The sequence below is a fragment of the Schistocerca gregaria genome, chromosome 8 (assembly GCF_023897955.1).
Source record: "Schistocerca gregaria isolate iqSchGreg1 chromosome 8, iqSchGreg1.2, whole genome shotgun sequence".
Taxonomy (NCBI): Eukaryota; Metazoa; Arthropoda; class Insecta; order Orthoptera; family Acrididae; genus Schistocerca; species Schistocerca gregaria.
The window spans coordinates 325,803,622-325,909,202 of record NC_064927.1 but is presented as its reverse complement, the minus strand read 5'-3'; the positions used below and the strand labels follow the sequence as shown (position 1 = coordinate 325,909,202).

At 41.7% G+C, this 105,581-nt stretch overlaps 1 protein-coding gene across 1 annotated transcript; it reads right to left on the bottom strand.

Annotated features, from left to right (window-relative positions):
• Positions 1 to 15,081: 15,081 nt before the first annotated feature.
• LOC126285170 (odorant receptor 43a-like) lies at positions 15,082 to 77,427 on the bottom strand. Its single transcript, XM_049984480.1, has 5 exons — positions 76,616 to 77,427; positions 62,372 to 62,471; positions 41,296 to 41,397; positions 33,235 to 33,390; positions 15,082 to 15,150 (listed from the first exon to the last, which is right to left on the bottom strand). Exons 1-5 carry the CDS (start codon positions 77,425 to 77,427, stop codon positions 15,082 to 15,084), a joined length of 1,239 nt encoding a protein of 412 aa, XP_049840437.1.
• Between the last annotated feature and the right edge of the window lie 28,154 nt (positions 77,428 to 105,581).

The following is a 105,581-nucleotide window of genomic DNA, read 5'->3' as shown; positions in this document are numbered from 1 at the left end:
GAACTAATTGTACCAGCAGGTAATAAGCACGTAAACTCCAGAAAATACAGTCTTGGCCTTCAGAGAGAGAAATTGCACCATAGGTAAGTTTTTACTTACATGATTAGGGCAGGGTCTAAGTGATATTCCTCTGCCTAACGTTTCAACTTAGAACTGTGCAGACGTCATCGGTTGCTAACAATTCAGAAAGCAGCTATAATCTCAAGCACGCTCAGCAAGCCGAACTGTTTGTGGCTACATATCCATAGACCGAGCATTTCCTAGATGTAAATAGTGTGGTTTGCAGAGCTTTGTCGATACAGTAAATGCCTTCTGCGACGTTATAGCCTGTGATGATGTCTGCACCAGTGGAAGACGGAACTTTAGCCCGAGAAATATGCCTTGCACGACGCCCTAATACCCATAAAACAAAAATCACCAAGAGCACTCAAGAGCATGTTCGAAATCGATGATGCAATGTACAAGTCGTTTTATTTATCTGTTTTCTCCAAAAGTTTGAACATTTTACGAAAATTTTTTATTGAATGAATGTAAAATAGTCCACTTAGATTAACAAATAATGTATTCGTTACATTGGTTTCAAAATGAATGTGGTAAAATTGGATATTGCACAGGAAATTCACCTTACGTTTTGTGGTTCAAACAGTCTTGAATAAATTACACTGTTTTTCATTTACACACGCACCTGGAGAGCCCATCCTATCCTTTTTCCTATGAAAAGATGTAGAATGAATGTTTTAGATCCGTGTAATAATACTTAGTCCATTGTCTCTCCCATGTATAACTTAGATATGTACAAGTTATCCGTTACAGATTGATCCTGTGAACTGAAAATATCTTTATTAGCCACTAGCTGAGAAACCTGGCATTCCTTGATTATTTATATGTAGCTGTGGCTGAGACGTCGTAAGCGTGGAATTTGTATTTTACGTAAAAAGGTTCTTTCTGTATAACGTTTGAAGCAATAAGACAGGGAACATGAATGAATAACTTGTTTGTTAAACTAACACGTGAGAAACCCACGTAGAGCTGATCATGAGAAAACGAGCTGAAACTAATGTCCACGCTCTCGACATACAGTGTCTGGCCCTGTGCTTTCTTTATGGTCACGGCATTAGCATATCTTGAATGGTATTTTTTATTAATAAATGGGATTTGGAGTACTCAAATTTTCATCTTCTGTGAGAAGTAACTTCAAACCTCTGTCATTGTAGTATTCTGAGGAGCGAGAGAAGAAATGATGCTCTCCATAAAAGTTACGGAGTGCCTCACTTCTGGAACTAGTTTCCAAAGAGTAAGTTAAAGTCCTATGTTCTTGAACTGCAGCAGGTGTCACCTCAGGATGCTCATTGCATTCTTGATACCTGATGGCCCTCGGTCTTTAAGTAATTCTGGTGCCTTTGGAGAGGCAAGACAGCTTTCTAGGTATTTTTATTGCTAAGTTAAAGGAAATCAAATTGTAGTGACTAGAGACCCAAACCACAAAGCGAACTTAACACATTAGTTTTTCCTGGCATAGAATAAAATAAAACCTATCGAAAGTAGCAAAGTGACGTCATTTTTTCTTATAAACTGAATATGATCAGTAAATCTGTACACCCTAACCAAGCAAATTCAATGTTTGCAAATATTCGTAAAGATAAGATTGTCTCCCTTAACTCTGTCACTGACATGAGGTTCCAATAATATTTCTATCACTGTGGGAAAAATAACTTCCCTAGTAAAGAACTCAAATATAAATAGAACTTACCAAAAGAGCAAAGCAATATCGTTAAGGTAATATATTAATACACTAAGAGAAATCTTGCTAAAGATATTTGCTGTCAGCTTGTATTCCTAAAGATATGATTCCCGTTCTTAATTCTGTGACTGACATATCGCTAAGTTATAGACTAAACAATAACAGCACCATGTGTTGAGTCTTGCTACGAAATTTTGGTGACTACGCATTGATGAATGAACATCCGAACTATTAAGCCGAGCATACGAGTCAAGATTAAATTTAAATTTTGATGCTTTTTTTCGTATTACGGTTTTAATGACTTAATGCCTATACTTTGCCACAATTTATGCTCAAGTTACCTGTGAAAATCCCATGAAAATTTGTCTACATTATATGTGTGTGTGTTTAAATTCTTTGAAAAGAATGGAAAATAAATATCGAAATATCCCTCATAGAGATAGATGCGGTTTACTAAACATAAACCTTATATAATATATATTGCGTAAGAGACCGTTACGTAGATATAAAACTATCCAATATTCTAAGGCAGATTTCTTACAACACGCACCCAGTGACATCTCTGCACTTATATGACATATTTCCCCATAAGAATAAATTGAGTGCTGCAGTCTAGGACAGTGTTTTTGTAAAATCATATTTTCTGTTTAAAAACACGTTGCGGACCAATGTTATGACGGGTGAGTAATGGAACAATCTAGCTTCCCTCGTCGTGATTTAATAGAAGCCAATGCAGGTTTCCAGACAACTTGAAATCCCGCATCGTTGTTGATGAGGTTATCAACTGTATTTTTCCTTCATGATGCAATCCCAGAAAGATGGTGCCGGGGATAAAACTTACGTCTTTTCATAAATCATGCGATGTCCTGTATTCAGACAGTGTTCTGCAATTGTCCACTTTTGTGGTTGTCGTACGCTTGTACGACGCTGATGTTCATCGCAGCCAATGTATCTTCATTCTGCTCCATGGATTGAACTCGTTTGAGCCTGAATACATTACGAATCTGTCTCTCAGAAGTACCGTTTTGTTGGAACACTGTCTTCATATGTTGTATCTCTTCTGACAGGTGTTCAGGATCAGATACCACAAGCGCTCTACGAACTAAAGTACGTAATGAGCGCACCGTGCAGGTCGATGACAGCTTGTAGCCTGCAAATATAGATCTGTATGTGTTGCTTTGCGGTAGATACTGTGTCCTAAGGTTCCATCTACTTTCCTTCGTACCAAAACATCAAGAAAATGTAAAGTACCATATTTTAGCAGTTCCATTATGAAGTCCATATTCCGATGGCGGGAATTTAAATGCTGAAGAAACGTAGGTAGAGTATCAAGTCCATGTGGCCCCACCATAAATGTGTCATTCACATGCCACAAAAAACGTGAGGATTTGAAAGTGGCTTACTGCAGCGCTTATTCTTTAACGTCCCCCATAAAATAATTGGTCACCACAGGAGACACAAAGCTTCCCATGGCGACACCCATCAATTGTTCAAACTATAGCTCATGAATTAAGAAGTATGTTGAAGTAAGCGCGTGTTCAAATAATGCCACTATACCCTACACAAACTTTTTTCTAATGAGCTCTAAAGAGTCCTGCAAGGGCACCTTTGTAAATGAAGACACAACATCAAAACTTACTAAGAGATCCGACGAAGGTAACCCATGAAATCCGCAGAGTTTCGAATATGACGGTCGTGATTACTTACGAGGGAACTCAATAATGATGACAGATATTTAACAACAAAGTAAGTATGTTACTTACAATGGGACGGAGACGCACCCTATTCTTATGTATCTTCGGTAGGCCATAGAACCTGGGGGGGGAGGGGGCGGGAGGGTGGGGGGGGGGGGGGGGGGGGAACAGCACCCTGTTGACGCAAACCCTTGGCGACTTGCGCTGGAATCGAGCCCTTTCTTATGAGTTCCAATGTCTTTCTTTCGATCCTACCCGTCGGATCACTTTTTAATTTACTGCCTGCAGGATCGTCGAGCAATATGTCTTGCTATTATATTCTGTGCTTGAGAGCAGCACAATAGCACTGCCTTTGTCAGTAGGTAAGATGACGATGTCCTAGAATCCTCTCAATTCTCATAGAGGCTTTCTTTCAGCTCACATGATGTTAACGTTGGACCTCCTAGCTGGAGCTCGAGTCAAAAATGCGTCGTGTGTCCCATCTAATCTCTACAGCACCGTCATTATGAAGTTCACCTCGGATTTGCAGCTCATGAGGCACACTGTTGAAAGTTTTGCTTAACCTATGCAGATGCAAACAGTTTCTGCGGCCTCTGGATTTAAACAACGAAGACAAACACGTCTCCAGTGTGTGAGCGAAGTTACGGCACATCTGATCACGTGCGTGAGGCGAGATAGACAAACAGCCCACTGTCTTGAAGGGGTGCGGTAGTAGAAGATAATGGCAAGAAAATTACCAGCTAGTCGACAAGAGTGTCCATATGATAGTTTATAAAGAGGGAGAGAAGAGAAGGCAATGACGTGGGATACGCAGAATTTTAATAATTTCGAAAATCAATTGCGACTTTAAGTATCTATAAAAGAATTATAGTTCTGACGCAAAAACCTTCGTAATAACGAGTTTTAAATCATTTTTTGAAAGAGAAACACGAGATTACACTATAATTTTTCCTTTTCCTGAGAGCTATGAAGGACCACTGATCCTCCCTTGCCCCAAGTATGGGCGCCCTTGGTAGTTGAGAGATTTTCCAATTTTAAAAGCAGTAGAAGGCGCCATAACTTGGTAAACAAACTAGTCATTCGCTGTTGGTTCACTCACAAAGCTCTACAATAGTTGTTTAGTAATTTCGTGCAAACTTTTCCGTGCGTCTTTCCTGAGTATATTCATAAAAAGTCTGGCATTAGGAAAAGAAATTGGAACGTCCCCTTAGAAAAATTAGAGAATTACTGTGGTGATAAACCACTACGTTAGTTAATTTTCAGACAGCTCAGCAAAACTGAACGTACGCACACATTACTCTCTTTACTTATTCTGATCAACACTTAACTGACACACAATATTTTTAGCGCAACACAATCTGACTTTCAAAAATACCTACCAAATAATGGCCCTGACTAGCAATAACCTATACCTTTCATGAATCACTTACCTCACAAAAATCTTCGTTACTCGAACTACTGCAATACAGCGAACGCCACTATTGCCAGCCAAATAAAAGATTCTAACTACTGAAGGCACTAATTACTGATAGGCATAGTTAGCAAATGAAAGATTTTGATAGAGAACAAACAATGTATTTACCTTAATAGTGTTCAAAAGTCATCATATATATATATATATATATATATATATATATATATATATATATATATATATATATATATATTAACCCAGTACGACAATTCAGTTAAAACCAAATCTTTAGTGAGTGGAAAAATTGCCATACTGTTGAAATCTTTTTGTGATGAAGAATCCATAAAGGCGTGCCTCTTGTATACTGCCGATGTAGTATGTCCCATACAAAAAGGAGTTCGAACAAATACGTTCGTAAGGCGGACAGAATTTTGACGAATTGGTAAGATGCCTTATGGCATTATAAACAGTTTGTGTGATCGTGCTGTCACTTTAGAAACATTAATTTCTTACGATAGGTTTTGACGAAGGCATTGCTTATTCACAGCTACAGTTAAAATATGTCATCTCAAGTATTCAGACACCTGACTGAAAATTATTTACAAGTTCGTGGCACCCTCCACCTGTAATTCTGGAATCAAATATGGTGTTGGTACACTCTTAGCTTTGATGACAGTTTCCACTCTCGTGGGCATACGTTCAATCAGGTGCTAGAAGGTTCCTTGGAGAATAGCAACCCCTCCTTCACGGAGTGCTGCACTGAGCAGAGGTATCGATGTCGGTCGGTAAGGCGTGGCACGAAGTCGGCGTTGCAAAACATCCCGAAGGTCTTCTACAGGATCCAGGTCACGACTCTGTGTTACAGGGATGTCATTGTCGTGGAACCACTCCGCCACAGGCTGTGCATTATGAACAGATGCTCGATCGTGTTGAGAGATGCAATTCCATCCCCGAATCGCTCTTCAACAGTGGGAAGCAAGAAGGTGCTTAAAACATCAATGTTGGCCTGCGCTGTGATAGTACCACCCAAAAAAACAAGGGGTGTAAGCCCCTAACACAAAAACACGACCACACCATAACACCACCGCCTTCGAATATTGCTGTTGGCACTACGCACGTCGACAGGTGACGCTCTCCAGGCATTTGCCATACTCACACCCTGCCATCGGTTCGCTACATTGTGTACCGTGATTCCGTGATTCGTCACTACACACAACGTTTTACCACTGTTTACACATCCAATGCTTACGCTCCTTACACCAAGCGAGGCGTCGTTTTGCATTTACCGGCGAGATGTGTGGCTTACGAGGAGCTGCTTGACCATGAAATCAATCTTTCTCACTTTTCACCTAACTGTCATAGCACTTGCAGTGGATCCTGATGCAGTTTGGAATTCCGGTGCGATAATCTGGATAGATGTTTGCCTATTACACATTACGACCCTCTTCAACCGTCGGCGGTCTCTATTAGTCAACAGACGAGGTCGGTCTATACGCTTTTGTGAGCTTTTGTTCCGCGGAGCGCAGCATTCTGCTCTCTCACGATGTGTAATGGCTACTGAGGTTGTTGATATGGACTACCTGGCAGTAAGTGGCAACACAATGCACCTAACATCAATGGCGTATCATTTTGGGGGTGTCCGGATACGTTGGATCACATAGTGTGTCTAAAGGATTGACTCCTTACTAATTACGTCGCAGTACTTTGGATTAGTGGTGTTTAATGTACACATTGTGAAACGTATCAAGTAAAGTAATAATGCTTTCGACGCATAAACAAATGTAAACATTTCTATACAAGGTAAAAATACAATGAAGGTATTCTGAAAAAAACGCTTGTTTTGATGCATCATTTATTGGTATAGAATGTCGGAAAGGGAGTGCCGTTCGTATGGGCGTGTTACAGTGTACACGTTAACGTAACGGGCGTAATGGTTTTGACTTTATGCGTTAAGTGCGTAGCTGTCACCTAACGTGGTTCGCGTGCTTCTGTAAGTATGTTGATCACTACCTCGGGTCGGCAAATGTTGGCCATGCCGGATCCATGTTTTACATTCCAGCTTTCATCTTAGTGTTGTGACAGCCACAGCAACCTGCTCTCTGACATCACTGTTTAGACAGCGGAAAACCAGCAACGTCAACAGCTTCATTGTCAAACCCGAACTCCTTTGGTGTGCGAGTAGTGCTGCGATATGTATGACATTACTGCTCTTCTACTCGGTATAAGGCTACCGGTGACATAAATAACACTTGGCATAAATGTACAGCTACTCATTGTAACTACGTCGCACATAAAGTCAGGAATGTAATGTATCGTCATTTCCCGTAAACGTTGGGATATATCGATGCACACAATTGTATAAAATAAATGTTTGTAATATAAAGATACCTTAATGTTGTAATCCTAAAGATTATATTTCGGTTTAGAAGCAGTGCAGCCATTCTCACTACTTGCCGTAGATTCAGACTAGAAATAGTAGGTAAGCTTAGGATCTGTGTAGCTCAATTGAAAGGTCACCCTTCTGATGATACTTCAGTTCTTGTATTAACTTCTTTATGAAACTCATGTCATGTCGCAAAGCAATTACTTCAAATCAAGCGGCTCTAAGCACTATGGGACTTAACATCTCGGGTCATCAGTCCCCTAGCGTTAGAAGTACTTAAACCTAACTAACCTAAGGATAGCATACAAAGGATTCCAACCTGCTACCGTAGCAACAGCAGGGTTCTGAACTGAAGCGCCTAGAACCGCTCGGCCACAACGGCCGACGTGAATACTTCCTTTCTTAGTAATCTGAACAATATTTACAACTGAATATCGTAACTATCTTGTCTCGATCCAATCATTCGGATTCTAGACGGCAGAAATCGGGCCATTCGAGATCTATTATGTGAAGGCCCTGATCCTTGAAAAATCTCCTTCGCGCAGATGTTTTTCCTCGAGTTCCTGTACACTGCCGCCTATGGTCGATATTTATGGCCTTCTCCACCCAGCACCATCCACGTCTGTAGATCCTTCGTCAAATTGTTGTCTCCATTTCACTCAGGCTGCGCGCGACATGGCATGTGGTCCACATACAACCAGAAAATCACGGTGAATCCGTTTGCAGTATTGACGTTTTGTGCAGAAGAGTCGTATCTCCCTTGTGCTCCAACTTGAGAGTACGGTACTTTTTCAGTTGCTGTGCGCTTTGACTCGCATACGGTGATGCACCTGTTATATGCAACGCAACGCAGTGTATGTCTGCAGGAAGGGAGAACAAGAACGCTCTACTGAAAGACCCCCTTTCTTATAGCGCAAGTTTCTTACTTTCTGAAGCGCTACGAACTGGACTAACAAGTGTAGCTTACGAGATAAACAACGTTCTAAAGAGAGAACGGATACCTCATGGAAGGTTTTAAAAAGATCTGCTCTGTTTCTGATTAAGGTTATTACTTTTTCTGAAATGTCCGCACGCTTCTCAAGTTATCTCGTCCTTGTTTGGAGCGTTGATAGACAGTGCAAAGCGTACTTCTGACTTCATAAGCAATGCATGTTTAGAGAGAAACTGTTTTTAGTGTAAATACCTTTGCAGAAAGTTCAACACTGGTTACAAAAATTTTCTTTCCAGTCAGTTACGCGTCAACCTAGAAAACAGTTCAGTCAGTAATAATGGAAAAATAGAAGCGAAGACAACTTAGTTCTAACCATTAACTTCAATAGCTCAGCAATGAAGATGGCGCACGGTACCTGCCATGTCAGATTGGCTTGAAAAGCCAGAACATTGATAGTTTTCTTGGGAGTTCACAAGTAAATTGTCAGCCTCTTTTAAATCACGGATCGACTGGCATTGCTGTGATTTGTAAAGGTAGTACTGCAATCACATCTCCATCATCTGAATGGCTAGAATTGATAGAGTTCGCGCATACGTCCGCAGCTTTCCTCTGGGAAATGATTTGGAAAAGCCAGAGCCCTTTGGGAATACTCATGTCATCTCAGTTCTAGAGAATTACTAAACAAGTCATTTTTTGTACATAAGGACAAGGAATTTCATGCTCTTCAAACGTTTAAACACAACAAAATATTGGGAGGCCATTACCGCAAGAAGAAATCAACTGTGGACTGCGTCTCTTTATGCTTTACAAATTAAACATCTCGCGTTAATACCAACGTCTTTTTGCCTAAAACTTCTTAGGTGAAACATTGGTATGATGAATATGGTATTCTTTTTGAACTGTTAACTATTTTAAACGGTAAACAGACGCAATTACGAGTGATGTAAAGCTGACTGCATAACGTCATTCTGCTCTTAACCTGCTAATTGCGTAACACCTTCAGCCTGAAAAATTAGAAAATACTTATTATTTCAGAATATAATGATACAGAAAATACAAGGGTTTATAATCCATACGAGAAATATAGCTACAAACAGCATCTACAACTTTTGTCTTCCCAGTGAAGTCGGGGAAGTATATTAGCAGAGACTAGTCTACCTTTAAATTTATACCCACATTTGGAATAGCTCCTTCAAGTTAAAATGGAAAAAATAGTTTATTTAGAAACAAGGATGTGACATGGATCTAAATCTATTTTGTACAGTGTTCAGAAACAATCGCAATTTATTAATTTCAATTTACTACAGTTGCATTTGAACCTCTATTTAATTATCTACGTTTCAAATCTGCACTCACATTCCAAAATGATTAATTCAAAAAAAGTATTACAATGAACAGAAGAGGTTTTTCTGTATGGTCCTTCGCCAAATAATCACAAAAAGTAGTTTAGTCAGGTCTTACAGGAAATACTGTAAATTTTTTTATCAAAGACATTACGTAGTTTATTGATTTCTCTTATAGTCTTAAACCTAATCTTAATACATTCAGAGCTCATCCTAAACAAGCAAAGTAAATCCAGCCATATAGTAAAGGAGTGCGTCAGCGTTTGTTTTATGGTGTATAACAACTAGTGTTGGAATCAGAAACGTGCCATTCATTTAAGGGATGATGGATAACATGGTTCTTCACCAGCTTAAGTATAAAATGCGAAAATGTGAGAAAACGAGATTTGGATTGTAAAAATAACGTGTGAAGTATCCTCCGTTTCGTAAGTAAGCTCTGTTAACATACGAAACATAATCCAGAAATAACAAACCAGACCAAATAGTCCTCTGTACCAAAGTCTCATATAATTTATATCAATAGCTGCAAACGATTCTAAATAGACAAATAACAACAAAAGCACGCGTGTAGATGACTGTGCATACACAAACTATTACAGATACATGTATAGTAGAGAAATAAAAACCACCTACATCTCAAGACGAGGCGAATACAGGAATGGTAAGCCTAAAAATGGGAATATGCCACCTCTTTGCGAATATATAATTCTACAGATTGTATTAGAAACAAATATCAGTGCATATGATACCCTTACATTCCTATGTTTACAGACGACATGGCGTAGTCACGTAGACATATGACTGATTTCGGTTGCAGCCCCAGGACACACACAATATAATGTAACGGTAAAGAATAAAATGCGATGTAACATATTCCTTAATCTAAATCAAATGTGCCTGTATGTATTTCAGGAGAAATAAAAGAACACAACCCTTTGAGGATGCCACAACTGTAGTGCAACTTGGTTTCATATTGAACTAAAATAATAACCATGTACCGGACCCTCTTTAACTCATTACACTCCTGAGGATACCACAGCTTTAGTGAAACTTGGTTTCGTATTAAACCAAAACCATAACTATGTACCGGACCCTCTTTAATTCATTGCCATTTTTATGCAGCCAAGAGAACAGAGCTTGTAATTCCTATTTAACACATCTGCTAAATTAAGAAAACAGCGAACTCTGTACCATGGGACGTATGCTAGGAAATAGATGTTAATCAGTCTACCTGCCTCAAGTAGAAGATATTGTCAGTAAGATATCTGTTTACAAAGTATTAGTCACCTGCTTAAACCAGCGCAGTGGTCGCTAAGGACCAGTGTAGATGATGTAGAACTAGACCATGCGGAGATGTGACGGTGGGGCTGAAGTGAAGTGGTATATGTCAGGCACTTGTGTGGATCATCGCAGTAACACTGGTCGATGTGGAGACGGGAACGACGGGAGACAGGAGCTGAGACAGTGAGATTTCTCCACCTCCATCCGTCACCTCATCCACCCAAAATCTCCATGTGCAGTTTAACTTGTTATTTAGGAAGCATCTGGGTCTCTTTCCCGCCGAAAATTCTAATGTTGATGAAACCATTTGTTGTGACTAACCTGACGACCTACTAGTCGAAGTACGATTTTTATTTATATATATTTTTTAAATTTCTTAATTTATATTTTTCTTCTCCAGAATGATCGTTCGCAGAAATTTATCTCTGGTGGAGGGGCCAAGTTTCTGCAATTGTAATATTTCTATAAATGAGCTGATTTGCTTCGAGATGTGTCGCGCCACAAGAACTAAATTTTGTATGTGTCACAGAGAATTGATTACTTCCCTGAAAATTGATGGTCATCCACAGTGTCCGAGAATTATGCAATGAAGAAGATCTCGGTACTTCAGATCCGGGGTAAGGAGAGGGTTGAGCCCTTCCACCCACCCCCTCCCGTCCCTCCCCACCTATTCGAGAAGTGTTTATTCAGTTGTACTGAAACTGGGCTTTATTGGAGAAAATCAGTAAAAGAGCCTCTGTTATTTCACAGGTGTGACTGAAAGAAATAATGTTTAAGACAACTAATTTTGAAATGTCCTGATAGATTAAAACTCTGTGCCCCCCCGTATAAAGGTTGCCTCATCTGTGAATTGGATGGATGGCACAGTTCACGGAGTACTGGTTGCCTGGTGAAGAAACCAGAGACAAAACTGCTCCTGATGTGGAAGGTCTGTCGCTAGTAAGCCCTGCAGACGCTGTAAGTGATAAGAGAAGTGACAACTGTCATGGAGAATGTTCCACATGTTCATATGGCTAACCCTGTACTGGCGAGCCATCTGCCTGGAGTCAGTGTGTTCAAGTCAATGTGTTCAACGTTGTATCACATTTTCCTCCAATTCTGGTGTCCAAACCTTTCAGACACGTCGTTTAGGATTTCCTGCTTCCTGAAATGAGTATCTCAGATGAGAGAAGCACTGTTGCAAACACTGAGTCCTGTGTTTGTTTTCGGCTAGGATAGGTCTTCTGATACAACCTTTGCTGCCCACCGCCCGTTGTCGTTTGCCTTTCCGTGTGTAAACATCATGTCGGCAAGCTCTAGATTCGAATACGGAACCATTGTGTACAACGCTGTGTAACATCCACTACAAGGTGAGTCGGCAAGAGAAGTGAATCGGAAACAGCACTACCAACTGTGGCAGGAGAGAGCACAGGGGCATGACGTATGAGGAATAGGACCACCCTCTGGGAGGAAATCATGCATACAGTAACTGCATGCTACAGAACGTGCTAGACCACACTCTCTACAACATAGCAAATCTAACATGGAAACCATACATTTTATGGACAAAATTATTAGACCTGTTTTGTACCGTATCCTCTCATCGATCAATCCCTAGAATTTGTACACGGTGGAAAAAAAGAGCCAATGTAGCTCCGCAAGTTGTTCAGTCTGTTGAACACTCAATGCCAACGTATTTAGTTCACCATGAACAGTGCAATCAAATCTGTCAATTTTTACAGCCCAAATAAATTTCGGCTTAGAAGCAACTTGTTTAAAACCTAATAACAGAGGCAGTTGTGTCTCGTTGTTCTAGTACCTCATCTCACTTGTATTACACTGTCCAAAGACTATTGTCAAACATCGCTAGATAACATTACTTTTATTGCCTCCTGCCAGGCGTCCAGCTCTGTTCTGGTTAATTACACCTGCTGTAAAGAATAACACTCTTCTAATGCTTCTTCTGCAGTCTTCTAATATCCCATACTTGGAAGTAATATCTCAGTAGGTGGCGAAAACGATGTAATCCTTCATTACTGTAAATGCTACAGTCCAGCACATTTCGATAACAAAAAAAAAAAATATATATGTTAAAGTGGAGTACTTCAATGTAGACTTCGGTATTAGTCACTCATGAGTCTCATAGAAACGAAGCTAACTTAACATGAGCATGGATGTGTGATGACCAGTACATTCGGTTACGCCAAAGAAAGTCATGTTTTATGCAAACAGTGTATTCAGAACGAAATGAATCATTACATAAGAACTCTACTGCTTCCCTGATAGATTCAGAACAGTTAAAGACATCACTAACATCCTTCAGTAGTACTGCAATGTTCTCTACCCCATAGAATGTCCCTCTGTTAAGATGAAATATAGTTCTCAACCATTACCTTAATGAAAATTTTCAGTAGTGTTATAGCATTAATTTAAATAATGCATCCTCGGCACAAGTCATGTATTACCCATCGGTAAAGGCCTGTTATATTCACAGTGCTAGGAAATGAAGCAAAAGCACATGTATCATGAATTGGCGACCAGTCTTCTTTGTAATATACTAAACATATGAGATCTGAATAATTAAAACATAGGCAGTTTCATTATATGATCTGGATCATCTTCCGCTGGTTGTAAATGTATTTGAATGAATAACTGGTACCAAAATATAGCACCATATTTTTTAATTCATCAACGTTTCATCATGTTTGATTCCATTCGACCTATAATCCCGTGTCGTATCTCCATTTCTCTTGAGCTCATAACAATTTTATTTTTCATACATATTGCTCTGTTTACTTTATTCTCCTTAATTATTAATGGATATTGTAATAGACTTACTTTCTTCTTCATATCAGTTCAAGAGAATATGATATTTTTCTATTTGACGACTATTTGTGGCCAGACAATTTGTCAAATACCTTCTACAACAAGCAAATCATATAGATGTTCTGTCCTTTATCTAATACTGGTTCTCAGAATACTGTAAGAATGCATGTCGGTGCTCCTAGTCCTCAGACAATAGCACAAACTTTCACCATAGCTTATAGACACAATCAGAACTAACTTCTCATATCATAGTATGCAGTCCATTGCTGTGCACAATGATCACAATCAATACTGAGTGTTCCATTGCTCAACCAAAATATTATTAACGCACATTAAAATATGTTCTAAGACTAAGCAAATATTATGTACATGTACTTGTTACCATTTTTTTCTTACCTCTTTATGTTAAACATGTCTACATTTCATATTCTGTATTGAATTAATTGTGTAAAAAATTATAAAGCTGTTATTTTAAGGATAACTTTTACTCCCAAAATAATAATTATAGTATAGACCAAATGAAATATTACTAAATATTTATTGACCCATTGCATTGTTTCCAGTTTTGAATGCTTCTCAGTCTACATGTTTAAATACATTTAGATGTTTGTTTTTAATAGGAATGTTAGAAAGTGTTCTAAGGGAATAACTCAGCTAGTTAAGAAATATAATTTCCTGCAGTATTATTACATTTAATAGAAACACATTTTTTTGTAAATATTATGCAGTTCATATGACTAATAAAATTGAGTTCATTAACATTTACTTTCTTTATGTTATTTAGAATATCTGATAAGAAACACTCATAGCACAATTTGTGAAACAAGATAAACAAGAACAAATCGGAAATTAACAAATGCAGAGAATAAAGTAGATAGAGTAGGCCATTTTTGTTCAAAAAGACTTACTTCACTTCACTGACAAAAAATGTCAACATGTATAAAATTCTCTTTGTTTTCGAGACAAATTATGATTCACAAAATTTTCTTAATTTTGAAGACAAGCACAATGACATGATAGAAGTCAACCTATTCTGTTCTGGTAATTAGTTTTCTAATGATGATGAAGATGATGTTAATATCTGAGCTACAGTGTTGTTGTTTAAATGTTATATGTCATATAGAGATATTCGTATGAGAATTCTGAAGTTATTCCTTCTTTCCATAACATACTTACAAGTAATTATTTTTTAAATATTTGAATTCGAACAGCAATGGTTATTGAAAATATACAGAATATGTGACATCATGTTATTAGCCCTTATGCATCATAGTTATATAGAATTGTCGTGGATAAGTCACGGGCTTAGGCTGAAATCCCATGGTATACACTTTATCAGCCAGAGTAATGTAACTGTGTACAGTAAAATTTCCATCACATATTCAAATTAATCTTGTTAAACCATCCACTTAAGCTGCCTGGTGTGCCGTTCAAATAAAATACTGCATAATTGTCCAAATTGGCATCAATGGTTGTACCAGTTTCACAGTTATGCTTGCGCAGAACGCCTGTTCATGTGCCCCAACAATGTGTAGTACGAATAAGATGCATTCACCAACTGTAATGAAAATAACAAAATAAGAAAAATTACATAGACAAAATTTATATATTTTTCTTACTAAATAGATATTTTTGTCATTCAAAGTAACTAGTCAGTCTTATGATATCTACAAAACCCTATATGTATTCCACTACTCACATAATATCATGTAGCACCATGAAAATCTCATGTGGAGCATATACACTCCTGGAAATTGAAATAAGAACACCGTGAATTCATTGTCCCAAGAAGGGGAAACTTTATTGACACATTCCTGGCGTCAGATACATCACATGATCCCACTGACAGAACCACAGGCACATAGACACAGGCAACAGAGCATGCACAATGTCGGCACTAGTACAGTGTGTATCCACCTTTCGCAGCAATGCAGGCTGCTATTCTCCCATGGAGACGATCGTAGAGATGCTGGATGTAGTCCTGTGGAACGGCTTGCCATGCCATTTCCACCTGGCGCCTCAGTTGGACCAGCGTTCGTGCTGGACGTGCAGACCGCGTGAGACGACGCACCATACAGTCCCAAACATGCTCAATGGGGGACACATTCGGAGATCTTGCTGGCCAGGGTAGTTGACTTACACCTTCTAGAGCACGTTGGGTGGCACGGGATACATGCGGACGTGCATTGTCCTGTTGGAACAGCAAGTTCCCTTGCCGGTCTAGGAATGGTAGAACGATGGGTTCGATGACGGTTGGGATGTACACGGCCAGTGTAGGAGATCGCTCCCCACACCATGATGCCGGGTATTGGCCCTGTGTGCCTCGGTCGTATGCTGTCCTGATTGTGGCGCTCACCTGCACGGCGCCAAACACGCATACGACCATCATTGGCACCAAGGCACAAGCGACTCTCATCGCTGAAGACGACACGTCTCCATTCGTCCCTTCATTCACGCCTGTCGCGACACCACTGGAGGCGGGCTGCACGATGTTGGGGCGTGAGCCGAAGACGGCCTAACGGTGTGCAGGACCGTAGCCCAGCTTCATGGAGACGGTTGCGAATGGTCCTCGCCGATACCCCAGGAGCAACAGTGTCCCTAATTTGCTGGGAAGTGGCGGTGCGGTCCCCTACGGCACTGCATAGGATCCTACGGTCTTGGCGTGCATCCGTGCGTCGCTGCGGTCCGGTCCCAGGTCGACGGGCACGTGCACCTTCCGCCGACCACTGGCGACAACATCGATGTACTGTGGAGACATCACGCCCCACGTGTTGAGCAATTCGGCGGTACGTCCACCCGGCCTCCCGCATGCCCACTATACGCCCTCGCTCGAAGTCCGTCAACTGCACAAACGGTTCACGTCCACGCTGTCGCGGCATGCTACCAGTGTTAAAGACTGCGATGGAGCTCCGTATGCCACGGCAAACTAGCTGACACTGACGGCGGCGGTGCACAAATGCTTCGCAGCTAGCGCCATTCGACGGCCAACACCGCGGTTCCTGGTGTGTCTGCTGTGCCGTGTGTGTGATCATTGCTTGTACAGCCCTCTCGCAGTGTCCGGAGCATGTATGGTGGGTCTGACACACCGGTGTCAATGTGTTCTTTTCTCCATTTCCAAGAGTGTAGTTTCGATATTTAACGAAACAAAAATATTTTGAGTTATCAGTTTGAATAAAATCGTTAGTAATGAGCACCTTAAACAGGTGACATGCCTGAATTTTACAGTACCTAAAGAATCACACGGAAAAAATAACTGCTCTCATGCACAGTGTGATTCACAAAACTATAGCTGTTTAGAAGAACTCCGGAAGTATGATAGTAGCTGAAAACTTTGTGGGACAAATGTTGCAGGGGACAACAGGGCCATAATATGACTTTCGTTTTTTGTTGCAAGGTGGGGTCACGTCAGAGATATGAAGGTAAATTTTTTTTTGAAAAAATGGGATGCTATGGTATGTTACTTACTTCCTGATAGCAGCTATCTAGACGAATCCAGTGATGTTTAACAGTAAGGCATTTGAAGGTCAACGAAGGTAAAAAAAATGTGGCATTAACGTCCATTTATAGAAGGTATTAGAAGTGATGACCATTGGTATCGGTGCAGTGCTGCACTCGTCTCATCATGGGATTGAGTGGTATTTCTTAACTCTTTGGCACTTATCGAAGCACATCCTCTGGCTTTTCTCTCTCGTATATCATGCATATAGTAAATACTCGTATTCAACGAATACGGAGTATCCATGTAACGTGTCATTGACATGTAAACACTGTTCTATGGTTTCTCAATACAACACAAATACGAACGCTAAGACTAGTATCGTCGAATCAAGCGAATGTGAATCATGTGTTCCTTTGAAGAACAAGTGGATATGCTTCTCATTTTCGGAGAACGCCAACGAAATTCAGTGAGAGCTAGAGACACACGCAGAAAGATATCCTCAACGTACACACCCTACACGTCATACATTTAAATGTGTGCGATAAATTGAGAACAACTAGATCTTTGACGCATCGGAAACATGTCGGACAAAAGGAAATTATTAAGGTGGAACTGCAAATTGGTGCTATTGCCACTCTGATTCGAGATCCTTGTTTCGCTTCAAATCGCAAGGGATTCAGAGCTGTGATGTTCGTGTTCTGCATCGCCATAAATATCATCCTTACCATTTAAGTCTCCACCAAGAATTAACTGGTACGGACTGTGTGTGTCGCATTGAATTCTGTCGATAGGCTCAACTTCAGATTCAGAGGGATGACACATTTATTAATTTGATTTTATTTACTGACGAGGCTACATTCACGAAGCATAGAAACGTTAATTTACCTAACATGCATTCTTGGGCGACTGAAAATCGAAGCTGGCTGCGGTAAGTTGCACACCAAAGACAATGGTCGATGAATGTATGGTTTGGGATTCTGGAGGACAGTATTATAGGCTCCTGTTTCATCGAAGGAAATCTTAATGGTGGAAAGTGCATCACATTCCTGCAAGAAACATTAGTCTGTTATTGGAAGAAATATCTTTAGGAACAATGAACAGCATGTGGTATCAAAACGATGGGTGTCTGGTACTTTTTTCGCTGATGGCTAGAAATGTGTAGCTGAGACAATTCCCAAATCGTTGGATTGGACGCAGAGGAGATGTGTCGTGGCCGGCTTGTTCATCAGACTTGACGACTCTGGATTTTTTCTTATGGGGACTCGTAAAAGACATTGTTTGTAAAAATGTTCCACCTACACCTGAAGATATGCGAGAGAGAATTGTCAGAGCATCTGCTTCGATAAATGCCGATGTGATAAGGAATACCAATCAATCCATGATAAAGAGATAGCAGCAGTGCATTGATATCAATGCTCATCATTTCGAAAACCTTCTGTTAATGGACGTTCATGCCACCTTTTTGACCTTTGTCGACCACCAACGACCTTGCTGTTACACATCATTGGATTCATCTCGACTGCCGCTACCAGAAAGTAAGGACCAAACTATAGCATGCCATTAAAAATAATAATAAGAAATGTTGACCTTCATCTCTCTGAAGCGACCCCACTTATCAACAAAAAAACCAACGTCATATTATGGACCCCGTTGTCCCACGCAACTTTTGTCCCACAAACGTTTTAACTCCTATCATACTTTTGGAGTTATTCTTGGTGGCAGTAGTTAGTGACTCGCCCTGTATAAAAAAGGTATAGATATTTGGAGGGGAGAGCTGTGTTGTTATATTCTTTTCATCATTAAACAATAAATAGGTTAGCACTATGCCATATCATTGTATGAAGATTGGTATGAAACTCTAAACAGTGATCATAAAATAAGCAACCAGTAACTTTAAATGGTTTCTCGAGCTACTTCTCAATCGTGAAAAGAGATGGCAGTGAACCAGGAAAGGTTACCTGTATGTATTTCAGTTACATGCCATAATAATTTACATCCGTTCTCAATGATGGTTATATTGAATTCAGAACTTAGTACAACTCTTTTTAGATTCACCAGAATAAAGTAAGAGTATAAGAAATTGGTAATTATCGTACTCTCATATTTACCTCATTATAGGGAGAACAGTATTCCTGAGCTACAAACTGCAAGATAATTTCGGAAAAGAGATAAATGTCGAAAACATAAATAATAAAACGCTCAAACAAAAACAATAAAACACTCAAAGAAATCTGCAAAACACAGAAGTAGAATCATGGAGAAATATTCAGAGGCAACCCAAATAATGGAGCTTAGTTGCGAAACTGGGGGAGTATACTAATAAAAAAATAGAAGACAGGCAGAAACGATTTAAGAAAACAGCATTCTCTCGCTCACGTTATTGTTTCAATTTCGAGATTATTTCGTCACTAGAGAATTCCTACTTCCTTACACGGTCAGAAGATAACCAAATTTATAAATCTCATCAGTCCGAAACAATCAAGCTCCTTAATCAAACGAAACTGATTACAACATCCTTCTGTACATTTGAACAATACCCAGGCAATAAACCCGACACGACGCTGAAAGGTATGACTTTAAGAACGGCACAACAGAATACCATTGAGTTGTAGTCAAACAAAGTAGGATTTCGCGTACACTCTGATGTGTCTAATGTGAATCCGCCGTTGTTAGAGCTGCGAAGCCAAAGCCTGCTAGTGGCTAATGACGGAACTCTGACGACCAATCAGGTGCAAGACGAGTAAAATTTGAGTTCGTTTGGCCTATGCCCTAGGGGAAGCATAGGTTTCTTAGCTTCACGTCGTAGCTCGAGCTGACGCTGTACTCTGCTTCTTCGTATGGCCAGTGAATATGGTAACTAACTTGCTCTAGGCGTTTCAGTCAAGAGTTTTGTGTACTACTGAGATATTGCTTGCACGATTTATAGGGGAGCAATTCTTTATCACCTATTTTGGTTTTTCATTAGGCCATCCATGGATGTGGGTCGTGTCTCAAGTAAATTTTCTAGCTTTTTAATTAGAGCATACAGGATTCCTTTTTCATATTTCTGAGAATATGTGGAGGTGTGCTTCTACGTAGTCTCACGAATGATATATGCATCTTTTATTGTGAACTACCATGCTTATTTCTTGAATTATAATGTGCACTAGTATCAAGTCTACATTTCATTACTTCTATTTTCGCAAACATTCCGGAAACTTAGGACATTCATACTCAACTCATATGTGCTTATTCTGCTTTCCGCAGAAATAATGCTCACATCAAAAAAAGTTTTGTATCAACTCGGTTCCGAGTGTTCCGGAACCTGTACAGAAAATTAGAACAGAGATCAACACAAACATCATTTCCGTTCATGAAAACACACATTGCATGTCACGAGACCTTAAGAGGTGCTGGTCCAGACTTAAGATTTTTTTTGGTCATCAGTCTACTGACTGGTTTGATACGGCCCGCCACGAATTCCTTTCCTGTGCCAACCTCTTCATCTCAGAGTAGCACTTGCAACCTACGTCCTCAATTATTTGCTTGACGTATTCCAATCTCTGTCTTCCTCTACAGTTTTTGGCCTCTACAGTTCCCTCTAGTACCATGGAAGTCATTCCCTCATGTCTTAGCAGATGTCCTATCATCCTGTCCCTTCTCCTTATCAGTGTTTTCCACATATTCCTTTCCTCTCCGATTCTGCGTAGAACCTCCTCATTCCTTATCAGTCCACCTAATTTTCAACATACATCTATAGCACCACCTCTCAAATGCTTCGATTCTCTTCTGTTCCTGTTTTCCCACAGTCCATGTTTCACTACCATATAATTCTGTACTCCAGAAGTACATCCTCAGAAATTCCTTCCTCAGATTAAGGCTGGTATTTGATATTAGTAGACTTCTCTTGGCCAGAAATGCCTTTTTTGCCATAGCGAGTCTGCTTTTGATGTCCTCCTTGCTCCGTCCGTCACTGGTTATTTTACTGCCTAGGTAGCAGAATTCCTTAACTTCACTGACTTCGTGACCATCAGTCCTGATGTTAAGTTTCTCGCTGTTGTCATTTCTACTACTACTCATTACCTTCGTCTTTCTCCGATTTACTCTCAAACCATACTGTGTACTCATTAGACTGTTCATTCCGTTCAGCAGATCATTTAATTCTTCTTCACTTTCACTCAGGATAGCAATGTCATCAGCGAATCGTATCATTGATATCTTTTCACCTTGTATTTTAATTCCACTCCTGAACCTTACTTTTATTTCCATCATTGCTTCCTCGATGTACAGATTGAAGAGTAGGGGCGAAAGGCTACAGCCTCGTTTTACTCCCTTCTCAATACGAGCACTTCGTTCTGGATCGTCCATTCTTATTATTCCCTCTTGGTTGTTGTGCATATTGTATATGACTTTTTTCAGAATCTTGAACAGCTTGCACCATTTTATATTGTCGAACTCTTTTTTCAGGTCGACAAATCCTATGAACGTGTCTTGATTTTTCTTTAGCCTTGCTTCCATTATTAGCCGTAACGTCAGAGTTGCCTCTCTCGTGCCTTTACTTTTCCTAAAGCCAAACTGATCGTCACCTAGCGCATTCTCAGTTTTCTTTTCCATTCATCTGTATATTATTCTTGTAAGCAGCTTAGATGCATGAGCTGTTAAGCTGATTGTGCGATAATTCTCGCACTTGTCAGCTCTTGCCGTCTTCGGAATTGTGTGGATGATGCTTTTACGAAAGTCAGATGGTATGTCGCCAGACTCACATATTCTACACACCAACGTGAATAGTCGTTTTGTTGCCACTTCCCCTAATGATTTTAGAAATTCTGATGGAATGTTATTTATCCCTTCTGCCTTATTTGACCGTAAGTCCTCCAAAGCTCATTTAAATTCCGATTCTAATACGGGATCCCCTATCTCTTTTAAATCGAGTCCTGTTTCTTCTTCTATCACATCAGACAAATCTTCACTCTCATAGAGGCTTTCAATGTATTCTTTCCACCTATGTGCACTCTCCTCTGCATTTAACAGTGGAATTCCCGTTGCACACTTAATGTTACCACCGTTGCTTTTAATGTCACCAAAGGTTGTTTTGACCTTCCTGTATGCTGAGTCTGTCCTTCCGACAATCATACCTTTTTCGATGTCTTCACATTTTTTCCTGCAGCCATTTCGTCTTAGCTTCCCTGCCCTTCCTATTTATTTCATTCCCCAGCGACTTGTATTTCTGTATTCCTGATTTTCCCGGAACATGTTTGTACTTCCTCCTTTCATCAATCAACTGAAGTATTTCTTCTGTTACCCATGGTTTCTTCGCAGCTACCTTCTTTGTACCTATGTTTTCCTTCCCAACTTCTGTGCTGGCCCTTTTTAGAGACGTCCATTCCTCTTCAACTGTGTTGCCTAATGCGCTATTCCTTATTGTTGTATCTATAGCGTTAGAGAACTTCAAACGTATCTCGTCATTCCTTAGAACATCCGTATCCCACTTCTTAGCATATTGATTCTTCCTGACTAATGTCTTGAACTTCAGCCTACTCTTCATCACTACTACACTCCTGGAAATTGCAATAAGAACACCGTGAATTCATTGTCCCAGGAAGGGGAAACTTTATTGACACATTCCTGGGGTCAGATACATCACATGCTCACACTGACAGAACCACAGGCACATAGACACAGGCAACAGAGCATGCACAATGTCGGCACTAGTACAGTGTATATCCACCTTTCGCAGCAATGCAGGCTGCTATTCTCCCATGGAGACGGTCGTAGAGATGCTGGATGTAGTCCTGTGGAACGGCTTGCCATGCCATTTCCACCTGGCGCCTCAGTTGGACCAGAGTTTGTGCTGGACGTGCAGACCGCGTGAGACGACGCTTCATCCAGTCCCAAACATGCTCAATGGGGGACAGATCCGGAGATCTTGCTGGCCAGGGTAGTTGCCTTACACCTTCTAGAGCACGTTGGGAGGCACGGGATACATGCGGACGTGCATTGTCCTGTTGGAACAGCAAGTTCCCTTGCCGGTCTAGGAATGGTAGCACGATGGGTTCGCTGACGGTTTGGATGTACCGTGCACTATTCAGTGTCCCCTCGACGATCACCAGAGGTGTACGGCCAGTGTAGGAGATCGCTCCCCACACCATGATGCCAGGTGTTGGCCCTGTGTGCCTCGGTCGTATGCAGTCCTGATTGTGGCGCTCACCTGCACGGCGCCAAACACGCATACGACCATCATTGACACCAAGGCACAAGCGACTCTCATCGCCTAAGACGACACGTCTCCATTCGACCCTCCATTCACGCCTGTCGCGACACCACTGGAGGCGGGCTGCACGATGTTGGGGCGTGAGCGGAAGACGGCCTAACGGTGTGCGGGACCGTAGCCCAGCTTCATGGAGACGGTTGCGGATGGTCCTCGCCGATACCCCAGGAGCTACAGTGTCCCTAATTTGCTGGGAAGTGGCGGTGCGGCACTGTGTAGGATCCTACAGTCTTGGCGTGCATCCGTGCGTCGCTGCGGTCCGGTCCCAGGTCGACGGGCACATGCACCTTCCGCCGACCACTGGTGACGACATCGATGTACTGTGGAGACTTCACGCCCCACGTGTTGAGCAATTCGGCAGTACGTCCACCCGGCCTCCCGCATGCCCACTATACGCCCTCGCTCAAAGTCCGTCAACTGCGCATACCGTTCACGTCCACGCTGTCGCGGCATACTACCAGTGTTAAAGACTGCGATGGAGCTCCGTATGCCACGGCAAACTGTCTGACACTGACGGCGGCGGTGCACAAATGCTGCGCAGCTAGCGCCATTCGACGGCCAACACCGCAGTTCCTGGTGTGTCCGCTGTGCCGTGCGTGTGATCATTGCTTGTACAGCCCTCTCGCAGTGTCCGGAGCAAGTATGGTGGGTCTGACACACCGGTGTCAATGTGTTCTTTTTTCCATTTCCAGGAGTGTATATTGTGATCTGAGTCTATGTCTGCTTCTGGGTACGCCTTTCAATCCAGTATCTGATTTCGGAATCTTTGTCTGACCATGATGTAATCTAATTGAAATCTTCCCGTATCTTCCGGCCTTTTCCAAGTATACCTCCTCCTCTTGTGATTCTTGAACAGGGTATTCGCTATTACTAGCTGAAACTTGTTACAGAACTCAATTAGACTATCTCCTCTTTCATTCCTTGTCTCAAGCCCATAGTCTCCTGTATTTGTTTCTGCTACTCCTTCCCCTACAACTGCATTCCAGTCGCCCGTGACTATTAGATTTTCGTCCCCCTTTACATACTGCATTACCCTTTCAATATCCTCATACACTTTCTCTATCTGTTCACCTTCAGCTTGCGACGCCGGCATGTATACCTGAACTATCGTCGTCGGTGTTGGTCTGCTGTCGATTCTGATTAGAACAACCCGGTCACTTAACTCTTCACAGTAACAGACCCTCTGCCCTACCTTACTATTCATAACGAATCCTACACCTGTTATACCACTTTCTGCTGCTGTTGATATTACCTGATACTCATCTGACCAGAAATCCTTGTCTTCCTTCCACTTCACTTCACTGACCCCTACTATATCTAGATTGAGCCCTTACATTTCCCTTCTCAGATTTTCTAGTTTGCCTATCACGTTCAAGCTTCTGACATTCCACGCCCCGACTAGTAGAGCATTATCCTTTCGTTCATTATTCAATCTTTTTCTCGTGGTAACCTCCCCTTTTGCCAATGGAGAGATCATCATGACACTTCTTCAACTACAGGCCACATGTCCTGTCGATACACGGTTTACGTGTCTTTAATGCAGTGGTTTCCATTGCCTTCTGCATGCTCATGTCGTTGATCATTGCTGATTCTTCCGCCTTTAGGGGCAATTTCCCACCCCTAGGACAAGAGAATGCCCTGAACCTCTATCCGCTCCTCCGCCCTCTTTGACAAGGCCTTTGGCAGAATCAGGCTGACTTCTTATGCCGGAAATCTTCGGCCGCCAATGCTGATTATTTATCAAAATTTGGGCAGTGGCGGGGATTGAACCCAGGACCGAAAACGTTTTGATTATGAATCAAAGACGCTACCGCTAGACCACGGATACTTAATCCAGGCTCAAGTACACACCGCTATCTCTAATACTCTATAGCGCTTCCTCTTGCATTAATGAATGCTTATATTCGTGGTGGCATACTATCCACAAGACCGTCAACACACTGTTGGTCCAGATTGTCCCACTCCTCAACGCGATTCGGCGTAGATCCCTCAGAGTGGATGGTGGGTCACATCGTCCAAAAACAGTCCTTTTCAATCTATCCCAGGCATGTTAGATAGAGTTTATATCTGGAGAACATACCGGCCACTCTAATCGAGCGATGTTATCCTGAAGGAAGTCATTCACAAGATGTGCACGACGGTGGCACGAATTGTCGTCCATAAAGACGAATGCCTCGCCAATATGCCGCCGATATTATTAACCATCGGTCGGAAGAGGGCTTTTACTTATCGTACAGCCGTTACGGCACTTTCCATGACCACCAACGGCATAAGCCGGCCCCACGTAATGGCACCGCAAAAGAGCAGGGAACCTCCACCTTGATGAACTGTCTGGACTGCGTGTCTAAGGCGTTCAGCCTGACCGGGTTGCCTCCAAACATGTCTCTGAAGATGGTCTGGTAGGAGGCATACGCGACACTCATCGTTGAAGAGAACATCGTGCCAATCCTGAGCGGTCAATTCGGCGTGTTGTTGAGCCCGTCTGTAGCGTGCTGCATGGTGTCGTGGTTGCAATGATGGGCCTCACTAGGGAATTCGGGAGTGAAGCTACGCATCATGCAGCCTATTTCCACAGTTTGAGTAGAAACACGACGTCCTTTGGTTGCACGAAAAGCCTTATTCAACATGGTGGCGTTGCTGTCAGTGTTCCTCCGAGCCATAATCCGTAGGTAGTGGTCATCCACTGCAATAGTAGCACTTGGGTGGCCTGAGCGAGGCACGTCATCGACAGTTCCTGTCTCACTGTATCTCCTCCGTGTCCGAACAAAATCGGTTTTGGTTCACTCCGAAATGCCTAGACACTTCCTTTGCTGAGAGCCCTTCCTGGCAGAAATAACAATGCGGACGCGATAAAACCGTGGTATTGGCCGTCTAGGTATGGATGAACTACAGACAACACGAGCCGTGTACCTCCTTCCTGGTGGAATGACTGGAACTTATAAGATGTCCGACCCCCTCCATCTAAAAGACGGTGCTCATGCATGGTTCTTTACATCTTTGGGCGGGTTTAGTGGCATCTCTGAACAGTCAAAGGGACTGTGTCTGTGTTACAATATCCACAGTCAACGTCTATCTTCTGGAGTGTTTTCTGTTTAAGAGACGACGCGCCTGCTGTACACGTGGAAGCTGTACTAGAGTACTTGAAAATGTAAGAATACTTAAAGGCATGTTATAATCCCCTTCATACAAATTATCGCGCTGTGAAAGTCTCCTAGCTACCTAGTATTTCCCCAATAAAAGTAAGATCACGTTGCCATTTATTCTGGGCCAAAATTTTGTGAAGAAGTGTCAATCAATAGTTGACAGTGAAAGCCTACGGTGATGTCTCTGTTCGAGTACCATACTTACAGAGTCAAATAACGACATTGTAGGTACTTACTTTTGGAAAAAATAAATTTAGCCACGTAAACTAAGTGGATGTTAACATAGAATACCAACTTATATGATGTTTCTCCTATCCAATTACTATCCTTTGGCTAGACTGAAGTACTAGGAGACACAAGATGTGCAAGGCCGTTCTAAGTTTTCTACTTCATATTGCTGCTGAAAGGCCGTGCTTTTGGTAAGGAATGTCAAATATGAGATACATTGCGACTAAATCTTCGTTACTGCCTGGGAAATGTCTTTGTAGCACTATATTTCTCTATTAGGCTCACTCGGTTTACTGATGCAGTCAGTCCAGGGAAACATGTCACCCATAGACGGCAATTATTTTCTCTGAGAGTGAGTATTTAATCAGTGAAATGCACCTTGCAACATAGTCGTAAGTGTCCTGTAAAAACTGGGTGAGCACGATCTATACGTGAATGCGCTTACTCACACGTAAACGCATAAGATTTTGAATGAGGTTTGCACTCTGCAGCGGAGTGTGCACTGATAAATTTCCTGGCTTATTAAAACTATGTGCCGGAAGGAGACTAAAACTCGCGACCTTTGCATTTCGCGGGCAAGTGCTCTACCACCTGAGCTACCCAAGCACGACTCATATGCAGTACTCACAGCTTCAATTCTGCCTATATTTCGTCTCCTACCTTCCAGCTTCATAGAAGTTCTTCTGCCAAACTTGCAGAACTAGTAATCCCGGAAGAAAGGATATTGCAGAAAGATGGCTTAGTCACAGCCTAGGGAACGTTTCCAGAATGAGATTCTCGCTCTGCAGCGGAGTGAGCGCTGATATGAAATTTCCGGTCAGATTAAAACTGTGTGCCGGACCGAAACTCGAACTCGGGACCTTTGCTCTTCACTGCAGAGTGAAAATCTCAATCTGGAAACATCCCCTAGGCTATGGCTAAGCCATGTCGCCGCAACGTCCTTTCATCCAGGAGTACTAGTTCTGCGAGGTTCACAGAAGAGCTTCTGAGAAGTTTGGAAGGTAGCAGAAATGAACTGTGAAGACGGGTCATGAGTCGTGATTGGGTAGCTCAGTTAGTATGCCAGCATGTAGCTCAGCGAGTTCGGTCAGAGGGTTAGTTGCCCTTTGTAATACAAAAAAATGAGTTATTCGTTGGACCATGAACTTGAACAAGTATCATGGGACGTCCGCCCCGAGGAAACAGAACGAACGGAAACGAACAAAATGAGATCACAAAAAAGACAAAAAAAAGTTGGTAGAGCACTTGCCCACGAAAGTCAAAGGTCGAGAGTTTGAGTCTTCGACCGGTACACTGTTTTAATCTGACAAGAAGTTTCGTAAAATCCTCATTCATTTGAACATCACCTTGTCAGGGCAATCGAATGTGTATGTAGACTTATATACTGATTAGTGTCATGGCTTGTTCAATTTTTCCAGTTCTCTAACCAGATTCCCTAGACATGACGTTCATTGCGCATTATTTTGTGTAGTGGAGCGTAATGACAGAGATCCACAACGTTACCTGTTGTTGCAGTAGTATTCTCGTTCTTGATACGAGGAAGATAGTCCCTTACAATATGGCATGGACATACGTGAAATTTTGTTCCGAAACAAAAATCTCTGAAGTTCGCGCCTATTATTCGAGGAAACTACGTGCTAACTAAATCGCTATGTAGCTACGCCACGGGATTCCTTGTCCACGCCACGGGATTCTTTGACCACCGGAAACCCCCGATTATGAGTCACGGTGCATGACCGATAAATACCCAGCGTTAGTACGAATCTAACTTCGTAATATTCACTTATACATCTACGTCTACATCTAACAATACGGCAGTCAGCTTACCGTGTAGAGTGGAGGGTACTTTTGGTACTTTCTCCTTTCCTGTTAAAATCGCAAATGTCGCATGAAAGGAATGATAGTGTGTAAAGACCCGTAATGACATCTAATGTCAACGATTTTCTCGTCGTAATCGTATCGCGAGGTGTATGGGGGAGGTAGTAATATGTCGCCTGATACTTTTTGGAACGTATGTGTGGGAAATATCAGTATCAATCCTCTCTTGACTCATTGAGGGCTTCTGAAACTGGCGTTTGTCGATCACCTCCGTAACTCTCTCTCTCTCCGAGTAAATGATCCCGGTCAGGCCGCTTTATCCTACACATTTGTCTATAGTCACAGTTCTCAGTTGTGCCTTGTGTCCTTATATTTCACTGGTACTAGTCTTTTAACGTTTAAAATCTGCTTTTCCTCCTTTTACGATGTATAGTATGCGCTAACATGAAAAGTAATTATATGCATTCTCTTAAAATGTCATTTCTTATTACCTCATTTATCTTATGACGCATATTGTTTTGGTTTAACGTATATAATGTACAATATTGTAACGCACACAGTTCTTCCGTTACTGGCAATGATATACGGAATTACAACTAAAAGAATAAATATTTCATGTTTGAACTGAGCACGTAGTGCTAGGAGTGGAAGGAGAGTATATACAACAATTGTACATTCATACTTCAGGCAGTTGGTAGGACAGATCATTTTAGGTATACTTTTAGTATGACAGCTCATTTTATGTACATTACATATGACATATACTGATTCATGGGTGTGCAAAAAATATCATTTTTATGTGTATTTTAATGTTTCTTTGTCAAGCACAAGATATGTAATTTTTAAATTTAATGTCAGAAGTAAATATTTTCTGTTTGCGTCAGAGAGTCACCCGCTAGGATAGCGATGAGTTTAAGGCGCCGCTTCCTGGGCGGGGAGGAGTAACGGCTCGGATCGAAACCAGTCGGCGGTTCTACGACGTGAGCCGATGTGCCTACCAGCATGGATGTGGTTTTTAGGTGACTTTTCGCTCCCCATTAGGTACACACCAGGCTGGGTTTCAAGACCCATCTACGTCCATATCTACAAGGATACCCTGGAAGAGGGTTCACCTAAGCACATTCACAGTAATTCTATATTATTCCACACTCGAACTGTGCACCGAAAAAGAAAGACCAATATCTTTCCGTACGAACTATCATTTCGATTATTTTATCAGCAATATCGTTTCCCTCTATGTACATCGGCGACAACAAAATAGATTCGTATTCGAAGGAGAGAGTTCATGATTGAGATTTCGTGAGAACATCCCGCCGCAAAGAGAAAGGCCTTTGTTTTATTTATGTCCGTCCTAAATCCTGTATCATCTTCTTAACTCTCTCTCCCCTATTTCTCGATAATATATAATGTCATGCCATTCTTTAAACTTAGTCTATATCCTCCGGTACTCCTATCTGGTAAGGATCCCACACCATGCAGCAGTACTTCAAGAAAGGAGGGACAAACGTAGTTCAGACAGTGTCTTTAGTAGATCTTTCCTATCTTCTATGCGTTCAGCCAATAAAACGGAGCATTTAACTAGCCTTCTCCACAACACTTTCTATGTGCTCCTTCCAATACAGGTTGATCGTAATTGTAATTCCTAGGTATATAGTTGAACTTACAGCTTTTAAATTTGATTGATCTGTCGTGTAACCGAAGTTTAATGGATTCCTTTTTGCACTCATGCGTATGACCTCAGGCTTTTTATAATTTTGGGTGAATCACCGATCTTCGCACCATACACATAGATTACCTAAACCTTTTTGAAATTGGTTTTGATGTTCTGATAACTTTACTAAACGATAAACAACATACTCATCTGCAAAGAACCTAAGATGGTTGCCTAGATTGTCTCCTAAACCGTTTATATAGATAATGAACAACAGAGACCTTGTAACACAACCTTGAGGAAGGCAAGTGATCACTTATAATTTGATGATGACTTCCCGTAAGTAACTGCGAACTATGACCTCTCTGACAAGAGATCAGGAACCCAGTCGCATAAATGAGACGATATTCCATAATTACGCAATTTGCTAACAAGCCGAGTGTAAGATACAGTGCCAAAAGCCTTTTTGGAAATCCGGAAATAAGAAATCAGTTTTAATCTCTTGTCGATAGCACCCAAAACTTCGTGTGATTAAAGAGCGAGTTGTGTCTCACAGTCATGTTGACTATGAGTCAATAGAAAATTCTCTTCGAAGTAAATCAGAATGTTCGAACACAATATATGTTTCAATATCTTGTTGCATATCCATTTTAATGATATGGGTCTTCAATATAATGGATTACTCATACTGTCTCTGACCTGTGCAACTCTGTAGTCTTTTGGTGAGGAACTTTCACCGAGCGAGCGCTTAAATTTGATTGCTGAGTGTGGGGCTATTACATGTGCACGCTCTGAAAGGAAGCTAATTGTGCATACAGTCTGGACCGGAAGACTCACTTTTATTAAGAGATTTAAGCTACTTCACTACTGCGAGGATATCTACTCCTAAGTTACTCGTGTTAGCAGCTGTTTATTATTCTAGTTCTGGAATACTTATTTATTTCGTCTTCTTTGGTGAAGAAATTTAAGAAGGCTGTGTTTACTAATTCTGCTTCAGCAGAACCGTCATCGATAGTATTTCTATTGGTAAGCGCAAAGAAGACAGATTGTGTCTTGCAGATGGTACACTTTCCAAACGATCAGAATCTCTTTGGATTTCCTACCTGTTTCCGAGACAAACCTTGACTGTGGAAACTATTACAAGCATCTCGCATTGATGTCCCCGCTAAATGTCGAGCTTCTGTAAGAGATTGCCAGTACTGGGGACTTTGCGCTCGTTTTAATTTGACATGCTTCTTTCATTGTTTCTGCAACAGTGTTGAACCTGTTTTATTTACCAAGGACGATCAGCTCTGTTTCGTTAGTTTATTTGGAACAAACACCTCAATTCTCTCGATATAACTTTCTTGAATAGAAGCCATATCTGGTCTACACTTGCACTGTTATTCTGGAGGGAGTGGACGTTGTCTCTCAGGAAGGTGTCAAGCGAATTTTTATCTGCTTTTTTGTAAAGATACGTTTATCGTTTAGTTTTGAAGGATTTGTAACATACGGTATCCAGTCTTGCTACGACAACCCTGTGTTCACTAATATCTGTTTCCGTTTTAATGCTTGTTACCAGTCAGGAGGTCTGGTATTTTCCCGACACAAGTATGACAGCGCCCTTTGAGACTGAACATCTTTTTTTTTTTTTTTTTGCTTCATCGAGACATCCTAACCCAGAAAGCCGCCCAGTCCACGCCACACATCTCCTTCTAGCAGTGTAGTCCGTTCCTGCTTGTAATTGACTCCTGACCTATTTAGCTGAACCCAAAACACCACCACTCTATGGCGAAAGTCGAGGAATCTGCTGCCTACACGATCTTCTGATTCGGACCATCCACTAACCTCTGTGCCAGAGGTCCGAAATCGGTCCTGTGACCTATGCTGTAAATGCTGAGCTCTGCTTTCATCTCCCAAAAAAGATTGGCAGCCTTTACCTCTTCTCATAGCCGCTTGAGACCAAAGAGTATCTCTTCCGATACATTGCTACCGATGTGATTCACCGCAGCTGGGTGCACCCTATACTGTTCATGGCATCCGGAAGGATCCGTTCCAAGTCCGGAATGACTCGACCCGGTATGCACACGGAGTGGACATTGCCTTTGTTTCCTCCTTGGCTGCCAATTCCCTAAGGGCCGCATAGCACGCCTAACATCGGAGCCTCTAATTACAGGTATTCGCATCCTCTGTGATTGCCCCGAGCTTGCAGGCTGAGAGGTTTCCTCTGGAAGAGGACAAGTGACTGTACCTGGCTGACGGACTGTGTTAGCCAGAAACAGCAACTGGAACCCGTTTGTAGACTAACAGAAGAGGCTCAGTCCACCCCTTCAGGAAGTCATTCGCAACCTGCCAAGTCTTGAGGCGACCTCCCACTGGACCACGGTTGAGGGGCCAATAATTTGGCTGGCCACCAGTGCGGACAGATCGGCAGACTCGTGGATCATGCTGGACGTTCGTTGGATGCCCCCAACAGTGGAGCTCATCCACTGAAACCTCAAGCTGTGTAACCGAAGACAACACGGCCTGCAATTCGGAGCAAAGTGTCACCTCCACGGCTCACATTCGCACACAGTCCGGAGCCATGCTGAAGACCGTGGAAAACTACACTACACAGATAAATAAAGGACTATCGACACGCCCTGAAGAACTCTGCTGTAGACACTGACAAAAACGCAAGGAGTGTGTATGATAAATTAGATTAAGATACAGAGATTCAAAAACTCCACACAGGTGAGATTAAATAATTCGCTCCTGCTTATGAACTTTTAATATGTCACAAAATCCGTTTACTTTCCGACACAAAAGAAAATGTGAAAACTGTGCTACTATATATCAAATTAACATACAGAAATTCGAAAACTAAACAATCAAAGCTTACAGATGGAACTATGTATTCCACTCTTGGTTAGGAACTTGTAAAAGGTCACAGGAACGTCTAATTCCATGTCTTGGCCGGTGGCTGTGTCTTGGCCGGTGGCTGCTTGTTGTCTGACTGACAGATGCCAACGAGCGATCACTAGCTTTCTAAACTAACGAACAAACGACTACTGACCCGCGCTTCGATGTTCTACTGTAGACACTAACAATAACGACGCTCTTGGGGCCACAGACTCATTGCTCCGACGGACACTTACCGTGAGAAAGGCGGCCCGATTTATGGCGTACAGGGGTCCAGCAGTGAGAACCAGCGGCTTCTGGGCTCGACACATGACGATCCTCAGGACACGTTTGAATCGCGGACTTGCCTGCACCCAAGAGCAGCTGTACGCCGCCGACGATACCGCCTCCGCCTGTGCACAGGTAAACACAGGGCCTGGTAGACACCTCCCTAGTGACAGCTTACCACAACACGAACACAGCGTTGAGAATGTCCATCTCAGCTCCTTTGCTGTTAATAAAATATTGATGTGGTTTTTAACCATTTTCCATTCTCGAAACCAATACGCAGCTGAAAATCTTACATGAGAAACAATGTTCCAGTCATGTTTCTCCAATAACTCTCTGTTTTTGGAGTTGACTATCTGATCAATGGCAAAATACTTCATATGCAATATATATCTGTGCAATTTCTTACACATTTTAGGTGACATCATGAACTGCAGTATAATTTGATATGTTAGTACTAGAGTAGTGTCTACTAGTTTACAATTATTTTAATTCAACATCATCTGGTTTCAAGCAGTATCAAGGAGTTAACTTCCCACAAGTTTTCGGCAGAGATCTGCTCTACCGTTGTCAAGTGGTTGACTGTCGTGTGAGTGCAGCTTCTTATATAGCTATGCCGCCGCCAGTGACGACACTGGTATATAGTCCCGCACTACGTACGGCAATATTTTCGAGGCAAGACTACCGCACCCGCTTCAGCTCCCTAATCATTGGATAAAAGTGTGTACCCAGTTGCAATCCACCGTCTTCAATGACGATGTTTCCCGATATTTTGATCTATATTGCTTCATTTATTATGCTGTTCCTGAAGCTGTTGGTCCGTTTAATAATAGACGTATCGTGAAAGCAATTCGGAGTGCGTTTTCCAATGAGAGCTCTGCTGCAGGTGATTTTTCCGGGCGGAAACACCTTTCATGTTTCATGCGGCACTGCTCAATTGTCCGTACAGTCTGACCGACACACAACCGCCCACACCTACACGGTTTTTTTTATATTAGAAGTGCTCTCAGGCCTATTTTGTATTTCACAGGCTTCATTATCTGCCGCATCTTCGCTGGGGTCCTGAAGACTGTCAGTTTTATCTTTCTTCATGAGCCGGCTAATCTTCCCTGTTATTGAACAACAAAATGGGAAAAACACAACCTTTTTCGTGTCTTCTTCGAATGTCTTCTGTTTTCGCGGCTTAGACGAAACTCTCTCTCTCTGTCTCTCTTTCCAAGCATGAATAGCGACTGGAGAGTTCTACTGTTATGGTGAAACGTACATGGCACGTTAATTTAAAAGGGTGGCCAGATACCCTTCCCATCGCCACCCTGTGCCCCCAGGGATGGAATCAAGTCTGTCTGTGTCGTGTAAGCCGTGGAATAATGTAAACGTGTTTTAAATGTCTGGGAGTCGTGTAACTGAGGCGGAACGTGGAGACCAGTGCAGTATTCACCTAGCGGGATGTGGAAAACCGCCTGAAAATCACATCCAGGCTGGCCAGCACACTGGCCCTCGTCGTTAGTCCGCCAGACGGATTCAATTCGGGGCCGTCGCGCCCGCCAGAGTCCAGGAAGCCGAGCGTTAGCACTCTCGGCTACCCTGGCGTCTGAGACGGTTTTAGCTCGATGTACCTACGTCCTCAGAACAGATCGTTTCTGTGGTGGGTGGTGGTTGCTGGTGGCTTTCAGATACTGATCCGTGTGGGTGCGTTGTGGTAAACGCCGTAAATGAGACACCTGTTGGGATTACGGCTGACGAAGACGCCTAGGAACGGTGAGGAAGAGTCCTCCAGCGTCAATTCCATCTTGAACTTAATGTGGTCGTGCATGTTGTTGACGTGTTTCAAGAACTCTTCCAGCATTTCATGTCCGTGAGACTAAGTAGATATCGTAGACATAGCGATAAACACAACTAAGGTATAGCAGAGGTAGCGATAAGAACAACTAGACTTTACAAGAGCTGTGCCCAAGGGTATGTAATCGAAATGCTTTACAAAGAGGTTGGCTACAAATAAAACTACTTGACTCCCCAACGCAATGCCATCCACCTGGTTTCAATATTCCCCAGCATGTGAAAAAGCACAATGGCTTCAGAGTATGTTTAAGTAAGTCCACGGTGGTGTCGTCAAAGAACCAGCGCAGAGAGTCTGTAGTGTCTGTGACGTACACACAGGTGAGGAGGGAACCCCCATCAAAACTGATCATTATATCCCCTTCATCAACGAGTAGACATCTAATACGATCAATGAAGTCCACCGTATTTCTTATAAGTTACGCGCAATATCCAGTGTGAGACGAGAGAGACCGGCCAAGTGTTTGCAAGTTCATAGGTCGGCAATATGATGGTGCTCATCGTAGGCCTTAAAGGTATATCCTCCTTGTGTGCCTTTGGCAGACCATAGAGCGTGGGTGGTCTGGATGCCATAGGGAGAAGGTTTTTAATAACACTCGCTTCAACGATAACGTTTGAGAAGCTCTGAGGTGTTTCTCACTATTCCGGTTGTTGGGTCCCGAGTTTTCGAAACGTGTTTTGTTGCAGCATCCGTAGCATTTACGAGTCATAGTCGGCCGGTTCCATTAGGACTGCGGCATTGCCCTTGTCAGCTGGCAGGGCGCCAGTGTGAGGGTCGTTCTGGAGAGCACGGAGAGCATCTCAGTCTAGTCACGTTTGGTGCTGTCGACTCGGATTTTAACAGAATGCTGCTTGTTTCTCTACAAATTTCTTCTGCCATTTCACTGGGAAACGTAACGAACTGCTTTCTCAACATAACTTAATATGTCAGCGAAAGGTATCTTCGTGGTGAAGAAGCGAAGTTTAGTCCTTTCTTAAGTACTGAGAGGGCACCCGCGTCGACGTTTATCGCTGTCATGTTAATCACAGTACGTGAGGCAGTTTTTCGTTCTGCTCTATGTTGTAGTAGTGAATACCAATGAATTTCGTTTTCTGACTCTTCGTGGCTCTCTTCGTTGATGATGTTAGCTGTGTCACCGTTGCTGTGTCGAGAATATTGGTGGATATCGTCACGACAGCATTCATATTACAAAATTGAGTTCTTTCATTTCGGCGTGCCAGGTATGTTAGGCCACTTATGGACACATTGTACGGTATAAGAGAAATCATATTTACGCCAGTGATTCTAACACTTTCTTTATTTCACGTCTGCGATTTCGGTCTTAGGCCACTATCAAGTGAAGATGCTATATCTCTTAGGCCATATCAACCTAAAATGAGCTGACACATTTATATGTCGTTATTATTACTATTAAATGCAATGGTGACGCTGTTACATAGTGCGAGCACACATATCCATATGTCATAAAACAACATTGTCTGTAATCACTCATGTTAGTTAGCCCATCACTAGTCACATATGCATTAGTGACTGGCGACTACTGATGGGCTAACGAACATTAGTATCTACAGATTATGATATTTTATGACATATGGATATGTGTGCTCGCATTATCTAACAGCATCACCAATGTATTTAATAGTAGTGATAACGAAATACAAATGCGTCAGCTCATTTTAGGTTGACATGGCCTAATAGCCATAACATCTTCACTTGTTAATGGCCTAAGGCCAAAATCTCAATCGTGAAATAAGGAGAGTGTTACAGTCACTGGCTTAAATATGATGTCTTTTATAAAGTTCTACATGGCTGAGAATCCCAGGTATAAAACGTCAATTACATGCTAATGTATCATGTATGGGACCAGCAAATCTGCTGGGGACTGACTGCTGAGAGTACCGTGTTCAGAGTTTGCAGGTCAGTACACATGGGCAAAATTATGCCTTCCCACACCACAACACCTTCACCACCTAAACGATCACGTTAAATAATGTTCCTGGGTGAACTGCACGTTCTCACCTCTTACCATTTGAGACTACATCCAGCATGGTAAATCACTCTAGTGGTCCATGTTTTATGGTGGGGTGTGGCGTAATGTTGCGTGGATGTGCCAAGCTCCAAACCGTTGAACACGGTACAGTGCCGGTCAACGTTATTGTCACGCTGTACTCCTTCCCCCATGCGCATCTTTACTGGGGTGCATTCGGCTCTTTCTTCATATTCATAGAGGATGGTGCGCGATACCATCGAACCGCACAGGTGGACGAGGATAGATTATTCGGTGAATGGTGTAGCCTTTCTGTTCCTACGGCTTAAATCCCAGCGAGAACTCTTAGTATGCTTTCAGGTGGCATGTTACAGAAAGTCCACAGGCACCAGCCGTCACCCAAAAGCCGACCGAGCGGTTCTAGGCGTTACAGTCTGGAACCGCGCGACCGCTACGGTCGCAGGTTCGAATCCTGCCTCGGGCATGGATGTGTGTGACGTCCTTAGGTTATTCAGGTATAAGTAGTTCTAAGTTCTAGGGGACTGATGACCTAAGGAGTTAAGTTCCATAGTCCTCAGAGATATTTGAGCCATTTCACCCAGCAGTTGTCAAACGAGCTGATGGGGCAATGGAAGGCCTTGCCACCAAATCTCCTTGGCAACGCATTGGCCAGCTTTGTTACCTGGCAGTGACGTATTACACGAAAGTTGATTTCGTCCTTAAGTCTGGCACACCAGTGACAAGTCTCTAGTACAGTGTTCGAGGATTGCTATTTAAAGTTCAGCTATGGCATCAAAGGCAACTTCCATCCTAAAAGTCTGCATCTGTATCGAACTCAGTCAGAAATCCCGGTTTCCTTTTTAGACAACCTTCATTCGATGTTCAGTTTGTTGCTATGGTCTCCTAAAAAAGCGTCTCCTGCGTAATATGGCACAGGGAGTTTCTTGTTGTAAGACATTAGCAGAACAATCTTTAAAATAGTATAACATAAACATGTTCACATTTGACTGTCGACAATCATTTTGTTTCCATCAAAACGCGTTTTAACAACGCTGCAACGGAATGATAAGAGTCACTGGGCACAAAACCTTCCACACTGGTGATTCAGCTAAGGATTATCAACATTCCGACCCTATGCCCACATTCCGTCATATGTTCCCTGTGCAACTAAAAATTTACCACCACAGACAATTCTCAACAATTTCTAAACGTCTTTTATTGTACAAATACTTGGGCTGTGACCAGTATTGCCACAGACAAATCACGGTAATGGTTATACAGCAGCAAAAAACCAGATTTGTGGGTTTTAATTATGAAGTTCCTGATGTCCTCGTTATCTTCGCTTTATACGAGTAGTTGTGGAGAGCAGCTGATGCATGGTATGGTGCACCTCATTTTGACTTTAGCAAGGTCTCGGGAAGGGGGAGGTATCAGTGGAATGTTGACCCTGCTGAAAGAAGTAGAGCTTTTAGTTTCCTCTCATAGGACCGGAACTACAATGCATAAGCTTCCTATGCCCAAAGCGAAACAAAATTCCATGGGTGATATGATTGTCACCACCTGCGTAGCGATTCTGAATACCTTCTAACCCTCCTATGTTTCAAGATCCGCTTCCACGAACCAATGGTCAACATGACAGTCCCTCTCATGTGAGGGACAAGGAATCTATTTCCAGTACTGATAGGGATTTTTGTTTGGTGGGAGAATGGAACGGTGCACTTAGCCTCGAGATGCCAGCTACCTGAGTGAGATGTAGGGGCTCTTAGGTCGGAACGCCGACAACGGCAAGAGTACGGTGTGCTGACAGCATATAACTCAGCGGTCAGTCTACTATCACGTAGTACTCAGGGCCAGACTGCAGGCCTTCTCTTTGCACTTTTGTTATGCATAATTAGCTCCAAGGAAGCTACAGAGATCATTTATTAAAATTTGTGCCAAATGGCATTCTTATGCCGGAGCCAAGGTTGCCCCTGTGGGCCGGCAACCCCTAATACACCGCAGAGGACTGAGTTGTCTATATCCAAGGCATAACAAGGCACCATTGTAAACACCAGCTATTTACATACAAGAGAACATACTAGATAACAGAACGCAGCATGTCATTCTCAATTGAGAGAAGTCTTCCGAAGTAAGAGTGATTTCATGTGTGCCGCAGGGGAGTGTCATAGGACCGTTGCTATTCAGAATATACCTAAATGAACTGGTGGATGACATCGGAAGTTCACTGAGGCTTTTTTGCAGATGATGCTGTGCTGTAACAATGGAAAATTGTACTGAAATGCAGGAGGATCTGCAGCGAATTGACGCATGGTGCAGGGAATGGCAATTGAATCTCAATGTAGACAAGTGTAATGTGCTGCGAATACATAGAAAGATAGATCCCTTATCATTTAGCTACAAAATAGCAGGTCAGCAACTGGAAGCAGTTAATTCCATAAATTATCTGGGAGTACGCATTAGGAGTGATTTAAAATGGAATGGTACAAATGGCTCTGAGTACTGTGGGACTTAACATCTTAGGTCATCAGTCCCCTAGAACTTAGAACTACTTAAACCTAACTAACCTATCCATGCCATAGGCAGAATGCGAACCTGTGACCGTAGCAGTCCCGCGGTTTCGGACTGCAGCGCCTAGAACCGCACAACCACCGCGGCCGGCTAAAATGGAATGATCATATAAAGTTGATCGTCGGTAAAGCAGATGCCAGACTGAGATTCATTGGAAGAGTCCTAAGGAAATGCAATCCGAAAACAAAGGAAGTAGGTTACAGTACGCTTGTTCGCCCAGTGCTTCAATACTGCTCAGCAGTGTGGGATCCGTAACAGATAGGGTTGACAGAAGAGACAGAGAATATCTAACGGAGAGCAGCGCGCTTCGTCACAGGATCATTTAGTAATCGCGAAACCGTTACGGAGATGTTCGATAAACTGCAGTGGAAGACTCTGCAGGAGAGATGCTCAGTAGCTCGGTACGGGCTTTTGTTTAAGTTTCGAGAACATACCTTCACCGAAGAGTCAAGCAGTATATTGCTCCCTCCTGCGTATTTCTCGCGAAGAGACCATGACGATAAAATCAGACACATCAGAGCCCACACAGAAGCGTACTGAAAATCCTTCTTTCCACGAACAATACGAGACTGGAATAGAAGGGAGAACCGATAGAGGTACTCAGGGTACCCTCCGCCACACACCGTCAGGTGGCTTTCGGAGTATGGATGTAGATGTAGAATGGAAACAGACATTCGGAACACTACGTCCTGCACGGCGGGAGGGGAAGGGGGGGGGGGTGGAGCCAGGGCCTGCAGGAAGTATCACTACGCCAAAACCTGATTGGCTGGAGACAGTTATTTAGGGGCTAGAACGAGCCCCGAAGCTGAGTTCACTCTGGATGCCGACCTCGTGGACTTCGACCACTGAAGATTACGTCTTCGTCCCTGAATTGATCTTGTACTAGTGTGTGAGTGTTACCACAAATCTTTTTATGCTGCCATCTTTATTGTTACTTTTCGTTTGTTGTTCAGTCATCAACCTTGTAAACTTACATAAATAAAAGTTGTGTTTGTGAAAAATTGCGAGTTTTCAGTCACAACAGGCATCGCCCAATTGAAAAAATTTCTACGTATTTCTTAACAATTTATTCTTAGATTAGATGGGTGCAACTGCTTGAGTAAGAACAGCAATCTCCTATTCCTACAGTAGTTAGCCACTCAGCATGTGGTTTTCCTTGCAAACGTCCACCAGTAATGACGTGTACAGCCCATGACATCAGAAAAAACGATGACGACTTGGCTACGTCATCGCTACGTAAAAGCTGTCAGTTGTGGAAATGGAATGGTTAACAGAAACACCTGATCCGTGAAAGTACAGGGGGTGGATCTCTGGCCACACATTGTGAAATACCTGTTGTCACGGTTAGGAGAAGTAGGTATTTTTAGGATGAATCCAGACTACAGGTTCCCGATGCCAAAAGAGTGTCTCTAGCAGTTTAAAAAATTCCGATGCCACCACTGAAAAGGTAGATTCCAACACACCAATAGACACGTAATGCATTTCAAACAATACGTCACCAAGACATGCAATCAGTAAAAAATTATATTGAAGCTGAGCTCCAATCTTGAACTGGACGGCAATCTGTGTCACTGAGAACTAGTGTACAGACACACAAATCAAGTTCATAGGATTAACTTAGTACCGTACTGTGCTCACCTGTTCTGTTACGTTGTGAGCCGCCCAGCAGTAGAGTAAAACCTGGCCGCAAGGAATGGGCATGAAAGCGACACATCTGAATACGGCAGTGAAGTCCTTGCTCTGAAAACAATGACAACAAACTGTTTAATTTAAATCTCCTATTACTCATACAACTGCGTGGAAACAACCGACTGGTACAGTACTGGATCCAATAACACGCGAAGTGACATATAGGGGTTTGTTACCAACACAAAACGTAATTATTTAAGAAGAAGTAGTATTAAATTCAAATACATTTTGTTTTTTTATGTTAGACAATTGAATTTTTTGCGTTCCTATTGTGTTTTATCTGAGAAACACTCGTATTGTCTTAAACCCCGACACTCATGAAGAAGGCCGAAATACTGTGGGACATAGAAAATTCTGTTCAAGTTTTCTTGTATGAAGCTCGTTAAAACAAGGCCGCTATAAGTTTCAGTAGTGTACATTCTCACTATAAAAAGGTAATTTAACGTTACTAAGCCGTGTTTCTCAACACATTTCGTATTGTCTGCAACTTAAATACATACGATCTACGTCTAAACTCTCCGTGTTATATTTATTTTCTACGTAAAAAAGACCTTCTCTCGCAGCACTGTATTTTATTTTCCCAGATGACACTCGCTTTTATTCTCTTTAAAGCATCATTAGTGGGATCTAGGACGATACAGCTTTGTTTCGATATGCGTTATTTGCAGATTATAAAACAGTTCATGTCTCGTTTTTTATGCAAGTAAGTGAATACTTACAGTTCTCCGCGTTTTTAGCTGGCATCTGCGTTTCCTCTCATCTTGTCACATGCTGAAAGTCGCACTACAGCTCTATTTACGAAACATAAAGATGTTTTATGTTCAGAAACTTTTCTTCCCACATTTCATCTTGTTTGCCCTTCTTGTTATGTTGCATTATGTCACTAAGTATAGATATTTGAACGAACAAAAACTGTGATTTCAAGGCGTAACTACTTTCAGTTCTCATCCTCATACTGTTTGGTTCGTTTACATGCTTAACGAAGTATATGCTGAAAACTATTTTCTGCTCATTTCTCTGTCCAGCTGAATTAAGGTTTGGTTTAAATGTTTTTTGGAGAGGTTCATAGACAAGTAAGTGGATAGCGATTGGGAGGTATTAATACTATTATGATAAGGTGAATGTCGTCTGGGAGAAATAAAATACAGTGTAGCAAGGGAAGATATTTTTTACTTACCACACAAATATTTCTCTGCTTACTGCAGAGAAGGGTCACCCAAACAAACTCGTTTCAGGGTTATAAATCTTTAAAAACTTAACCAAACTATCTCGGTAACATGAAATCTCTCAAACAGAAGTAACTTCTATTCTTCAGTCATATCTCTAAATCAGTACCAAAGTCATCGGCAACAGCGCAAAACACATAGTGTCGTGTTTGTTTACCTACAGCCAACCTCGAACCTCGACAAACTTGAGATACTCTTTACAGTTCAATTTAACTATTTATTCGAAACTGACCGTGAATGGCAAAGAGGGAGCTGATATAGGTTAGTAAGAAGGGCGGTTTGTTGCCAATATTGTAGGAAATACTTTCACGAGGGGGGGGGAGGGGCGATGGGGGGGGGGGGGGGAGAAATACAGATCAACACAAAAAGTACGTGTCTCTCACTGCCAGAGTTAAGTGCAGAAGCGCCTCTGGTACGACTAGAAGCAGGGAATGTTTAGCACAGTTCAACCAAGTTCACGTTGCCTAGGAATGAGCAGTGTTACACAGCAGCCGTGGGCGAGGTGTAGGCCATCAGCTACAGGAATTCTTAGGGTCAGCCAGGCCACTAGCATTTCCATTCCAAATGAAGGGCTAAGGAAAATGATAGAGAACTTAGGGCTTTTGCGTCAGGATTTTTCGAAGAGGGAGCAGGTAGTGATAGTGGATTGGGCAGTAAACAGTTATTACAGGCATGGGGCATCAGGAACAACTGCCAACATTAGTTACTTAGAAGTGGTTGCGTGATTTAATACAGGCAAGGCCTCCAGTACAGACCGTATAACAAGACACGTTCCTTTCAGAGTATGCTGATACACTACGTCCATCCTTAGTAATCTTATACAACCACCCGCTCGTCGACATATACGTACCCAAGGACTGAGAAGTGGCACAAATCAAACCAATACGCAAGAAATGAAACAGGATAATCTGGAGGACGGTTTTCAGACATATACTGTGATCTAACATTATGAGCTACCTCAAAGAAAGCAACTTATTGACAAACAACCAACATAGATTCAGGAAACATCTGTCTTCCGAAACACAGCTAACTACATATTTACTTTGACGAAGAAATGAGTGCTGTCTACAAGGGACGTCAAAATTATTCCAAAATTCTAGATTTCCAGAAGCATTTTAAGGAGTTCCTTATGAGGGACTTCTAATTAAACGGTGTGCCTAAACATTATTGTGCCAGTTGTATAATTTGATTCGTGATTTTCACTCAAAATGAATAATAAACGAAAGGATAACTTCCTACGAGTCGGGGTGTGGAATGTCAGAAGCTTGAACATGGCTGGGAAACTAGAAAATCTGAAAAGGTAAAGTCAAAGGCTCAGTCTAGATATAGTAGGGGTCACTGAAGTGAAATGGAAAGAAGGAAAGGATTGCTGGTCTGATGGGTATAGGGTAATATCAACAGCAGCAGCAAATGGCATAACGGGAGTAGGAATCGTTATGAATTGGAAGGTAGGGCAGAGAGAGTGTTTCTGTGAACAGTTCAGTGATAGGGTCGTTCTTGTCGGAATCGACAGCCAACCAACACCGACAACGATAGTTCAGGTATACAAGCCGATGTTGAAAGCTAAGTACATAAAGTATATAAGAATATTGAAAGGGTAATACAGTACGTAAAGGGCGATGAAAATCTAATAGTCATAGGGGACTGCAATCTAATAGTAGGGGAAGAAATACAAGAAAATGTTAGAGGAGAGTAAGGGCTTGGGAAAAGGACTGAGAGAGGAGAAAGGCTAATTAAGTTCTGTAACAAATTTCAGCTAGTAATAGCCTATATTCTGTTCAAGAATTGCAAGAGGAGGACCTATACTCCGAAAAGGCAGCGTGGTACGAGAAGATTTCAGTTGTATTAAATCATGGTCAGACAGAGACTCCGAAAACAGATACTGGATTGTAAGGCGTACCCAGGAACAGATATAGCCTCAGATCACAATATAGTAGTATTAAGAGTAGGCTGAAGTTTAAACTATTAGTCAGGATGAATCTAACCGTAAAGAAGTGCGACACGGCAGTAACAAGAAATGACGAGATACGCTTGAAGATATGTTAGGCTGTAGATACAGCAATAAGAAATAGTAGGCAGTATAGTTGAAGAGGAATGGACATCTCTAAAAAGGGTCATCGCAGACGTTCCAAAGAAAAACGAAGGTACAAAGAAGGTAACTGCGAAGAAACCATGGGTAACAGAAGAAATACTTCAATTGATCGATGAAAGGAGGATGTACAAAAATGTTCAGGGAAAGTAAGGAATACAGAAATACAAGTCGCTGAGGAATGAAATAAACACGAAGTGCCGGGATGCTAACACGAAATTGCTGCATGAAAAATTTGAAAAAATCAAAAAAGAATTGATTGTCAGAAGGACAAGCTCAGTATACTGGAAAGACAAAACAACAATCGGTGACATTAAAAGTAAGGGTGGTAACATTAAGAGTGCAATGAGAATTCCGCTGCTAAATGTAGAGGAGAGAGTGGACAGGTGGAAATAATACATTGAAAGCCACTATGAAGGGGAAGATTTGTCTGATGTGACAGAAGAGGAAACAGGAGTCGATTTAGAACACGTGGTGATCCAGTATTAGTATCAAAATTTAAAAGAGCTTAGGAGGACTTAGATAAGGCAGAAGGGCAAGCTAACTTTCCATCAGAATTTCTCAAATCATTGGTGGAAGTGTAAACAATACGGATATTCACGTTGGTGTGTAGAATGTATGAGTCTGGCGACATTCCATCGGACTTTCGGAAAAAATATTAACCACACAATTCCGAAAACTGCAAGAGCTGACAAGGACGAGAATTATCGCACAATCAGCTTACCAGTTCACTCATCCAAGTTCCTAACAAGAATAATATACAAAAGTATGGTAAAAAAATTGAGGATGTGCTAGATGACTATCAGTTTGGTTTTAGGAAAGTAAATGCACAAGAAAGGCAATTCTCATGTTGCAGTTGATAAGGGAACCAAGAAAGGAAAATCAAGACACGTTTATAGGATTTGTCTACCTGGAAGAACGTTCGACAACGTAAAATGGTACAAGATGTTCGAAATTATGAGATAAATATGGGTAAGCTATAGGGAGAGACAGGTATTATACAATATGTACAAGAGCCAAGATGTAATAATAAGAGTGGAAGACTAAGAATTAAGTGCACGGGTTAAGAAGTGGCAAGACAGAGATGCAGTCTTTAGCCATTAACGTTGAACCTGTACATCGAAGAAGGAATAAGGGAAATGAAAGATGATTGAAAAGTGGGATTAAAATTAAGGATGAAAGAATTTCAATGAAAAGATTCACTGATGACATTGCTGCCCTCAGTGAAAGTGGGAAAGAATTACAGGATCTTCTGAATCAAATTAAAAGTCTAATGAATATAGAATATGGACTGAGAGTAAGTCGAAGAAAGACGAAAGTGATGAGAAATAGGAGATATGAGAACAGCGAGAAGCTAAATATCAGAATAGGTGATCATGAAGTACACGAAGTTAACGAATTCTGCTATCGGGGCAGCTAAGTAACCCAAGATGGACTACGCAAAGAGGACGTCAAAAGCAGACTGGCACTGGCAAAAAGGGCATTCCTGGTCAAGAGAAGTCTTCTAATATCAAATGTGGACCTTAACTTGAGGAATAAATTTCTGAGAATGTGAGTCTGGAGCACAGCATTGTGTGGTAGTGAAACATGGACTGCATTTGAGATGTGGTAAAAAGTGAAATTATCGTGTGGCATTGTTTGCCTGGAGGCCACGTTCGGGGAAATTCGGTCGCCGGGTGCAAGTCTTATTTCGGGTGACGCCACATTGGGCGACTTGTACGTCGGTGATGATGGTAACACAACTCCCAGTCCACAGGCGTAGAAAATCTCTACACCGGCCAGGAATCGAACCCGGATCCACTGCGTGGTAGGCATGCACATTACCACTCAGCTAACAAGCGGACTGAGATATGATGTTACAGACGAATGTTGAATACTGGGTGCAATGGTACGGTAATAAATTAGGAGGTTCTGCGCAGAATCAGAGAGTAAAGTAATGTATGGATAACTCTGACAAGGAGAAGAGACAGGATGATGGGACGTCTGTTACGACACCAGGTAGTGACTTCCTTGGTACTAGACGGAGCTGTAGAGGGCAAAAACTGTAGAGGAACGAAGAGATTGGAAAACTTCCAGTAAATGATTGAGGTCGTAGTTTGCAACTGCTACTCTGAGATGAAGAGGTTGGCACAGGAGAGGAATTCGTAACGGACCACATCAGAAAAGTCAGAAGAATGATGGGTAAAAAAAAAGGATATCATAAGATGATCAAAACCAATTTCAGATTGCTGTGGGCAGCATGTGAGCATGATGATAAGTGCGGCAATTGAGGGTAACTAATGAATAGTGTGAAATCATCCACATGAATACAAATAGGAATACGCTAAATTACGGGTACACGAAAAATTCAAAAGAGTCTAAGGGTTTTTAATTCAACTGAATGAATAGGGATTACAACTACGAATAACCTAAATTAATGCTGTGGGGAAAGCAAACAAAAGACTGCGATTTATTGGCAGAAAATTTTGAAAATGCAGTAGTTCTACCTAAGAGGCTGCTTACATAACGCTTTTCCATCATGTTCTGGACTATTTCTGTTCATTTGTACGGTGTAGGTTCCACATCAGAATTGGCGAAGGACGTCTAAAGAGTTCAAACAAGGGCTGCTCGTTTTGTATTAACACCAAACACAGGAGAGAATATCACGGATATTAAACACGAATTCGGGTGGCAGTCGTTAAAAAAAAAGCTTTTTCCGCTGTAGCATAATCATCTCACGAAATTTCAGTCACCATGTTCGTCCTTATAATGTGAAAGTTGGTCCACATCTACAGAGGGAGACATGATCATCATAGTAATGTAAGAGAAATCAGAGCTTGGACGGAAAAATTTAACTGTTTGACTGCCCTGCCGGCTGTTCGAGAGCGGAACAGTAGAGAAGTAGACTGAAAGTGCTTCGAAGAAGCTTCTGCACGGTAGTTAACAGTGAACTGCATGGCAGTCATGTGGATGTAGGTATGTGGTAGATGGTAACCTGGACAACATAGCTTTCCTGTCTCTTGGAACCAACGTAAGGGTCATGATCGGCCACACCTTAATAGCGCTGTGAGTTTTATTAGGGACGTCAGTAACGGCGGCCGACTTTGCGCATGCTGCTCTGACGCCCGTCTGAACTGTCAATAGATGTGGTTTCACAAGGCTTTGCTTACAACTAACCAGAACTCGGAAGGGAAGATTGGTACATATGAATCATGAAAATATCGGCGGTGGATCTCGGGCCACACATGATCAAATACCTCTTCTCACAGTAGGATAAATCCAGACCTAACATTTCCTCTGCATAATGAGTACTTCTAGCTGTTCAAAAACTTCTGAAACAGTCATTCACAAGACGGAATCTAACACAACAAATGACAAACACAATATATCATAGCAAATAGGATCCATTAAAGTAAGTAGCATGGACATCTCATATACTTAACAACACTTCACCAACACTTGCCATCAACAAAAACTTCAACAGCTTGAAACCGAGCTCCAAACTTTGAACTGTTTGTGTCACTAAGCATTTATGTAGAGACAGAGAAATCAATTAAGGAATAGCCTCATATTGTACGACTAACTCAAAGACCAGAGGGTGAGGTGTTTATTGAAGGAACAGAAAACAGATCAAATCAAGAGACGATATTAGTGTATTAACTGAATACAAACACTTTGAAGTATCACCTGTTGAACTAACAGGGCTTGACAACACTAGGAAATCAATCATTTTTTGTGTGTATCGATCCTCCAGTGATTGTTTGGACACTTGTTTCAATAATTAACAGAATTTCTATGCGAATTTTGAAGTAAGAAAGTCAACATAATTTTGTGAGGCAACATAAACATAAAAACAATTATCATAAATAAAACTAGTAGAACCATCCTAAATATTCTTCAAAGATTTGGCATGTCCCTGGTGGTCAGCAGTGCAATAAGGTTTACTACAGTAACTGTATTACTAAATATCAACATAACCACAAACACGGACAGGGGTAAGTGTGATGTAGCTGTAGAAACTCTTGTACTGTCAAAATAGTTTGAATAATAACACTAAAATCTGGCAAGGACAACTTTCCTAAACTGCAAGCTTAAAAAATACATTTATCAGAAATAAAAATACGAGATTTTTCCAAAGAACTACCAAAATGAAAGTGGGATGAGGTTACAGAGAATCCAATGTAAATGTGAAACTGTCTACATTTGCAGCTTTATTTAAACTGAACTTCGAAATATAAATATCAATGTCTTACAAAACAAGTAGATAACAACAGGTTTTAATAAGTCCACCCTAATCTTTAGGTGGCTCAGTTTCATGCAAATGTCATAATGAGCAGGAATTTATAATATTCTGTCATAGGGACAAAACTTTTTGTAGGAAGGGTGCTGATTGCTACAATAGAATAATTTAATTATAAAATAATTTGCAAAGAAGAAAATAGAAGCCCAGAAGTCCAGGATATCATAAAAAAGAAAACTGGGAGACACAAACAAAGACATAATAATTTACTTATGAGGGAAGGGGAAGAAGTAATAAACGTCCCACACCATCTAGCATAATATGTGAATGAGCATTTTTCAATTACTGTAGAGATGTTAAAGCAAAAATTCCCAAAAGTCAAACATAACACCCCCACATAATTATGCACTAAATTTAATGATGTTATTACCTACCTAAGAGTAGGAAGTCAGTGAAACTATACAAAAACTAAAAAATAGAACTTCTGTAGCAAAAAATGAAGTATACATGTGTGTACAGTAAGAATGCATAGAGAGTATATAAGCTCCCTTAACAATCATAACGAATGAATCCTTCACACCAGGGAAATTTCCAGAGCATTTTAAATGGGCAAGAGTTGCATCTCTGCTAAAGAGAGGTAATTTAGAAAATAGTTTCAAGGGTGTAAGTGACACTGTTAAATTAGATGTGTATAGGGCCTATAAAGAGTCTGTAGCAAATGCAAAATTTCTGTGAATGAGTATTGATTCTTACTTGGTATGAGCACACAAAAATTCTTGTCAACAGAATGTCATCAGAATGTTATGTCCTGTTCCGTTAACCTTTTTCATTGTTAAGGGAGTATTGTACACTAGGTACAAGCAAATCAGGTAGCCCTGTTTGAAACAGGATGGTTTTGCTTTCAGGACAGTGGAGGCTCCAATATTCAGCCAGCCACACTGATCTAGGTCTTCTGTGGTTTCCCTAAATTGCTTCAGGCAACTAATGGGGTGGTTCCTAATATAAGGCCATAGCCGACTGTCTGTCACACACTTATCCACTAAGCCTTTAAGTCTCGAGATATCTGTATGTGTGAATTACTTTAGTTTCTGTTACCTAACATTTTTGTTGTTCTTAAATTTTCATACCAAGAAAGTACCATTGCAAAAGAGATGTGAAGACGAATAAAACTAATACAACTACCACTATTACTACTACTATTAAAAGAGAAACTCCATGATGACGACATGTAACATATCTCAAACTGTGTAAGATATAGCACATGCGAAAATGATTAGCATTCAGTGCAGTCGCACAAAGCCGGTATGAGTAAAGTCATCTGCATTCTGTATACCAAGAAAGGAGATGCAGAGGATTTCTCAATCAGAAACCATTAGTCAGTATTGACTGGTGTAAGAAGGAAAGCGTCTCCCAGGCTAATGATGGCAGGATCGTGACCTATCGGGACTATGGATCATCGTACCACGATACTGTTACTGGCATTGGTCAGGATAGCACGAATGATACGCGAATCTAGAATCGATGGGTTCAGTAGGGCCATACCTAATGTCATGAAGGACTTCAACGGCTCCATGCGACTAGCACTCCATAGGATAAGTGCTGTTCGCTCGCCTGTGTGGAATCGCACAGCCACATTACTTATCTTGAGTTAGCGAATGTGATTATATGTAGAAAGCATCCATATCGGTGGGCTAATACCATGGTATAGGTGTAGCGGCTCTGAGTATGTTTCGAACCCAGCGTACTTCTTAAATATAAAATAAAAATGATTAACAATGGTGGAGGAAGACTTTGGGTGAGAGGTGTTATTTTGTTCAATAATTTTTGATATACCCCTACATTATTTAAGCCCTCATATGTTTGACCACTATGTTTCCGACGATATACTTTTTCTTCTCCTATAATTTTGCTGTTTAATGATTTTAGTATTAATGTACATTTTTAACCATGTTATAACGCACTGATTGCTTAGCTGAGGCATACAATATGTCACCCTCATGTGAGCTCGTAGATCTTGTTTCTTTCTACAACTGTTTGTATCCCGCTTATATTATAAGTTACTTTTATACTTACGGTAATGAAATATCTTCCTGCTTCCTTATAATAAGAACTGGTGTTACGTATTGTCTGCTACAAACTTTTAGGCAGGTGCTTTTCTAGACCACCATTAACACATTTCCCAGTTCACTTGTGGGAATTCGGTACATCTTGACTGCATGTTATGAGTATGATTAGGGCCTGGTTAGTTTATAAGCCTGGCAGGTATTTACTTCTTCACGCAGCATAGGGGGAATGTTGTGATGTTCTTACTAGAGGCGAGTTTTGGTGTTCATGGAGTTAGATGACGTTGCTCACTTTGTGGGCTTCAACTGTGATGATATGGTTGTCTTTGCACACTAATTTACCTTTTATTTTTTCCATACCCACGTTTCCTATCGCGACACAACTTGCTATGTCTTACTATTTACATGGTTTGTCATCTATAGATAGGACTTACACTCCTAATAAAACTGTATGACATTGTTGGCTGAGAACTCAGAGGACTCGCCTTGCTTAAGTAGGATATGAGATCATTGTTCGTTTGTTTCACTGTGGTAATGCCGTCCTGTTAAGTGATATAAAGGAAACCAAATCATATCCTTTTATTTCTCTTTGCATGCTATTTTCTCTGAATATGTCGACTTCTGTTGGATTTAGCGCCAAGCTGTTTTTTCATGCTATGACAACCCTCTGAGATTGTACCTAATCTGTAAATATCCCTACTATTGTAATTCATAGCTCAATGTGTGACATTTTACTTTCAGTGCAGATTGGTTCTCATAAGTACTAGGAGTTTCCTCTTTTATAAGAATTTTATAGGATTTTATATATGTAAAAGATGGACAAACTTTGTTTCAGCGGAGCTCTTCGTTGCATACTATCTAGTTTTGACCTTTTTAATGTATATACTTGTTCTGTTGTAAATCTGTGTTGTTAAATAGCTTGATGACTAGCAAATATGTATAATGTTTCAGTCTATTGCACTGTTCTTCAAGATGGCTGCCGAGTGAGTCCACAAATATTTTCTTCGTCCACTAAAAGAAATTATATAAGAGGAAAAAGTGTCAAATTGAAATTTTGTTTCGTGTACTTGCTGTAGTGTCCGTTCTTGTCACACAATTGAGTATTAGAGATCCAGCAGAGCTTGTTCTTGAAATAACTTCTTGTTATCTGAAGTCACGAAAATCTCGTCTTAACCCGAAATTTTGCGTGACATAACCACAAAAAAAAATTCAAATTTTCTTGATAGTGCAAACTTTATTAAAGAAAGACAGATACTAGTTTCATTAGCGTATACTTTCGCAATGAAAGTGTAATTAAACTTTCCAATTAAACGTTTTCCAAGCAATGAACTTTTAAAAACCTGACCAAACAATATTGATATGTAAATTCTCTAAACGCAAAGTAATTAATAATTCATTCTTCTCTCATTGTATCTCTAGATCAATACAAAAACAACAACTGCACATAAGACCTTTGTGTCGTTTTTTGTTTAAATGAAGCCAATCTCGTGTCCTTGACAAAATTAAAACATTTTTTAAACTTAATTATCTTTTCAAAACTGACCATGAGTGAGAAATGTGGGAGCTTTGATATGGTAGTGAGTAGAGGGATTTGTTGTCAATCTTGCAGCAAATATTTTCACTGTGTGGGGGGGGGGGGGGGGGGCATGCAGTGGGGAGAATATAAGGAGAACAGAAGAGGATCTCTTCTGTAACTGTGGAGTCTGTAGTAGGAACATTTTCATTGGGGAACAGGAAAGGAAAACCTGTTCCCTTCAGTTACAGTTGGAGGAAGCAAGGAAGGAACTGATAATGATTAAGGGAGATAGGGGGGAGGAGGGTGGTTGGGAAATGGGGGCTGGTAGGAGTATAGGAAGAGAGAAAACGCGATCTAATAGTTTTAACATCAACTCCAGAAACTGGTATCTACCATTGCCAGAATTAAGTGGAGAGGAGCCTCGTAGAAGAGGGAGCAGAGAACTGAGCCTAAAACGCCTAGGAGTGTATAAAGTGTTAGGAAGAAGAAAGTGCTGCTGCTAGGTAGTGGCCATGGGCGAGGTGTAAGCCCTCATTTACAAGGAGGTTCAGGGGCAGCGTACCAGGTCACCAGTATCTTCAAGCAAAATGCAGGGTTAAATCATGTGATAGAAGACTTCACAAAAGAGGACCATGTAGTGATAGTGGGTGGGATGGGAAACAGTTCAGACAGGGATGGGGCATATGACACAGGTGCTGAACTGGACAAGGCAGCTTCCCTGACTCATGGCACCAACATACACTTTGTTGAGCTGTTCCGCCCTCATGATTAGCCACACCTTGATTGAGCTGTGAGGCAAATCACTGAGGGGTTAGGGATGGCTCTGAGGGCAGCCAACGTTTCTCATGTTTCTCCGGTGCCCGTCGGGACTATCAACAGATAGGGTTTCACTAGGCAAGGTATAAACCTAAACAGGACTGTGAAGGGAAGATTGGTACATCTGATTCATGAAAGTATAGGGGGTGGATTTCCGGCCCACAAGGTCAAATACCTGTTGTCATGGGTAGGAAAAGTAAGTCTTGTTTAGGATAAATCCAGACAACAAGTTCCTATGCCTCAAAAATATTTCCAGCACTTTAAATAATACTGAAACTATCACTCACAAGACAGATTTTAACACCCCAAGTATCACACATACAAGATGCCACAAAGAAAAAAGAAAAATTGGAAAGACAAACATGAAGCATTTCGCAGACTTAACAATACTCCATCAAAACACGCAGTCACTTAAAAATAATCTACGACCATTAGAGGTTGAGATCCAGTCTCTGAATTGCACAGTGGTTTGTGTTACTGAGCACTTGTGTAGTTGGGCAGAAATGGAACATATAGTGTTGTCATCGTTTGAAATGGTAAACTCTTACTGCAAAACTGAATCAAGCAGTGTTGGATCATCCATTTATATCAGAAAAGGAATACAGTTCAAATCAAGATATGACCTCAATACAGCAAGTGAAGACAAACACTTCGAAATATCAGCTTTTGAATTAAAAGGGCTTGATATCACCAAGAAATTAACCATTTTATGTGTGTATAGATCTCCCAGTGGAAGTGTGGCAGTTTTTTTAATAAATTAACTGAAGTTCTAGGTAAAGTCTCAAGTACAAGGATCGAAATAATTCTGTGTGGGAACATTAACATCAACACTAATATCATAAATGAATCCAGAATCACCCTCATAAATATCCTTCAAAGATTTGCCACGTCCCTATTGATCAGTAGTGCAACAAGAGTTACTACAATGACCGCATCAGTAATTGACCATGTGACCACAAATATGGACAGGGAAAATGATGATGTAGCTGTAAAAGATCACGTACTATCAGACCATCTCTGTCAAAGAACAACAGTAAAATCTGGCATCGAATCATTCCCCAAAATACAACCCTACAAGCGACATCTATCAGAAATCAAAATAAAAGATTTTTCAAAGGAACTAGCAAAACAAAGCTCGGATGAAGTTTATAATGAAACCAGTGTGAATATGAAGGTCTGTAGGAAGGTGCTGATTGCTGCAAAAAAGTTATTTAATGACAAAAGAATATATAGCACAGAGAACAAAAGCAAAGCAGTTTGCGATGTTATAAAAGAGGAAACAGGGAGAAGGAAACAAACCGAGAATAAAATAATGATAAGGGAGGGGGATAAGGTAATAAATGATTCAAAACACTTAGCAAACTATGTAAATGTCCTTTTTCTAGCATTGTAGAGAAGTTACAGCAAAAACTTCCCTAAACAAATCATGTAACACCAGTAAATAATGTTGCACTAACCACAATGATGTTACTTCCAAGCACAGAGAACGAAGCAATAAAACTGTTCATAACCTACAAAATAAAAAGTCAGTAGGTTTATACGAAGTACCAGTGTGTGTACTGAAACAATGCATAGACATTATACAAGGCCCCTTAACAAGTATAATAAATGAATCCTTCACATCAATGACATTACCAGAGCAGTTAAAATAGGCAAGAGGTTTACCTTGGCTTAAGAAAGGTAATGCAGAAGACATAGAAAATTACCAGCCCATTTTCCTGCTGTCACCATTCTCAAAAATAGTAGAAGTAATTATGAATGACAGATTAATGAATAACCCAAATAAATACAATCTTGTTAAGCGAATTAGAGTTTGGTTTCCGAAGTGGCAAAAATATGGAATCAGCCATAGTGGAATTCACAAATGTTGTAGTTGATGCTCTTGCCAAAGATGAGTGTGTTACAGGCATATTTTTGGATTTTTCTTAGGCCTTTGATACAGTTGACCGCGAGATTCTATTAAACAAATAAGAAGTATTAGGAATAAGAGACGTAGCTAATGACTGGTTTTGATCATACCTAGCAGATAGGGTACAAACAGTAGCGATAACACATACTTCAGATAGATTCAAACATTTAGTAAAACACTTATCATAACCAAAATACATTAATATAGGAATTACACAGCCTAGCATATTAGGAGCAATACTATTTCTTATATACATCAATGACTTTCCCAGTAGTGTTACTCACGGTGAAAATATTGTCTTTGCTGAAGACAGCATTGATATAGCCACTAAAAAAAACAAGAGAACTCCTTGTGGAGAAATCAAATAAAGCTCTCAAGGAAGTTTATGATTAGTCAGTAAGCAATAAAGTAACATTGAACATAAAGAAAACTAATGCCATGAATTTCAGTTTGAAGAGAGAAAATTACAATGTTAAATTAAATGTAGATGGCACCTCATCCAAGGAAAGGTCCCACAATTAGTATCGCTTATTGAAGGTTATAATGCAAAGATAATATTATAGACATTTATAGTATTATATATATATATCTATGACGACACGTCCTACAATGAATGTTAAGAAAGATAGCAAGATGTATTCGCTCAGCAAGGGTGACAGGATACTAATTTCAGAATATCTCAGCAGTCAGCATCAAATATCCGGTGATAGTGTAGAGAACAAACGGAAAAAATTCAAATGCATCGTTTTATATGCCCTACACAGTTATGTTCCTAGTAAGGTTTTAAGGGATGGGAAACATCCACCATGGTTTAATAGCCTTGCTAGAAAAGCTCTATGTAAACAAAGAGCATTATCATCTCAGATTATATATATAAAAACCTAGCTGACAAACAAAAGATGAACGAAGCGAAAATGAGCGTAAGGAGAGCAATGAGTGAAATGTTCAATGATTTCGAAAGTAAGACGCTGACAACCGACCTGAGTGAATCCCTGAGATATTTGGCCGTATGTAAAATTAATAAGTGGGTCAAAATCACCTATTTATTCTCTCAGCGACCATGCCGGCACCGAAACGAAAGATATCAGAGAGAAGGCCGAAATACTGTATTCGGTCTCCCGAAGTCATCCCTCCTTTCAATCGTTGTGCAAACGTCGGAATGGCAGATATTAAAATGACCAGTCACGGAATTGAAAAGCAGCTACAGTCGCTTAGTAGTGTAAAGGGTTTCAGGACCAGATGAGATACCTATACGATTCGATAAAGATTATGCGAAAGAACTTACTTCCTTTCTAGCAGCAATTTATCGTAGAACGCTTGAGCAACGAAAGGTACCTAACAACCGGAAAATAAAAGCGCAGGTCATTCCCGTTTTTAAGAGAGGGCGTAAGACAGATCCATACAATTAACACCCATATCGCTGACGTCAATCTGTTGTAGAATTATGGAACACATTTTATGCTCAAGAATTCTTGGAAAATGAACAGCTCCTCTACAAAAATCAACATTGATTCCGCAAACAGAGATCCTGCGAAACTAAGCTGGCGCTGTTCCTCCACGAGATCCACAGCGCAGAGGACAACGGCGCTCAGGTTGATGCCTTGTTCCTTGATTTCAGTAAGGCATTTGACACCGACCAGAATTTCAGTTTACTGAAAAAAATACGAACTTACGGAGTATCGCAGCAGACCAGCGATTCGATTCAAGACTTTCTTGCAGATAGAACTCAACATGACACTCTTAACGGAACTAAATCGACAGAAGTAAATGTAGTAATGGGAGTACCACAGGGAAGTGTGATAGGACCGTTGTTGTTCACAATATGTATAAATTATCTAGTAGAAAGCGTCGGATCCTCTTTAAGGCTATTCGCAGGTGATACAGTTGTTTATAACAAAATAGCAACGCCAGATGATAATAACAATTTGCGAAACGACCTGCAGAGAGTTGATCAATAGTGCATACCCTGGCAGTTGCCCCTAAACTTAAATAGATGTAACATATTGCGCATACATAGGAAAAGAAATCCATTGCTGCACAGCTATACTATTGATGACAAACATCGGGAGACAGCGTCTACCGTAAAACATTAGACGTAACTATACAGAGTGACCTTACGTGGAATGACCATATAAAGCATATAGTGGGAAAAGCAGACACAAGACTCATATTCATCGGAAAAATCTTAAGGAAATAAGGAAATGCAACTTATCCACGAAAGAAGTGCCTCATAAGGTGCTTGTTCACCCGATTCTTGAGTATTGTTCATCTGTCTGGGATCCCTATTAGGTAGGACTGATAGAGGAGATAGAGAAGATCCAACACAGATCCGCGCATTTCGTCACGGGATCGTTTAGCTGGCGAGAGAGCGTTACGGAAAAGCTGAACAAACTCCACTGGCCGATGTTACAAGACAGACGTTCTGCAGCACGGAGAGATTTACTACTGAAATTTTAGGATAGCACTTTTCAGGAGTCAGAGAACATATTACTTCCCCCACACATGCATTTCTGGTATTGACCGCGAGGAGAAAATTCGAGAAATTAGAACCAATACAGAGGCTTACCTTCGATCATTCTTCCCACACACAATTCACGAGTGGAACAGGGTAGGAGGGATCAAATGGTGGTACCAAAATTACCCTCCGCCACAGACCATTAGGTGGCTTGCTGAGTATGATGTAGATGCAGATACTTGCAACTATTCTGTTAAAGAGGAAATTACTTTATTGAGTCACGCTATTCCGCCAGTGCTTCCATTTTGTTGGTTCTTATTTGCAGAATAGATCTTATGAACCAATTTCCTTAACTTCCAAATCACGCGATTCCACGGGTGAGAACGGGGATTAATATAAGGGTGTCTAATCCCACCGTATGACACGAGTGACGAGAAAGCGCTAATCACTCGAAATCACAGATTGCAGCCCAGCAGTCTAAACGATGAACTTACGTGGCACTGCGTAAATATACAATTCGATTAGAAATGAGTCATAAAACACAATGCGAAAATGAACACTGCACGTATCAAAACAAAGAGACACATAGTTGTGACTCTGTTAATATGGCTTTAGAAACAAACGTTCGAAACTGTTGGAAAAGTTCAAGGTAACTGGGACTTCACGGGGCACGACGATGCAAAATTTGCGTAAGCACCTTACAACGGGCCATCGTCTACGAACAGCATCAGCTGAGTATGGAGAGCTAACTTATTTCACAAGATTTTATTACCAAAACAACCTATGAGCAAAAAGGGAAGCATATCAAAAATCACATACAGCTGAAAGAAATGTTCATTGGTCACTAATTAATGGTACATTTTTCGTTTTCTAAACCTTTCACTGAGAAAAAGAAATGCAATGACATGAAAAACATATCGGTAAAAACCTTAATTGTAAGTTTACAGTGAAAATAGAAACTTAACTTCTTTAAAATTAAATTTATCAACAATGATTTACGTCACATTAGTTTTGAAAAATATTTTCGATTTTCCATTTCTTTATTATACTGCTCTGTAGCACAGTTTTATATATAAGAACAGGGTTTAGTGAAATGAAATAATCCTAGAATGAACAAACTACGCGAAATGGAACTCCAAACAAATACACGGCGATCAGTCCTTAGCATAACCGCCCTGTGGCGATATTTTTCTTCTCATGCCGGCAGCCAGCTGGCCACTACGAGGCCTTTGTTTCTGCGGAGGTTTTGCTCAGATAGCGTGTGTTTGTTAGGTAACGGAACACAGCGTGCTGAGTGAAAATGTTCCAAGCAAAGTGGGCAAATACAAAATATTATATTCGCCAAACGGTATTCACCTATGATTCTTGCCTATGTACACAATCAGGGTGAGCAGTAAGGAAATTATTTCAAGAGGAATTTCCTGGTGTTCGATTTCCTGATTGGTGTACAATTCATCGATTAATCAAAAGAATTTGATGCGGAAAGTGTTCTTGCTGGAAACATAGACTACAAATCACAAAAGAAAGTTTGGATTGCATAGGACATGCTCTGGAAAGTCTCCTTGGAATTTAGTTGACGCCTTTCTCAACAAATGGGAGTTTCGTATGGCTCTGTTCAAACAGATATGGAGCTGCGACCCAATAAAATATCTGCAGTACAATAGTTAAACCAGGTGACCCAGCAGAAAATTGGCAGTTATGCCAGTGGAATTTGAAAGGTTATGTGGAAGACGAATTGACACTCACTTCACCTATTCGGACGAAATGGTTGCACCTAGATGAACAAGGAAAAGTGACGATTATTGAACTATGTGAAATAAATTCCTCGTAACGTTTGAATGTTTTGCGTTAGAACGTTGAAACTGCACGGTTGGCTGCGGGGCATGATGGGATGTGCTTGCTCCCGTGCCTTGTTGTTGTCGGCCACTTCCACGTGAAAATGTCACAAACGTATAGCGTTTGTGAAGGCCTACTGTGCCAAAAATAATAGAGCAACTGTGGCTGAGAGGAAGTTTGCGATCGTATTGAAGCTGAAGAGAACCGGTCCAAGTGTGCTAACAATCAAAAATTTTATTCGTAAGGTTGAGAGAACGGTTAGCGTTCGTGACGAAAATGGTGGCAGTCTCTGTGTACAAAAAGGGCGAACACGCCTGAAAACTTCGAGCAAACAAGCGCTGTGTTTCCGACAATCCCCAGGAAATCGATCATATTAGATGCACAACAGATGAGAAACAACCAGAAGACACTGCTACAAATTGTTGTTGAAGATTTTCATCTCTTTCCATACAAAATTCAAACCTGTCAGTCACTAAGCCTCAGGGGCATGAAACAGTAGTGCCGTTTCGCCAACACTATTGTCTCCAAAATTGACGAATACGACTTTGATTTGAATATGGTTTGTTTGAGCGAAAACGCCCATTTTCCCTTGTATCGGTTTGTGAAAAAGCAAATTTGGCGCGTTTGGGGTCTGAGAATTACCATTTCACTCTCAACAGGTAACTTCGTGGTGTGCAATGTTTAGTCACGGAATAATCGGTGCGATAATCCTTGATGGGAAGCGACTACGAACAGTGAATGAAGGATTTGGAAGATGATTCCATCCCCGTTATCCAAAGTCACCCTCACTTCGACAAAATGTGGTTTAATACCAGATGGAACTCGTCGCAATTGAAGCAGGAGCGTGTTTGATGTCCTGGAGGAGCACTTTGGGTACTGTATACTGGCTCTGGGGTACCCAGAGGCAGCTGGTATGGGCCTCACACATGCTACACCCTTCTGTGGGGCTATATTAAAGACAAGGCGTACAGCAGTAACACCAAAACCATTGCTGATCTGAAAACAGCCGTTCAGCAGGTGATCGACCCACACTTCAGCGGGTCAACCAGAATTTCGCCGTTCGTCTGCGCCACAGCATCGCCAATGATACCAGGCATACCGGACATATCATAACCTAAATCTGTAGTGATGTTTACATGTTGAATAAAGTGTGCAGACATTGTAGTTTTGTAACTAATTTACATTCCTTTTCGTGCACAATGGTATCCAAAATTAAAGCAACGAACCGCTGTTTCCCCATGTTGCTTCTAATTCACCGTATAATCATACTATGTGTCATCAGATGTACATAGAATCGTCTTCCGCACGGAAAGTAGTATTTCGGTCAACGGACAACCTCGTCAACGATGACGTTAGGGCACCTATCGAAGACGGTAGTGTTTGGCGGGTTGTCCCGCATCTACAGTTTCTGTGTACAATAACCGACCGTGCAATATGGCACAAAGAAGACGGCTACCACGCTCTCTGCGGTAGAGGACACAGGACAGTCACAAAATGATGAGGCGTGATGGCTCAATGTGAATCGTTGTGTTGTTTCTCGGATGTGGCCACAATTTGGACCGACCAAAACAATACCCCAAAGACCGGGGCAGGACCGAGCTTGTGTGATACCAGAAAGAGAAGACCGTTATTTGGATGTAAGGGCACGATGGTATGGCCTTAGTACTGCACGACAACTGGCATCTGCCCTAGCAGCTTCCACTGGACGTGTTTTATCAAGACAAACGTTGTCCAGAAGGCTTCGGCAGAATGGCCTTTATTTTAGGGAACCTGCTGTATACGTAACTCAGATGTGTCTTCACAGAAGGGAACCACGTGCCATGTGGCTGATCGAACATTGGGCCATTGTTCTTTTCACAGATGAGTCACGATTTGGTCTGGAGAGTGAGTCTCAACGAATTTGCATCTGGAGGGAACGTGGAACACGATTTCGGGAACCAAACGTTATGGAAAGAGACCGATATCGCTGTGGATCACTTAGTGTTGTGAGCACGGATTATGTTCACCACATGAACCCCTCTTCGTGGAATTGTATGGAAAATTATGTCAGGCATGAGGTTTTGTTGGCCCAGACTTCGTACTGATGGACGATTATGATCGACATCGTAAAACAAGACCGGTTTATGCTTCCTTGGAAATGGAAGATGCTGCACGCATCGCGTGGCCTGTTTGCTCTCCCGATAAAAATGTCGGAAACTATAGAAAATATTAATCAATACTTACTTTGACTTAACTATGTACGTACAACAGTCCTCGTAAACAATGGTTAACACGATCGGAAGGAAGGGTATCGGTAGTAGATACGGGGTAGGAAACCTTGTCACGATAAAACAACAGAAGCACCAAATGGGATACAGGGAATTTCACTGCATGGAGCAAAAAAGAATGTGTGACATTTCAATGTCAAATCGCACAGAGCATCAGGAAAAAAAATCACAACTCGAGACAAGTTGTGATATTAATATGAAACAAAACTTTTTTATGTGGGGAATAGACAACTTTCCAAAGAAGCAAATATCTAAAAATGGATTTTTGAGCGTGTTTGCTTACCGTCACCCCTTAACAAACATTCGTAACTTTTCTTTTCAAGTGTTTGTGTTATATATGTTGAAAATAACATACGCAATAAACAGTAGTATATTTGCTGCGGACGTCCCATCACCCTGACCGCGGGTACAGAAGCCGACCTTGGCGGCTGGCTGCACGCTGCGAAAGCAGTTTCACTAATGATTAAACACCAAGTAGAAAGCTCCTTTTTTCCATTGTCAATTTTAATGCTTTGTTCACCTCCACCCGCCTCTTACTATAAAGCCCCATTGTTGATCTCTAAAATTGTTCGTTTTCTATTGCTGCAAGAAGTCATTTGGGATTGCCCCGTTTGGTGCAAAAACCTTACGTATGTGGCCTGAAACAGCGCCATGCAAGCAACGACGACGCTGAAGAAGAACTGCGTCATTGCGATGGGGCTCATTGTGTTCTGCAGCCGTACGACGAACCTGGAATAAGAACAATGACGAAATTTTTATATATCCTGCTGACACAAAATATATAAAATGTACGCAGGAATACCACACATCAAGAATGGGGCAAATACAATATTGAGCCTCTCAGTTATGAAACCCGAACACTTAGCAAGTGAATTCAAGAAACTTACATTTTGTGTCTGTATGTTATTACAGCATGTTGTTAAGTTATAATTAAATTAAGGTAATAGAGGACTTACAACTTAATCCAAACACACTATAAAAATGTACGTACATAAGAATGTATTTATGATTCGTATCGCCTCCTAAACCATGGTACCGTTTGCAACCACTTTTGGTACAGATATTACTTGCTACCCGAAAAGAACTGCTGTCGAAGAAAGAAACACCTGCCTATCATAGGGGTGGGGATAGAGGTGGGAAAAAAGTGAAGCCTACAACGGGCAAGTACCCAGTAAATTGTATGAATATCAAATTTAAGAATGAGGGCACATAGTGACTTGCAAGAAACTTTACAAGTAATTGCAAACCTTTGACGCTCATGACGTTGCTATTTAGCTCCCTCCGCCATAAATAATCATCATCAGATCCTTAGGAAACTTCTTTTCGCTGACAAACTCCACAAAATAATGAAATGGTAGAAGTTTAACCGTTACTATACTTCTGCTGTCTATGCAGTAAATCTCCCACATCAGACATGATGTCGTTTCAATTAGTTCTTACTTAATGTATTCGCGACATGGTTTTCAGGCAGTATTCATACGTACCATTAAATGTACCTGCAAATTTATATCAGTTTACGAGACACAGGTCTGGAAATATGATATCATATACACTTGGATGCCTGAAAAAGAAACTACAGGAAGAAATTCGCTAATGATACAGATGAAATGAGTGTACAAATATCTGTGACATTCGTTAAATACATTGTTGTTATGGTCTCCAATGCCTAGACGGGTTTACCGAGCGAGATGGCGTAGTGGTTAGCACACTGGACTCGCATTCGAGAGGACGACGGTTCTGATTTAGATTTTCCGTGATTTCCCTACATCGCTCCAGGCAAATGCCGGGATGATTCCTTTGAAAGGGCACGACCGACTTCCTTCCCCGTTCTTCCCTAAAAAACCGATGAGATCGATGACCTCGCAGTTTGGTCTCTTCCCCCAGAACAACCCCCCCCCCCTCCCCCCCGCCACCACCCCACTAGACGGGTTTCATGCATCCGTCCATACCACTGTTCACTAATGAGGTACAACAATATGTCCACTGTCCACCGCGAGGGTGAATGGTTCCTGGTAGTGTTTCGTGCTCGTGATGCAGTAAGGAAAGAATGTAAGCGGAAAAGACACCAGTGGGAAGTCATTATAGAGAAGATGCGGGCCGCAATTGCGGTAATCAAATGATTTATACGGTTTTGACAAAAGGTACATTGTACCTGCATATCTGGCATACAAATTGTGTCCTACTGCTGAAAATCATATTTTTTACAAGGAGAAGCAGAACAGGCAATGAAATTGCAAAACATGCATCCCCATACCTTAACAAATAACAAAAATACCAGCTGTCTTATGGAAAAACCTGCATGGTCTCGATGTAGGTAAACCAAAAGTTGCAGCTGATCCTATTGTGTCAGCGGAAGAAATGAACCAGTAATTCACATTACCGACAACCAAAACTGAATCACAAATGAAGTAGAGAGTCATTGATTACTTCTTCGGGGTAAACAACTGTAGCCATGAAAAATTCTATCTTAGGAGTGTTAGTGTATTGTGAATCGTGTTTTATTCATCTCAAGACGTACATTTGCAATCCATTTGGTTCGCATACAGGAGACATGTCAAAAATTTATAGAACAATTACAATGATTTTAACATTAATAAATAATAGCACTATAATAAATAACTACAATATAAGGATAACACATTTACCCCAGCTCAAATTTCCAGTTTGTCCCGCATGAATTCATCCACTGAGTAATAACACTTCAGTATCAGTACCTCATATAGCTTTCTTTTAAGGCTCTATTATCGTTTTGTTTAATCTGCACTTTCCATGCTTCACTTACATACATTGGTACACTCCAGATCAAAATCTTCATAAAAACTTTCTAACATTTAAATCTAGATTCGATGTTAATAATTTTCCCGTCTTCCGAAAAGCTTTTCTCGCAACTGCCAGTCTACTTTGCACTAAATATGTGTTAAATAATTGTGACATTCACACGTATCAACAAAGATGTTGACAAATCCCTGGATACATTTCATCCAAACTTCGTACACATATGATTCACTACCAGGAAATAAATACTGTCGGCTTTAGAACCAGCCATTTTCTTTTAGTGTGATATGATAAGATGAAGGGGGGGGGGGGGGGGAGGAAGAGACGTACAGACAGAGTACTCAAGGAGGACATAGACACGAACATGAGGGTGGAGGAGATGGACAGAGAGAGGGGAAAGGAGGACATACAGATATGAAGGAAGAGGAGACGGCCTAGGAGGAGGGGGAAAACGAACAGAGAAAGAGAGGAGACAGACAGGAAGATGGGGAAGGTGATGACCAAAGGAAGAAAAGACGAGGAGATGGGCAGAGAGAGGGAGGTGAGAGAGAGGGTGGAGCACCAGATGTACTGAGAGAGGGTGGAAGGAAAGACGTACTGACGGATGAGGAGATGGAAATGGACAGAGAAAGGTAAGAGGAACTGGATAGAGAGAGCGTCGGAGGAGACGGACAAAGGGGGGAGGAAGAGATGGATGGTGGTATTGGAGGAGGAGACGGACACAGACGGGGATGAGGTAAATGGAGTGAGGAGGAGATAAGGGGGGTGATGGGTGATGAGGAGGTCGACAGAAACGGAGGAACGGAGAGGGGAGGGCTAGCAGGTGTTGGAGTAGCAGATGGCAGAGAGGGGGGCAGGAGGACGTAGAAAGAGGGGGATGGAGGAGGTGGATATGGAGGAGGGCAATGACAGAGAGATGCGGAATAACGAGATGGACTAATAAAACATAATTGAAAGAATTAAATACCTGGGCAATGGAGGGTACAACGCGGAGTACTAGGAAAGTATACACAATAAGACAGTATTTTATGTCATTGTCGATGATACTATATGCCCTTCTGTTTACATATTGTATCATACCGACGAATACGTAGCACACGTCAAAAACAATAACACACGTATCAGTGATTTTCCACATTTTCCATATCCAGAATTCTGTTCTAGCATCTGGCAGAAGATTTGCCTATGTCTGCGAAACACGCAGCACTGATTGTGACTTTTCTGTGTCACCTCATCCTAATGAATCCCAGTCCAACTTACTGTGGCTCTCTTCTTCCTTAACTTTGGGTCCTCATGTAAGAATTGGCAGGCGTCAGGGAGAAGGAAAGAAGATTGGTTTGATGTCCCATCGACAACATGGTAATTAGTGACCTAGCGCAAGCTTCGATTACGAAGGGATGGTGAGGAAAACATGCCATGCCGTTATCAAAGGAACCATCCCGGAACATGGCTCGAGCGATTTAGGAAAATCAAGAAAAACTTAAATCTGGATGGCGAGACGGGATTCGAACCCTTAACTTCTCGAATAAGGAGCCAGTGGTCTGACTACTGCGACACTGCACTTTCTTGCATGTGTCGGTCGTTGTGAAGCAAATAGTGTTTGTAGTTTGAGTGTTGTCACCGTTAAAGTCAAAACACATTCTGCAGGAACAGTCTTAGGTCGTTGCTGGTTCAGATGGCTCTGAGCACTATGGGACTTAACTTCTGAGGTCATCAGTTCCCTAAAACTTAGAACTACTTAAACCTAACTAACCTAAAGACATCACGCACAACCATGACCGAGACTGGATTCGAACCCTGCGACCGTAGCGGTCGCTCGGTTCCAGACTTTCTCTAACTTACACTAACTTACGCTACGGGCAACTCACACACCCATGCCGGAGGGAGGATTCGAGCCTCCGAAGGGGGGAGTCGCACGGACCGTGACAAGGCGCCTGAGACCGCGCGGCTACTCCGCGTCGCGTCGCGCCGCGAGTATTATCTTAATTATGTAAACAGTTGCTGAATATATCAAGACGATTAGGACGATTACAGTGAAATATTTTAATGTTTCTGGCCGTGTCTAATAGACTTAGTAATGATGTAGTTGAGTTTTAACAACTGAATTGAACAAGTGGTTTATTCAGTTAAAATGACTTAAAATCACTGGTCTGTGATGTCTGGATATCTCTATTTGCCCCCATTCGCACCTCCATCCCATAGGGAAGTACTGTATAAACAGTGCCAAATGTAAAACCCCTAAGGAGGTAACTGTGAGATAACGTGAAACAATCTGTTTGCGTCATACACCGCGTGTATCACAAATCCGAAAAATATTCATAGTGTTGAATACTACCTCACAAGCACCCATCATGTTTATGAGTTATGCGGTACACCAACACTCGTATATTTTCAAATTACTACGAAACGCCTTTCCTCCGAAAACCTTACAAGTATTGAAAGTAATGCTGCCAGTTGTCCACTGAGAGTGACATAGGTCCTAACTGAAACATAACCGGAACGACACTGTTCCTATCACGTTTTGTGTTTACTATTCCTGTCCTGTAGTGGATTTTTCAGTGCTATTGCAATTAACCCTAAGATCTGAACCTATACAGTTACACTGAAACCAAAAGCACAAAAAGGTTAGTGCTTTAGTTCTGTTTAATCTTCAAATACTAGTGTCTCATTAATTATCGAAGTTTGAAGCGATTCTGCTCCCATCACAGATTGCCTGAAATTGACTTTTGGAATATATCTATAACTATTGCTGGCAGTTTCCTTCCTGTGTCGTAGATGGAATCAGAATTTACACAACATCCCTGAGTAATGGACCTTTTTCTAATCTTAATTGCTAAAATAGCCTAAAGAAGAAATCAGAGATAAACTTACTCAGTAGTGCACGAAATTCTAATATTTACGACATGCCCTTTGAATTTAATATGTAGCTGATCTTCTTTAATTAAACAGGAATAACTAGTTTTTTCAATTAAAATGCTTAACACAAGCGAATTATTAGACTGTTGAGGAATATGAGTAAACATTCTGAATTCTCTCTTTTAGATCTACAGTTTGATACTCTGGAAGTACTGTAGCATTATATATTCATAACATATTAATTTATAAATTTGCTGTAATCTGCTGAATTCTACTATCGGTCTGTCCATACTCATTAAGATATCACTTCAAAAACAACTGTCTATGTCTAATAGTTGTGGCACAATCATCGTAGATCACACAAAAACATTCTTCAACTTGTAGCAACCTTGCAGAACAACAGGAAAGAATTCAAAACCTCTTCGAACAAAAAAAATTTTTTTTCATCGGTACATTGAACGTAAACACTTCCCTGAACTCAGGAATGCAACACCTCACAAGTACCCTGAATAGAAGCATTGCACGAAACCCGGTATACAGATGAAAATCAGTTTGACTATGAGCATTGCAGGCTCTATGAAGCAAACCTGCGTGCATATCAACAAAGGAGCGAAACAATATGGCACAGGTTCCACAGTTCAGTCATTGACTTTACGTTCAGGTTTCCTTCTGAAATACTCTCAGCACTGCCAATAAAATCAGGAAACAAGTCGGCCATTGTGGCCGAGCCGTTGTAGGTGCTACAGTCTGTAACCGCGCGACCTCTGCGGTTGCAGGTTTGAATCCTCTCTCGGGCTTGGATGTGTGTGATGTCCTTAGGTTAGTAGGGCTTAAGTAGTTCTAAGTCTAGGGGACTGAGGACCTCAGATGTTAAGTCCATAGTGCTCAGAGCCATTTCAACCATTTTTTTCAGGAAACAAGGCACATTCACTGATTAAAGTAAGTACGCCAACAAATGACTACAGCGAAAGAGACTCGTAGATCTTAGATTTCTGGGACAAGAATAACCCAAAATGTTTAGGCTGATCCCGAATATCTAGCACTCAAGAAGAAAATCATTGAACCAATCCGTTGGGCGTATACGGCAAATTGGTCTAAACTCAGAGAGAAAGTGAAGCTAACAATGAAATTACCGGTAGGTCAACTTGGGAGAAAACATAGTTGGTAGAACATCATGTGCAAACTGTCGAAAATGAACATATGGAATGATTTCAATAATAACAATAAAACAACAGAAAAGTGGGAGGTATTCGTAGAGACACTCGGAACTGCCATTTATTCGAAGATAAAAACGCAAATACGATAGTAGGTATGTGGTTGAAGAAGACCTCACGGCTACCCCACGCCGTGCTAAACTAGCGCTAGATAAACTACATGATATCTACTGCATAGGAGGACTCCAAATTTCCTATGAAAATCAACTGGAAAACCTCCACTGAAAAAAGAGTATGGAAAACTCTCACATTTATCTCACTTCAGTACTTAGGAGAACCATCCAACCCACAGGACTGCAAAATATAAATAACGAAAATTGAAACTGCAAAAAGGCGTAGAAACAGGCGTAGAATCACTGGAACCAAAGAGAAATATCTCGTAATGCAGAACTACGGCACTACAACACGGTGATTTTACCACAAGTATGCACTGGGATGAAAGTAATTCGTGACTTAGAGAAACAAATCCAAAGTTTCCTAGAAAAACGCATGTAGCTGTTCTCCAAAATTGAACGTGTGTCAGATGGCCTACAATGGAACTCTACGAACACACAGACGTCACAAATAAATTTAGGAAAATACACATACCTATGGACACCTTTTTAGGACAGATAAAAAAGCCTAACAAAGTATATATTTCAGATTGTTAATTCAAGCAAAGCAATACCAACTGGATAAAAGAAACACAAGAATAGCTGCAAAAAATGGGAATATCAGAAGGATATATTGGCAGAGAACCGTTCAGAAGTAAAATCAAACACAAGGAAATTGAATAAGTCTCAACGATAGAAACTGCCAAGAAAAAAATTGGACAGATGAAAGGAAGACAAACACAATTAATTAATAAAGAGCTTTCTACAAGAAAGATAGGAGGAAAAGGAAGTGAAGCCTTGATTGGTTCAAATGGCTCTGAGCACTATGGGACTTAACTTCTAAGCTCATCAGTCCCCTAGAACTTAGAACTACTTAAACCTAACTAACCTAAGGACATCACACGCATTCGTCCCTGAGGCAGGGTTCGAACCTTATACCGTAGCGGTCGCGCGGTTCCAGACTGTAACGCCTAGAACAGCTCGGCCACCACGGCCGGCGCAGCCGTGATTGGTTCGAGTTTACACACTGTCCTAAATGTGGCCAGACTACAAATCGGAAAAGAAGCAGTTCTTCAGGGCCCAACATGTAGACTGCGCGTTGTATTGTTGTGTATCGACATGTTGACCTACTTTTGGATGATGGCCTGATTGTCAGAGGCAAACGAATTTCAAGGCCTTGATGTGTAGCCTGCACTACATAACAGCTCAGCTTTGGTAGCAGTATCTGACTACTATTGAACTGTATTACAGGGGCTGCATTTGTTGATGAGCATGGTTGGGGACAGGTTGAGACGATAGTGGAGGGGATCGAGCAACGCTGAGGACGAATTAGACAGAAAAAGGGAGCCTAGGAGATGCATTAGGCAGGAGAAAGTTGTAGAGAGTAGCGGGGAATTTGTAGAGGGAAAGAGGGAGACAGACGGAATTAAAGGGGGAGGGGGGATGTGGTTAGAGGGCCAGATGGAGGAAGATATAGTCAAAGAGAGGAGATGGAGGAAATTGGTGAAGAGATGGGAGGAGGAGATGAAGAGACAGAGAGAGTGGGAGAGTAGGAGATAAGTAGAGGTAGATGGATCAAGTGGACAGACAGAGTAAGGAAGAGGTAGACATACAGAAGGAGGAGGAGGAAGTGTGTTCAGTATAAGCATTGAATACGTATGTGAGAACAGCCGTGGGAAAAAGGCAAGTCATCTTCTTATACTAATGGCTCTACTCTTCTACATCTCTACAGCGTGATATACATATCTCAAATTGGTCTACAAGGAAACTTTTAAGGAAGAAAATAGATTTTTGTACTAATACATGTGTATGTCAACCTTTTTACCGTTTGTTCACGAACTTCTTGAGTAACTGGTGGAATGCACAGATATAATACAAGTAGAATGTTCTTAATACTGTCTAGATGATGAGATGCCTAATATTTGAGTTTGTGGACATATTGTGTCAAGATCCACGAAATAGATATCTGCTTTGGACCTATTTCAGTTTAAAATTCTTACTTACGTAGTTTGAAGATATAAGGCTACGTGTTCTGTTGCAGTAAAATACCAATGGTTTGCTCGTCTTCATGACTTTATGCGTGACAGTTCCGAATTGAAGTGGTGGCGCTCTTCTTGGCTGTAACCATTTGGATTCTGAGTGGTTGAACAAAAATTGATCACCTTTGTTTGGTCGACAAGAGGGGCCATACACTTCCTGATCGTGAGACCTTATTGCCATTGACTTCTGCTGATATCCAAACCTCAGCGTGGTGTCTCGGCTCTACTGCAGAGCATTGGCTACAGGCATGAAGTTGAAGTGTCACTCTGCGCGTATTTCGAGAAAGGCTTTCAATGTGCCAATTCCAAGTCCCATCATCTTTCTTTTATTACCATTATCACCCATAAGAACACAAAACACAACATACCATTGCTCAAGCACTTATCGCAGACATGCGTGCAATACTGTTACACGTTACCCACAACTCCTAGTAAGGCAATTGCTAATAGCGTTCTCTAGGATCAATTAAGGGAACAATGTGTGACGTAATAAGGACGATGATTGAGTAGATGCCTCTCGTAAACACTTAAATCTGAAGTTCATCCGAAATATCCCAGAGATTATCGATGAACTTCGTTTTCCTTCATGTAAGAGAGCTATTGAATTAGTCTGATTAGAAGGTAATATTCGATAGCCGATACTTATTTCTCTATGAAACGATTAAAAACATCGTGCCAGATTAAAATCTTGTGCCAAAGTAATGTACGATCCGAGAACCTTGCCTTCGGCTAATGGCTATTTCCTTGTTATATCCTGTCATCTAGGAGTGTCAGTTTCACAATGAGCGCTGGAGAGCGATTATAAATATACTAGAGACAAAAGTGCCAACAGCCACCAAAACGTGTCGCAATGGTAACACTTTGCCACATTTTTTCGATAAATATATACCTTTACTTCATTTAGATTACAATATTCCTTGGGCCGTACAGCCATTCTCAGCTGTTTGTAAGGTACAACGCATTTTAAAAAGGAGCTGTTTTATGAGTGCTTGGGCTCTAACTCAGGCATGAACGTTTGGACAGGTTGTACTTCTCCAGGATGCTTATAGAGTGCATCTGGTCGTCATCTACTACCACACATGATGCCTAATGCGGGTAATTGCCAGAAATCTTCAGATGAACCGTCGCAGTCTCACATCGGCAGCCTACGTCGGACATTTAATAGTGGGCTCTATTTTTTTCGCACATGAGTCATGATCGTAACTTCAAAACCAACCACACTGTCAACTGGTGGCGCCCTTGGGTGGACATGCGAAACTCATTTCTGTGCTGTGTTGCCACTTGCGTTCATTTTCGGGGTTCTCAGCTGTTTTCGCTGAAAGCAAACCGTGAAAATAATGGTTGTCCATGCGTTCCCAAACTGGTCGACGCTGTCCTATTTGATAAGGTTTTTCTACCATGCTCGTCTCCATGGACTATTGATCAAGGGAATGTCCAAAATGAATCAATAGTTGTCAAAACTGTTGCTTTATCGATTTCCGTTTCATGCAATGTGGATATAGAATGTGCAGTAATTCCACGGTGGGTGAAGTCCGGTCTACATAACCCCTACCACAAAGTTGTTTTCGTATACTCCAGGTTTCCGCAATAATAATTCATCCTTTATCGAACCACGAACGTCTGCAAACTTATACGGTGGAGGTGAAGCAACTTTAACTTGAAATTTCCTGAGGATCCTTACCTTCTAGAAGATATCTAGAACGTGAGAAAAGGTTTAAATGTTGCTGGGGTGCTATTTTTTTTTACACGATTCTTCTTTTACTTTCTTTGACTGCTAGTACACTGCTGATCTTCAGGGCGAAATATCCATTCTTCCTGAAGGCTGCTGTTAGACTGGTGAGCTACTTAGGCAAACTCTTCAAATCGTCAAATACGTGATCCCTATATGCAAGTATCTACAGCACACTCGTGGTTTGTGACGGTTCATAACAACTCAGAAACTGTGAATAGATTATAGTAACCAGAATAACTGAAAGAAATCTCAAAGCATACCACAGTATATCTTGTACAGATTATGTACAGTTTGAATAATTTAAGAGTGCGTATAAACTGCGTGCCAGAGATTCTATTTAACGGCCGCCGCCGCTGGAAAACAATGTTATAGCAGTTCTATGGCAGGCAACGAACGCCTTAATCCTTGAGTCTTAACGAGATAAAAGGTTTTTTCGAGCAGTTTCGGTCTGGAGAGTGGTTGAGATAGGTGTCTGGTATTGTTACGAGAAGCTATTAGAGCAGTTCTGTAATTGTGAACCCATTTTCCGAACGGTGAGCGAGAATAACTACTAAGATTATAGTCATTAGTAGGGAAAAGTATTTCCCATCTGTGAGAATTAAGGTCATGTGTATTAAATGGTAATTTCGACATATAATTCTTCAATATTCGCAATTCTGGTTCAGTCGTACTGCCGGCGGTTCGTGGATCGAAGGAATCAGTGGGAAGTCGACTCTTGGAACCAATCTACATTTCGAAACTAACCGTGTTTCGGAAAACTTTCACGACAATTTTAAAGTTCAATACGGCAGCTACGACCCATTAGCTCCTGTGAGTGTCACTCATGCACAACGGTTAGACTTTCTTCCGCCCACAAAACTGTTAAGAGCTTCCAAGAGTTAATAGTATCTAGCTAAAGAAGTGATCTTTAGTAGGAGATATTGTTACAGCTTAAGAGGAATCTACCTTCCGCCGATCGTAGTCGAAGAGAGTACGTAAGTAATAGTTATGAAAGTTAGCACAGTCAGGCACACTCAGCTCTTATTATTATGTTGTAGAGAGTACTAAGTAATAGTTATGATAGTTAGCACAGTCAGACACACTCAGCTCTTATAATTATGTTTTACTATTTAACTACATTCCATTACTCCATCCAGCACGGCTTAGTTCTCTCTGATTCGTCTATCCAGTGATTCTAAAATCCGAGAACCGCTGTATAATGTTGTTAAATCGCTTTACAGCTGAGTACTACTGAAAAAAAATATGGTTACCCTAATTCATCTAATGGCTGCAACTGTGCCTGAATTTTATCACTCAGGAGGCTGCTGTGATGTTTGGTGAGTGGGAGATACTAGAGGACTTCAAAAAGTGGAATATGCATCATTACCGCAACCCGAGTAACTTTTATTGAATCCAGCACTACACCTCAAAGAGAAACAGATACACGACATTCCTTTCACGAACTACTATTTGGAAAATTCACAGAAGCGCCACTTGCAGCTCACTGCTGAATGATTCTCATGTGGTCAACACACATTTCGCGTAAGGAGCGAGAAATAAGAGATATTATGGAGGCATATAGACATTTTCGAATCTAACAGGAAAGGAAATGCCTAGTAGTTGTACAAGTTACCCTCCGCCATGCACCACACGGTGGCTCTCTGAGTATTTAGTTAGTTCTAGTCTCTCTGTAAACAACGGTCGGAAATTCCGAGCAATTATTCAACGACACGGCGATAGGCATCCTCCCCTTGGTTGTGGTAATATTCGAGGACCAGTGTGTCTCCTTGGAGAATCTGCGACTGCGGTGAATCAGTTCCTCGACTGCCGGGACATTGTCGTCTGCGGTCGATTTAGATGGCCTTTCTTTCCCGTGAGCATCGCTCACCTGTGTGGAGCTGTTCGGACTGTTGGTACAACTTCACTACAGCTGCACGAGCGATACTGCTTTTGATCCAGCTATTGCCATAATTTCAGGGTGAATTTGTCTAAAAACTAGGCCTTTTGATCCCCCGTACCTTCTTCCACGGACCGTATGGTGACTTGTGCAGTACAATTGTAGGATTATTTCAGCTTTGATGTAATGTCCAGTTACCACAAAATTTCAGCCACACACTGTGACATATCCGTACCAAAGTAGATATGTGTCTGCAGGCACCCAGAAAACGCACACCTCTCTGACAACGTGTCACTCTTGTTCTATAACGATCCTAGCGTTAGATGACGCATGTAACATACTTTTTGATGTCCCCTCGTATCAAGTGTCGTAACTAAAGCTTCGATTCAGGAGCGCTAATAGTGAGCGAATAGGTGATATGAGAGGGTGGTTTAATAAATAAGTGAAAAACTGGGCCAAGATATCAGTGCCCGTATACCAGCCTGTAATTTATTTTTCTTTTCAACATATTCCCTTTATAAACTTAAACGCAAATCCTATCGCTCGAAAATTCGTTAAAAGCGTGCACCATAGAATTCTTGTGACAGTGTTCGTATCTAACGAGTGATTCTCGTTATACCCAAAACAAGCTTGTTTGGTTCTATAAATTGATGCATCCCTCAAGACAAATATGTCCTGGTGGTAGCGAAATATCCCTAGACGGGAAAGTATCGTGCCATCTCTGGATAATCAGAGTGGACGGGGAGTTGATTGTCTGAGACCTTTTTTGTCGTTTACTCAAATCTTGTATCCAACTGAACACTCCACGAAATACAGTTCTAACTGTATGAAGAACGAATTTCACTGCTTTGCAGGCAGCTCCTCACCTCACGAAAATCATGTTTCTCTAGTCGAGTGCTGCCATTTTGGACTGAATTCAGATCGTTAACTATTGGCCGCGGAGTACTGTCTATCGGCTAGCTTCTACGTTGCATGTAGTGCAACCTTCTAGATAGATATGGGAGCGAAATTTTAAATGATATTTGGTATTATGGCGTTTGCGACTTATTTGTCGACATTTATTGACTCACACTCTTGATATGAGTATTGCCTTTTAAAGGCAACGTTTCCAATTCCAGCGCAATGCACAGTCTTAAACCACCGAGAACTTTCAAAGCCTTAGAGCATCGACTAAAGAGTAAAAAAATGTAAACGTCAGGTGATTAGGGCCTGCCGGCGGGTAGACCATTCGCCGGGTGCAAGTATTTCAATTTGACGCCTCTTCGGCGAATTTCTCGTCGATGGGGATGAAAATAATGATGATTAGGATAATACCCAGACCCTGAGCGGAGAAAATCTCCTACCCAGCCGGGAATCGAACCCGGGTCCTTACAATTAACATTCTATCGCGTTGACCACCTTTTCCTTCCGGCCGGAGTGGCCAAGAGGCTCTAGGCTCTTCAGTCTGGAACCGCGCGATTGATACGGTCACAGGTTCGAATCCTGCCTCGGGCATGGGTGTGTGTGATGTTTTTATTTTAGTTAGGTTTAAGTAGTTCTAAGTTCTAGGGGACTGATGAACTCAGATGTTAAGTCCGATAGTGCTCAGAGCAATTTGATTTTTGACTCGTTTTTTTTCGATGTAGTTTGTTGTGTTAGGTCTGGGCGGACGTCACAAGACACCATTTCCAGTTGTTCGTTCATTCTTTGACTCTTTTTTTTTTTTTGCTATTACAGAGAGCACACAACCCTCTGACCGAAAGCACTGAGCTACTGTGCTGGCACCACTCGGCTGCTGGGGGCGAACCGGTAAATGGTGAAAGGAACATACAATTGAAAAAAATTTCTACTACGGTAGTTGGTACTGTTTATAGTTATTCGACTTTCTTGTACGTATTGGAACGCTTAATTCATTGGAAACTGGATCCAATCATAGTCAGGAAAAAAGTAAAGCGAAAGACAACTCATTGTTCATAGTGGATATAGTTAACCACAGCCCTTACGGCTGCATTTGAAATACTTTTAAGTGAGTGGACGCGAAAATGTATCTGTTTGTCTTTCTTATAACAGGCGGAGAGAGAGATACGAGCAAAAATCAACAGCATGAGGAGGGCGACGAGGCGTGTCACTGTAGACAAATAACGAAATCTAGTTGCGGTACAGCCGATAGAACACTTCACTAAGAAAAAATAAAAATAAATGTAAAGTCAGCTACAATTTTTAAGAATAGATACTATGGAAGAGAAACTTGAAAGAAAGTGAACTTGTTAAAAAATAGCCTCTTTCTCGTGAACAAAACAGGCAACGTACCTAAGAATTTTCTGATGAGTTTCGATGCACTGGCACAAATTGCTGTATGGTTTCTGGTACGCTCTAAGTACCGTTTCCCCTAAACAGTCATCGCTCTCTCCCTCCTGCTCATAAATCCCATCTGCTTCCAGTTTTCCAATACGACACGACACGATCTTCAGCTGGGCAGCCACAAGTATCATTATCGCAGCGAACAGGCAGTCCATACTGAAGCTGATCTGGCTCAGATACAAGCCGGCTACGCACTGTACTGCGTACGAGAGTCCGTAGTAATTGGTATTGTTGTCCCAGTTGTGTTGCGCGAACGGCAGACGGTGTTCGCCGGGATGTGCGACGACCGGAATGGGAAACCAAACGAATCCTTGCGAGAACATCATCAGCAGCATGCCCACGGTGAGGCGCGCCGCTTGCTTCCGGGAGCCGCGCAGGATGCTGGCCAGCTCAGGGTCCTCGCAGCACACCTCCGTCTGCACCGACAGCAGGGCATCCAGACGCCGCGCCAGAGCGCTGTAGAGACCCCTGTCGCGCGTGTAGAAGGCCAGCTTGACCAGGCCGCTGGCGATGGTGAAAGTGTTGGCGAAGACCAGCGTCATTTCATCCAGGTCTCCCCAGATGAAACAGGCGGCCAACACGCCCTCCACGGTGTTCCACACGCCCAGGGCGAACCCGATTGCGGTGTACGCGTCGTACAGCGGGCAGGTTCCCAGTGGCCACACCCCGAACAGCCACAGGTGGCGCACGTTGAGCTTGATGACTGAACGCCCGCTCTCCCTCCAGGACAGGCGGCGTCCCTCTCTGTCTTCTTCGCGCATCTCGCTCCGAACACGGAAGGCGCCACCCACTCCAGTAGCGAATCACCTCCGTCTGTGTGGCAACAGTCCACGGCTGTCACTCTTATTCCTCTTACAAGGAGGGTGGGAGAAAGTGTTGGTGAAATCCACCTGGGGCCTACACCAAGGTTATTATTGTTTCAAGTTACTTGTGTTGAAAACGACCCTTCGATACCACTGTCGGCGCAAATTACGGAGGTCGATATAAGTACTGAGATATTGAGTAACGCTACAAGATTCTGTAGCTGATTTATTCAGGTTCTCCTGTTTGTCCCACCGGAGCCATGCAATATAAACAAAAGCAATACGTCAATGAAAACAAATAATGAAAGCCTCCATCATCCAGTTGCTGCATTAAACACACTTCACAACTGAGATATATGAAAGTAATGTTTCACTCACACACGTAACTTTAGTTTTATCATTTGATGGAAAGTAATGTTAATGACACATTAAAAATAAAGAAATTTTAAGTTAATTAGCTAGGAAAATTTGGCGTTTTCTTCAAGAACATTTAAACTGAAATCCGACCTTTTTTATTAGGCTACAGACGCTGTTTAGTATTGAATACCTCCTTCAAAGAAGGCTGTCTTTCACAATTTCATAATTTTTCAGTAGGTAGAAACAATTGTTGCTTTCCTTTGGTGCCATTACTTGTACGTTTTATTGTGTGTGGTCAAAATATATAGTATGTGTTACAGAACAGAATCTTACGTTTACCATAATTTATAATATCTAGAAAGTTACCTTAAATTTAGCGTAGTTCTCCGTGTAGGAACGTTACATATCCTGTAACCGTACGTTGTGGAATAAGATTGTATATAAAAAAACAATTAATCACTTGCAGAGAGTAAAATATTGAAAAGTATCAACAAATATATTATGTGAGATACTGAAGAAATAGAACGTATTTATTTATGTAATCTCCAAACCAAAATGAATTTAGTTCTACATGAAACAAGAAACAATTGCAAAATAACAAAGACAACAATTAAACACAGGAAAAATAAATTACTCTCTTCACATAAAATTTCCTGTGTTGTATATCAAGGTTTTTACAATTATCCAACAAGCCCCTAATCTTTTCTGTCGATATAGGAAGAAGCTCTTTCTACAATAAAGGAAACCTCCTAACAGATATAAGGATATTAACTTGATTTTTCTCTCTTGTTTTAACCAAGGTTATATGAAATTATGACTAAGACGCAGATACACTGCATATGGAGCATCTACATTTTTAAATTTATATCACACATCGAAGTTCCTTCGAGAACACTGACAGCAACACTGTCATTCTGGCTCTTTTCGTTTGTAATTGAATGTGACCTCAAACAAGCTTCAGACATTACGCACGTTCATTGATCTTCATGACATCCATTACGCGTCTTTTTCTACCAATGAATGCAAAAAGATGGTCCCACGGCAGAATGATTTGCTCCCAAACCAAATCTTACGCTATGCTGTTGTATAATATTCTATCAAGACAAGACAGTTGTCGAAAGTATCATTGCCCAGTTATTGTTTTGCCCAAATCAACAGCAAGACTTAGCAAATCATTGTACTGTACAACATTTACGTTACAATGATATACACAACGTTCTTATATGTACCATTATCGTCGTAGGTTTTCCAGGCACGTCATAACCAGCTGTAGAAATAGAAATTTTTCCACTATCCCTTCAACTATTTTGACATTCGGCCTCCTACTTAATGGATCTATTTTCCTTTCTACGTTTTTATTTCACGATTCACTATCTTATGGAGCAAAAATCACATCAGCCACGTCCGCCAATTTTATTGATATACAATATTCGGGCGCTGATAACCTCGTTGTTGTGCACCCTAAAACGCTAATCATCATATACAATGTTCTTTTAGGGTGGTCAACTTTTTAACAGAAAAAAGGTTTTTCCCGACGAATCTGTGTAACTCTGGAGGGATTGTCATGGACTGCTTTCTTCAATTTATTTGGTACAGCACATGCAGTCCCATCGCTAGAACAAATAAGTCACACCTTGTGCCATATGTGCCCCAGAATTGTCCTTCAAAATGAAGGCCTGGCCCTGCAGAAAATGTCGCCACCTACTTCTCCTTGCTGGCCGCAGGCTATGTTGCAAAAATGAGCAGCTGGTGACATTCCTGGAGTCACAAAACCTGCTCCGTTCACCGCCACCGCTTATCATGATGGTATAAATTTCATGAAGACACACAAATCTAGACCGAAAGTGGTAACCACTGTAAATAAATATTTTACTGTGGTCAAGACTATTTTTGATACATTTTTGAAGCATTAAATATCGACCATTGTTTTTTTCTATTAGAAATGTGGTCAAAGATTGCTATTTTTGTTAAGTTTTAAACCCACTGAAGAGCCAAAGAAACACCTGTCTAATATCGTGTAGGACCCCGCGAGCACGCAGAAGTACCGCAGCACGACGTGGCATGAGTTCGACTGATGTCTGAAGTAGTGAAGGAGGGAACTGATTCCATGAATCCTACAGGGCTATCCATAAAACCGTAAGAATACGAGTGGGTGGAGATTTCTTAAAAACACGTTGCAAGGCATTCAATTATACTCTCTAACGATCATGTCTGAGGAGTTGGGTGGCCCGCGGAAGTATTCAAACTCAGAAGAATGTTCCTAGGGCCATTCTGAGGCAATTCTGGGCGCATCGGACGTCGCATTGTCCTACTGGAATTGTTGAAGCCCGTCGGAATGTACAATGAACATGATTGGCCGGAGGTGCTCAAACAGTATGCTTACGTACGTGTCATCTGCCAGAGTCGTATCTAGACGTTTCGGGATTTCCATATCACTCCAACTGCACACGTCCCATACCATTACAGAGCCTCCACCAGCTTGAACGGTGCTCTGCTGACGTGCAGTCTCCACGGATTAGTGAGGTTATCTCCATACCCGTAAACGTCGATCCTCTCCACACAATATGAAAGGAGACTCGTCCGACTAGGCAACATATTTCCTGCCATCAACAGTCCCATGTTGGTGCTGACCGGCCCCGGTGAGGCGTAAAGCTTTGCGTCGTACAGTCATCAACGGTACACGAGTGGGCCTTCGGCTCCTAAAGACTATATCCATGATGCTTCATTGAATGGTTCGCACAGTGACTCTTGTTGATGGCTCTTCACTGAAATCTGCCGCAGTTTACGGAAGGGTTACACTTCTGCCAAGTTGAATGATTCACTTCAGTTGTAGTTGGTCCCGTTCTTGCAGTATCTTTTTTCCGACCGCAGCAATGTCACAATGTCAAAGATTTGATGGCCCGGGATACACTCGTGAAATCCTGACTTCATCGCTCCCTCGGACATGCTGTGTCCTATGGCTCTGCGGCTGACTATAACACCACGTTCAAACTCACTAAAATCTTGATAACCTACCATTCTTGCAGCAGTAGCCGATCTAACAACTGCGCCAGACACTTAACTTATATAGGCGTTGCCGGCTGCAGCGCCGTATGCTGCCTGTTTACGTATCTCTGTATTTGAATACCAATTCTTATACCAGTTTCTTTGGCACTCCAGTCTAAATACACTCCTGGAAATTGAAATAAGAACACCGTGAATTCATTGTCCCAGGAAGGGGAAACTTTATTGACACATTCCTGGGGTCAGATACATCACATGAGCACACTGACAGAACCACAGGCACATAGACACAGGCAACATAGCATGCACAATGTCGGCACTAGTACAGTGTATATCCACCTTTCGCAGTAATGCAGGCTGCTATTCTCCCATGGAGACGGTCGTAGAGATGCTGGATGTAGTCCTGTGGAACGGCTTGCCATGCCATTTCCACCTGGCGCCTCAGTTGGACCAGCGTTCGTGCTGGACGTGCAGACCGCGTGAGACGACGCTTCATCCAGTCCCAAACATGCTCAATGGGGGACAGATCCGGAGATCTTGCTGGACAGGGTAGTTGACTTACGCCTTCTAGAGCACGTTGGGTGGCCCGGGATACATGCGGACGTGCATTGTCCTGTTGGAAAAGCAAGTTCCCTTGCCGGTCTAGGAATGGTAGAACGATGGGTTCGATGACGGTTTGGATGTATCGTGCACTATTCAGTGTCCCCTCGACGATCACCAGAGGTGTATGGCCAGTGTAGGAGATCGCTCCCCACACCATCATGCCGGGTGTTGGCCCAGTGTGCCTCGGTCGTATGCAGTCCTGATTGTGGCGCTCACCTGCACGGCGCCAAACACGCATACGACCATCATTGGCACCAAGGCAGAAGCGACTCTCATCGCTGAAGACGACACGTCTCCATTCGTCCCTCCATTCACGCCTGTCGCGACACCACTAGAGGCGGGCTGCACGATGTTAGGGCGTGAGCGGAAGACGGCCTAACGGTGTGCGGGACCATAGCCCAGCTTCATGGAGACGGTTGCGAATGGTCGTCGCCGATACCCCAGGAGCAACAGTGTCCCTAATTTGCTGGGAAGTGGCGGTGCGGTCCCCTACGGCACTGCGTAGGATCCTACGGTCTTGGCGTGCATCCGTGCGTCTTTGCGGTCCGGTCCCAGGTCGACGGGCACGTGCACCTTCCGCCGACCCCTGGCGACAACATCGATGTACTGTGGAGACCTCACACTCCACGTGTTGAGCATTTCGGCGGTACGTCCACCACCCTCCCGCATGCCCACTATACGCCCTCGCTCAAAAGTCCGTCAACTGCACATACGGTTCACGTCCACCCTGTCGCGGCATGCTACCAGTGTTAAAGACTGCGATGGAGCTCCGTATGCCACGGCAAACTGGCTGACACTGACGGCGGCGGTGCACAAATGCTGCGCAGCTAGCGCCATTCGACGGCCAACACCGCGGTTCCTGGTGTGTCCGCTGTGCCGTGCGTGTGATCATTGCTTGTACAGCCCTCTCTCGCAGTGTCCGGAGCAAGTACGGTGGGTCTGACACACCGGTGTCAATGTGTTCTTTTTTCCATTTCCAGGAGTGTAGTTGCCATTATGGAAGTTTCAAGCATCGGAAATCAATGTCAGTTGCTGAATTATCCTGTTATGCAGGATTCACTGGTTACATGTGCTACAAAAAATATAATAACACAAATGGATTATTGTCACACTAGACCGAGGAAATTGTTTGCTATTGCTGGCGTAGCACGGTCTATTCCTAAATGGTTTCAAATAAGCTCAGAGGAATAAAATATACATATCTATTACTCGTCCGCATAATTTTTCAACATTTTTTACACAGTTCACACTCCAAAAGGGATCAAATTTAGTGGCAATATGGTTGGTAACATGTTATTTACTAAGCAAGAAAGTCTTAGTGTACAGTATTACTCCAGCATTTCTGCCAGAGAGAAACTTCTATCAAAGCAACACATGGGTTAGGATGGTGTGTCATACCTGTAGGCCTCATACTGTCTAGGCTACGCAATTCCAAAACCGGACGAAATGTGAGTAACGTACACAAATTATTGTTCTTCCCTCTTATTGAAAAGAGCCACATGAAACGATTTGAGGCTTAAATCTTTTTCGGTTTTAATTTGATTAATCTGTTGATTATTTAATTTTGTTTCGCGGCCTAAAGTGAATCTGTTGACTCTTGACAAAACGCATTTCAGTAATACTCCAGTACCGTAAGGTGACGACGATCTGCCAAGTACACGGTATCTCTGCCGAGTACCCGTTTCCCAGGTGGCATGTTGCACACTGACTTCCTATTCAAGACCGCGTCCGTCACAAAGATTTTGAACCTGCACAACCACTGTACGGCAGATATTCCGCGACTGCCCGCTTGTGTTAAAGAGAAATGAGGTTTCTCAGTCGCTTTTCTGCGCAGTGAGAGACATCATGATAACAAGTTTATAGTTAAATAACTAGGTACGATATTTCATGGTCGTTCTGTAAGTTTGTCAGTTCTCTAAAAATGTAACAACTCAAATTCATAAGAAGACAGGAGACTGCTGAATCATCAGTCTAATAAGATATGTTGGTAAGCTTTGACACAAAATATTGACAAATGCATAGAAAAACTGAAAGAGGTCGACGTTGATTTCGGAGACATGAGACGAGAGGCGCTGATGATCCTAAGACCTAGCTTACAAGATACGTTGACGAGAGGCCAACCTGTGTTTAGAGCACTTTCAGGTTTAAAGAATGCTTTTAAACATGTCGAGTAGACTACACTCTTCTAAGTGTCGAGGATAGAAAGGATAAGAGATAAGGAATGAACCGTTATTTACTACTTGTGTGGCGATAGCAGTTTTAAGAGTCCAACGACATGGGAGGGAAGAAGTGGTTTCGAAAGGAGCGAGATAGGGTTGTAGATTATCTCCGATGTTATACAACAGTACACTGGGCAAGCTTCGGAAGAAGCCAAGGAGAAATTAGCGAAGGGAATTAAACTGCAGGGAGAAGATATGAAAACTTCGCAGTTCCACAATGATATATTTTAATGTGGTAGAAACAGCAAAGATTCTGGAAGAGTAGTCGAACAGAATGCATAGTGTCTGGAAAAGAGATTATAAGAGGAACGCCAGTAACTCTAAAACCAGAACAACGGAGTGTAATCGAAATAAATCAAGCGATGATGAAGGAATTACATTAGGATATCACATTCCGAAAGTAGTAGTTCACTTTAGCTGTTTGAAAAGAAAAATGATTATGGGCGGAGCAGGGAAAATCTAAATTTCACACTTTCAGTTGCATGAAAATCATTTCCGAAAAACAGGAATTTGTTCATGTAATACAAATTTAAGTATTATGAAATCGTTTCTAAATTATTTGTTGATGTGTAGCTTCCGACAGAAGTGAAATGTGTACGATAGTCATTTCAGCAAGAGGGGAACAGAAATTTTTGAAATGTGCTCCAATGGAAGAATCCTGGAAATCAGGTTGAAAGATGGACTAACCAATAAGGAGACATTGAATATTGTTGGACGGGGGGGGGGGGGGGGGGCGGAGGAAAGAAAGGATCGGTTAATAGGACACATCCTAGGTATCAAGGAATTGTCAGTTTCACAATAGCAATAAGTGTGAGGGGTAAAAATTGCAGAGGGAGACCAAGAGATGAAACGATAAGCCGGTTCAAATATATGTAGGTTGTGGTAGTTATGCAGAGATGTTCTTCCAGAATATGGTGGCATGGAGAGCCATATCAAACCAATTTCCGGACTGAAGACAAGAAAGACAGCAACAAAAACATCACTCCTGTATGTTAACCAGTTAACAACTTATTTATCAAGTTTCTTTATTAAGAAAGTATAAAAATTGCATTATTGCAAAGGAGATGTGACGCCAGGAACTAAAAAAATAAGAAAAACTACCAACAGTCGTAGTGACTACGTAAGTTTGCGCATTGCATTAACTGATAGAATTCTTATTTGGTCTACCGTCGTAACGTACTGTCACTTAACCAGTCGACGGAGGCAAGATGGGCCGTTGAAATACTTTGTATAGATGCAGCTGCTGATTCGATAAGAATATCATCCGGAGAAACTATTATTCTATTATGCTGAAGCACGCCATTAAATCATTACTTCTGCACTAATAAATAACTTTTGGAATAAGAAAAATAAATTGCAGTACATGTAATGATGTCTACTATTCAAATATAGGAAAGTGTCTACTTGTAGAGTAGTAGGTCTCTTGTGGCTCTGAAAATAAATAATAAAATTATCACCTCGTAGCCAATTACTTCAGTTACACATACACTGTTCACTACTGTTAGAAGATTTGTGATAAAAAGTAACAGAATCCATCCAACAAAGAAATCACATAAGAACCTAAATTCTTAGGTGAAACGGAAATCGAACAAGGAGTCTGTTTATCCACCGATTGTTCAGTCTTGCGCTGAAAAATAATCTCAACCTGAGTAAAGGAATTAAAAGAAATAACTGTGGTCAAACATCGCCAAAAAAAAAAATTCATATACAGTTCGTGGCCTTCACGACCTACCTAGCAGGTCTCTCAAACAACAAAAGAGGATCGATTCTTCACTTAGGAAAATATCATAAGATTTGAGCAATACCGAAGTTCACTCTCCCTGAAGAGTAAAACTCGTGAACTGCTCGATACCGTGATGGATAATACCTAGTAATTCAGTTCAGCAAAGTATCACAACTACCAAGTGAAACACCAAACTTTTACTAATAAATGGAGGATGGGAGGATAAAGAGAAATAATCTGTAAATTACGAATACAGCACACGATTAACAAGTGTAATAAAACGTCGGCATACCGGATTGTAGAACTAAGACAATACCACACAGTCGCCACACCGAAAGATCTATGCGCATCGCAAACCTTAACAAGTAAATTTAGTACTGCGCCTCACAGATGTGAAAAATATTTAATAATTGTTTTCTGTTATTAAGCAGGATTGAAGAAATAGCGGAGATAAGTGTGCTGGAGTTTGAAAAACATGTTTTCAGAGTGTATTCTGAGCAATGCTGCAAATGTGGAAAAGCAAGGAGCACAATGAATCAACAGTGAAATCGCTGAAAAGTCTAACTAGTTTTCGGTGAAACATGAAGCAGATTTACATTGATCATTGCATCACACATTAACGCTTCAGTTTTACATTTGTGTCTGAAAGACTGCCCAAATACTAAGCTCTTGTTGTTCTTGAAAGTTTTTGAGTAAGATAGTTGTAGCATTTATTATTAGACTCAAAGCCTATTATTATTAGACTCAAAGCCTATTAACTTTTTTCTTTGGAAAACTTACAACCAGACCTCTAAAAGGAAAAGGAATAGCTGACAGCTGTCGAAGACGTGAAACTGCTATTACAACCGCCTATGCAGCGGTAAGGACATGGATTAATGTCTGTCTGGAATCCCTTTATGAAATATATTGTGGCTCAAGGTCATAATTTTGATCACTTCCTGTGACAATTTTAGTCCATACACACACACACACACACACACACACACACACACACACACACACACACACACACACACACACATACATACATATACTGTACATGCACTATGTGATGAAAAGTATACAGACCCCCTCAAAAGAATACGAGTTTCACATTAGGTCCTTTATGCTGCCAACTAGTGTCAGGTACTCCGTATTAGCTACCTCAGTAGTCAGAAAACGTGAGAGAGCACAATGGGGCGCTCTGTGGAAATCACGGACTTTGAGTGACGTCAAGTGTTTGGGTGTCACTTGTATCATAGGAATGTACGCGAGATTTCCACACTCCTAAACATACCTATGTCCACTGTTTCCGATATAATAAAATATGGCGTTTCAGTCTTCGATCGCTATTCTTTATTTTCAATCAATTGCCCGTTTCGGGCTAGCAGCCCATCTTCAGATCTGTTAGACAAAGTTAAAAGTGTAATTAGTAAGAGAGATACAGTCAGTGATATAAATATCTTAGTTTACAAAAAGAAATTTTGGAACGTATTAAATGCCAGCATACCATATGTTGTAGTTACAGAGTAACTTGTCCGTACAGAACACACGGGTCCCTGTCGTAAGTAAAGTAAATTTCAATCTGTTAAAACATTATATCGCAGTTTTTAAGAGTAACCTGATTGGTAACAGTAAAATTGCCCTCTACCTATGACAATTGTGCATCTGTTATTATTTCATCGTATATATTACTGGCGAATATTCTTTTTAATAAAACAATTTCTAAGGTAATGACATATGAATAATCTTTTTGAGTGGACCGTGAAACGGAAAATTTACATTAATTTAAAATTTCTTTATAAAGAAACATAAAATATGTATAAAATAGTCAAGTGGAATCGTAAAGGGAGACGTGCAGCACAAAAGCGTACTGGCCGAGCTCGTCTGTTGACTGACAGAGGCCGCTGACAAGTGAATAGGGTCGTAATATCTAATTGCCAGACATCTATCTATACCATCACACAGCAATTCCAAACTGCATCGGAATCCACTGTAAATACTATGACAGTTGGGCGAGAGGTGACAAAACTTGGATTTCGTTGTCGAGCGGCTGCTCATAAGCCATATATCACGCCCGTAAATGCCAAACGACGCCCCTCTTGGTGTAAGGAGAGCAAAAATTGGACGATTGAACAGCTGTTAAACGTTGTATGCTGTTACGAATCACAATACACAGTGTGATGATGCGATGGCAGGGTGTAGGTATGGCGAATGCCAGGTAACGTCATCTGCCAGCGTTTGTAGTGCCAACGTTAAAATTCGGAGGCGGTGGTGTTATGGTGTAGTCTTGGTTTTCATGGAGGGGGCTTGCACCTCTTGTGGTTTTACGTGGTACTATCCCAGCACAGGCCTACATTGATGTTTTAAGCATTTTCTTTCTTCCCATTGTTGAAGAGCCATTCGGGGATGGCGATTGCATCTTTCAACACTATCGAGCACCTGTTCATAATGCACGGCCTGTGGCGCAGTGGTTACACGACAATAACATCCCTGTAACGAACTGGCCTGCACTGAGTCCTGATATAAATCGTATAGAACACCTTTGGAATGTTTTGGAACGCCAACTTCGTGGCAGGCCTAGCCAGCCAACATCGATACCTCCCCTCAGTGGAGCACTCCGTGATGAATGGGCTGCCTTCCCCAAGAAATCTTCCAGCACCTGATTGAACGTATGCTTGCGAGAGTGGAAGCTGTCATAAAGGCTAAGGGTAGGCCAACACATATTGAATTCCAGGGATACCGATGGAGGGCGCCACGAACTAGTAAATCGTATTTAGTTAGATGTCTGGATACTTTTGATCACATAGTATATACTTAAACCACTGCATCGATTTTCGTCAAACTTGTTACATGTGTCACTTAATGTCTGGAAATCGTCGCTGTGGGAGAAAGAACCACCTACCAATCAAAGGGGCCAGTGCAGTTCATGATGACCGAATTCACAGACCTTATTCATGCATTATTTGAGAATAAGAGCACTTAGTGGCTTCCAAGGAACTTTACTCATAATGACAAACTCTTACGAAACACTGTCTGGCAAACAAGGCGCGCAAAATGAAACAGGAGAAAAGTTTTTCGATGACTACATTTTCGTTGTTCATACAGTAAAACTGCAGCAGCAGCCATGACGTTTTAATGTGTTACTTCTTTACTACAAATCCTATCAACGAAACATTTTGCTGATGGTATTGACATATACCATTGAACGTGCCTTCTAAAATATGTCACTATACAACACAGTTCAGGAGTTCGATGTCCTAAACACGGAGACGCATGAAAAATTGCCGCATCATGCATGACGTTTAAATTTATTACTTCTATGCTACTAACTCTGTTTAGATCAAAATTCACAGACAGTATCCCTATCTGGCGCTGAATGGAGCAACCAAATTATGACATAATAAAAATTGAGCTTCCTGAAACTGAAGCTGCAGTATAAAATTTGTCAAAGATACAGGTGAAATATGAGCACAAATACCTGTGAAATATCTTAAACATAGGTGAAGCAGGTGTTACATCGGCGTACTCTGGCCAAACCATTCCTCGAAAGGTCCTCCTAAAGCCATGCATCTATTCTTAAAAAAAACATGGTACACATATTCCTATTTGGAAAGAATATTGTGGAATTATGATGCAGTAATTTAATTATTGGGGTGGGAGTGAAAACATGGAGAAAAGAGTGGGAGGAAGAAACAGACGGACAGACAGGGGGGAAAGAGTGCGTGGAACAGATTTGAGGAAAGAGAGGGTAGACACATTTAGGAGTTGAAAATGCACAGACAAAAGCTGAGGAGAAAATGCACAGAGAGAGTGGGGAGAAGCAAATGGCTATAGAAAGGGAAGGGGAGAATTGGACACCGAGAAAGGGGAGAAGGGGATGCATTGAGGGAGGGTGGAGGAGGAAATGGGCTAAGGAATGGGAAGTATACCGAAAGAGAAGAGGTGTAGGACAGAGAGAAGTGGGAGGAGCACGTGACAGGCAGAGGGGAAGGAGGAGATAGGCAACGAGATGGGGACGAGGAGAGAGACTGATAGATGTGGAAGGAGGAGATAATGAGGATGAGAGGAGGGGATAGGTTGGGAAAAGATGGACTCAGGTGGGGTACACTCCTGGAAATGGAAAAAAGAACACATTGACACCGGTGTGTCAGACCCACCATACTTGCTCCGGACACTGCGAGAGGGCTGTACAAGCAATGATCACACGCACGGCACAGCGGACACACCAGGAACCGCGGTGTTGGCCGTCGAATGGCGCTAGCTGCGCAGCATTTGTGCACCGCCGCCGTCAGTGTCAGCCAGTTTGCCGTGGCATACGGAGCTCCATCGCAGTCTTTAACACTGGTAGCATGCCGCGACAGCGTGGATGTGAACAGTATGTGCAGTTGACGGACTTTCAGCTAGGGCGTATAGTGGGCATGCGGGAGGCCGGTGGACGTACCGCCGAATTGCTCAACACGTGGGGCGTGAGGTCTCCACAGTACATCGATGTTGTCGCCAGTGGTCGGCGGAAGGTGCACGTGCCCGTCGACCTGGGACCGGACCGCAGCGACGCACGGATGCACGCCAAGACCGTAGGATCCTACGCAGTGCCGTAGGGGACCGCACCGCCACTTCCCAGCAAATTAGGGACACTGTTGCTCCTGGGGTATCGGCGACGACCATTCGCAACCGTCTCCATGAAGCTGGGCTATGGTCCCGCACACAGTTAGGCCGTCTTCCGCCCACGCCCCAACATCGTGCAGCCCGCCTACAGTGGTGTCGCGACAGGCGTGAATGGAGGGACGAATGGAGACGTGTCGTCTTCAGCGATGAGAGTCGCTTCTACCTTGGTGCCAATGATGGTCGTATGCGTGTTTGGCGCCGTGCAGGTGAGCGCCACAATCAGGACTGCATACACCGAGGCACACAGGGCCAACACCCAGCATCATGGTGTGGGGAGCGATCTCCTACGCTGGCCGTACACCTCTGGTGATCGTCGAGGGGACACTGAATAGTGCACGGTACATCCAAACCGACATCGAACCCATCGTTCTACCATTCCTAGACCGGCAAGGGAACTTGCTGTTCCAACAGGACAATGCACGTCCGCATGTATCCCGTGCCACCCAACGTGCTCTAGAAGCTGTAAGTCAACTACTCTGGCCAGCAAGATCTCCGGATCTGTCCCCCATTGAGCATGTTTGGGACTGGATAAAGCGTCGTCTCACGCGGTCTGCACGTCCAGCACGAACGCTGGTCCAACTGAGGCGCCAGGTGGAAATGGCATGGCAAGCCGTTCCACAGGACTACATCCAGCATCTCTACGACCGTCTCCATGGGAGAACAGCAGCCTGCATTACTGCGAAAGGTGGATATACACTGTACTAGTGCCGACATTGTGCATGCTCTGTTGCCTGTGTCTATGTGCCTGTGGTTCTGTCAGTGTGGTCATGTGATGTATCTGACCCCAGGAATGTGTCAATAAAGTTTCCCCTTCCTGGGACAATGAATTCACTGTGTTCTTATTTCAGTTTCCAGGAGTGTATTTGGAGGAGATGGAAAGCTAGGGTAGCAGCAGGTGGACAGAGGATGCAGGAGAAGATGACAGGAAGAGCTGGGGTGGAGGAGCAAACAGACATGGTGAGAGGAAAAGATAATCAATGGTGGATGGAGAAGGTGGATAGAGAAAGGGAGGGAAGGAACAGTGAGGAGGAGGATGGAGGAGACAGGCTAATGGATAGAAATAAATATGTACTCAGGCACTGTAGGGTACTCAGCTAGTGATACAAGTAAATTCATAAAGTGTACTTAAGTTATGTGTTTGCATGCGTTTGGTACGCTACAGCAGACATCTTCTCCTTACGATGGAACAATGGTTTATAGCGTTGTTATCTTGTCACTACTTGTTTGCGCGCCATCAGGTTATGCCGCTGAGGACCTCAGCGAAATCACTGTCCAATGCTAGAGAAAAGTGTATAGTTTCATTTTTAAAGAAGCCTGCGTCATAGGTGGGCAGATATAAACACCGAAATTTAATAGCAGGCTTCAGGAAGTTTGCCACAAAGGCCACTGTAACTTAACCCTTACGTCACTCACTCTGGACATACCTGTCTCAGCTCCCTAACTCTCTATATCATAATGTAATCTACGCTAAAGTCACTTATGTCTATAAACACATCGGGCGACGAGGCGCAGCATTTACGATACTCGATCTGTATTAGAGAGAACAGCGATTGAAATGCCCGTCAGTCATCCATATTTAAAATATTCGAGATTTCCTGAAATCCCTTTTCCTTGGAAAACAAGAACACAGCCAAATCGTTCCTCAAATTTCTCCCCTTGGAAGTTCATGTTTCTTGGGCAATGAGTTCCCGATTAGGAAGTAAGTGACACTTTATTGATACAGCAAGTAAGGAAGAATGTTCAGTGTATTGTAATTTGTGACTGAAGCAACTGAAATGAACATGTCGAACCCAAGACAATGTCTTGATCTGTGTCGTGACGATAATGTGACTTACGTCATAACCGTAGCCTGTCATGACCCAGGTCGTGACGGTAACTGCTGTGTAGAGTTTCACGTAGAAAAATCCATGAAAAACCTGCGTCAATTGATTAGAATACTTCAAGGGTGATAATTGGCCCCTTGGCATTGCTCAGCTCGTGAGAACCCTAATTGATGTTCCACTAGGTGAGGTAGGCGTAAGCCCGGAGCTTGAGCATAAACTTGAGTTTGGGTGCTGCCTGCTTACCCCTGCACCTTTATTTCCTTCTATTTTGATCGAAGTACGTCAGTGACGATCCATACTTCATGCTGGGTAGGTTTGAGTTTCAAGGAATCACTATATTTATTTGCTCGTTGGGCGTCAACTAGTTTGGCCCAGTATGTCGGTGTGTGAAGTACCTGCTGCAGTTTGTCAGTTTCCCAGTGTCACAGTACTAAAGAGTGTGGCACCATGTACGCAGTAAGATAAAAAAAGAAATAACGCACTATGAATGAAATAATAGAATGGGACGCCAAACTGATGTAAAAGACAGGCAAACAAATAATTACAGTTTCAGAAAAATTGTATGATTTATTCAGAAAGTAGAGCTACACAAATCGAGAAAGTCAATAACACGTTAGTACACTTCTCGACCTTATGTATTATTATTAGGCTCCTCCTGAGGAATATCGCTTCGCATTCTGTCCAGTTAGATAGTTAAAGTCCCGAGCTGGTTGGATAGCCCTGACCCTATTGTTCCTAAAATTCTCAGTTGGGGAGAGATACGTCGACATTGTCGATCAAGGTGGGGTATGGAAAGCGCGAACACAGTTAGGAAACTTTCATTATGCGCAGGCTGCCATTATTTTCAAATTCAGATGGCTCTGAGCTCTATGGGACTTAACATCTGAGGTCATCAGTCCCCTACAATTTAGAACTACTTAAACCTAACTAACCTAAGTACATCACACACATCCATGCGCGAGGCAGGATTCGAACCTGCAACCATAGTAGTCGCGTGGTTCCGGACTGATGTGCCAAGAACCGCTTGGCCACCGCGGCCGGCGCCGTTATTTTGCTGAAATGAAAGTCCCGGGTGGCCTGCCATGAAGGACAACAAAACAGAGCGCAGAATATTGTCGGTGCACCGCTGTTCTGCAAGTGTGCCCATGATAACAACAAAATGAAATCACATCTGACTATCAGGACGTATGACGGGCGATAGTCAGGTTGGTATCCCACACTTGTCTGGGGCGTCTCCAGTCATTCTTACGGTTTCGGAATCTCAATGATTGAAATAGAATTATCTGCAGTTTGGTGTCATATGACTGACTCTCAGTGGTAACCATCGTTTTCCTATTGCCCAGTAAGCTGGCAATGAGTGTAACGCAAAAAGCTAGAATTATTGTGTTCTCGTGAAGTTCTCTAATCTGATTTCTTGCCGTACCATGGAATTTCATTATCGACATGTCGTATCAGACTGTCCCTTCTTTTTCTCAGTATCTGGCATATGTTCAAAAAAATGGTTCAAATGGCTCTGAGCACTATGGGACTTAATTAACATCTGAGGTCATCAGTCCACTAGAACTTAGAACAACTAACATAAGGATAGCACACTCATCCATGCCCGAGGCAGGATTCGACCTGCGACCGCAGCGGTCGCGCGGTTCCGGACTGAATCGCCCAGAACCGCTCGGCCACACCGGCCGGCTGGCATATGTTCCTTCCTTCACCGACTCTGAGGGGAGCTTCCTCATTCCTTGTCTTATCATTCCAACTTAAGTCTCAAAACACTTCTGTAACACCATATCTGAAACGCTTCGATCCTCTTCTGTTCTGGTTTTCCACAGTGCACACGATTCACTACCACAAAATTGGGTGCTATGAATGAAAATTCTCAGAAACTTGATACTAGTACACTTTTTTTGAAATTTTAGTTACATTTTTGGGAAACGGCGACTTTGGAAACTACATAAAATCAGTGAAAAAAGTATAGATCGCGGCTCTTATTTCATTGAAATGACCGGTTTTGGCCTAGTCTTAGGCCATCTTCAGAGTATCATTGTGAAAGATAGAAAATTTGCTAGTTGCATAAAGAAGTCAGTGACTTATAATATAGTAATCTGTACATATTAAAATCGAAGAGCCGTTACCCATCAGCTTAAGTTGACGATGTCTACAACGGTCAGTACACCTCAGTCGCTGAAACTACTGCTGTTGGCTAAGCAACAATGCATTATATAGATTTCGGGAGGGCGTGTTTGTGCCATGTAACGTTAGCGTCAGCCAATGAAGGACGATTTACACAAGTTACATATCACTTGAAGAAACAGTTTACCTAAAATTGAAGATTTATAAAAAGTAATGCCTGTAGGACAGGACAGACTGTTAAAAATGTGGATAATCTAATAAGATTTAAAATTTATTTCTCTCATTTCTTGTAGTACCATCTGGTGCAAATAATTTATTTAATCAGTGTAATGTACCCAAAGCAACGGCTATTTAATCAATAGAATGTGCATATGGAATAAACATGTGGACTAATGTAAAGTAATTATCATCTCTCGTAACTAAGCTATAGTTACACTGCGCTCTGAATGATACGAAATTTCGTACAACAATTGCTCACTCTTCTGGCACGTACTTGGTATCTAGGGACGCCGTTGCACGTCATAGGAAGATGATCACCGTATATCATGGACTCCACGTGTTACCACAACGACTGAGGTCGATGGCAGCTCTCAAAGATAATGAGGTTGGTGTCTTCTGAAGCGGCGCCAGTACAGTATTTACTGCTAGTTTCCAGGAAGGGGCTAGGCGTACTCGTAGTACAGATCCGATGTTTTGTAAGTGAACTCTAGTACTCGGAGATCAATAAACTTACTTGTGCTGATATTACGTCAACGTATAAAATATGATTGTAAAATAGCGTCTAATCATGTAATGAAACTGCAATGCTGCTCTTATTGTTTAGTACAGCACAAATTCTGCAAAAAAAAAAAAGTACTTGGAATCTATCGGGAAATTACGTCAGCGTATAAAACTTGTTGACAAAAAAGCATAAGGTCAGACAATAAAACTTCAAAAAAATACAAGAAAAGTCACTCATCTCAACATTTCATTAATGAATCCACAACTGCAATTGTTACCATACTGCTATGTAGCTAATACCGAGAACTATCGCATAAATGGTATAATATCCATGTAATTGTATACAAGCAAGTTGGGGCTGGAAAGAGTGACGCCTTAGTGCCGGGGGAACCATTCCAGGCTTTACATGAGTTCAGAATGTGACTGCTGTCCGTGGAGAACGCTCTGATAGCACATCAGACCAGCATGTGTGGGGGCAGTTGCCTCGCGAACGTTGACTGCGGTGGATGACCGACCAACCTCGGGGGGAATATATAGTACTGTGACTATATACGGTGCATGTGCTTAACTTTTATGGGACCTGTCTGTCTTTTTGGTATATATATGAATTTCTGGTGGTTGGTAGCTATATGCAGGACGCAGAGGTGATGATTTTGTATGGTTCAGGATACTAATTGTGTTTTAATACATCTGGATGGTATGGTGGTTGAGTCGTTTGTGGTGATATAGCCTGGTTGGAGATCGGTTTCATGAAGAAAATTTCAAGCTTCTCTCGTCGGTAGCAGAGCAGACTAATTCAGCAAGTGTCTTTGTCGGTAGATTCCGTATTTCATAGTCTGTAGACCACGTTATCAGGGTTTAGCTGTCAGTGTAATATGACTGCTGTATGTTTTTTCGATCTGTGCAAAATAGTTTTTCCGCTGAAATTCTAGTAATTTATCCGTCTGCAGAAAGTTGTGCAGTCCTCTCGTACCAGCAGCAGCTATTTGGTGAGTAAATTCGCTAATAACTTTTAAACATTAATGGTGGTGTCTGATTGTACTATATCATGTCTCCCAACCACTTTCGCGCAACGACGCTCTGAGCGTGTTTTTTAGGGAACTAGTTTGAACCTGGCACATGTTGCTGGTAAGGAGACGCCAGACCACAGATGACATGTAGAATTCAGAAGAGTTCAGTGAGACTAGCGATGATATAACCAAATACTAAATGATCTCAGCGTCAGCTCCACTGCACTCCCTGTAAAAGAATCTTAATTCTAACTAAATATAGTGGAAAGGGTTCAAGGCTTTCCTATTTTTAGTTAGCTGGTAAAATAACGTCGAAAAAGCAGTTAAGTTTACCATTGGAAATTTATTCTAATCACAAAACATCGTTTATAAATTGCACTATTGATAAAAGGAAATGTTTTAATACAGGATGGTAAAAACCAACAGCGTTCAACAAAAATGTGAACGAATATTCCCTAAATGGGTTTCCAAGTTCTACAATCGATCGAAGGATGACCTATGCCATATCACATCTATAATCTAGGTTTAATTTAAGTTTCACAAAAGAGAAAACTATCAAAATGGTCTACAGTGACCCTCAATTATCTTTAATAACTTATCTAACTTGTCGTAAATTACAGTGGCTGATGTGGCTTCTCAATAACTATATAAAAGAAAAATCATCGCGTTTCAGATCTGTTCTTCAAGTGGCAAATGTGAACACCATGAGTTTTAATTAACGATCACCATTAGTATTACGGAAAAGAGGGGTGTAACAGATGAGACTTCTGCAGTTCTGAGTGAAGCCTTATGCGCTCAAAAAATGCGGCATCGCGTGCGTTCATCACCTTGTCGGTGTTTAAGCAGCGTCAGGGCGGCAGCGGCCGGCGCAGCAGCCATCCAGCCCGCCGTCTCGGAACCAACTCTCTAACTCTCGAACTTCTCCTTACTACAATTTACCGAAGTTAGTTTAAAAAAGCTATCTGGCTGTGTTTTCATCTGACCAATCAGGGTCTCAATGTTAACCTTACGCTCCGCCTACAAAAATTCTGTCTATCCAATGGGAAACGTTATACTTTTCGTGGTGGGGCAATGTTTTTAAAGTTTGCGACGTAACAGAGACGCTAAAAAGTCTCACGCTAAAACCTGCAGCTAGTGTGGTCCTTTTAGCGTTATCGTGAGATCTATACTGCTCTTCTGGAGGGCTCTATCTTTTAACATGGGCTGGGGAGTGATCCTAATGTAACAGACACGCGAAAAAGTCTCACGCTAAAACTTGCGGGTGGTAGTGGCCCTTTTTGTGTTATCGTAAGATCTATACTGCTTTTCTGGAGGGCTCTAGCTTTTAACATGGGCTGGGGGTTGTCCTTGACATACCTGAGACGCGAAAAAGCCTGACGCTAAAACGTGCGGGTTGTATAGTTGCACAGGTAGGCTCGTGGCGTGGGTGCCCAGCCCCTCCCTTAACGGTTCTGCTCTCGGCTCCTGTCCTCGTTTCTCCCCTCGGAACTGCGTCTGCCTCACGGTGGGAAGGTACGACATGCATTTAGGCATTCTTGTGTTAGTCTGTGGTATTCCATTTGCTCACTCGTTACTCGTATTACTTTGATTAATTTAATGTCACGATTTATTCCGAGCTATGTGACATACTACTGGATTTGCTTATCATGTCAGGGTTTTCATGTAAGGTGTTGGATTTGCCTGACACCTTACATATCACCACCCTTCGAACTCAATTTTTGCACTGAATTTGACAATGATTGAATCGTTGTCTAAGTCAGTCAAAAATTTTCTAATTTCTCTAAATTTTGTTGCGCACTGTTCAGCCACATTATTCAGTTCTATGCTAGTTTGTATAACTAATTTATATTTTTATATTCCTCCACACTATAATTAAAAATGACAACAGAAGAATATTTTTTTTGTCTATTATTAATTTTTAACTATTTTCTTTCTTTATTTAAGTGTATAGTTTGTTTTTTAAGAAGTTTGTTATCGAAAGTGAGGAGTCTTTCACATCGATTTTCTTATAAATATTGTTTTTATAAATGTAATAATTAAGTAAAATCTGTTCCTAACACATTTTCTAAATATCATGTACAAGAAAAATGTTTTTGTTTCTAGACACTCATTTCAATATTGTTACACTAACAAATCAGAATTATTTCCTAGAATTGCTTTGACAAAGAAATATACATACACAAGTAACAAATGGTACAAATGTTAAAAAAAATTGTTTTGAGAAATAAATATACATACACATATTTTGAGGTATTATCCTAATAAATGGTACAAATGTTAAAGAAAGGGAAAACATTCAACAAGATAATTTTTCATTCTTTGTTTTTATAAGGAGAAAATAAGTAAAATATAGTTATTCTTTCATTTTTATGAGGAGGAAATAAGTGACGTATTGTTTCTTTATATACTGTCCATTTCAGAACTAATGACTTATTTTTATCGACAGTCTATTTTTTACTTAAGTCCATAGTCAATGACTGTTATTTTGTAGTTTATTAGCTGTCTGGTGTGCTTTACTTATTTAGTTTTTCACACGTTTCTTTTGCACAATTCCTACATCACATAATTTGATTTCACACGTTCACATAACCCTGTGAATGTTTAAGCAAGAGGTTGGCGAATGTTTTTGCACGAAGGTGATGGACTTGAGCGGGATGGATCTGGGCAAGTATTTGATGTACAGCTTCGTTCGTCGTTCCTTGATGGTTTTGCAAGTGTGTGTTGCTGTTGCGGAGGTCCCATAATGGAATGGAGCTGTGAGTGCAGAATCTCGTGGTTTACTGGCTTTGTATGCGTGATAGTCATCGTTATGTTTCGCTGAATGCGGTCGTTTTTCGTTGTAATACTTCGCAGACAACTAGTTTACAATAGGATAGGGATTTGGGAAGGTATGTCGTCTATTCTTCACCCATCTTCTTTCTTGGTCTCAATCTTGCGAATCTTCAACTTCTGTTCTTCCCGCTTTTTCTGTGCTTCTTACTTGCTTCTTGGTTCTTCTCTGGGCAGGATATGGAAATATTTATTCATAACTAGTCGCTTTGAAGTTCTCCTCCTAGTAACAGTTTGATAAATTGTTTGGGCGCGTCATTTTTACTTTGTGGAAGTTCTTCTTCAGTTTCGTGAATCAGCGTGCTGTTTAATAGCAGTAGTGTGACTTTTACGCATATTTTTGCCAGCGGTGGCTTGCCCAAGCGGTCTTCTCGTCGGGCCGTTTTCTTTTTTTGCTCGCTCCACTGAGTCGGGGGCGCCCTGGGGTTTACGAGCGGTGAAAATCCGGTGTCCTGGCGTCCCGTGTCGCCTCTGCAGGGCTGTCACTGTGCGGCTTCCTGTTCCATCCCAGCAAGGTTCTACCTAGCGGGCACATTTATTGCCCACTTTCGCTACAAGGGCCGTCAGTTAGTTTCGCCTTTCCGTTCCCTTCTCTCGACGCTCCTGCTATGTAGGAATCGAGTCTTGCTGATCACGTCCTTTTCTTTCCTGATACATCTCGCGTTGCAACTTGTGGGTCGTTGCATCTCTTCCTTGCTGGAGTTTTTACAATGGTTCTTACAAAAAGTTTTACTTATAATCATCTAACATATATCTACTATCTACTTGTTTTGCGCCTACTTAAAAAGCTTTACAAATTTCGGCGCTCTTTCCATGTTACAATTTTAAGATATTTGGAGTCTTAACGTCTACTCAAGAATCCTCAAATTCGTTTTTTATTCTTGTGTAGTGTCGTGGTGTATAGCATTTTAGTATTTCATGCTGTTAGACTATCTACGCTTTATCCCTTCACCTTAATCTATGGTACTATTGGTGTTATTATTGAAACTACTTTCTTTTACCCACCTTCCTCTCTCTTCATTCCTCTTTCTCCTGACGATCTTATCTGCAACATAATCTTGAAATATTGTGCTGATTATTTACGAGTAATAAAATTAATCTTCAAACTTGTACTGAAAGTGTTTAATACTGCCAGCTTTAGGTAAAAATCCCTCTGCTTTATCTCGTAAAATACCCTCTAATTCTCTTTTACTGTGTTTAGAAATACCTTGAACTTCTTGTAATTTTTTGTCGATTTCTTTATGAACTTCTAACATGAGTTGAGGCGATTCCCCCTTTTGTGCATACCATTCTAATTCTTCATCCTCTTTATCTCGCGTCATTCTTAATTGTTTGTTTATAACTGGTATTTCTTCTAATTTTAGCTTTTGCTCAAAGAGAAGTGTGACATTCCCCAATGTTACGCTACCTTTCCCGATATCTATTTTCGGTCGTCTCTCATTTAAAAAATCTGCTCCTATAATCAAATCTACAGTTAGTTTAGGTATAATCACGAAGTTGGCTTCGATCTTTTGACCTTGTCACGAAAGAGTTAACCTTGTTTATCTCGTAACTTCCGCAGCATTGTTTCTAATAGGACCTCTTACTTTAATCTTACGTGTTTTCAGAACTGGTAATTCCTCATTGGCATTACACTGCATGAATAAATTTTCTGAGATCGCAGTCAGTTCACTTCCGCTATCAATTACAATATTGACTGGGATATTCTTTACCATGGCCTTCACAATTGCTTGAATTTGAAAGGGTTGTTTCTGTTCTTCTTCTTCTTGCATCAACGAATCCTCCACTGAATCATATATGAGTCTTTTTAGGAATTTCCCTTGTGAATTGGAACTTTCTGTAGGATAAGCTTCGACTGCTACTTCTCTCTCTTTTATTTCCTTTTCTCTATTTCTTCCTTCATTTACGCTTTCTTCTACATCCTCTACTTTTTCCCCATCCTTGTCTATCTTCTCCTTCTTGGTCGCTACTTCCACATAATCGCACCTAAATGCACTAATTATCGCTTCATAACTTCCTTCATTATATACGTTGGGTTGTGTGCCCACTCGTAACTTATTTTCAACTTCTGTCGACTGCGCATTATCCTCATTGATTTCTCTTTCCCTGGTTTCCATCTCAAATAGCTCTGCAATACTCATTACTTCGTCCTTTCCTCCTACATTCGTTGTGCATGCCTCTGGTAATTCATCTTCCTCGTCAGTATTCTCCCAATTAATTTCGTCCCAACACGATATTGTTATTTTCTCTTCTTCGTTTTCATCTGGTCCCTGCGGATTTGTTTCTTCCTTCTTCTCTTCTCGTGATAAGATTTTGATTTTTCTGTTCAAGGCGCTGCAATTGTCCTGGGTTGGTGCGTCATTCTCTTTGGCATGAGCGCTTAGCTGTCAACTCGAACATTTATCGGGGTTTGGTGGTACTACCTCCACCTCTTCTATCTGCATTCTCTTTCCTTGTTCAGCTTGTTGATAGTGGTTTCTTTGTTGATAATTTGTCGGTCTATTGGCTCTCCAGTACCCGTTCCAGTGGTCGTTATTCCCTCTGTAATAGTTGTTTCCGTTCCTGGGTGAATTATAGTTATTGCCATACTCTCTTCTAAATCTGTAACCGGTTCTCTGTTGAAATCTATTGTCGTTTCCTGGTGCGAAGTTATCACGTGGTTCGTAATTATTGTTTCTTCGTACTGTGTCTTGTGGATTCCACTGCTTTTTGCTTTCGTTTTCACGTGCGCTTCGTCTTTTTCTTGCGTCATCTTCCGAAAATATGAACTCTAGTTCCCTTAGAATACCTTTAAATGCTTCGGCGTCATTGTCTCCGCGACCTACTAATGATTGCTGGTATTTCAATGGTAGCTTCATCGCGCATAATTTAATCAACTCTCCGTCACTGTATGGTACATCTAAGAATTGATTTTTGTTTGCCATTACTTCGAAAAATTTCACGGGACTCTTCTCTCCTGAATGTTCGAAATATGGATTCTGTAATAATTCCTACTTCACTCTGTTCTGTGCTTCGCTGGACCAATATCGTGAGAGAAACTTCTCTCTGAAATCTTCGTACGATCGGCATGTCGCTGCAACATTTTGCATGATTTCTGCGACTGTTCCTGACATGTGTGCACATAGAAATTGTGTGCTAGCGTCCAGTGATCTGGTAATCCTACTCGGAATTGATCAATAAAAGTTCGTGGATGTAATGAGTTTCCTTCTCGAAAGTGTTGAAATTTTCTGACTGTGAGGAAATGATCGTTGTCGTACTTCGTCATAGTTCCATATGAAGTTTGTGATTTTCGCCACTTTTGTTTTTGATAATTTCTCCCGTCGTTCTTTCCGGTTGGGGTAGACCCATTGGATATTGTCCACTGTAACTTTCGCGTACCCACGGTGCAGTCTGTCTGATTTCACGTATGTTACTTTCCGCCTGTGATTGGAATCGCAAATGCGTAATATCTTTGTTAATTTCTTGTTTCTCCGGTGCTGTTACAGATATGGACGTGTTTGCAGACTCTGTGCTTGTTCGATCCTGTTCACTACGCTCTTCAATGGTTTGCAACAACTCTGTTCGCAATTTCTGAAATTGTCGCTTCGTTTGCGCTTCCATTTTGACTATGCGGTTATCATATCTTTTCAGCGCTGCTTTTGTGATACGTTTGTGTAACAAACTTTTTTCAACAATTTCACGCGCTGTACCTGCTGCTTGTCTAGTAATTTCGTTTATCTGTTTCTTTAGTTCCTTGACTTCTCCCTGGGTGTTGTTACGTAATGTTTTGATCTCGTCCTCAGTGTCATTACGCTATGTTTGTACGTCCGCTTGTACCTTGTCAATGTCTGTTCTCAATTGATTGTGACCTATTATTAAGTTTCCTATCACTTCTCTAGATTCTTTTGCCTCGTCTTCAATACGACTTAGGTGTAACTGAATTTTTTTGTTTTGTTCTTTAATATCACGCATTTGTCTCGTGGTTTCTGCATTCTGAATTTGAATTTGGTTCGCTATTTCTTTATTTTGCCTTGTCATCGTTTCCGTAATTTGTTGTAATAATTCTGCCAGATTGGTGGGTCCTATTACGTTTTCTTCCGGCGTCCTACGCTCTGTATTTTCGCCCAAGTGTTGGTTCGCAACCGATTGCATTGAACTCTGCTGTGACACGTTTCTGCTCGCATTCCTTTTACTCTGTGGTGAGGGAGCTCTGATTACTTGTACTGTAGGTTCTACGTATTCAAGACGCAAGTTAGAATCCTCATCGCCTGTCTCTCTACTTTCCTGCTCCTCTGTCGTATGCTGACCTAGATTTTCTGTGCCTTGGCGTACATTATCCTCGTTATGGTGCGTTATAAGTCCTATTTCTCGCGATACTGCATCGTCTGTTGTACTGGTCTCTATTCTCTGTCCATTTTCATGCTGGGTCTCTACCTCAATTCGGTCAAGGTCTCGATCTGCCATTGCTAATCTTTCGGAATCCCTTATTTTCTGTTTTAAAAGCAATTCACACGCCCTACTTCGCGTCAACATGCGCTCATACTATCTTACACGTTTCATAAACTTTTTGTTCACACGACTTGACACTACCAAGACTGACAATCCATACACTTACTTGTTGGGACAGAACCAACTTGTCAACGATGTATCCGCCACCTGCGCGCTTGCATTGGAGAGAAAACTTAATTCTAACAATTTTCAAAGTTCATAACTTAATTATGCTATTGCCACTGCTAGACTAATTTCTGTTTAATACTTTTACTATCTATCTATCGCCGCAGCTTCGACTATGTAAAGCTTAAAGAAAAAAAAATTTTTTCAACGAAAATTTTTTTTTAGCAGGATATTTTTCTGACCTAATTAGGCATGTGGTCGACCTTCAATCATGGTATTTTACCATCCTGGCAGGGTCGCCATTTTCTAAACATTCATGGTGGTGTCTGATTGTACTATATCATGTCTCCCAACCACTTTCGCGCAACGACGCTCTGAGCGTGTTTTTTAGGGAACTAGTTTGAACCTGGCACCTGTTGCTGGTAAGGAGACGCCAGACCACACATGACATGTAGAATTCAGAAGAGTTCAGTGAGACTAGCGATGATATAACCAAATACTAAATGATCTCAGCGTCAGCTCCACTGCACTCCCTGTAAAAGAATCTTAATTCTAACTAAATATAGTGGAAAGGGTTCAAGGCTTTCCTATTTTTAGTTAGCTGGTAAAATAACGTCGAAAAAGCAGTTAAGTTTACCATTGGAAATTTATTCTAATCACAAAACATCGTTTATAAATTGCACTATTGATAAAAGGAAATGTTTTAATACAGGATGGTAAAAACCAACAGCGTTCAACAAAAATGTGAACGAATATTCCCTAAATGGGTTTCCAAGTTCTACAATCGATCGAAGGATGACCTATGCCATATCACATCTATAATCTAGGTTTAATTTAAGTTTCACAAAAGAGAAAACTATCAAAATGGTCTACAGTGACCCTCAATTATCTTTAATAACTTATCTAACTTGTCGTAAATTACAGTGGCTGATGTGGCTTCTCAATAACTATATAAAAGAAAAATCATCGCGTTTCAGATCTGTTCTTCAAGTGGCAAATGTGAACACCATGAGATTTAATTAACGATCACCATTAGTATTACGGAAAAAAGGGGTGTAACAGATGAGACTTCTGCAGTTCTGAGTGAAGCCTTATGCGCTCAAAAAATGCGGCATCGCGTGCGTTCATTCATTACCTTGTCGGTGTTTAAGCAGCGTCAGGGCGGCAGCGGCCGGCGCAGCAGCCATCCAGCCCGCCGTCTCGGAGCCAACTCTCTAACTCTCGAACTTCTCCTTACTACAATTTACCGAAGTTAGTTTAAAAAAGCTATCTGGCTGTGTTTTCATCTGACCAATCAGGGTCTCAATGTTAACCTTACGCTCCGCCTACAAAAATTCTGTCTATCCAATGGGAAACGTTATACTTTTCGTGGTGGGGCAATGTTTTTAAAGTTTGCGACGTAACAGAGACGCTAAAAAGTCTCACGCTAAAACCTGCAGCTAGTGTGGTCCTTTTAGCGTTATCGTGAGATCTATACTGCTCTTCTGGAGGGCTCTATCTTTTAACATGGGCTGGGGAGTGATCCTAATGTAACAGACATGCGAAAAAGTCTCACGCTAAAACTTGCGGGTGGTAGTGGCCCTTTTTGTGTTATCGTAAGATCTATACTGCTTTTCTGGAGGGCTCTAGCTTTTAACATGGGCTGGGGGTTGTCCTTGACATACCTGAGACGCGAAAAAGCCTGACGCTAAAACGTGCGGGTTGTATAGTTGCACAGGTAGGCTCGTGGCGTGGGTGCCCAGCCCCTCCCTTAACGGTTCTGCTCTCGGCTTCTGTCCTCGTTTCTCCCCTCGGAACTGCGTCTGCCTCACGGTGGGAAAGTACGACATGCATTTAGGCATTCTTATGTTAGTCTGTGGTATTCCATTTGCTCACTCGTTACTCGTATTACTTTGGTTAATTTAATGTCACGATTTATTCCGAGCTATGTGACATACTACTGGATTTGCTTATCATGTCAGGGTTTTCATGTAAGGTGTTGGATTTGCCTGACACCTTACAAACTAGTCAGAGTGCTCCATTCACAGGAAGTTCCGTGATGTCAGAAAATCACAAGGCATCCTTTGTGCGGGGCTTAGGATCATCTACAGACTGGTTCGAACAAGATATGGTAAGGTATCTACAAGAAGTTCCATGACGTCTGAGAATCACATGATGTCTTCCTTGTTCGAAAGTTCAGAGACGAGTGCAGGCACATCAACCTCCTCTGGTTCGTACAGGCAGATTGCTGTCCCCACCCTCTACTGAGGCTGCTGAGCATCTCCTGACCAGGCATTGTAGGACATCCAAAATTCACCGAAAATTCCAGCCATTCTCGTCTATATTACTGTGCTTTGAATTCTGTTTGTGTGTGTCTTTGTTTTCACGATAGGTTGTGGAATCCGAAAAATTTTGAGAGCTTTTGGATACGTAATTGTTCTGATTTTCTCGTGTGTACTTCAGACACAAGTGTGCTTCG

Bases quoted from the DNA above. Each gene is read 5' to 3' on its own strand.
- LOC126285170 (XM_049984480.1), bottom strand. From the start codon at position 77,427: ATGCGCGAAGAAGACAGAGAGGGACGCCGCCTGTCCTGGAGGGAGAGC. The intron at 62,472-76,615 runs GTACGTTGCCTG...TTCTTATTCCAG, and splicing joins ACTCATCAGAAAATTCTTAG to GTTCGTCGTACGGCTGCAGA. The intron at 15,151-33,234 runs GTAAGTGTCCGT...TTTTCATTACAG, and splicing joins ATCGGGCCGCCTTTCTCACG to TTGGTGAATGCATCTTATTC.